Raw genomic sequence first — 141786 nt, 5'->3', positions numbered from 1 at the left:
TCCCATTGCCCTCATAAAAAATATCAAGGATCCCAAAGAACTTTTGTAAATGTGAGTTGTATCAATTTATATTTACCATGTTAGAAATGAAAACTGGAAATCTTTAAATATTTATTTATTCATGTATTTTAAAATAAAATCATAAACCCATTATATGTTAACACAAATATTTTTGTGAAAAATAACTATATTTTCCAAAATAAAATAAAAATTTAGTGAGAAAAGTCACCCTGTTTTACAGTTTTACAAATCTCTGAATATCTGGTTTAATAGAAGATGGAAGGGGGTGGCACCTGGATGGCTCAGTTGGCTGAGCATCTGACTCTTGGTTCAGATCCATGTCATGATCTCAGGGTCTCAGGATTGAGCCCCACATGGGGCTCCACACTCAGTGCAGAGTCTGCTTGAGATTCTCTCTCTCTCTCTCTTTCTCCTTCTCCCTCCCTATCTGCTTCTCCCCCTACTTATGTGCATGCATGCACACACTCTCTCTCAAACAAATAAATACAAGATAGAAGGAATCATATCTGCCTTGACAATCAGTCCACTGAAATATCACATATCATGCAGCCTTTGGAAAACACCACTATATTGTTCATAAGAATGGGAGTTAAAAGACCAAATAGTGTCCTAATATTAGTTTGAAAATAATTTTGACCTTGTGAACCCCTTAAAAGCTTCTCAGGTACTCTCGGGGGTTCCTGGACCATCTTTTGAGAACCTCTGCTTTACATTCAACAGACTGATAAAAATTTTAAAGTTTAATCGTGCTAAATGGTGAAGATGTGGGAATATTACAAACTTTATGCACCACAACCATTCTAGTGAACAATATGATTCTTCTTAAGACAAGGTACCTATATGCTGCCCTATGACCTAAAACTTCTAGGTCCTTCATATATATCCAAATTGAATTCTCCTGAAGGACTACAAGGGGGAAATGTATACTTCCTTTGAAACAAGGAGTACAAACAAGATGAGTGTTCATGAACAGGCAAATGAGGAGGTAAAATGAAATATTTTGCAGCAGTAGAAACATTAAGCTGTGAACATAACAACATGGATCAACTTTAGAGCTGCAGGGCTGAGTAAAAAAAAAAGAAACACAATGAGATACAAAGCACAAAGTCACTTATGAATATTAAAATTAGAGTACATAGACTTTTGGGTAAAGTGTCACATGTCATCAGGGAAACATTTCTGCAACAACAAACGGGAAAGGCTATATTAGTTATAAAAATTATGTTTTGTTATCAGGATATTAGGAAGCTATGGAAGAAATGAGGACAAGATTAATTAAACTTCCAGAGGGGACAAATAGATTTTGAGGCAAGAAGATGATTTCCAGGGATTTTTATGCTGGAGGAACTTTCTGCTTGTGGGTGCCAACTCACTGTTGGTCTTGGTCCAAGCAAGGGGCCTCTGTTGGGGTTAAAATGGACTATCAGAGCACTAAGCAGTTGTGGCTAGGGTGGAGTGACAACTAGAAATTTGAGGGACTTTAAACCCATGTCCAGTCCTCCCCAGAGGACTTTTACGGAGTACTGGTGGGCTAGGCCAACAGTGAAATCCCCTACAGTCTGTGGTAATTAGGAAACAAAGATACTGCTCAGCGAGGGAACCTGCATTAAAGTCACTGACACAAACTCACCCAATACATGGGCCACATTGTGAAACTACATGCAATGGGAGGCTAAAGAATTAAGCTGAAACCCTCTAACGAGGATTAATAGAACCTCTCACAGACCTTCAGAGATTAAGAGACAGAGACCCAACAGACTCCCAATCCAAAACCTGGAAAGGTCGATCTCTAAGATTAGAAGAAAAAAAAAATTAAGTGTGAAATGAATCTTACTAGAACTTCAGCAAGGACCTAACTCGGCTCAGTCCCCGATCAGATTCAGTAATCAGCATCTCACTCTGTGTGCCTACCAAAAGAAAGGGGAAAACATCTCTGGCAAAAGACAGCATCATCTAGAGCATCTCTGGTTCTTAGAGTCAGTTCTTTTATCCACAATGTTCAGCATACAGTACAAAATGACAAGGATGTAAGACCATTTGTAAAAAGAAGACAGTAGAAGCAGATCTTCAGATCACCCCAAATCTGGAGTTCGCAACAAAGATTTTAAAAACAATTCAGATTAATAGGATCAATAAAATAGAGGATGGATGAATTACATGAAAGTGTGGAGATTTTCACCAGAAAACTAGGATCCTTAAAAAAGAATAAAATGGAATTTTCTGGAGTGATGATAACATTCTAATCTTGAGTAGGTGTGGATTATACGCCAGTGTATGCATTTGTCAAGCCCTGTGTAGGCACACTTAATTAAGCTTTGTGCATCAGTGTATGTAAATTTTACCTTAAAATAAACAAACTGTAAACGAATATTGAAGCACAATTAGTGATATGCATGCTGAAGTATTTAGGGAGAAGCATGTGAATATTTGCCATTTACTTTGACATGTACCCAGAAAAATAACATAGATTGATGGGTAGGAAGAGGGAAAGATAGATGTGTAAAAAATCAAGCAGAGTAAAATATGCTAAAGGTAGGAGTATTACAGATGTTCACTGTATAAGCTTTCTTTTCTTTTTTTTTTTTTTTTAATGATAGTCACACACAGAGAGAGAGAGAGGCAGAGACACAGGCAGAGGGAGAAGCAGGCTCCATGCAGGGAGCCCGACGTGGGATTCAATCCCGGGTCTCCAGGATCGCGCCCTGGGCCAAAGGCAGGCGCCAAACCGCTGCGCCACCCAAGGATCCCTTTCTTTTCTTTTTTTAAAGATTTTATTTATTTATTCATGAAAAACAGAGAAAGAGAGAGAGAGAGAGGCAGAGACACAGGATGGGGGAGAAGCAGGCTCCACGCAGGGAGCCCGACCTGGGACTCGATTCCAGGACTCCAGAATCACGCCCTAGGCTGAAGGTGGCGCTAAACTGCTGAGCCACCTAGGTTGCCCTGTAAAAGCTTTCAACTTTGCTTTATATTTAATGTTTTCACAATAAAATACTGCTATAATAAGAGGATTTTATAAATAGTGATATGCAAAATAAATTTGACAATTGGATGAAAAATAGACAATTTCCTCAATTTAACTAGTTACCTGTAGTGTTTTCAAACATTCCACGTATTTTTTTACATTTCCTTCAAAATGTGAAGCCTAATTTCCGGACACCTTGGTGGCTCAGTGGTTGAGCATCTGCCTTTGGCTCAGGTCATGATCCTGGGGTCCAGGGATGGAGTCTCCCACTGGGCTCCCCACAGGGACCCTGCTTCTCCCTCTGCCTGTGTCTCTGCCTCTCTGTCTCTCATGAATAAAGACATTTTTTTTTTTAATGTGGAGCCTAATTCCCCTCCCCTTGAACATGGGCTGGATTTCATGGCTACCTTCCATTGAATAGGAAAACAACAGAAACAGCCACTGCAATGTCAGGGGTGAGGTCCTGAAAGGCACTATAGCTTCCTGTTTGTTCTCTCTGTTGGAGCATCTGCTCTGAAAAAACCGGCTGCCGTGTTGCCTCACAGAGAGGCCCACTGGGTAGGAAAGAGAGGCCTCCTGCCAACACCCAATAAGGAACTGAGACTCCAGCCAATAATCACTGGATGAGCTTGGATTTGGATCCTCCAGTCCCGCCGAAGCCTATGGTTGTCCATAACCCCAGTCAACATCTTGACTATAATTTCATGAGAGAACCTTGAGTCAGAACAACCCAGTTAAGCTGCTCTTAAATTTCTGATCTACACTCTTTGAGATGAACTTTATGCATCATAGCCATTCTAGAGAGCGATATGATACTAAGACATATGCTGCCCTATGACCTAAAACTTCTAGGTCCTTGATGTATATCTCAACTGAATTTTCTAAGGACCACTAGGGGAAATGTACATTTTCTGTAGCACAAGGAGTACAAGGAAAATGAGTGTTCATCAACAGGCAAACGAGGAGGTAAAATGAATATATGCTTGTTTTAAGCCCTCGCTTTTAATACAATTTTTACGCAGCAATAGAAAACTAGTGCATTTAAGCTGATAGAACAGAGACCAGAAAATTTGAATAGTCGAATGTTTATTAAGGAAATTGCATCCATTAGCTAAAACTTTCCCACAAAGAAAACCCCATGCCTAGATGGCTTCACCTATAAATTCTTCCATATATTTAGTGAAGAGAATTGACACCAATCTTGCACAAGTGTTTCCAGAGAACAAATAAAAAGTTAAAGATAAAAAATAAATATTTTCTTTTTTTTTAAGATTTTATTTATGTATTCATGAGAGACACACACAGAGAGAGAGAGAGGCAAAGACACAGGCAGAAGGAGAAGCAGGCCCCACACAGGGAGCCCAATGTGGGACTCGATCCTTGGGACTCCAGGATCACGCCCTGGGCCAAAGGCACATGCTAAACTACTGAGCCACCCAGAGATCCCCAATAAATATTTTCTAATTCTTTTAGTGAGGACAGCATAACATGCCAGAGTCCTTACAAGAAAGGAAAGTTAGATCAAGCTTGCTCTTTTTGGTAAATATAAATGCAAAATCTTGAACCAAATTTTAACAAACTGAACCCACCAAAAAAAAAACAAGAATATAACGTAGAACAAAGAAGCCAGACACAAAAGAGTATATACATATGATTCGGTTTCTATAAAGTATAAAGAAGACAACAGTAATGTATGTTATTAGAAGTTATCACAATTACCCTTTGAAAAATGATACTTAGGAAGAAGCACCAAGGTTTTAGTAAGATTTTATTTCTTTTTTTTAAAGATTTTTATTTGTTTATTCAAGAAAGAGGCAGAGATGTAGGCAGAGGGAGAAGCAGGCTCTTCTCAGGGAGCCTGATGCAGGACTTGATCCCAGGACCCCAGAATCACACCCTGAGCCAAAGGCAGACACTCATCCACTGAGCCACACAGGTGCCCACAACATGATACCATTTGATAGATGAGAACACTGAGCCAAAAGTGACTTGCCTGAAGTCATGCAATTAAAAAAAAAAAAAAAAAGGAATACTGCTAGGTCTCCAGTGGGAGACTTTTCCCTTTAAATTTGAAAGATCACGTTCCTTTCCACTATTCAGTACTGCCACCCATCCCCCAGCTTTCTAGAGGACTGATGGAAGCTTTTTTTTTTTTTAAAGAAAAATATATGGAAATTGTAAATACGTGGCTGAAACATTGTGGGAGAAGACCAGAGGCAGGGGAAAAAATTGAACAGCAAATATAGTTTCTGGGAAAGAGCCTGGGCCCGAGGCAAAAATCATCACAGAGACAAAGAATACTATGGAGCAACAGTCCTAGCTGGGTCTTGGGGGCTCCACTCCCACCCTAACCACAAGATGAGGGCCTTCGACACGTTTAAGCAATCTCCACCCAAATTCCACACCAATTACACGGGGGGCCTGGCTCTACAAACCTCCTTCTCTCCACCACCCCACCAAAAATACTTTATTAATGAGAGGACAGTATAAAGCCACAGGACTGCATCTGCTCGGGGGCAATCCAGAGCGAGCAGCCTGGCACCAGCCCCAGCTGACACCCGACCCTCCTCCAGTGAGGACCCACTAATCTCTGCCTCCCTTTAATTACCAGATGCCTGGCTCAGGGCCTGGCTGGTTATTTAGAGAACCAGGGCCTGCTCCTAGCACAGATCTCTGCAGGGCTGGGGCTGCAGGCGCTGTCCACTCAACCCAGCTGCCTGAAGCTGCCATCTCCCCCACACACACCACTGTGCGGGGCCCCTTCCTGCCGCCTCTGCCCCCCAAAGGTCCGCGGCACCATGTCGCTCGCACACACAGCTGCGGAGTACATGCTGTCCGATGCCCTGCTGCCCGACCGCCGAGGCTCCCGCCTCCAAGGACTGCGCCTGGAACTGCCCCTGGACCGCATGATCAAGTTCATAGCCGTGGGCTTCCCCCTGTTGCTCATGTCCCTGGCATTCGCCCAGGAGTTCTCCTCTGGTAAGTGGCTTCCCAGGCCCAGGGCACGAGACCCCACTTTGCTTCACTCTTTGCATGGGCTCTGAAGTGAGGCAGCTCCCACACTGTCCAGCTTTCGCGACTTTGGCCTGAGTATCACCCAAGAGGCAGACGATGCGTGAGTGTAGGGCACCAGCAGAGCAGAGGTGCCAAAAAGCTTGAAAATCATTTCCCAGCTTTTGTAATAAAAATATTTAGTTTTGATCTCAGTATTCATATATGTTACATATATTGCATAAAGATGCATTTATGCATCTTTGCAATAAATTAAGCTTTTATTTAGATTTTCACGTGGATGAGAGAGACTGGGGCTCCATGGTCTTTTCAGAATGTAGGACCACTAATGGCCTTAGCCATGCTTTATACAAGCCTCTCATGGTCTCGGCCTTCACCTACCCTCCCCCTCCAGGGCTTCCGGGTTTGAGGACTTATGTTTAGAGCCTGACACCTCAGAGATGCTAAACAAATCCATTCCTTCTCCACAGACCGTGGCCACACATGCAAACATGAACACACACACACACACACACACACACACACACACACACACACATATCTGGTGTTCCAGGCCCTAGATGGACTCAGCAAATTTCCCACCTCTATTAAAGGGGGACTTCCTGAGAATTGGGATTTCTGGCTTTCTTTTCTGGCTGTGCAATTAGCTTACTATTTCCCAAGGAGCCAGTCAACCTCGCACTGCCTCTTGGGTCACCCCCAAGATGGAGAGGACCACTGGTTCCCCCCCTTTCTGCCTCTCTCTAGAGAATGATGGCAAAACCAATCTCTCCCTCCAAGCCCACTTTCCTTTCAGCACAGCCTGCTCACCCTTGCTCCTGCTGTGGGCTCAGAGACCTCACCACACCCCCCCCACCAGGAGTGAGAGGGGGCTCCCGTGTCTGGGGGTCCAGGGGGAGCTCTGAGGGGAAAGAGCCCATGTCTGAGGCCAGTCAGCGAGCACATGGACAGGCCTGAGCCAAACAGACCTGTGCTGACTCGGGCAGCGCAGCCCCCCGAAACTGGGCCATGGCAAGGAGAAAGGACCTGCCAGATATAGAAATCGGCGGAGCCGTGGAGCCAACCCCTGGAAAGCCCAGGGCTGGCTGTCCCCGGGGCCCCCGTTCCTCTGCTCCAAATCCAGGCTGCCTCCAAGCTGTGTTCCCGTTCCAGGGCCTCCCATCCGCTGCTTCTCTCCCAGTAACTTCAGCGCCCGGCAGGCTGCCTACGTGGACAGCTCCTGCTGGGACTCGCTCGTTCACCACCAACACGATGAGCTTGGCCAGCACCACATGAAGTCCCTGTGGCCTCACAAGGTAAAGTGGGCCGGGCTCCATCCGGCCGCGGGGTGGCGGCGCGTGGAGCCGCCCAGAGCCACATCCTTTTCTCTCTGGCCCCTTCGCCACCCTGCACCCCTGCTTTTTCATTTTCATCTTTCACTCTCATGTTTCTTCAAGTGTCTGGTGAGCTTTGGCGGCTCACTTTTGTCCGATTGGAAGCTTCATGCCTATGAGTGAGGCTGGCTGACCAGCCTTCTGAACCCTCTGGGCCAGTTCACTAGGAAAACCTCAAGTATTGGAATGTGTAATCCTTTCTCTTGGGCCGGTTCCCAAGAAGAATCACTGGTTCCTTAACCTGTGCAGGGGGGTCAGGGTGCAGTCAGTACTAAGCTCCGCTGCCAACCCTCCAGGGTCTCAGCACTCAGTATCCACTCAACTTACTCGGTTCTCATTGCTGTTCCTCTGCCCCTAATGGACCCGAGTGAAGAAGCTCTTTAATGTTTCCAAGGGATGAACCACAGGCCTTCCGCCAGGGGATGGAAAGGGCAGTCGCTCAATAAGCGCATCATGTTACAGAGAAGATCTGTGTGTCTGTTTTGTCAATATTCCTGTTTGCAGCCCCACCTGCACCCTCATTTTCCGATGTACCTCATATCTGCAATTCCTGAGTCTTTCTGGCTCTGTGGCACAAAAACAGCTTGCCTGGCCTGCCTCAACTCCCCATCCTGCCATGGGCTGCTATTTCTTAGCATGCTACTGCTTTCTGGCTTGCAACATTTTATGGCTCTTGTCTCCTGTTTTCCTTGTCCTTATAGAATAAGGTCTTTTTTTTTTAAATCCCTTTATTGTCATTCTCTTGGGGCTTTGTGAGGGAGAAGTCATGTGTGTGTCCAATTCACAATGTTGAATCGGAAGTCACTCCTGACATTTACCAGTTTTGACAATTTACAAGGCCTCCAAAGGCCACATGGGTCTGGAACCCAGACAAAACCAGAGACTTAATGGAAAGAGTTCATGGGGGTCTCTGTCACTGGAAGTCTTCAAGTGGGATCCAGATGGCAACAAGGTCAAGATGCTGCAGACGAGATTCAAATGTCAGAAAAGAGTCAAACTGTCTGACTGTATCGCCTAAGAGCTCTTTAAACCGATTCTCTGCCTCCACCTCATACTATTCAAACAGACTCTCTGGGGGTGAAGTTTATTTTCAAGAAATGCTATCTCTTGAAATTAAAAGTGATTTTCTCTAGTGGACTGGCATAGTTTTCCTAACCTGTCTCTGGCATTTAGTTTAGAAAAAAAACACACACAACACCCCTTTTTCTTCTACCTAGCTGCAACCAAATATGCAGCCAAACTCTTTTTCAAACCCTCCTCTAAAACAAAAAGCATCCCTGCTTCAGGAGAAGCTATAGTCAAGTAGTCCTTAAGGGAATAAGCTCCAAAATCAGACTGCCTACTTCCCGATCCTGCTCACCCACCCACGAGATGTGTAACCCCGTACAGGTCACCTAACCTTGTCATGTTTCCATCTCCTTGTAAGACAGATATTAATAGCGCCTGCCTGCCAGCATCCTCCTGAAGATCAAATGAAATATGCATGTGCAGCACCTAACACAAATGTAGCTTCAAAACACCTGTCACAAGTAGAGTTTTTACTGTGGGCAAGATAGTGGCTTATCTCAGCAGCAAGTTGTGTAGTTGAGGACACACCTCAATGTCAGCTTGTGTACATACATAACAGAAGTAGCCCCCAAAGGATCCCAAGACGGTGCCTGCTGGTGTCGTGACTTGACCACAAATGCAGAGATGAAAAGACCACTGCACAGGAGGGGAGGCCGCATGGACGATGCGGGATTGGACCTCCTCGTCTCAGCAATGGTGGGACGCCTGGCTGGGCTTGGAAAGCAAACAGACTCTAGATGTCTGGTGATAAGAACTTGGAGCAAAGAGAGGTTGATTAAGAATGAAGACTGAGAATGAAGACACTCTCCCCCAGGATGTGACGCTGTGACCACTGCTGGCTGTAATCTCTGGTTGGCGACCCAGGCTAACATTTGTGGGGGAATAGTGGGGCTCCTGTGTTTTCTGTGTGTGTGTCCCCCTCTCCCCTTCTCTCTCCCTCCTCTCGTCCATCTCCCTCTTTCTGTTCTCCCTGGGGTCCTACACACCTACGCAGACCCCGAATCTGAGGACTGGAGCTGGGAAGCATAGAGATCAACCATCCCTGCTCCTCTGGACTTCACAGCCTGGGCCTGTGGCGGCTCATTCCCCATGCTGCCTCCCCTTTCTGAGGCAGGAAGCAGGGATGAGAGCCCCTCACTCAGAGCCCTCTCTATAAGGCCCCTGCACCCTGGGCCTCCCTCCTCAGCTCACTCTCACCCCACAGGCCCTCCCCTACTCCCTGCTGGCCCTGGCTGTGGCCATGTACCTGCCAGTTCTGCTGTGGCAGTATGCAGCTGCGCCAGCCCTCAGCTCAGATCTGCTGTTCATCATCAGTGAACTGGACAAATCCTATAATCGCTCCATCCGCCTGGTGCAGCACATGTTGAAGATCCAGCAGAAGAGCTCAGACCCCCATGTTTTCTGGGATGAGCTGGAGAAGTGAGTTGTCTCCCACCCCTTTCTGAAGGGCTCAGCTGAGCGTTAACATGGTATCATTGCAGGGTCATCTTTGAACCATTCTCTGTACCATCCTTCTCAGGAATCCAAAGTATTTACACACCATCTCACTAACTCTCCATCATTTCTATACAGGGAGAACAAGGACTCTTCCTCAGTTTACAGATGAACACCTTGAGTCCCAAAGGGGCTAATCTCTCTAATGTACCACTGCCACATACCATTCCCCTGCTCAGAACCTCCCCCCAAGCCTACTAAAAAAGACCCAAATTCTCCCAAGTATTTCTCCAAGGCCCTCTACACACTGTCACCAACCACTTTTTCACACCTCTAACCACCCAGTGACCTCCCACTCCACCCAGGCAGTCTCCTCCTTTTCTCCTAACCATTCATTCGCTTAAGCATTCATGCATCATTTACTGGCATCGCAGGTGCCATTCTGGGTGCCTCGGACCCATCAGTGTGCGCTGTGTGTGTTGGGGGTGGGGGCGGGGAGGAGACCAAGCTACACCTACCCTTAGGGGGCTCACGTTCTATTGAGGGGAAACGGACAACAGGTAAACACAACACATAAGCAAATTATACGGCAGAAGATGAGTGGTATGAAGGGAAGGTAAAGCCAGGTGAGGGGGTCAGGAAAGCTGGGAAGCTGTGGAGTGGGGCAGCTTTAAATAGGGCGGCCAAGGGAGGCCCCATCAAGAGGAGCACTGAGCTGAGACCTGACACTATTCCGTCTCTCGTGTTTGGGCACATAATTTTTCCTCTGAAAAGAGCTCCTCTCCCGTCTATCTTTCTGAACTCTACCTCTTGAAAACCAACTCTTATACTCTCTATAAAGGTTTCTGAACACTCCGGCCCATGAGTCACCTCTCTCCTAACTTCTACAACACCGTGGTGTGTACCCATCAATTTAGCCACAAATCAAGCACAATTTTGATTGCCTATTTGCATATCTTATCTGCCATCTTCCCCACAGGCCAGACGGTAAACTTCTTCGGAGCAGAGGCTGGCTTACATGTGCTTGAACACCACAGCTCCCAACCAATGCCTATTATTTATTAGGCATATTTGTTTTTAGCATATTAATTTTTTATAAAATGGAGTGGCCTACAAATCATACACAGAGTATACAGACCGAGAACCAGAATGTGGTTATCTAGACTTCCCAATTCAGTGCTAATTTAATAAACCTATTGCTTCCAAAGGATTCTGTTTTAGCTTCAAGGTTTAGTCTGCTTTGCTGGGCAGAAAGCCAGTGTGACCATTTGTTATTCACTGGTCATTCACTGGGTTGACCACCTTGCACTCAACAGTTGCAGAATTAAGTATACTCACCCACCTCTTTGGGGAGAGGAGTGGTTATGCTCAGGGAAGGCAGATTTTCATGTGAGCCAAGAACGCCACGTCGGATGCACAAATTCCATTACTTTCCCCACGTGGCTCTCTCCAGATGTGGTTCTAAATGGGTCTCTCCTAACCCTGCCTCCTTTCTTCCCCTGCCCAGGGCTCGGAAGGAACGATACTTTGAATTCCCCTTGCTAGAGCGGTACCTGGCATGTAAGCAGCGCTCACATTCCCTAGTGGCTACCTACCTCCTGAGGAACTCCCTCTTGCTCCTCTTCACCTCAGCCATCTACCTGTACCTTGGCCACTTCCACCTGGATGTCTTCTTCCAAGAGGAATTCAGCTGCTCCATCAAGACAGGGCTGCTAAGTGATGAGACCCACATGCCCCAACTGATCACATGCAGGCTGACCTCTCTGTCAGTTCTGCAAATTGTTAGTCTCTCCAGTATAACAATATACACCCTCTTGGTGCCAGTGATAATATACAACCTCACCCGACTATGTCGGTGGGACAAACGACTCCTATCCATCTACGAGATGCTCCCCGCTTTTGATCTTCTCAGCAGAAAGATGCTGGGATGCCCCATCAATGACCTCAATGTGATCCTTCTTTTCCTCCGAGCCAATATCTCTGAGCTCATCTCTTTCAGCTGGTTGAGCGTCTTATGTGTTTTGAAGGACACGACCACCCAGAAGCACAACATTGACACAGTGGTCGATTTCATGACATTGTTGGCTGGCTTAGAACCCTCAAAACCTAAACATCTCACCCACCAAGTATGTGATGAAAACCCATAGTTAAGAAACCACTGGGCAAGAAATTTTATGGAAAGTAAAAAAAAAAATCTCTCCTCTTCTTCACAAGCCTCACACACTAATGTACAAAAATATCCATTTTAGAAAAGCTAAGTGTGGATTCAGCTGAATCATACATCCTGGATTATGTTTTGCTAAAGGTGAGAAGATAAAATCAACGCATGAAAACAAATCTGAAAGTTAGAGCTGAAGAGTCAAAGAACTAAAAAATTAGGTCTAGAGCATTCTTTGAAGATAGAAAAGCAAAACTAAAACTAAACTAAAAGTCTAGATATTCTTCAAGGAAAGAAAGTTCTAAAGGCTACGTATGGAGGCAGGTTCTCCTTGGTATATTTACTCCATGGCCCTTCTAGGATCACACTCAGCTTAACCCAAAGAGCATGTGCGGCAATCTGCCAAGTGAATAAAAATGTGAAATCCCCAGAGATCCTGTGGTGTGGCCTAAATCCTAGGAACTTGCCAGCTTGCTTTGTGGAAGTCATTGACCTTGCCTAGACCCTGTGTGGCCTGCAAAGTAGGCCAGAAGATAACGATGCAGGGACTGGTTATCTGTTCTTGGGGGTTAGGACAGCATAGGACAAGGACAAGGACAAGGCCATGCATCAGCTGTGGGTGGAGCTAAGGTGGTTTTCATCATCTAAACCAGGGACCCACTTCGCCAAGAGCTGGGATTATGGGTTGTGGACTCCTTCACAACTCCTAATGGGCCCAGGTGTGCTTCTAATACTCCAGGGGATGCTATACCCCTTCCACTTACAGCTGTTGAGCCCCTGCCCTCTCTTCTCTGTCTCATTACCCAATCTTAGCTTCTAATTTCCATCCCTGTGTCTGGACCTAATGGAACCTCGATCTGACTTCAATGGCCCTGCTCAGCCCACAATACCATGTTGCCTCTCATTTGATATTTCTTTTTACGGCCACATACTTCTTCAGAGAATTTTTGTATAGGCCATTTATAGCCTTCCTTATATAGGTAAGTAGAAATATTGCATTGCTCCCATACTTCTCATGATGCTGAGCCTTTGAATATGCTGTCTCGGCTGCCCAAGATGCCCTCCTCCGTTCTTCACTGGCCGGCCACTAGCTCTCCTTCAGAGTCTGCCCAGCCATATTTTCTTCAAGAAGGCTTCCCTGTCTCCTCCCCTGTTCTCTAATTATGTGCTGCCATATTATTCAATACCTACCTCTGAGATAAAAGTTATTACACTTTATTAATACCGTCCATTTATGTGCCTATCTTATCCCCTTTAATCAGTTTCCTAAAAGTGGCATCACAGTGGGCACTAAATTAACATTCTTCTGAATAATGACTGAACCTTGCTTGACAATGTTACATTGTTTAGAGCACACAGACCCAGCCCCTAAGTAATCTTGTGGAAGAAAAGCTTTGTGCACAAACATGCACTTCACAACAATTGATGACCAAAAAGCCAAACAACATGGAAGGAATCGTGTAAAATTATGCCATTATTGGAATATTAAGCATCTGTTGGAAATTACGCCTATAAAGCAGTCATAATAACACCACAAAATGACAATAATAATGGTATAATATAATAATGGTAAGCGAACAAATATAATATATACATAACATATATATAACAAATAATATAATAATGGTAAGTGAACAAAAAGGAAACATTGGGGATGCCCGCGTGGCTGAGTGGTTGAGTGTGTGCCTTTGGCTCACGTTGTGATTCCGGGGTCCTGGGATCGAGTCCCACATCGGGCTCCCTGAAGGGAGCCTGCTTCTCCCTCTGCCTGTGTCTCTGCCTTCCCCTCTGTGTGTCTCACAAATAAATAAATAAAATCTTTTATAAAAAGGCAACATTGTATTTTCTAAAATACATAAAAATGCATGAAAGTATTAAATACACATAGTCCCACATTAAAAGTTGCAACATTATGGATTTTTAAAACTCTTCCTACTGTATTTTTTAAATGTCTAAAACTTGTACACATTTCACAAATTGAAAGGAAAGGTTTCTAATGAAGAAAAAAATAATATCTTAATGCAAATTCCACTGAAATCCATTGGCCAGAGCAGCTTGAAAACTAAAGCAGCGGTCATGCTTTCCCTCCCACAAGGTAGGATGCGGGTATATGAAGGGGAATGGCGAAAATAAAGTCAGATCACAAAGCCTGCAAGGACAAAATACAGCTGGACAGCAAACAAATCATGCAATTGGCAAATAGATCGGGGGGAAAAAAACGACAATCTCTTCCTACCACTCAATTTATCTTTTCTCAGGTTCCAAGAACCAGTCTATACTAGCAAAGACAGGATTGTGTACATTTTGTAGGCTTACATATGCCTGGCAGTTTCCAAAAATAATTCTCTTATGGCTGCCTCGAGTATGTTTGTGAAAATACACTGGCTCCCCGAGGAGTTGCTCTATTAAGACCCCGCTAAGTCCAACAGGGGCAGCTTTCAATACGGAGGGACAAAAAAGAACTTTCATAAGGCTTCTCTGTGTTAAAACCACTTGGTCAGATCCTGTCATTATTTTTACAGTTATGAGAAATGAAATACCCGGATTACCCATTCAAAACCTCTTTTTGTTTTTGAACTCTGACTTTAAGTTACTTATACCCATTAGCATTACATTCCCCCCCAACCCACCCCTGTAATCCGTGGAACTTGTTTTAACTATGTCCATATTTCCCTTTAACTTCACATACAATTCTAGAGGTCTACATCTTGAACCCATAACCGAAATCCTATTTTTACATCAGTCAGAACACCTCACAGCTCACAACCCTCATGGGCTCCCACTATTCCGAGCAGTACAGAGCGTTAAAGGGGAAAACCCGCGAGGCGCAGGCGCTTTCAGCTCCTCCGTGGCATCGCTGGAATACGCACGACTACAAGCCTCTTTGCCTTGCAGACCTGAGCCTTTACCGATCAATAGATCAATACTGCTTCCCATACGACTGTCTACACCCCTTATGTGATGATTTTGGATACACCTTCGTTACCAAGTTAGCCCTAAATAAACACAGGTTATAGGTGCAGAAAACTATTTTCGGTTTCGTCAGGGAAACATCCAGAGTGCCTACACTTGGTGCTCGAGTTCTTAAAACTGCAGGACAAAGGGGGGGGGGGGGGGCTCGGCAGTGGAGCACGTGACCCTGGGGGCGCGGGATCGAGTCCCACTTCCGGCTCCCCGCGATGGAGCCTGCCTCTCCCTGTTTCTCATGAATAAATAAAATTTTTTAAAAAGAAACTGCGTGGTTAGATCTTGTCTTTCCTATTAGCGTCTGACCTGAAGGAGCAGAAGCCTTTTATTTTTTCCATTCTGGTAAAACCACGGCCTAATCGGCTCTCAGGAAACCTTTCAGGAGCGGACTGCACCGGGAAGCCCCGCGGTCCGGGTGTGGCCCTTGCGGGACCGAGCGCGTGAGACGCCCGCGCCGGCGAGACCGCGGGGTTCGCGGCGCCCCCTCCACACACACACCCGGGCCGGGAAGGCACAGAGCCGCCCCTCCGCCGAGACGCTCGCAGCCGCGACCAACCCAGGCTCGCCGCCCCGGAAGTTATCCGCGGCGCCCTTACATCACTTCCGGGAAGGGCTCACTTCCTCCCCGACGCGGAAGTGCGGGGAGGCCCCGGGGCCGAGGGCGGCGGACGGAGCTTTGGTGCCGCCGTCCGCCTCGGGAACGTTCTGGAAGGCTAGATCCCTGGGAGGCCGGGTCCCGGCAGCCCCGACGAGACGAAGCCGGCGTTCCTCGGCCTGGGAGCCGATGCCGGCCGCGCCCGGGAGGCCCCGTAGCGGGGCCGGACCATGAGCCTGCTGGGCGGCCCGGCCTCCTCGCCGCGCGCCCCGCTGCCGTCCAGCAAGGCCAGGATGAAAAAGCTCCCGAAGAAGAGCCAGAACGAGAAGTACCGGCTCAAGTACCTGCGGCTGCGCAAAGCGGCCAAAGCCACCGTGTTTGTGAGTCTGACCGCCGCTCGGCGCTTGTCCGCCTCGACACTCCTCTCCCTCGCGACGGGTCTCCGCACGGCGCTCCCCGGGCGGGGCGGCGGGCACCGCGGGGTCGGCTTGCGCACACCCGCTCTGTCTCGCCCGCCGGGCGTCCCCGGACGCCTTAGGTCGTTTCCGAGCCCGCTGCCTGCCTTTCGGAGTTGGTGAAGATTGAAGTGAGGAAGGTGGAGTGCTCGGCACCCCGAGGACGTGCCGGGGACTTGGCGGTCCTTGTCTCTCTGACCGCAACACTCTGGGAAAGGCGTTGGATTCTCAAGAGGACCCTAGAGGGAGGCACTGAAACCCAAAGAGATGATTTGCCCCGATCACTGGCCCCGGTTCTCTACCACTTCCACTACACAGCTTATTCCCAGGCACCCTGAATACACACAACTGACCCCTGCCCCAAGCAGGCCCGGGAAGCTTTCCAGTCATTTACCCCCACCCCACCCCCGCCACCTTTTAATACCTTGAGTCTCTCTAGTGTCTTTGCTTGTTCTTCTGTTGTAGAGGCACTGAGTTTACCGACCGAGCGAGCTGGCCTGCAGGCCCCGGTCCGTGTCACGGTTTATCCCGGCTCGCCCAGGCCTGCCTCCGGGCTGGGAAGTCGGGAACCGAGTCCTCAGTCGCGCTTCCCACGTCTGAATCCCCCACCTTACCCTCTCCTCTCCACCAAAAGCTTCAACATTTCTCTCAGCTTTTTTGGGGGAAGCCTAAGGGAAGGTTTGGAAATTAAAACATTCTTTCCAGAAGCAATCATTTAGCACTTGCAGTGCGCTCTGGAGAGAAATGAAGGAAGTAGAATGAAGAGGACTTGATACTTCATTGGCCATTCCCTTTCTTTTATGCCCTCCCTACATGTCAGCGGTACCTAAAGTCTAGGTTACCAGAAGGAGGTTGGTTCCATCCAGTACTCGAAGCAGGCTTTGTGGAGAGAAGGGGGTGCCTCTTTGAACATTCAGAGTGCGAGGTCTCCCCTGGGGAACATCCAGAGGACAGTGTGTCCTTTACAGCTCATGCTTGGCAAACAGATTGCATCAGAAAGACAGATGATTCTTGAGTACCCATGAGTAGATTACGAAGTTTAAAAATATTGCATATTACAGTTGATTTTGTTCTGCCCAGCTCTACTCTTCAAGGTCCATGTAGCGTGAGATGCTTTGGGTTACATTGGTTTTGTGAGCTCCCCAAGAGTCAAGGCGCTTGGGAATGGACATTTCTCATATTTGGAAGGATTAAACTTAAGCAGTATGCCCTTTTCTCTGCCAAAGGCTACCCTAATTAGGGTGATCATATGTCTTGGTTTGCCTAGGGCAACCCTAGTTCTACTACACTGTACTGGCAAAATAACTACCAGCATCCCGTTTTCATTCAGACATGTCCCAGTTTTAGTAAGTTATATAATTACCCTGCCCATAGTGGAACTTGACTCTACCTTTACCTGTACATTTTTTTAAAAGTTTGTCTGCAAGGTAGAGTAGCTCACCCAGCAATATAGACTATTTTGGTTTGAATTATAGCTCCTCTTGGCGTGCCTGGGTGGCTCAGTTGGTTAAGCATCAGACTCTTGAGCTCAAGGTGGTGAGATTGAGCTCAGTGTTGGACTCCTCACTGGGCGTGGAGCCTGTTTAGGATCCTCTGTTCTTTCCCTCTCTCACAGCCCCTTTCCCCACACACCCCCCGCCGATCTCATTTGAGCTCTCAAAAAAAAAGAAAAAGAAAAGAAAAGAAATACAGCTTCTCTTCCTAGCATAATACTTTGGTCTTTTATTCTTTTTATGTGATTTTATGCAAAAATTTTTCTTAAAGGAAAATGCTGCTATTTGTGATGAAATTGCTCGTCTTGAGGAAAAATTTCTTAAAGCAAAAGAAGAAAGACGGTGAGCTGCCTTCATTTTGTGTTCAAAATCACATTTTCAGTGATTGATACAGTGTTACTGTTTTGGAAATTTTTTCCAGTAGAATTTTTGTGCATTATAGGACCCATTGGCTACTGATCAAGTACAGAGAAACTCACAACCGCTGGTACTGGCTCCCATTTACCCAAGTCATGTTGGACCCTGGGGATGAGACAGCTCCTCTGTTCATCTTTCTGACATGACCCTCTTGCCTTATCTAATAGGCTATCTTCTTATAACTCTTCAATTATAAAAGAGAAGGGATAAAAGAAACTGCCTCTCATTCCATAAATACTCAGTATGTACTACTCTATGCAGACCACAGTCTGTATATAAAATATATACATAAGCAGGTCATGGTATGTACCTTTTGGAAGCATAACACCTTTCAACATCCAGGTAGAGGAACACTCTAGATGCAAGAGAGATAAGCTACAGTCCTCTGTATGGCTCCTTGACATATTGTCCTCTGGAGCTTCATTATTCCCTGGGTCCAAGAAGAACTTTATTTTTATGAGTGTGATAATCTTTGTGTATAATTCTGGCTTTTCCAGCACTTGAGTAAAATATTGAACTGATATCAAACAGAAGTTCATAACTCTGCTCCTTTTCCTTCCCAACCTCAGGTATTTGCTAAAGAAGCTCCTCCAGCTTCAGGCTCTAACTGAAGGGGAAGTACAGGCTGCAGCTCCTTCCCACAGCTCCAGTTTGCCCCTGACTTATGGTGTGGCCAGCACTGTGGGAACTATACAGGGAACTGGGTCCATTTCTGGGCCCAGCACTGGGGCTGAGGAACCATTTGGAAAGAAATCCAAGAAGGAGAAAAAAGAAAAAGGCAAAGAGAACAACAAACTGGAAGGTACCTTGGGGAGAGGATATCAGTTGCCCCAGTGGCCCAATGACTGTTGGCAAAGAACTGGTACTAACATGACCACAGATATACTCAAACTCTCATCTGGTCCTTAAGCAGCCCTCCCAGCCCTCAGAAAGCAAGTATATCAGAGCTACTTTGGGTGAAGGAATTTTAGACAGACCTGGCTAAATATGAAGAGGGCAGGGTAAGGGCCTCCCCCCTGCTCCCACACTTCCAGGTCTTTGGGATGCCTTCAGTTCAGTCTTTCCTAGAGGCAGGGAAATGGGCTAGGTGGCCTCTTGAGCACACAGATGGCTTGGGAAATTTATGATCTGTTAAATAAAGTAAGAGGCCTTAAAAAGTGCAAGCCTTTTAGGTCCTCAGCACTAATGTTAAAATTAGCCACTGCCAGGTGGGTGGGTTAGATACTCTGGGCTTTTGGGGAAAAGCCCCCTATGCCCATTCAGGGAGTATATAGAACCAGGATTGGCTTATGGCTCTTAGCATTCACGTGTCAATTTTTCCCTTCCCCTGAGCATTGGGAGGGACCTAAAGTGGGTGACCCCAGATTTGCGTTTCAGTTCTGAAGAAAACATCCAAGAAAAAGAAAATGGAGGGAGGTGCTCGCAAGCTGGTTCAGCCCATTGCCCTGGATCCCTCAGGACGGCCTGTGTTCCCCATCGGACTGGGGGGTCTAACAGTATATAGCCTGGGGGAGGTGAGTGAGACCAGCGATACATAGAGAGGAGAATCAGAAATACGGGAATGGGGTTGAGCCTTCCCTCCCCGTTCCCATTAGCCGGAGTCCCTTGCTGATCCAGACCAACCCCAGAAAACCTCCAGTCCCTAGGAAACCAGGTCAGTTTTGTCTACTGCCCAGCCTACACACTTTCTCTCTGTGATTCAGGTCATTCTTTGCAACCCCAAAATGGTCTCAAGGGCTACTACACACAGTACACTGGACTTCTGAATTCTCCAGCGACCTTAGTCGCAGATTCGGGGAATCTCTCTTCTAGATCATCACCGACCGACCTGGCTTCCATGATGAGAGCGCTATCTACCCTGTGGGCTACTGCAGTACTCGAATATATGCCAGCGTGAAGTGCCCAGACCAAAAGTGTCTGTATACCTGTCAGATCAAGGATGGTGGCATGCAGCCTCAGGTACCTGCTCCTTATGACCACTGTTTTTCTTTTCTTTGTTTTTTTGTTTTTGGGGGGTTTTTTGTTTTTTGGGTTTTTTTTTTTGAGAACCTTCCCTGTGACAGCCACTTACGGGTATTACCTGTTTTGACACTTAAGCACATACCGTACAGTCACCATTTGAGTAACCCCAAAATGCAGAAAAGCGATTAGCTCTAAATCAGACATTTGCTAATAAGTGCTTGAGCTGGTATTCGGATCTATATCTGTCTGGCTCTCATAGTGACGACCTTTCCTTTGAACCCTGCTGCTTGTACTGTTGCTATGGTAACTGTGTGAGGCTAAACAAGCCTATATACAGGAAAGACTAATTTGATACTCTGCCATTTCAGAGGACCAGGATGGGAGTAGCAAAGATGGGGGTGTACCTATTGGTTTCTGGTTGCACACGCTCTTAAGGACCTGGAAGATGTAAACCTTAGTTTTGTTAAATACCTTTGTTCATCCTTCCCACTGCTACCAATTCAAGGCAGCTCATTTTCCCCACCCATCACCTCTGATCATTAGGAAAAAAATAGACCATTTTCAAAGCTCCAGGCTTCAATGTCTGATGTTACAGATCACCAGAAAGTTGGGTGGAAGGAAGTAAAGGCAAGGAGGGGAACCTTTGAGCAGAAGCTGAGAGTCAGCCTGATGCATGTGGATAATACTACAGCTTGCCTCTCCTGGTTAGAGCGTTGTTAGATGCAGGTGACTGTTTAGATGACCTGGCCACTGCAGGAGTTCTGTTTAGAAAGTATTCTAACAGAAAGACTTCTTGTAGCAATAGCCCATATTTATAACAAATTTATAAATTCACTGCAAATGTAATCAAAATTCTAATAAGATTGTAATGGATACTGACAAGCTGATTCTTAATTTCCTCAAAGACAAACTGCTGAAATATTTCTGAAAAGAAAAGTTTGTGGGATTTTAAGTTTCCCCCCCTTTTATTTTTAAAGCTTATTAACCTCTCTAGACATTATTTTCAGGTACATCATGAAATTTAGTTCTTTCTTTTTCCAACTAACATGAAGTAATCTCTAGTGTACATATAATGCATATAATATTTCAGTATGCTTCCAGATGATTCTTTTTCATCTCTATAAATGCTAACAGGACTTTTAATTACTTTAGCTTTATAGAATGTTTCATACTATATGTTAACAGAAATATAGAAAAATATTTTTATAATCTTAAAGTGAGGTGAAAGCTTTTCTTTAGTAGGGCATGAAATGTAGACATCATAAAGGAAAATAGTAACATATTTGACCATTAAAAATATAATGAATGACAAAAGACCTGATAAATTAAAACTCAAGCAAAAAAAAAACAGGAAGAAAATATATAACTGTGGATTAATATCCAGATAAAGTGTTCCTCTGGTAAAATGCAAAAAAAACAATCAGAACAGGTATTTCATAGAAACGGTGCATATGGTTGGTAAGAACAGACCTCATTAACAATTAGGGAAATATAAATAAAAAGGCCCTATTTGGGGACGCCTGGGTGGCTTAGCAGTTGAGCCTCCGCCTTTGGCTCAGGGTGTGATCCCAGAGTCCTGCGATCGAGTCCCACATCAGGCTCTTTGCATGAGGCCTGCTTCTCCCTCTGCCTATGTCTCTGCCTCTCTCTCTGTGTCTCTCATGAGTAAATAAATAAAATCTTTTTTTTTCTAAAGGTTCTATTTTTCTCCTAGGCAAACAAGAGAGAGATTCATAATATTTAGTGTTGGCCAGGATATAGGAAAACAAGTATGCATTAGTACAAGTGAAAATTTTCAGTCTTTTGGAAGGCAAGTGGGGAATACTGACAAATTTAATATGTGTGTCCTTTGACCCAGAATACTGCTAAGTATTCAAGTATTTCCTAGAGAAATGTGCAAATGCTAGTAAAAGAGTTAATATATAAGTTATATAACTTAACTGTACATAATGGCATGTATGCAATGGCAAGAAAATAGGAATAGCTGAAATATGCATCAGTAGGAGAATAGATAAAAATTAAGATTTATCCACCTCGTGTATATTATGTAGCAGTTAAAAGAATGAAGTAGAGTTATACATACAAACAGGGAAAGCTCTCCAAGACCAAAATAGTAGATTGTGGCCTTTTATTTGCTCTTTGTGCAAAATAGTATAGTGCATACAGTATAAAAGATTGGCATCAAAGTGACCAATACCAAAAAAGAGAGCAGCCCTGGAATAACCAAAGAAAACTGTCTGTGTTTTTTTCATGCATGGCTGAGAAGTAGACACAAACCATTAAGTGTCTTCAATTTGCAGGGTAGGTCTTTGGTTGAAGTAACAAAACTGCTGACTAAAACTCACAAGATAATGATTATTGACAAAACTTAAAGAGCTCTAAAGGGACACCTGGGTGGCTCAGTGGTTGAGTGTCTGCCTTTGGCTCAGGGCATGATCCAGAGGTCCTGGGATCGAGTCCTGTTCAGGCTTCTCCCTCTGCCTGTGTCTCTGCCATTCTCTCTTTCTGTGTGTCTCTCATGAATAAATAAATAAAATCTTTAAAAAAGAAAGAAAGAGCTCTAAGATTTGACACAGTAAAATTGAAGTGAAAACTGCAGAAGAAAACTAACAGCCGCAAAAACCATACTCAGGAGACTAGATTTGGGATTCTAAAAAATGATTAATAATGCACATGATTGAAAATATACAGAAAAGAAATTAATTCTGTTTGGAATAATTTGGTTAAAGTAAACATTTTTTAAAAAATACTGTTTTGGTTTTCCTTTGGTTTTTCTTAAGTTTTAATTTAAATTTCAGTTAACATACAGTGTGATGTTAGTTTCAGGAGTAGAATGTAGTGATTCATCAGTTCCATGAAGTACCCAGTGCTCCTCACAAGTGCGCCCTCTGACTCCCCATCCCCCATCTAGCCCACCCCTTGCCTGCATCCCTCTAGCAGCCCTCTTTGTTCCCTCTAGTTAAGAGTCGGTTCTATGATTTGCCTTTCTTTATTTCACCCTGTGTTCATCTGTTCTATTTCTTAAATTCCAGGTATGAGTGAAATCATGTTATTTGTCTTTCTCTGACTTATTTCACTTAGTAGGATACATTGTAGCTCTGTCCATGTCATTGCAAATGGCAAGAGTTTATTCTTTTTCTTTATCCATCAGTCTCTGGACATTTAGGCTCTTTCCATAATTTGGCTATTGGAGATAATGCTGCTATAAATATCAGTGTATTTATACCTTTAAATCACTGTTTTGTATCCTTTGTGTGAATACCTAGTAGTGTAATTGCTGGGTCACAGGGTAGTTCTTTTTTTTTTTTTTTTTTTTTTTTTTTTAACTTTTTGAAGAAACTCTGTACTGTTTTCTGTTGTTTCCTGTGTTGTTAATTTTAAAAGCTATCCTGACGGGTGTAAAGTGATATCTTATTGTAGTTTTGACTTGTATGTCCCTAAATGATGAGTGATATTGAGCATCTTTTCATGTCTGTTAGCCATCTGTATTTTTCTTTGGGAAAATGGATACTGTTTAACCAAACTTTATAGATCACTAGTCAAGGAACTTAATTGGCTAAATAGAACTTGTTACAGAAATATTTTCTTCACAAAAATTCATTAAACTTGCAGAAAACTGGTCAAGGAATTAAGATGGCTAGAAAATATATGTTATAAAAATACTTCCTTGGCAGAAATTCCTCAGTATTAGTATAGTTTTGATTAAAGGGTTTATATATATTTGTGTGTGTGTGTGTGTATGTATATATATATATACATACACACACACACAAAATGGCCTGTGTTCCTCCTAAACATTAGAGTTAACCTAAGATTACGTGATGTTATTTGATCTCATATATTTCTAAAATACCATTTGTGGGGCACCTGGGTGGCTCAGTCAATTGAGTATCCGACTGTTGATTTCGGCTTAGGTCATGATCTCAGGGTCATGAGATGGAGCCCTGAGTCAGGCTGCCCCTCAGCAAGGAGTCTGCTTCTCTTTCTCTCTCTCCTTCTGCCTCTCCCCCCACTGATTCTCTCTCTCTCTAATAAACCTTTAAAATAAAAAAGTAGGGGATCCCTGGGTGGCGCAGCGGTTTGGCGCCTGCCTTTGGCCCAGGGCGCGATCCTGGAGACCCGGGATCGAGTCCCACGTCAGGCTCCCGGTGCATGGAGCCTGCTTCTCCCTCTGCCTGTGTCTCTGCCTCTCTCTCTCTCTCTCTCTCTCTCTCTCTCTCTGACTATAATAAATAAAAAAAAATAAAATAAAATAAAAAAGTAGGGGGGGCCTGGCTGGCTCAGTCACTTAGTGTCTGCCTTCTGCTCAGGTCATGATCTCAGGTCCTGAGATTGAGCCTCACATCGGGCTGCATGCTCATGGGGAGCCTGCTTCTCCCTCTCCCTCTGCCTTCTACTTCCCTGCTTGTGTTCTCTGTCTGTCAAATAATGTCTTTTTTAAAAAATAAAAAATAGGGATCCCTGGGTGGCGCAGCGGTTTGGCGCCTGCCTTTGGCCCAGGGCGCGATCCTGGAGACCCGGGATCGAATCCCACATCGGGCTCCCGGTGCATGGAGCCTGCTTCTCCCTCTGCCTATGTCTCTGCCTCTCTCTCTCTCTCTCTCTGTGTGACTATCATAAATAAATAAATAAATAAAAAATAAATAAAAAATAAAAAATAAAAATCATTTGTACTTACAGATATAAGTAAGTGGATAGGAAAGGTAGTAACAAATTAAGTGTTGACTTGTGGAGAGCAGTCAAGTAAGGTGTATTGCACCAAAACAATCAAAGGACTTTGTTTTCCTGGACTGAATTTTTAACAGCCCTCTAGGAAATTGTGCCCACCTTCTAGTATCATATACATCAGCTTCAAGATCTAGAGTGAAGTAGTAGTTATAGGAGTAATAGGTCTTTCTACTATTTCCTCCTTCATGGTTGATCTCATTGCCCTTTGGTCTTTCTCAGTTTGAAATTGTTCCTGAAGATGACCCTCAGAATGCCATTGTCACCTCTTCTGCAGATGCCTGTCACGCAGAACTGCTCAAGACCATAAGTGCTGCTATGTAAGTTGAAACTCAAAGACAGTCTGAATAGATCACTTGTAGAGTGAGACTTTGTTTTAAATGTACGGAAATCCTATATTTATAGAGTGCTCTCCTGTATCCTTTAGATTTCTTACCAGAAATCCTTTGGATTTCTCCAGAGTATCCAAGTCAAGAAAGTTTGTTCTCTGCACTCATACCCACATCCATTCCTGAACCTTTCTCATCTCCCTCTAAACTTTTAAACTACAAATCCTCCCTCTCCTTTTTAGGGGAAAACTAATGCCCAACCTCCTTCCATGTGGAGCTGACTTTTTTGGGTTTTCTCATCCAACTATTCACAACTTGATCCAGAGCTGTCCAGGAGCTCGAAAATGCATCAAGTAAGTGTGGTCAAATCCATTCCCTTGAGAGAAGTCCTGTGATGAGTGGGTCAGGGACCTAAGCCAACAGTTACTGCGTTGCTTATTCTTACACTTACTGAGCTGCTGCTTTGTGCAAAGCATGCTTGCTCCCAGCCGGCGTACCTCAGTATTAGTCCCCTTGGCCTCAAGTGAGCAGGAGCCAGTACCCCACTGTACTAGAATTACCATTTTCTGTGAGTACCATGAGAGCAGAAGGGTTGGGATGTCCTCAGAATGACATGTCCCTAAAGGCACCTGTCTTCTCTTAGTTTCTTTGTTAATATGATTTTTAGATATATCTATGGGAGGAAATACCTGATCTGGAAGTAAGAACAGGTCGTTACAACTAACAGACAGCTCTTGATAACGATACCCTTTGATCTCGCAGTTACCAGTGGGTGAAATTTGATGTGTGGAGACCTGGAGATGGGCCGCCGCCCCAAGGACTGCCAGAGGATGATCCAACTATAAGCTTCGAAGCCTTTCACAGACAGGCATTTGGTGAAGATCATGTTGATCCCATCCTGCAAGGTAGCTTCATTTTACCTTTCCGGCTTGAAAATTGTTTTTACGCCGCCCCCTGCTCTCCAGAGTTGACTAATCCAGATAGCTGGCCAGTAAGTGATAGAAACTTCCACCGCCCCAACGGCAGAGTCCCAGGCTCAAGGATGGGCTGCCCCACCAAGTTCTCCGGCAGTGCTGGTGGCAGTCACAGCGAGCAGCTGCCATCAGGCTAAGGCAGGGCCCCCGGAGAAGTTCAGCTTTCTCATTTTCTAACCTAAATACGACCACACGGAGCTCCAGGGGAGCGTTCACGGTGCAGGACTAAAATTTCAAATGAAGTGAAGGGGACCAGGTCATGGCCTTGGTCCCACCTATGGTCAGTGGATTCCCGGCCACAGAAGCGTGGAATGATCAGGGAGTCTGGCACTGAGTCATAAAGGGAGAGCCCTGGACTGGAAATAATAGAATTAAAATTCTCACTCTCTAACATATAACCCTAGCCAAGTCACTTACTCTGTTTTGGCCACAATTTTCTTAAAAAGTTCTGTCCTGTCTTTCCAGACGAGGGCAAAATTTAGCTGGCAGATTTGTAAGGGTCTTAGGAATTGTAAGGGCGTACTACATGCATCTGATCAGTCCCCTGAGATTGCCAGTGGAACTGAAGGAATGTTCTTCTCCAGGATCCTTGGACCTTCCAGAGCTTCAGCCCACACCCTTCGTGTCCTCTTACCAACCCATGTTCCTGGCGCACGAACCCCTGGCGGACACTCACCTACAGCACCTGAACTCTCTGTCACAGTGTAGCCCAACGCAGTCTTCAGACTGACCAGGAAGGGGTCACGTCCCACATCATTTAACTTAAGACTCCAAATGTGGAAGAAGACAGCAGTTCGGGAGTGAAGGAGACAATTAACACATTGTCGTGGACATTCCTGTGCCGACAGTATTCCCCGGGAAAAACTGCAGCTGCTTTATTTTTAGCAATAAATTTCTCTTTACAAATCTGCTTATTTTCATCTTATAATCGGGATTTTTTTTTTTTTTATTTGCTTAGCTCTGCCTGACGTAGAGTAAACTTAAGTGTTCTATAAGCCAGAGTGCAAGAAGGCTGCGGACTCAGAAAGGAGAGGCGAGAGTCTAACAGCCCTCCACCCGGATTCTGACCCTAGCTCCAGGAACGACGTCCCAGCCCCTGCCACCCAAGCACCTGCTTTATTTTCACATCCGTACGATCCCAGTCCAGTGCTGCTTATCCCCAAGCTGGAGAGGCCCGGCCAAGGCACACCGTTCATCTTTATCATCACACATCATCCTTCAAGGGAATCAGAAAGTCCTCTGTAATCCTGTCTATCCCTTTTGCCATTCCTTATCTGAGAACATGCTTGTAGCCAAATACCTTGAGTCCACACAATACCAGATCCAGCGTAATGGGGAGGGAGGCTCTCATCCTGCAGGGCAGACTCGCCCGGTCACTTCACTAGCTGGGCAGTAACGCGACTGGTGTTCGATGCAACCAAATGTGCTGGCCCTGCTTAGGGCACTGAGGGAGAGGCTTACTACCTCGCCCGACCCGGACCACTGGCAGTACCACGTGGGCTGCCCTCGCTGTCCGTCCTACCAGGTACCAGGGCCAGATGGAAGGAAGCAACGGAAGGACCCCCCCAGAGGGGGAAGAATGGGGAAAGAGTGGTGACAGTTGTCACTGCACTGCAGTTCCTAACTGCTGACTGGGGACAACAAGGGGGTTCTTGCTTCCTAGGAGTAGGTGCATCAGTGGAGGGAGGGGGCAGACAGCCACACTGGCCACGGAAATTCCAGAAACGAAAGTAACTGCTATTAACTTTCTGACTCTTAATTATAGACTTTTTATAAGTTTGTGTAGCTTTTACAGTACAAAAAAGTAAATAAAATTTGGATAACAGCAAACCTGGGGTATAAAAGGGATTACTCAAAGCTGTTAATGCTTCCATGTTTTCCTTTGTTTGCTGTGTATGTTGGCTAGACACGTGCACTTCCACAGAATGGATACCTGCTGCTTTTACCATACAGCAGATATACTGTATTACATACAGTCTGAGTAAAACACATAAAGGTGAGCCTCCTTTTTAAGAAAGACATTTTAAAATTTTTTAAATAAGTTATTGTGCTGTTTGGTTTGATAAGAGTATTTACTTTGTAGCTTTCCTAGAAGAGTGGTTTTCAAACTAGAGATCCCAACCCATTGGTTTTTCCTAAACAGGGAGTCAAGGCCTCTATTTTTTCAATTAAATAAAACACTTAGAACTTAGTAGAATGCATCACATGCCAAAATGTTGAAACTTGGATTTCGACTATTGTGTGTGTATGTGTATTTATATAAAAAATCACATGCATCCATATGAAGGGGGTACATGGAATAAATGTAAAACGTTTTTACTATGGGTCATTTTAAAAAACTTGAACCCCCCCCCCCCCCCCCAGTATACTTAACACATCTTTTCATCTCTTGGATTGTTAAAGATTCAAATCTGACAATATCCAGTGTCAGTGGGATTGAGGCTAAATGGCACCATAGCTTAGTGGGTCTGTAAACCATTGGACTCTTCAGGAGAGTTAAGCTGCAGTTATCAAAATGTTAAACATATTTATCCTTAAAACTGTTACTCCACATTAAGGATCCTGAGGAGGTAAGCGCACTATGATGTTTGCCTGTAACATCCATCACAGTATTCATTTTAGCAGGGAAAAATTGGAAAAAAATCTCTATGTCAACTAATGGAAAATTGGTTAAAGTATGGGGCTCCTGCAAACTGAAACACTTAATCTAACTGAATAATATTCAGTTTACGTAGGAAAATTATTTTGCTTGAGTAAGTCAAAAACCGATTATAAAATGATACAACGTGTAGTGTGTAAATATAACCCAAGCAAATCAAGTGAATGTTTACCAAAATATTAAATGTTTTTTGCCAAATGGTGAATTTTGGGGTGATTTTTACTTGTTTATACTTTTTGTTAGTGTCCAAGTCTACAATAATTGTAAGTCTCATTTTTTAAATGCTAAAAAGTTAAATTATTCAGCCATTAAAAATGAAATTTCACATGACTTTTAATTTATCTACTACCTAAAGCTAATTTTTCCCCTTGTGGCACAGGTTACTGGGGGTGAAAGGAGCCTGGGCATCGGGTTCCTGACCATGCTGAGCCGCCTGCAAATTAGAACAGCCCATGTGTGCGTGTGTGTCGGCAGAGAGGATGGTAGATTTACTTTTTCTCAGGAGTCTGTTCCTAGGTTTGTGGTTTCCCTCAGGTCAGATGCAAATGAGGTCAAAGAATGGGTGTTGGGAGTTAGTTGTATACTAGGAAGTCCTCAGAGGAGCCAAAGTTCCTTGCAGACTGTGTATTTGTGCTGGTGTTTTACTAGATAAATCCTGGCACTGACAGAGCTGGTCCTGATGCTCAGAGCTACACTTGGGCCCTTTGGGGTCAGTCAGGTACGCGCTTATTGCTTTCGTTCTTTTCCCCCATTAAGGGAGTGGAAGCTACTCCGGCTTCAAAGAACAATTTACAAACCTGTTCCTAACCCAATTTTGATGGGTCATAAATGTATACATGCCACTAATGATGATACTTTTATTTCCAAATTCCAATAGATGACACAAATATCAGGTGCAGTTAGCGTTTTTAATCAACCAATAAACAGCAGTATGATTAACACACAGAGCCCACTTTCACATTTGTCCCATCTGGATTATTTTTCTAAATGCTTATCGTGTAGCTTTATTTTCAGCCTCTTTTTTCTTCTATCTGGGTTATCCTTTTTTTTTTTTTTAAGATTTTACTTATTTATTCATAGAGACACACAGAAAGAGAGAGGCAGAGACACAGGCAGAGGGAGAAGCAGGCTCCATGCAGGGAGCCCAATGTGGGACTCGATCCCAGGTCTCCAGGATCACACCCCGGGCTGCAAGCGGCGCTAAACCGCTAAGCCACCAGGGTTGCCCTGGGTTATCCTTTTTATAGGTAAACCTCTTACCTCAGCTTTCTACTGAGCCTACTTGCCCCTCCATGACCTCTGTTTTCACGTTGTCCAGAGCCAGGATGTCCCTCTTTCTCCTGACCCCTTTAGGCAGTCCCTACGCACCTCACCAAATGCCTGTGTGCAGTGCTGGCTGGTTTCAAACACTCAGGTTATTGTTATTTAGACCAAAGGAACAGAACTGTTTTTGGCTGAAGAGAGAACACAAATAAGGCTAGAAAGATTTCGGTTCCACATAAGGAAAAACTTAGGAAGTTTAGAAACTTCATACAGAGATTCGGTAACCACTTGCCAGGTTTCATAAAGAACACATTAGTATGAGCTGGCCCACGTGGCCTTGAAGTTCCTTCCAACCATGGGTTTCCACAATTCTGGACATAAGGGGGCAACTGTGTGACAGATCACACTCCCCACAGAGAAGTGAATGACACAGGTTCCATTTGTTTGTAGCTGGGAATTAGTCCAGTAAGACACCTAGGCTGATTAGGGGACAAAAGGCAAGCATCTCGTTTGCTTGCCAGTACTGGCTCATCTCATAATCAGAATACAGAAACAGCCATGTGCTAGCAGGGAGCTGCCCAGTGCTTTTCTGTTAGTTGCCTTTAAAAGCAATAGTCATCACTTCAACACCAAAAATCCAAATCTGAAGGACCCACACTTAAGTTCAATATATGATCATATGCCACTAAGTCAATTAGCAAGCTTGCTGTGCTCTCCAGGACTCTAGTTGGTCATGAAAGCAATGAAGGGAGGCGCTGGCAGGGTGCTGCTGGGATGGTAGATGGGGCACTGCTTATATTCACAAGGCCATGTGGCCCAGGCATAGCGAACAGCAGCCAGAGTGCCACGACAAGAACCGGTACTCAGAGTCAGAGTCTGAGCCGAGAAAGCATTCATGGGAGCCGGGAGCCACTTGCACTGATGATTGCTGCAACATGATATCTAAAGAGAGAATCATAAAATCAGGATGGTTAAGTCAGGATAATTCCAAGAGATTGGGAACTGCCCATTAGACAGACTAGAAGGGAGAGAAGGAGCCACTCTTAGTCATGGGTCCATTTCCTACAATAACCAGAACAAACCTGAGTCCAGTTTGGGTTTGGTCAACATAGCCACAGTGTGATGATAAATGTTGACGTGATAAAATAAATTAATAAAACACTGAGTTACTGAGGGAGACAAGGAACCATAATCAGAGCATTTAGAGAAGGTTCCCCTGAACAACCTTGCTGTGATCCTTCCGACCAGTTGGCAAAGCTCAGGACCTGAGCCAGTGGAGCCATCCAGCTGCTGCTACCACCCTGGCACTCCCAAGGGAGCCAGGCAATGAGGAAGGGGCACAAAGGAACCTTGGATAATTCACCTTTCTCCAAACAGAAAGCAATCCAGTGAAGGGGACATAAATTATCCAGTACCCACAGGTTAAATTCTATCCTGCTCCCAACTCTGATTCTAAGTCCAGATGACGGGCAGATGGCCAGCAGCTGACTACAGAGAACGAGCTCAGTATGTATACTTCTGGGGAGCTGGAATGACCTAAGACCCGGTGTTCTAAGCTCAATGGGGTAAGTGCTGCCCAAGCACCTGAGGCCAGTGGATGTTGTAGCTGGGACTCCGGAGGAGGAGCACCCTAGGTAAACTCATGTACAATTAAAGTGTGTCTTCAATATTCATTCATTCCTTCCAGTGACCTTTTACCTCCCCCCACACACAACTCCCCCTGCAGCATGATGGCCTCATGGTCCCCAGAGACAGTCATCTGCATGTTCCATGAGTAATGCCTCCAGATGCACCTCAACTTTGGAAGACCCCTACATAAGCTCTGTAATTATTAGCTCTACTTCCACAGTGGAATGACCCTCACAAGGTATGAGAAGAAAGTAGTTCCATTACATTAATTCACACTGACTTACAAATCCCCAAGCTAAGCCTCTCAAAGAAGACACTAAACTCAGTCTCAGAATTTGGGAGAGTGTGACATAAAAAAGACATCCAAGGATGAGGGAAATAACCCTGAGTGAGGGAAATAACCCTGAGTGAGGTTACCAATCTTCCAATTGGTAACCTACAAATAAAGCCACAGGCCTTGCCAGAGCAAAGATGAATGCTCTGCGAGCAAAATACAAAAGGAGTATTTTAATGTGGATTCATTTTCCTTTCCTTGATTGTCCTATCAAAATTGCCTCTAAGTGAAAGAATTAATAGCTACTCAGTCACCCCTCTGGGATAAACTCTGCCCTGCCAAAAGAAACCAAGCTCTGCCCACAGAAATGTTACAATTAAAGAGATGGGCTTCAGTGTGGAGAAAATCCTGACTCCCAACACAGGACGAACCCCTGTTGTTTCAACTATTCTCACCTCAAATATCTTGTCCTGCCTCTGCACCTGGATCTCCTGAGAATACATGAGGTTGAGCAGCCCCTTGTCGGCCAAGAGTTCCATCTTCTCAGGCAGTGGTCCTTGAAAGATCACCTTCTCCCCATAAGCCACTGCTCGGGCCCCCAAGTGCAGCCGGTAGGCCACAGTCTGCTTGTCTCGAGGGTGGATGCTATAGGATAAACAACAGGGAGAGAACTTCAGGTTTGAGCTCAACGGTAACCATACTTTTTTTTTAAGGATTATACAAAGCACCCTTTAGAAAGGTAAGAATAAAGATGCCTGGGTGGGGGGTGGGGGAGACCCCTGGGTGGCTCAGTCAGTTAAGCATCTGCCTTCAGCTCAGGTTATGATCCCAGGTTTCTGGGGTCAAACGCTGCATCAGGCTCCCTGCTCAGCGGGGAGTCTGCTTCTCTCTCCCTGCTTGTGCTCTCTCTTGCTCTCTCAAATAAATAAATAAAATTTTTAAAAAAAGAATAAAGTTGACTAAATCTAACAGGGATCAGTGGCTCAACAGCTTAAGAGACATGGGTGAATGATAATAATCATAAATGAGGCTCTGAGCCCCCCATGGGTTACAAACCTTGAAAAAGTAGAGGACTTGGAAGGAAGGAATAAATGTCCCTGAGGGAGGAGGAAAGGCACCAGAGCAGAGCTAACTCGAAGTTATTCTAACCACTGAAATCCTCTGAATCCATTGTTCATTACTTGGTCTCCTCCTGGTTTTATTCATCTAATCAATCAATCAATCTTCTTTGTTCAAAAATAAATATTTGTTAAAGTTCCTACTATAAACCAGACACTAAGTGTTGGGCCCCGTTTCATTTCAAATCCCCTTGTATCCCACAGCTGGCGTGTGGGAGTCATCGGAGCCACTCACCCGTATCACGTTACTCCCTGTCTGAGTTCACTGAAGCCAGGCACAGCCGCATGGCCTGCTCTGGCCAATGCAATGTGAGCAGAAGTTACCTTAATCACTAGTGTGAGCCTTGAAGGTGACTGGAAGCACAGATCAACTTGGAATCTCTGTCACTCTGGATCTGTGAGGGATTATAATGAGCAAAGCCTCTCTACTGACCTTCTTTGGACTTGTGATGTGAACAAGAAATGTTGTTCCATCAAGGCACTGCTATGTTGGGGGGTTTAGTTACTGCAGCACGGGCCGGTGTAAATGATTAATAGAGAACACTCATAAGGTCCAATCCTTAGAGCACTCTGTGCCCCTCACAAGTGAACGTCAGAGTGAAGGCCACAGACAAAGAACATATAGTATTGTTCAAGCAAAGCCCAAGAAGCACCCCCATACCTGCCAAAAGGTGACTTCCTATCGCAGAGATCCATTGCTACCGCCATGAAAGTGTTGGGCATCCTCAGGTTGGGGACATAGCCAAAGTCTGCTGTTTGATGCCAACGGATCTGGGGAAATGTATCATCCGAGGGTGCAGACAAATAGGAAGATAACTAAAAAGTAGAGAGTGCTGCATCAGAATCCTATCGTAGAGTCTTCTTCATAAGCAGACTCTGCTTCTGCTTCATTCATTCATTCATTCAAACTGCTCATTCAACAGGTATTTAGTGTGCTTCTTACTGTTGTGGCTGAATGTCCCTCCCCACACACACCGCCGTGTGTTTGTGTCGCCCCTCTCGTCAAGAGGTGTAGTCTGTTTCTTTTCCCACTGAATCTGGGCTAAGCCTGTCATGTTCTCCAACCAACAGAATGCGGTGGAAGTGATGTGCAGCTTTTGAGTCATTGCCCGGAGCGCCTTTGCCTTCTCTTGGAACCTGAAGATGGCCATGTAAAAAAAAAGTCCAGCTACCCTGCTGGAGAAATGACATGGAAGCGGGGAGGCCTGGGAAATCGGAAGACCCTTAGGAGAGAGAGGGGTTAATGTCCCAGCAGGCTCAGCAGAGAGGCCAGTCACGTGAATGCTCAAGCCTTCAGTTCAACTCGCAGCCACATGAGCAAGCCCGGCTGACATCACACAGAGCAGAGCTAAGCCGTCCCAGTTGAGCCCTGTGCAGCCGACCCATAGAATCATGAGCAAATGTAATGGCTCATGTTTTAAGGCCACTAGTTTGGGTGTAGTTTGTTACAAAGCAACAGGTAACTGATACACCTATCTATAACATGTTTGGGTGCTACAGGGAATCTGCCTATGAGCCTGTGGTAGACTGCATCAAAGACCCCAATTCTTCACACCTTCCTATATCCACACCTTCCTACCATTTGGCTTTGTGGTTTCTCCCATTAAGAGAAAGAGTACATTTCCTCCACCACTCCCTAAGCTAAGCTATGTGGTTTGCTTTGGTCAACAGACTGAAACAGAAGTTACGGTGTGTCAGTTCCTAAACTAGGCCTCAAGAAACCTGTGTGGTTCCCCCGCTCTTTCACATTTCTGCTGTCACCATGAGAATGACACACCTGGGCCAGCCTGCAGCCCTCTGGAGAAGGATGAGAGCTGTGGAACAAAGCTCCCTCGTCTAACCCACTCCAGCCAAGGCTAGATAAGAGCAGAGCCCCAACCCTACCCCGCCCCACCCCTGCCACTGACCCATAGAGATCTGAAAGAGCTCGGTGGAGCTCCCCCAAGATCAACCAGCCCCCAGCTACCCACACGAGAGCCATAATAAATGTTAGTTTAAGCCATGGAGTTTTGAGGCGATTTGTTACATAGCAGTGGCCACCTGGTACAAGTACTTCACAGCTCCGTTGGAGGACAGCCCTGTCCATAAGAAATGTTAATAATCAATAGTATAAAATAGCATGGATTAAATTCTGTATCAGAGGCACAGACAGCAAGTACCCTGCAGCAGAACAAAGTTTATTATTATAATACAACATGGTCTCGGAATGTGTAAGAAGAAAAATGGCTGGGCCTAGAAAATATGAGGAATCACTACAAACAGGACATATTAGAACCTTATAATATGCAAAGGTAGGAAGGAGAAAGGTAATTTTGAGAGAGAGAGAGAGAGAGAGAGAGAGATCAGAAATGAAGCTGAACTGGAGGGTTTATGTAGGAAAAACAATGTTGCAAAGACAGTGAGGCAAGTATCTGGATAGTTTATACTTTACCCATAAGCTACAGAGGTGATGGTTGCAGAACATGGTGAATGTACTAATTAATGCCCTTGAACTGAACACTTTAAAATGATTAATTAATTTATTATGTGAATTTCACCCTCAATGTAGAGAGCCACTGAAATTATTGACATGATAAAAGGACTATTTCAAAGGATTAACCTAGTGATTGTGCAAATGATTCTGTGTAGAAAAGAGCCGAAAAGCAGAGAGAGTGATGGTTCAAAAACTACCAGAACATTCTAGACACATAAGAGAAAAGCCTGCCCTAAGACAGCAGCAGGAAAGGGATGTGCAGGAATAAGACAACATCTTATTCCTTCAAAGACAAATGACAGAAGCAGGCAACCACCTGGATAGGGGATGGGACACAGAGAAAGGACGGTATCCATCACTCCGAATCTGGACATCTGATCTCTGCATGGGATTCCGCAGATGTAGGTAAGGTCCTTTACCAGCTGACTTCAAGCTAACCAAAGGAAGAGTAGGAAGGGAGCCCAACTCAGTCAGGTAAGCCTTTAAAAGAGGGTAGAGAAGTCAGAGACTCTCCTGCTGACCTTCAAGAAGCCAGCTGCCATGGGTTCTACAGCTTCAAGGAAACAAATTCTACCAACAGCCACCTGAGCTTGGAAGGTAACCCCAAGGCTTAGCTGAGTCCCCGGCACTATCCAACACCTTCTCTGCAGCCCTGAGTGGAGGACTCAGCTAAGCCATGCACGGCAGGCTCCTCGCTCAATGTGTATAGCATGGTTTTAAGCTGCTATATATGCCATAATTTTTTAATGCAGGAATAGAAGACTAATATGCCAGGGATAGAACTTTGCAGGCAGAAGGAAAGGAAAATGGCATGCCCTAGGACAGAGTATGACTAGCATGCTTAAAGACAGTAAGGCAGCCAGAGTAGCTGAAGTGGAACAAGTAAGGCAAAGAAAATCAGGAAGTGATGTCAGAGAGGCACTGGTGGCAGGGGCAGACCACATATCGCTTTGTTGACCTCACTCATATGGAGGAACCACTGGAGCCTTTTTTAAAGATTTATTTATTTGAGAGAGAGAGAAAGAGAAAGCGCAGAGGGAGAGAATCCCCAAGCAGACTCCACGCTGAGTGTGGATCCCACCTCGAGGCTCGATCCCACGACCCTGAGATCATGACCTGAGCTAAAACCAAGGGTTGGACACTCAACAGACTGAGCCACCCAGGGACCCCTGGAGCCTTCCGACATGGCTTACATTCAAAGGCTCCCTTTAACCGAAATGTTGAGAATATCCTAAAGGGGAAGAAAAGGGAAAAGCAGGAAGACCAGTGAAGAGGCAATAATACTTCAAGGAAGAGGTGATGATGCCTCAGACTGGCGCAGGAGTGCTGAAGGCAGTAAGAGGCTGGCTGGCTCTGCAACATCCTGAGTAAACACTTCCATCTAGACTTAAAACTGACAGACTCCTACTCCTGCAAAGGGCAGAGGCTCCCAGGAAAATTCCTTAATATTACTGTGACGCACGCGGCCTCACTCTTCCTTCCTTTTTTCTCTGATATTTATATCACCTTGCTCTCTGATTTAGACTGTGCCTTATTCTTAGCCCCAGTCCAGCCAATGAGAGGCATCAACCTGTTATCCCCCTCTCACAAACCAGGATCTAAGAGTAATTCAGACCACAAGCTGGGAAACAGTCTAGGTGAGCAAACCACAGTCCTGGACTCCATTTGAAAACATCTGTCCCCATCAGAGGAGCTATGTTTTGAAGAGACTGCTACCCCTTGGCCTTCTCACTCCCAGAGCCAGTAAACACCTGAGGTCATACCCCACAAACGTAGCCAAATGAAGCTTTGAATACAGGAAGTTTTCTGCTTCTTGGCCTCTTCCAGAAAGACTAGAAAATCCGCAGGAAAACACCGGAGAGGGTGCACTAGTAGTAGAAAGGATAGGATCTGGAACTAAGGGGACATTCCCAGTTCTCTTACTAAAATCTCTTAGGCAAGTCTGCTTTAACATATGAAATGCTCAAAGGTGCTAAAGCTTCCCAAAGGAACTCCACCAAAAGGCCCAGTGAGTGACCCTTCTTCTTCTCACACAACACCCAGAAGAGCCACGCTCAGCAGCCAGTGTCATGATGAGAATCATAGCAACAGAGCTACCAGAAAGAGTCTAGGGTATGTACTAGCCTGAAGCCCAAGAGGCAGAAATGCTAAACACAGCCACTCCAGCCAAGGAAGCTGTTTTCAAAATGGCAGTTTGAGAAGAATTCCTGCAGCAATTCACCAGCTTCATTGCTTGCACTACCCCAGAGTGGCCACGCAGAGGCACCAGCATACTCCACACCCAAATGAAATTCTTGTTTTCCCTGATCTGAGATCTACTAGGGTGCTGTTCAGCCTCCCACAGGGCTTAGTAGAAATACTGCCCCTAATGAAGGCATATGATAGCCAAAGAATATAAAAGTGGCCACATTCAGAGGACTTTACAACAGCATCCTTGCATTCTGCTCCGCCGTTCCTCCAAACCCTTCGTACACAGGCATACTCCTCAGGATTCCCTAGTCTCCTGCTCTTGTTTCCTTCCCATGCTTCAGTACTAGTACCAGTTCATCCTTTCTTGCAGACCAACTATCCCTCCAGATTTTCTGACTTCTCTCATTGACAACAAGAAACACTAACATCACCTGGCATATGCCATGCTTTATGTGGATTAACACACATAATAATTATAATAAGGAAGATAATAATGAAAAAATAATACTTCAAATAATAATCCTCCTATTCAATAACTGGTTCAAAATCACATAGCCAGAGAGGTGTCAAAGCTGGATTTGAATCCAGGCAGGCTAGCTCTAGATCCATGCACTGAACCATTATTATGTCATATTTGGTATTTCTCTTTGAAGGTATACATTTGTATTCCCAGTTTTCCACAAGGAAACAACATGTTTTTGTCGATGATGGCCAGTGAAAGCCCTGAGACTAAGGGACTTAGTCTCACAAAACGGTAAGGCAATAAGTGCAAGGACCAGGTCTCTGATTCACGCTCTATTTCTAGCACCTCACACAGTTCATGGCATATAATAAGCATACGACACATAGTTAGAATTGGCTGGAGTCACATTCAAATCACCATCTACACAGCAAAGACAAAAAAAGAACCTCAAAAGTCCAAATGGAGTTTCCACCAACAGAAACACAGAACTGATGACAGGGCTTGCTATTTTGATAATAATGAGTAGAATCATCCTGTTTCAAAGTCAAAACAAATGTGAGAAAGGAGAAAGAACATGGTTGTAACATAATTATAAGTGGAAAGGAGGTCTATAAAAAAATCTTTATCCAAAAAAAGGTACGAAATAGGACAGGGTGGAGGAGACGTGAGGACGGTGAGCAGGAGGGATCTGTGGGTGCAGAGCCAGACATCTGGAAGTATGTGTGTCCAATTCAAATATTAAAGCCTATTCCATTATTATGCCATGAGTTGGGCCCCATTTTTCTAACACCTTACTTGTTTTATTTCCTAGATTTCAGGGAAGTCAGAACTACCACCCTGCTAAGAAGTCCAGGTCTTGGAAGGGCCATATGAACAGGTAAGGTCACACCATTATGAACTTGGTTGAATACATTTATTCCTTTTAGAGAGCAGAATCTTTCTGACTAGTTGCCGCTAATTCAAAGTATGATTTCGCTCGATATTTTCTTTTCATTCATGTGTTAGGCCATATTTAACGACTGCTGACCAGTTAGATACTGGGATATAAGTGTGATCCAGGAAAACATGGTCATGGGTGCAACCAACATGCAAGTAAAATGGGAAGGACAGGGTGCTAAGATATCACCCATCTGAGGAAAGGAGGTACCTACCCCAGATGCTGAATACTCACAGAAGGCTTCCTAACCTGCTATCCTGGCTGGGGTCTAAAGGATGAAGTTGGCCAGGAAAGTGTAGGAGAGAAAGGGTGCTCCAGGCAAAGAGCACGTGCAGGGGGCTGGGAGAGAGAGCAAGCTTCACTGTAGGGGCTGGAGGAAGCACCACTGAGTTACGGAGGGCGTGGGGAGGTGAACATTCTCGCACATAGCTGCTAAGAGTATACAGTTTATCCAAATTCATAAATGTCTACAGAGGAACTTGAGGACAGGTTCAATCCCTTAAACAGCATTCAGTCTGACCTTGGAATTTCACTTCTGGGAATTTATCGTACGGGAAGAATTAAGCATGCATGCAATGATTTAGCCACAAAGAAAATAAACTTATGCCACTGCTTAGAAAAGCAAGATGTGTAAAGCAATCTTAGAGCCCATTTATTGAGAGCTAGTTAAATAAATTAGAAGACAACCAATATTATAAGTTGTTGATTAATATTTATTGGCATGCAAACTGCTCGCAATATAACATTAAGAGCAAAAGCAAGATATGGTACAGTGCCATGGTATGGATCCCCCTGCAAAAAACACATGAGCAGAAGAGGTCTGCTTACTTCCGGATTGAGGAATTAGAATTGTTTCAGCTTCGTTTTGCTTGTTTTTTAAATATATTTAATGAACATGTATTCCTTTTTTAATTAGAAGCATCAGCCACTTTTGAACCTTTTTTTTGCAGATGTACTTGCCCCATCAGTTAACTGAGATGAGTCTTATGCTCAGTTCTCAACCAGCTGACTATGAGGGCAAAAAAAAGGACTATGGATTGCACAACATACCCCACACCAATGGCCCAAACCTTCTTCCTCCCCACACATACCTGGACAAATCCAAATGGGAAGAAGCGCTCGGTCTGCCCCTGGGAGCCATGGTGAAAGGTTTGGCGCCAGTCTTCAATGAGTGCAGGGAATGTGCAGTTGTACAGATCCCTGTTAAAATTCATATTGGACTCCCCTAAAAACAGTCCAGATCATGAGAGGAGTTTGGGGTGGATGCAAACACAACCAACCTTTATCCATACCCTTAGGGAGTGGGCCTTCCTACGGTCTCTTTGGACTGGGCTTCTGACTTGTTCTGGCCAAGGGGGCCTCAGCACATGGGAGGCAAGCAAAGGCTTGAAGAGCCTTGGACTTTGCTCTCTCTTGATACACTGGACCCCTGAGACTGCTACATAAATGATAAAGAAGTCAAACCAATTTGCTCAAGGCTGGGAGGCCACCTGAGTCCTGTGATGCCACAGCAGTCAACAGACAGAAGAGAGAGGCCATCCTAGGTTGTCTAGCCACCAGACACCTGCCAGGTGGCCAAAGGCACATAAAAGATCCCAAAAGAAATTAACTAAAGCAGTCTATGCAGGAAAACTACCCTAACAATCCACCAAATGGTCAGCTGAATAAGACTGTTATTTTTTTAAGTCACTAAGTTCTGGGGTGGTTTGTTATGTAGCAAAAGCTAACTGATACAACGAAGAAACAGCAAAATGAGCACTCACCCTGGTACCATATCACCCCTTTCAGAGTCATATTATGCAGTGGATGGATCATGGCATTCCAGAGAACAGAGTGGTTACTGGGACCAGTCACAGAATTAGATTGAGTGAACCTACAATTGATAAGATGTGCAAGTGTCACGAGAGAGCTAGTGACTGATCACGTGACAATCCCTAAACTAGGTATCTATCCAGCTTTTGCTTGGCATAAAATTCTGATGAAAGCAACACAGAATCAGAGTGAAACACTCTGTTTCACACAAAAATATGTGAACAGCCTCCAACTTTCATAACTATCCTGGTTCTTCCAGGATAAGTATATCAGTCAACTTTCTAGGAGTTCAGAGGGGGCCATCCCAGTTTCCAGATGAGGTCACTAAAACCAGAGAGGAGGAGTGTTTTATTATCTGTGTCTCAGGCAGACAATAAATTTATTTAACTGGTACTCAGTGGATAGACACTTGGATGTTTTTTAAGCTTTCTGCTTATCTTCCTTAAAGCGAAAATCACTGCCTATAGGCTTAATTATGTTCTTAAGATAAATTCCCAGAAATGGAATTGCTGGGTCAAAGGGCACATTTTTTCAAGGCTTTGAACACATTCCTAAATTTCTCTGAAAGATACATATGTGAGTTTATACTCACGGCAGCTATATGGGAGAATGCCCACTTCCCCACACACTTGGTGGCATCCCTTGACATCCCCAGAGATCTGGAAAGCCTGGTTTTAGATCCCTCCCACTCTATGTAGGCCATTCTCTCAGTTCCAAAGCCGAACGTCTTCCCTCTCCCACAGGTATGTCTACACCAAGAGCTACACCAAGAGCCCAATCCTCCCCCATGGGTCTTCCCAGATTTAATGAAACAGCATCTGTGAAAGCAGTTCCCATACTTTAATCTCTGTGTTGCTGTTAGTGTTGGGATTTTATCCACAGTATGTTAATAGTATCTACACTTCTAGAGGTTGTTGGGAGTACTAAGTGAATTAATAGATATAAAATGATTACAATAGTATCCAACATAGAGGAAGCTTTCGGTAAGTATTAGCTATTACTAATTTTAAGGAAAAGAATCATAATTGCATCTTGACATATTCTCAGATAAGCATGGTGCTAATGACAGTGGAAATAACATCTCACATGTCCAAGGACTAAGCTATATACATTCAGTACATATTTGGACACTCCACAAATACCTGACTCTCCCAAAAAAACCATGATCCTTCTCTCTTATAAAACTTCCTAGATATTTTTCCCAGACTACAGGATCCTTTCTTACCCTTGTGTAGGAACTCCACAGGCTTTTAGCGACCTTTCAGATGACCAGGCTTCAATGGGTGTCCCACCCCATGAGGAGGAGATCAGCCCAATGGGGTACTGCAGAGTGTCATACAAGTTACGCCCAAACAGCCAGCACACTGCTGACATGTACTCGTAAATTCCATGGCCTAAGTTCTCTGTTCAGGAAAAGTTAAAGAAAATGAGTCAGAAACATAGTAGTTCTACAACTACATATAAGTCACTGGATTGGCACTGCAAAAGATCCAAACAATACAGGTACTCAAAAAGTTGAGAGTGTAATACTGGGAATTCAAATCCGTTTCGAATGAAATAAAATTGACTGAGCACCTTCTAGGTGCCAGGCACTTCTAGATGGTTGAGATAAGGTAAATAAAGAGATAGAGAGAGACATGGAAGCTCTCCTCATAGCAGACATTCTACAGAATAAGACATTTACCTGCAGGACACCCAGGTGGCTCAGTGGTTGAGTGTCTGCCTTTGGCTCAGGGCATGATCCGAGGGTCCTGGGATTGAGTCCCACATTGGGCTCCCCACAGGGAGCTTGCTTCTCCCTCTGCCTGTGTCTCTGCCTCTCTCTGTGTGTCTCTCATGAATAAATAAATAAATTCTTTAAAAAAATAGACATTTACTTGCATAAAATATACGGCAAAATATGGTTAAGTGCCTCCAGGGGTACAAACAAGTAGTAAGGGGTTTTAACAGCAAAAGAAAGGATAGTGAATGAAAGACAGATCACAAAAAGCCTAATAAAACTGACCCCCTCCCCTGAGCTTCCATAACACTCTATGAAGAGTGTTTCCCTTACCCCCCTAAACTATTAGCTGCTCGAAGGCAGGAACCTTATCTTATTTACTTCTGCTTCCCCCATGTCTAGTACCTGATGGAGTCTCAGTAAATGTCTGTTGGCTGGTGTTGGGTGACTGTAGGTAGCTGGTGTCAAGAGGTATCTACTGATGGGTAGGTAGAAGGAAAAGGTCAATAGGGGGTGGGGGGGTGCGGGTACAGAGCTGGCATTCCAGGCAGAAGAAACGATATAAGTAGGCATACAGAGCAGGAAAAATGTTGAAAGTATTTGGCGCCTAGACCACAAAAGGAGAACAGCAGAAGGTAAGATGGGAGTCACAACTTGGAGGAAAGAAAGCAGAAAGCCAGAAAGCCACTTGGAAATGCCTGGGAATGAGAATGCGTGGAAGGCAGCCCCACCATCCAAAGTGTCCACACCCAGGCAGCCTGGGTGGCTCAGCAGTTTAGCGCCGCTTTCAGCCCGGGTTGTGATCCTGGAGACCTGGGATTGAGTCCCACACCTGACTTCCTGCATGGAGCCTGCTTCTCCCTCTGCCTGTGTCTCTGCCTCTCTCTCTCTCTCGTGCTCTATGTCTCTCATGAATAAACAAATTTTAAAAAATGTTTTAAAGTTAAAAAAAGAAAGTGTCCACCCCCTAATGCCTGCCATCTGTGGAAATGTTACCTTACATGGCTATGGGGACTTTGTAGGTATGACCAGGGTTGAGGACCTTGATTGTCCTGAATTATCCAGGTGGCTCCCATCTAACATGAGTCCTTAATATCAGAGAACCTTCCCAGCCAGGGTCAGAGACGTGACAATAGTAGGAGAGGTGGCAGGAATTTAGAATATGAGAGCGCCATGATCTATTGGGCTCTTCCCCAGATACCTGCAATGCCTCACCTTTCTCAATTGGGACTTCCATGGCCACTCTCAACTGACTGATGTATCACTGACCTCTACCCCCTGAAAACCACAACCCTGTCCCAGCCCCAACAGTCCTACTGTACCCCCTTCCCTGATGTATTTTATTTATGTATTTTTGTCTCATTAGCTTGCTCACCATCTTCCCTATCCCTTGATACTCAACAATGTATTTGGTCTCTAAATTTAGAGTGAAAGGGAGGTGATAGCAAGGTATAATGTATTATCCAAATCTAATGGATTCCTGAGTTTTGGGTAACATATAGGGAAAGTTCATAGACCAAAAGATTTATCCAAAAATTTACCCAAATTGAATCAGTGCCTGAATTCAGATAGTGTGATACTTGAGTAGTATCAGACACTTTGTATATAATGTGCTGATTTTATTATTCATTTCCTGTATTCCTCCACTCTAGAATGCAAGCTCCATGAGATCAAGTGTTCTTGCCTGTCTTATTCACTGCCATCCCTCCTCAAGCACTCAGAACAGTGCTTAGCACACAGCAGGCTCTTGAACATTTGTTGAATGAATTAACACTTGAAAATGTGGGAGCAGACAGGAAATGACAGATGTTGGCGAGGATGAGGAGAAAGGGGAACCCTTTTACACTTTTGATAGGAATGTGAGCTGGTGTAGCCACTCTAGAAAACAGTGTGGAGGTTCCTCAAAAAGTTAAAAAGAGAACTACCCTATGACCCAGCAATTACACTACTAGGTATTAACCCCAAGATACAAATATAGTGATCCAAATGGGCACCTGCACTCCAATGTTCATAGCAGCCATGTTCACAATAGCCAAACTGTGGAAAGAGCCCAGATGTCCATCAACAGATGAATGGATAAAGGAATATTAGCCATCAAAAAATGGAATCTTGCCATTTGCAACAACGTGGATGGAACTAGAGGATATTATGCTAAGCAAAATAAGTCAATCAGAGACAGACAATTATATGATTTCACTCAAATGTGGAATTTAAGAAACAAAAGAGAGGATCATAGGGGAAGGGAGGGAAAAATAAAACAAGATGAAATCAGAGACAGAGACAAGCCATAAGAGACTCTTAATCACAGGAAACAAACTGAGGGTCATTGGAGGGGAGGGGTTGGGTGATGGACATTAAGGAAGATGTGTGATGTGATGAGCACTGGGTGTTATATAAAACTGATGAATCACTGACCTCTACCGCTGAAATCAATAATACATTATATGTTAATTAACTTAATTTAAATTTTTTTTAAATGTGGGAGCAGAGATTACCAAAGTAAAGCAGGTACAGACAAAAAAAAGGGATAAGAAAAAGCACAAGGGACCACATCTGGAGGAAGAGACTGAAGAAAGAAAAACGAGAGAGAGAGAGAAGTCAGAGGAGAAGCATTAGGGAGAGGAGGTACCATGCAAGCCAAGAAGAGTGTGCACTTTCTACTTTTTTAAGACTGATTTATTTATTTATTTATTTATTTATTTATTAGCTTACTTTATTTTAGAGACAGAGAGAAAGAAAGCAACAGTGCTTTCTATTAGGGCACAGGGAGAGGGAGAATCCCAAACAGAGTCCCCACTGAGCACAGAGCCAGCCATGGGGCTCAATCCCAGGACCCTGAGATCACGACTTGCGCCGAAATCAAGTCAGACGTTCCACTGACTGAGCCGCCCAGGCGCCCCTGGAACATGCAGTTTCTAAAAGCGGTGGTCAGCAGCGTCAAGGGCCAGAGAATCCAGAGTATATAATTGGAAGAGCAGCAGTAGCCTTGAGGTGAACAAGTTGTTGAGATGGAAGCAGAAGCCAAATTACAAAGAACACATGGAAAGGCAGTGAAGAGAATGAGAACAAAAGATGTTCTAGGAAAGCTTAACAAAGCGAAGGAAAGAGGTGAGGCATCATGAGAAGGGTGTTTGTTAAGTTTCATTTTGCTTTGTTTCATTAGAATAAAAGAAAGACTAAATCTGAGAGCAGGGCCTGTGCCTGTCCTGCTCACTGCTGTATCCTTGGGGCCCAACACAAAGCCTGACACAGAACAGGCAGGAAATAAAGATTCTATGCTGAATGGACAGGGGCGTGGAAGGCCAGAGCTCGAGGGGTAAAAGAAAGGCCACGGAGGGGATGGCCCCCGCATCAAAGGCAGCCCTGAAAGGACACCAGTCAGTTGGGTTCAGACACAGAAACAAAGGAAGGGGGAGAAAGGAGAAGCGCGTTGAGGCAGTGGGGAGAGACACTGGCGGAGCTCATGCTGCATGGCCTCAGTGTGTTCAGTGAAGCTCAAGGAAGCATCATTGCTCATAACAAGATGGAAGAGTCACTGATGGGATCTTGGGAGGGAATGTGAAATGGCTACTGTCAGAAATTGGGTGGCCAGTCAACAAGGAATGAGGAAAAGGATGGTGGGATCATAATAAATAGATCAGAACCGAATCCGGGATTACGGATTCCACCCAGGGCACTGACCCATCATGTAAGAGATGGCCCATGTCCCAGCGATCGCTTACCTGTGGTGGGCTTAGCCCACTGCAAGTCAACCTTAGCAAGATCCTCCAGCTCCTGCTCTGCCTGAATGAGTGACACGGAGAAGATACGGACAGACTGATAGGCTGCGGTGTTAGCCAGCTCCCTGGTGGCATTGAATATCTAGAAAAGAAACAGCAATGTCATTTCTTACCCCCACCTAGTGGGTGGTCAACTATCCTACTACCTCTTAATAAACACTGCTAACCCTCTGACCTCCTACTGAGCCTTCATATACCAAGATCAATCAAATAAATAACCAAAACCAGAGATGGGCTGGTCTGAGTCACCTTGATCCACCTTGATGAACAAAGACCATGATGAACCACATCCCCGAAGAAAGCAGGAATGCAGTGAAATGTGAGATCTCCAAGAGCAAGTCTGAATCAGATGAGGTCTAGGCTGAAGGTCAACTACCAATTAGACCACTGTGATATCTTAAAACTAAAATAAAAAAACTAAAATACTTCTCTTCAGAAAAAGTATCTGATGACATAAACTTAGCATTAACTTATTTTCAAAATGGAGCCCAAAAGGCCGGGGGGAGGTAGATTTGTGTAATCCACAGCACATGAGAGAGGTGTCTTCCAAAGGAACACACCTGAGAAACACAACTGTAGAAGGATTGAAACATACCAAAAAGTCTCAAATGCTTATATTCTCATCTCATCCTGGCACATCACCCAAGAAAAGCACGGGACGCATGGCAGTTCGAAAGGTGTTGTTCACTGTGACTGCTGAGAGCACGCCCAAGGAACCAGACAAAGAAAAGCATCCATCCAAAGACACCACTTTTTCCCAAATCCCTTCCCAAAACCTCCCCAGTTGCCAAGAGCATGACAGCAATGGCTTGGACCTTTTCTGGATGAGGATGAGCTCTACTGAGTGGTTTCTTTGTTAGTCATTCCTCTATGAGCTTACTCAAAAGTGCTATTTCCTCCCATCCTGACTTTGCAGCTAGGTTTTTCTTTAAGAATGTATTGTAAATATATTGTTTTGTTTTGTTATTTGTGTGTGTGTGTTTTTCCTCATCTTCTCTCTACTCCCCTAGCCTCGTCTGGTTTTCCCAAAACAAAGGGCTAACAGAAGCATCAGGAAGCCCAGTTATCATTGGCCTCAGGGAACAAGAAGAGCTCCAGCTGACAGGACTGCCACAGCAAGAGGCGCAGGAGGCTGGGATTCTTTCCATTGGCCTCTAGCCACAGAGTGTGCAGCTGGCTCCATCTCCCTCCCACCCACCACGGGGAATACAGCTGGCCCTCCAGCCCACGGTGGAGAGAAACCCTGGAGCAGCCAGGGTGGCCCCCACAGGGCATTTCATTGAAAGAGGCTGCCCCTTGCACCGCCTTTTGACTTGCCACAGAGCCTGCTGCGGCCAATAAGCCGGGCCAGCTGCAAATGAAATGTCTGGGGTGGGGGGTCCCCCAGGGAGCCACAGCTTGAGACGCCCCCTGGGTGACAGCAGCTCTAGCCGGTCAGGGTTAGGGGCCTTCCTGCTAGCAGGACAGAGATTATATACGGTCTCCGGAAAGTTCCATAGGAAATCCAGACCTGTTTGTTCAGAATCCTGCCTGGCAAGCCTACTGTAAAACAAACAGCAAAAGAGTAAAAACAGGCTACAGAGCTCCACAGTCTATTCTGGCAGGAATATTATTTTTCAGCAGCAAGTACCTGTAAAATGTCACCTCCCTGGAAATCAGCTCTGCTCTGAGCGCTAAGGATCCTACGTTGCTGCCATGGAAACGGGGATGAAACCGCCTTCCTTTCTCTCCACCCACACGGGCTTCCGCAGCGACTGGGAACTCGAGTGCCTCCATGAGATGCCAGTGTGGGCAGGCGGTGTGGACCAACCGGCGACGGGTCGCGGAGACCCGCTGCTAGCCCCGTGGAGCAGGGCAAGACCAACACGGTCCTAGGTTACCAGCACATGGAACCGGATCCCAACCCCGGGCTGGGAAAAAGTTCCTTTTTCAAACTCACATTTGCGTACTGTTTCAAGCCCAAACTCGAAAGCCATAGCAAGTGTTAAAAAGGGTGGTGCTGGGGTGGGGGGCGATTCTTGCTCTACCTGATGACAATTCCTTCTGAAATTGGTGTCCTTTCCCAGTGTCACCAAGCCCTCTCGATTGGAAGCGCTTCCTCGGGGATATTGGCAGTGAATTTAGGAATAAAGAGATTTCAGGAAGATTTTCATTTAAATGACACTTGGTTTCCCCGGCTGATCAAAGGGGAAGCCTTACTCCATCTGCTGAGATCAAATTTCATCTCATCAAACACCTCAGTGTAATTATTTTTCTACCAAGTATTTAAATGAGGATGTAAATGAATACCAAGGTATTTGAAGTCATTAAGGCTGCTGCGGCTGAGAGGGAGACCCACTGCCTCTCCAGGGACCCCCAGTTCACCATCAAAGCAGCTGCTCGCCGGTGTTCATTTTGTAACCTTTATGCCACATTCTTGAATTAATGAAGAAACGTCAAGAATCTATTTTCCTCGGAGAATCTTGGCATGGGGTCTGCATGAGGGAGCAAGGCATGTGTGTGAGAGTATGTGTGTGTGCGCCGGGGACACGCGGGGAGCTCTACTTAAAAGAATCTGGATTCTGTACGTTGCGGTCCCTTCTACTACAGTATAACTGAGCAGTTTTAAAGTAGAGGGAACAACTATAAACAAGCCAGCCATCATAACTCCCGTGAATCTTTTATTGTAATATGGTACCAGCCCTTTGCTTCTGGATTTTGACTTCTCTACGTGTAAAGGAGGAATGTCAGGATTGCCACGATATTGAAAACTGGGTTTCCTAACACTGGCCATCTTCTTCTGAGCCTAGCTAGAAATATCCAAGTCTTAAGACCTACCCTGACTTAGGAGGCAACAGATGAACGTTTAGACTTTTCTCCATTTATACACATCTCACTCAGCGTTATAAATAACACTCAATCTTAAAATTCCACTTTACCCTAACAACAAGATGGGCATACAATCTGCCATTTCCTTCATTTGAATGTGAAGAGTGGTAGGTTATAGTAGAAATCTTACCTCCTCAGAAAAGTCATGTGGAGGGGGGCAAAGAGAAGAGAAAGACACCATGTGTGTGTACGTGTGTGTGTGCGTGCACATGCATGTACATGTGTGTACGTGTGTGTGTGTGTCTTTTGTGCTGGGAGTCTTTAGAGGAAAAGGAGCAAAAGGGATAAAAGAGGAGTCATATAAAGCATCTTTTTGATCAAAAAACAAAGTTCTACACAGTGCTAAGAGACTGGAAAACTTGGCTTTGGATACCGTCAGCACCTAAAATGCTGTCTTACAAACTAAGTGCATGATTTAAAACAAAAAAATAAAAAATGAACACTTGGCTGTGTCAGAAGGAATCTTTTTTTTCTATCTCCCTGTATCTCAGAGCTTGTAGCCTTAGTCTAATGCACTAGATGCGTAAGAGTAAATTCTAGGCAGAGAGAATGTGTTCACTCTTAACAATATCAAAATCTGATTTAGCTTGACAGAAAATGGGATGCGATCCCCTGGCATAGACTGCTATTGAGAACCTAACTGTATAGATACAAATACATCTGGTCCATGCCTTTCTGTGCAAACAGGAAACTACAATTAAAGCATTAAGGAAAGTACTGTTTTCCTTAGTGAGTTAACAGCAATCCCACTTCTATACAAAACCATGCTTTCTCTCAAGATACAAAACTTCAATTTTGCTTCCATTCACTAGCACTAAAAGGGAACACAAAGTTCACCTTAATAAACATTTAAATTCAAAGTTGTCCATATATTTAAGCAGGGCAGGAAACAACAGTAAATAACACATCAGTTATGAAGCCATAAACACAAGAATTTAGATTCTGAATTACAAAACTAATAAAAAAAAATGAAGTAGATATGTCCAGAGTAGGATCTTTTTAGTAGTATTATTTAGTAATTGGTTAACAAAAGAAAAAGAAAAAAAGCAATCGGGTAGAAGCAATAGAAGCAAAACAAGAAATCATAAAGTAAGTGAAAGGACTCAATTTCATAATCTGAAGATAAATGAATTGAGATCATAGTGTCATAGAGATTTTTAAATCTCAAACATATTTATTTCTCAAAAATTGAGAAGTAGATAATATGAGAAAGTCAGGGAAATAAAAATCAACTTGAGAAGAAATTAAGTTTTAGAGGAAGAGCTGGAGAGATAATAATCTTTTCAAGTTCTTAGCCTATTAAAGGAAACAAATCAAAGTATGCAGAACATATCTGCGCCAACCCATAATGTAAATTAAATAATTTATTCCTAAGATTCTTGTTTCTATAACGTGAGTCCTTATTGTAAACTGAGCCTTTGATAAATATTTAAGAGATTAGTTAAGTCAATATCAGTTTCTTGTTTTTATAGCTTTTAAAAATTATAGTTATTTCATGCTCATTATAGAAAAATCAGAACATACAGATAAGCAAAGAAAATCAATCCCGATTTCAAATGTGCCAAAGAACTTAAATCTCTAAAGTTCTGATATTGCACAAAAAAATCTTTACTCCTCTTTCAGCAATATTTTAAGCTGACAGAGTTTCAATATGTCTATGAACTTGCTAATCCACTGTCCAACCCTGATTCCAATTTAAATGAAACAACAATGGTCTCCCTTACTTTTATTTTAAATCAGATAGCTCCCACCAAACAAATGAAACAATGACATTTCTGAGGCCCAAAGCACTCATCCCACCCTATCCAGAAATCCACTCTCTTTATTCTAAACAGTTTTTGTGTTTGAGAAAGTAGAGCTGATCTTAAAAAGAAAGCTGAGGGCTGAAGACATATAGCACCAAGGCTTTTTTTCTACCACTGCTGCCTTGCTAGAATACCAAACTAAAAGGTGTGCTTCCCTCAGTAACTTTTTGAGTGTCCTTTTTTATACAGCTTTACTGAAGAGACCTCACTCATAGTCTATTAGAGGAGCCCCATTCTCTAATAGCAACACAGATAGGAACTCTTCAAAGTGACTTTCATTGCTGACCACCATATTGGCAAGTCAGCATTCCACTGTCCTATCCCACTCAATTCTCCATGTCCTCCCTTGGATGCCTACCCAGTGCTCTTTCACCCAACATTCTAGCAGGGTACATAGAGCCTAGGGAAGTCCCTACATAGTTATAATAAAGGAGAAAATATGTGAGGTCTCAAAATTTAAGAACTGTTCACCTTCAAAGACCATGACTGAAACAGAGAAAGAAGAATTGATGCCAAAAAAAAAAGAATTGATGCCAACTAAAGAAATCCTAAGCTATGAAAAAGGTGAGCAAAAAAAGAGTTATCAGTAGCCTATTATTTCTTTCTGTGAAAGAAAAAATCATATATAAACATATTCATTTGACATATGAATATATATCAATTTCATGTATGATGCCTAATTAAAGTATCAAGATGTCTACCGCTTACCTTGAGATAGTTCACACACACACACACACACACACACACACAAATAGATAAACCAAATATGGCAAAATATTAACACCTGTCAATCTAAGTGATGAGTATATAGGTGCGTATAAATATCTTTTGTGTGTGCTTGAAACTTTTTATAATAAAAAGCTTTTTTAATGGTGATATCTTATATTTGAACAGCAGTTTTCAATTTATAAAGGCCTTTTAGAAACAAACACAATAATCTGTAAATTAGGTCAGATATAATCACAAATGTAGTATAGTCATGAAAACTAATTCTAAGACATTTAACAAAATTCATCATACCTTCATGATAAAAAAAAAAAAACAGTTTTTATAGAGGGAAAACTCCTCAATATGATAAAAGGCACTTATGGGAAAACCCACAAGTAACATCACACTCAGTGGTGAAAGAGTGAAAGCTTTCCTCCTAAAACCAGGACAAAATATGGATGTCTGTTTTCATCACTAGTATTCAATATTGTACTAGAAGTATTAGCCAGAGCTATTAGATAAGAAAAAAGAAATAAAAGGCATTCATTAGGTAAATCTATCTCTATCCACAGATGATATGCTCTTATATTAGAAAACCCAAAAAATCCACAAGAAAGCTACCAGAATAAACTAATTCAGCAGTTTCGGGGTACAAGATCAACATGCAAAAGTCACTTGTCTCTATACACCAGCAATGAGCAGTGCTAAGAGGAAACTAAGAAAGAAATTTTATTTACAATTGTATTAAAAAGAATTAAGTACTTAGGAATAAATCTAGCAAAGGAGGTAAGAGATGTGTACACTGAAAACTGTAAAACATTGCTGAAAAAAAGTAAAGATCTAAATTAATGGGAAAACATCCCTTCATATCAGGAAGGCTTAACACCATTAAAATGTCAACATCACCCAAAGCAATCTACAGATTCAACATAATAACTAACAAAGTTCCAACAGCCTTTTTTCCCAGAAATGGAAAAGTATATCCTCACATTCATATGGAATTGCAAGCAACCCTAAATAGCCAAAACAATCTTGAAAAAGAAGAATAAATTTGGAAGACTCATACTTCCCAACTTTGAAACCTACTACAAAGCTACAGTAATTAAAAGAGTAAGGGGTAGCCCAGGTGGCTCAGTGGTTTAGCGCCGCCTTCAGCCCAAGGCCTGGGCCTGGAGACCCGGGATCAAGTCCTACATCGGCTCCCTGCATGGAACCTGCTTCTCCCTCTGCCTGTGTCTCTGCCTCTCTCTCTCTCTCTCCATCTGTCTCATGAATAAAATCTTAAAAAAAAAAAAAGAGTATGGTACTGGCATAAGCAGAGACATATAGACCAAAAGAATAAAATAGGAAGCCAGAAATAAACTCGCACATATATGGTCAATTGGAGTTCCAAGAGTTCAATGGGGGCAAGGACAGTCTTCAACAAGTTCTTCTGGGAGAACTGGATATCTATTTGCAAGAGAATGAAGTTAGACCTTCACCTCATACCATATATAAAAATCGACTCAAAAAAATGGATCAAAGACCTAGAACTATAGAATTCTTAGAAGACAACGTTGCGACACTGGATTTGGCAACAATTTCATGAATATGACACCCAAACCACAGACAACAGAAAAAAAATAAACTAGACTTCACCGAACTTTTGTGTATCAAAGGACATACTCGAGAAAGTGAAAAAAATGACAGCCTACAGAATGGGAAAATATTTGCAAGTCAAAGATCTGAAAAATGTTTAATATCTAGAATATGTACATAATTCCTACAATTCAACAACAACCCAATTGAAAAAAGGGGCGAAGAACTTAGACATTTCTCCAAAGATATATAAATGACCAATAAGTACATGAAGTAACACTCAATATCATTAAACATTAGGGAAATGCAAATCAAAACCACAATGAAATAACACTTCATATCTACTAGCATGACTATAATAAAAATATTTTTTAATTTAAGAAAAATCCAGAAAGTAACATGTGCTAAAGAAATCAAAACCTTTGCAGAAAGCTGGTAGGAACGTAAAATAGTACAGGCACTGTGGAAAAATGGTTTGGTGGTTCCTCAAAAGTTAAATATAAAACTAACAGATGATCCAGCAATTTAGCTCATAGGTATATACCCAAAAACATTGAAAGCAAGGACTGGAAGAGATATCTCTAGAGCAATGCAGCATCATTCACAATAGCCAAAAAACAGAAACCTCCCAAGCGTCCATCAACAGAAGAATGGATAAACAAAATGTGGCATACACAATGGAATACAATTCAGTCATAAAAAGGGACAAAATTTCAATATATGCTACAACATGGATAGACCTTGTAAACATTATGCTTAGTAAAATAAGTCAGACAAAGAAGGACAAGGATTGCATGATTCCATTTACAATAGCATCTAAAAGAATTGAATATTTAGGAATGAATAAATCCAGCCAAGGAGGTACACCAAAAACCGAGGTACTAAGAAGAGGCAAATTCATAGAGAGAAAGCAGAAAAGAAGTTACCAGGGGGCTGGGAGAAGGGGAAAAGGAGGACTTATTGTTTAAGGGGTACAGAGTTTATGTTGGGGATGAAGAAACAATTCTGCATACAGATAGTGGTGATAGGTACACATAGGACTGTGAATATATTTAATCCCACTGAGTTGTATACTTAGCAATGGCTAAAATGATAAATATGATGCTATATTCATTTTAACCACAATTGTTTTGTTTTTTTTTTACCACAATTGTTTTTAAAAAGCACATTTTGAAAACAAAGCCTCAGAAATACAAAGTGATTTGCTCCAAGTCACACAACTGGTAAAAGGCAAAGCCAACATTCACTCTCAATTTGTTAAATCTCCATGACAACAAAAGACATGTATTATATTAGACGCATAGCTTAACACAAAATCTAATTGTTTTGATTTCTGAGGCTCTCTCCAGAAGCTCATCTTCTAAAACCTATCAAAAAGAAGAATAATCTACTTTATCTTTCAATTTGATGTGAAATCCGCCTGACCGTCAGATACTTCATCTTCTGCCTTTAGCTCAGAAAGGAGAGAAAACAGTGCCCTGCACCCTTACACTGAACTAGGTGTGATTAAGAAAGCCGGCTCTGGAGTCACACTGCCTGTTCATATCTGGCACCACTATTAACTGTGTGACCTAAGTAGGTAAATTAACCTCCGTTAGATGAGGACCAGTGTCCTCATCTGTGAGATGAACAACCGTACTTACCTCATTAAGCTAAATTAATTATTACATGCCACAAACTTAGAAAAGACCTTAGTCCATGGTTTAAAAAAAAAAATTCTTGCCCCCTTCTTCCTCCTTCTTTTTCTTCTTCTTCATCATCAACATTATTTTATTAACACTGAGATTCTGTAAATTACCTGTGAAACCGTCATCTGCATGTTACTCTGCCCACTGCAAAGCCAGACATCTCCAAATAAGACATCATGAACTCTCAGGGTGAAGTTCATTTTCCCAAATGTCTGCTGTGCCATCACCTCATAAGGTCCACCAGGCTTCATAGGATCCAGTACCACCATCCAGCTGTTAGAGTGTGCTGAAATCATTGAAAGGCTCATTGATAATCATTGATTAAAGAATTAATCAATCAATTAAAATGAAATTAAAGTCCAGTCCTGCCATGCATCACACTCATTTGTGGCTAAACGCAGCCATTGTGATGGACTGAACTCAAAGATACGAAGATTGGCCAAATTTCACACAAGCAAATAAGAAATAACAAAAGCAACAGCATTTCTATGCTTAATCTGTGCTAGTCCCTCCTTCCTTGTAACTGAAGCATTTATAAGAAAAATAAATCAGCCAGCTGTAATCCTAAATGAGAATAGACAAAAACCGAGATTAAAATTCAGGGAGCTTAATTTAAAAAAACAAACCACAAAGTAGAAATTCCTATTAAACTAACCAACTGTCAATATTAATAGAATCATAACCCAATAGATTTACACAGGGCCCCAAACAAATTTGAAATTATCTAATCAAAGGTGAACACAGGTTAGAGAAAATCATTTATAATCTGGAATTTCCCCTTACGTGATGGTATCATCCTTGTCATCAATCACCCACCCACACCCCATGTTGCTTCCAAGGATTAATGCTACCAGTGGGTCTGAGTTCTCCAGACTCACAGGTGAGTGCAGAGAGTGACATATAAAGAAGCAGTAGGAGCATACAAATTAATCTCTCTGTGAAGAAGACATTTAGACGTGCCCAATTAATTATTTTCACAGAGTTATTTACCAGACTCAAGGTTTTCGGACTCAATTAGGGAGATGAAAAGCTATCCAAGACCCTATTTCAGAAATTCATAGCATATTCCTTAGGAACCACCCCCCTACCACCTTCCTACCTCTCACCCACTCATACCACCACCACTGCCAACATCATACTCAGAAACTTAGGGAAAATATCTTCAAAATGGCAAAATTATGCCACAGAGAACCAAACAACATGAACAAAGTTGAAGACGTGAGAGTGAGAAAAATAAAATAGAGAAATGATCGTTGTAAAATAAATATTCTTGGCATAATGCCAAAGAATACAAAATAATCTCTAATTTGCATCCATCAGATCAACGTTAATTCTTTTGTATTTATTTTTATGTTTTATATATTTTTATTGGAGTTTAATTTGCCAACATATAGCATAACACCCAATGTTCATCCCATCAAGTGCCCCCCTCAGTGCCTGTCACCCAGTCACCCCAACCCCCCGCCCACCTCCCCTTCCACTACCCTTTGTTCATATCAACGTTAATTCAAAGGGAAAGAATGGTAAGAACTGGAAATGGAGCACCCTGAAGTTTTTACAGCAACCTGTAAAAAAAAATGATAATTATAAAAATACTATCCAAGTGCCTACTATGTAGGCACTTAGCAAGAATCTAAGTTCTCTCCAATCAGCAGAAGCCAAGCAGAAGCCTGAGAGGTCCAGATGCACAACAGGAGACTAGTAAAAGCTCCAACCATACAGGATTGCTCAGAGCCTTGGGGGAAATGTCCAAAAGCCTCAAGGCGTCCGCACAAGCGTGCGTGCTTGCTCCTCTCAAAAGTACAACTGACTGAGGTTGCTACTCCCATCCATCCCTTGGAGGTCAACTAAAGCCAGGACCAAATGCTCACTATTGTTTTTATATCACCAATAGCCAGACATCAACATATTAAATGTATAATTCACCTAAAGCAGAAAAATCACTGTTTTGGAAACAGTGGGCAGCGAGTACAGATTGTGTCGCACAGGTGCGATGTGCTCCATATGGCTCGTGCTTCTGAGCAGACAGACGCTCCAATCTGCCCAACTACAGTCTTGCCAAGGTCTTTCCAGGCTTCTTGCACTGACATAGCTTACTGGAGCTCGGTCCTTCTGCCACCAACATTACTCATTTATTGACAAGGTGGTCAAAGAACCTCGGGCAGGACTTTTTTTAGCTCTCTACTACCATACACTCTACTCCTAGCCACTGCCGTTCATTAGATACTCACGCATGGCCTCAACCCACGAAATCCAGCAAAGAAAATGGTCTTTGCCAGGGCTTCTGGAAGCTTGTGCTGCCCCCCAACCAAAAGACAAACGACGGGAAGGAGGGACCTTTGGGCAAGAGATGGCAACACGGTCTTACCACAACAGGTGGGTGAGCTCTCTCCAGCACCTAAAGGGTCTAAGAGAAGCCAGGATCCAGACCTGAGCCTGATTCCCAAGAACTGCCTCCTGAGAACGATCAACTCCCTCAAAGACTTTGGAGAACTCTTCTGCCCTACTCTTCAAGTTCACTTAGTTTCAAGCAGTTTTCCCCTCCCCTCAGTAAAAGGAAACTGAACTGTGGCACAATAATGAGGGTTAAGTGGAGTTATTGCCTGGGAACATGGGGGAAACCAGATCCACCGCAGAGAGCTAACTAGTGGTCAAACTAACTCAGAAACAGCTCATTTAAAACAAGGAGGATTCCCTCCCATGTTAAGTATATGTAAAGGAGAGCAACCCCCTGTGAAGGCTGCTTCTCCAACTAATGGCAAGGGTAGGCTGACAAAGGCAAAAGTCACCATGTTTCCCAAGGAGAACTCATTGGTTTTTGACTGTCAGTTCAGGGCTGGCTGGGCAAAGTGGAGCTTGACACAGGATGATGAAATCCACTTATGGTTTTTAGAAACTGTGTTGGCCCACCAAGTCCACTGAGTTGAATCCAAATAATGAAACTGAGTCATTGACTATGAAGAGTTGGAAGCTCACCATCCATCCAGCTGGCTTTCTGCTGGTCCTGATGGGCCTTCTGAGCAACAGCTTCTTCTGGGCCCTCATCACCTGCTCTCTTATAACCTCTCTTCCAATCCAGGCCCAGGTTTCTGTAAATTCTCATTTTTGTTTCATTCAAATCTCTGCTTCCTCACATTCTTTCTTCTCCCACTAGGGAAGATTCATGTTCTTCCTTCATTATATAGTTTCTTAGAGTGCTTACCGTGTACTAGGCACTCCCATCAGTAAATGACAGAGAGTAAACCCCAGCCCTAAGTTACACCAACAGGAAAGCCATGCAAACTGATTAGGGTTTTGTCTTTCCATGTCCAAGGGTGAGTGTACCTGGTGGCCTATTTCTTCCTGTCCCTCTTCTCTTCATACTCCGGCCAAGGGCACAAGTGAAGAATTCTCTCCATTTTCTCTCCACCTCCCTGACCAACCCCCAGCTCAAAATCAGGGGAACAAATCATCAAAGGGAAAAAACATTAAAAGAAATTTGTCTGAAGACGTGATTAGTCATAAAGTGCTTTCGTGTTTTTTTCTTTTGGCTGTTCATATCAGATGTTAATTATTTTTCAGGTTATTGTGCCAAATCTCAGATGCCAAGAAGAGGAAAAGGAAAATTATCCATGACCTATCCCTTCCCAAAAGAAAAAGCCTAGAGCTGGAAGAAGCAGCCCTGTTCACTTCTTCCCCCACAAAAATCCTGGCACTTCACCAGCTGCAAATCAGTTCAATGATGTGCAGAAGTGACTTGGAAGTCTCAGTGCCCAAACTGGCCCATTACAACCTGCATTTATTCTGTATAAAGTGCATCTCTACCACCGTTAAACATGAATGTAAAAAGAAAAAAAAAAGCTTGCAAATTTTTTCTATCGAGAAAACTGTTTATGCAAGTTAAGTTAGAGCATCCCATGGCAGACACACCCCCAGGTGACACCCAATAAGTCACAGCCTCGTATAATCCCCTCCCCTCAAATGCATGCAGAACCTGTGACTTGCTTCCAACCAACAGAAAATGGCATAAGGGAGGAGATGTCATTCTTGTGATTAGGTTACATTATAGGGAAAAGATAAAGGGGTTTTGCAGAGGGAATTACAGTTCCTAACCAGGTGACTTTAAGTTAATAAAAAAAGGAGATTTCCTTGGGTGGGCCTGACCTAATAACATGAGCCCTTTAAAATAAAGAAGGTCTAGAGATCAGAGATTTGAAACAGCAGAGATGCTTCCATGAATGCTATAGGCATAAGGAAATGAATCTGCTGCAACTTACAGGAGCTTGAAGAGGCTCATTCCCTAACCAACCTTCCAGATGAGAACATGGCCCAGCCAACACTTAATTTCAGTCTTGGGGGACCCTGATCAGAGAACCCAGCTGAGTGATGGCCCAGGCTTCAGATCTCTAGAAACTGTGTCACGATAAAAGTGTGTTGTTTTAAGTACCTAAGTTTTTGGTATTTTATTGTGTAGCACAGTGCATGCTGACACTGCAACCAGGAGGTTTTGTTGGTTTTTTTTTTTTTTTCTTCTCTAAGGGGTTTAAGCTTTTTGTAATTTTCTAAGCTAGAGAAAATATCTCTACTCACCTCAATCATGATGAAAAATCGAGACACACTCTCATTTTATCACCACCACCCCCTCAAGCATCCCTCAGGTACCTCAGAGTGAGAGGATACACCCTATCCTCCTCCATTTTATTCCTTGTGTCTGAAAGAATCATCATGCATCATTTGTTAATATGGTTGGGCTTTTTTGTTGTTTTTGTTTTTGTTTTTGTTTTTGTTTTTGTTTTTGTTTGTTAATATGGTTTGAATAGGCCCAGTACCTGGCCCATATTCCCAATCATCCCTCAAGTTTTAATTTTCCCAAAGCTTAATTGCCAGTTGTCCTGGACAAAAACCTGCCTGCTGTTAATTCCATTTTGTTGTGGGCACCCAGGGGATTGATTATAGGTAATAAGTTAAATATTAACAGAGACAAAGTGACAATTTGAGATAGTCTAGCTGAAAATCCCAGAGTCCTCGTCAAAATTTAAATAGAAATCAACCCTCCAATATACCCTGGAATGTTTCCTTTGAGAAGCATTTTCTTGGTGCCCTATAAAATTTCCTACATGTCTCCCTCCCTCCTTTACTCCAAATAACACTTTACCCACTTTGCATCATGTGAAGAACAGAGCAAGATGCCCCTATCGGTAGGTTTATGGATCTATGTAAAATAAATACCTTTCTTCTCTACCTAGCAAATGTGGAGAGACTAAGAAATAGATCTAGCCCCACCGCCAATAACAACCACTCCTTTTCCCGTGAAATTACCATCAACAATCCATGAATCACTTGGTTCCCTTAAGCTGTTGCTGGATATTTTAACTTCAAATGACACATCACTTTGCAGTGAGGCAACTGAAGCATTGCTTAAATCAAAAGTACCAAACGTGAAAGGATAGCAAGAAAATGAGTTCCTGGAGGATGGGCACGATTTGTATTCTTCCTTGTATTTTCCAGGGCTTCGGTGTTTTATACACAATAAGCCCTCAACTGATATCTATAGATAAGTGAGCAAGTTCACTACCACCGTGAAGGAAAAGAAAGGCTCATCCCTTAATTGTTACCTTTTACACCTTGTTATCACTACCTACCCTCTTGCCTCATCTCTGGCCACTCCAAATCTTGGTCCTACAATCGCCATGAAGGGGGAACAAACTAAAAATAATGCATAAGAATGTTAAAAGAGAACTGAAATGCTATATATATGGGCAGAACAGAGCAAGATGCCCCTATAAGTAGATTTATGGATCTACATAAAATAAATACTTTTCTTTTCTACTAAGCAAATGTGGAGAGCCTAGCAAATATATATAAAGTGTATATATACACACATACATATGTATATATGTATATATATGCATATATGTATGTACATCTTCTGTATCTACCATTACAGTACTATGTAGTCTCTGTCTCCTAAATATTTATTGGTATGTTAATTATTAGCACCAAGGAAATCCTATTTATTGTTTTTAAACTACAGAGGTTCTTTGGATTCCTAAATCAACATCATTTACTGAGATTACCAGTATTTATTCTCTGTGCTGTTAATTTCTAAGATAGACACAAAAAGAGAGCACTGCTCATCTCTCGAATTGAGTCTATCTTCAGTTTATCCTATAGGCCACCAGTAGCATTTAATCTAATGGTGAACAACTTCTCAATCAGCTTAAGCTTTCCTTTTAACTCTCTTAGTTTCACTCAATAACATTCTTACCTCAAAAAGTGTTGAAATCCAAGAACTAGAGGCACTCACCTGGCATCTAAGGCTGGTACATAGTATTTAAAAATGTTTGTTGAATGGAAATGAATTACAAAGAGCCTGTACCAGAATCTGGATCACTCTGAACTGGATATTGACAGAACTAATCAGGCAATCCTTGTTTTCAAGGGCCAAAAACACTTCCACAAGCTTCCCGGTCATATATATATAACCAAGTCACTGTTTAAACCACCAACTCCCACATTCACCCCACTGCTCCCCAGAGTAGCCTCCTGACCTGTCTCTCACCTTCAACACCCCATAATTCTACCACTACCTCTAACAGAGATCTGATCCATTCTCCACTTGACCCAGCTCTGACTGTGGCCTCCTAATCCAGTAATTTCCAGCTATGCTCCTCCACATGCTGTTATGCAGCTTAATCTCTTCTAGACAGAGAATCCTTTGTAGGACCTGTCTGCTCTTGGAGGCTTCTGGTCCTAGCCTTCTTGAACATGCCTACAGCCACTACCTCAGGTCAGGCCTGCATTGTCTCTTGCCTGAATATCATAATAATTGGCTAACAGTTCTCACCACCTCTACTCTTACTGATCCCCAATCCACTTTCCATAGTGCTGCCAGAGTAATCTTTCTAAAATACAAATCCGACTGTCGATCCAAACTAGAGTATACACTCCTTAACAGTGACAGACAAGTCTTCCTACATTTTAAACCTTCTCTCCCAACGTCTGCCAGTAGCCACATACCCCACTGTTCAAGCAAACCAACCTGCTCACCTTTCTCCAAGAACCTGTGCTCACTCGTGCCTCTGGGCTTTCATCCAGGCTCTTCCCCCTACCTGGTTTGCCCTACTCATCTTTCAAGATAAACCTTGGGTTAAGTGAATTATCTCTCCGAAGCACTCCATGGCACATTGCTCTTCTACATTGTGGCACCTAACACACTTATGTGTAATTGCTTAATATTTTTCTGTCTCCTCCCCTAAGCTGTAAGCTTCCTTAGGAGAGAGACCATATCTATCTTGCTAATCACTGTCTCACCAGTACCTAGCACAGTATCTGGCACACTGGCACTCGATAAATATTTGACTGACTAAACATAAAATTATTATTATTAATAATAATGGCAGCTAATAATATTAATATTATTAATAAAGTTAATAATGATGATGATGATGGCAGCTTACTATGTGCTTGGCACTGTCCTAAGTACTTTACATGTGTTAATTCATTTAATCCTTGAAATAATCCTAAGTATCATTATTGTCTCCACTTTACAAATAAGGACATTGTGACGCAGAAATAGTAAATAACACAGCCTGAGGTTATATAGTCATAACATGACAGAGTCACAACCTGAACCCAGACAGTGGATCCAGAGCCTAGGTTATCAGGACTCCTTCATACTGCCTCTCCTTCAAATATAATTCAGTTCAAAAGACACCTTCTGTGAAAACCGTATCTTACCATCCAATCTGAATTAGACATTTGTCTTCTGTATCCTATGACACCCTACATACACTTTCATCATAGTATTTATCACACTGCACTTTATGACTTGGTGTCCATTCCCCTTATTCCATGAGATACTGGAGGGCAGGAACTTTGACTCTGTGTTGAGTTTCTTTGTACCCTCAGGACATCACACATGGTACATACTCCAACTTTCATGGATGGATGATAGAGCCTGAGTCAGAACCTTAGCATTCATTTTCAGATTATCCACCAGGTGGCGGAAGAAGACAAAAGCTGAACAGAGGGCGAGCTCCCTTACCTTTCACACTTGTCACTTTCTCCATGATGGTTTCCTGATCTTGGTACAGAGTCACCGTCACTGTGGCTCCCGATGTGCCATAGCCCCAAATCACTGCCCCTGCGGGCTCCTTCTGCAGCACCATGTAGTTATTGATGTAGGAGGCAAAACGAAAACCAACATCTAAAATATAAAACAAACACTTAGAAGAGCATCATTGGAAGATACATCACCAACTGAATCTGGTTACACAGCAAAGAACATAATAAAGCCTTTATACAGGCCAATTTGAATATATCCAGTCCTTTTAATCTTCTAAAACTAGATCTTATGCTTCCTAATTAGGTAAGCAACCCAACAAGAAGAGTTGCCAACAATATGCATCAAAGTACAGGGTGACCAATAAGGAAAACTCAAAGAACCTAGGACAACCAATGTACTGCAAGCCTCCTCACCCTCAGAGCTCTTGATCTGCCTTTGCCCTGGGCTTGGCCCTGACACTTCATTCACCTACAAATTGCTAAGATGCTCCTCTTATACACCCCACAGATGGTATTTATGAGAAAAATAAACCACTTCCTTTCCCTGCTTTCCATTACCACACCCACTCCTTGTTGCTGAGAATAAAGAAACCTGCCTCTCTCCAACACAGCCTTCCCGAATCTATCCCCCCACCCTTTATTTTATCTCCCCCTTTCCATCCTACCAGTATCAATTTCTCACAAATAATTCCCCTTACTGTGTTTTTTTTACAATCCATTAAAAATTCTAAATAAGTATTTATGAACATCTGCAACGTCTGCTTCCTTCCAAGGTAAATTCAGATAAACTAAGATGAAAAAATAAGGTCGGTGAGAAACAGAAGGTCAAAATGTCAGAAGAGAGGTCTTTCGTCTCAATTTTACCCATTTCACAAGCTATATTATATAAAAAGAACAAGAGAGAGCACTTGAAACTGTAGATTCTATTCTAGAGTCACTAACAAGACTGAATAAGAACTCACTTTAACGAGATCATTCCTATTTTTAACATGCAGCCTATATTGAAGTATTTTATTAATAACAAGCATCTATCCAAATTATCTCAGTGAGTTCCTCATCAAAACTTAACAAGGGGGGAAAAAAACTTAAGTTATGTCCCATTTTGTCTGAACAAAACAGACTAAAATCCCTAGAAGAAAATAATTAACAAAGTTAAGTTTTTTTTAAGGGTTTTAAACAAAAATGATAGGCAGGACAGAGAATGAGAACTAACAAGGTTGACATTTTTCTCCCTGGAAGCTACAAATGATGATGGCCCCTTAGGCCACGCTTAACAGGGCAGCATAGCTAATGGGGTCTCCTACACAGACTGGGTGGCCTATTTGTCCTGTGCTTCGAATAACAGCCCAGTTGCTACACATCTTCTGCTCGCTCTCTCTCATGAGCTTTAGTTACATCATAAATCTGACATGACAACCAAAGATCATCCAGAAGGCTGGATAATGGGCTCGAGATGCACAGCTACCACAAGCAAAATGCTCTAAGAAGAGACTCCAACACCCCACAATTGCATAAGCAGGTTGGCAGCATGCTGGAGGGAAGGGGAGAGGCACACGTGTGGGAGGGCCTAGTCTTGGGTAGGTGCTTCATATGGAAGGAAAACTGGAAACCAAAGGGCTAAGAGCTAAGCAGAGAGGATGAGGGTAGGGGGGAACGGAACTGGCTGTCACTTGCACATGAGCCTATGCAAATGAAGAGCTGAGTGCAGCCACTGTCTTACAGGCTGGGGCACATCTTTCCAAGTTCTGTCTGTTTCCACCAATACACACTTAGTGGACCTCACTGTGCCTGGCTCTATTCTGTGTTAAAGAATTTTAGAGATAGAAAGGATCTGAAAGAAAGAGAAAGAAATAAAAAAGAAAGAAAGAAAGAAAGAAAGAAAGAAAGAAAGAAAGAAAGAAAGAAAGAAAGAAAGAAAAGAAAAACAAAGAAAGAAAGAAAGAAAGAAAGAAAGAAAGAAAGAAAAAGAAAGGATCTTTCACACTCGGAAGTAGAATCTTGTTATTTACTGATCAACACTGACCCCCCCCCCCTCCCCGGCTAGATTGGGTAATTTTGGTTAATAGCTTGGATATTAATTAATTAATTCGACAAATATTTATTGATATCTACTGTGTGCCAGACACCATTTTAAGCACTGGGGATATAATAGAAAAAGAAAGGGGAGCCTGAGTGGTTCAGTGGTTGAACATCTACCTTTGGCTCAGGGCATGATCCCAGAGTCCCGGGATCCAGTCCCACATTGGGCTTCCTGCATGGAGGCTGCTTCTCCCTCTGCCTGTGTCTCTACCTCTCTGTGTCTCTCATGAATAAATAAATAAAATCTTAAAAAAAAGAAAAAGAAAAAAAAGAAAGGAAGGCAAAGGGGAAAAAAAAACACAAAACTCCAGCAACAGGGAGGTTCCATTCTACTGGGGAGCTTATTTCTGGCAGGCACAAGCATGCTGCATGTAGCAAACCCCTTTGACCGACCTTAAATCACATAGGTAGTTCATGTCAGGACTTGGAACCAAGCCACCTGATTCCAAAGCTACTGCAATTTCCACTCTGCTGCAGTTAGATACTGGTGGTAAATTAAAAAAAAAAAGTCATACTTTCTGCCCTTATAAAGCTCACATTCCAACCAGATAAGAGTAGACAGTGGAACATTACCAAGGAATTGAGCAATGGACAAAATAGGAGAACAAGAAAGGAGGCAGGACTGGTCATTCCTTTTGTCAAACACAAGACACTTAGCATTTGAAGTTTTTTTTTTAGGTCTTTAATTTTTTTCATCGTTTGGGCATTGGAGTAGAAAACACAAATTAACATTGTGGGGAAATTAAAAGTAGTCATTAGAAGCAGACTGACAAAATTAGGACGGCGGTTAGGTTACCTCTGGTGAGGAACTTGTGGGATGCACTGGGGAGGAACATCCAGGGAGTCTCAATAAAACTGGCAATGTTCTAGATCCTAAGTTGGGTGCAGCACCCTTGGGTGTTCATTTTCTTGTTGCATTGCTCATATATTTTTGTACACTTCAAAATATTATGCAGTCAACATGGGCACAAGGGGGAATGATTTGAAGGAAAGATGTGAGGATATGCCACCGAATAAGAAGGAAAGAAAATTTAAAGCATTAATGAAAAAAATACAGTCATCGGTCATGAAGGTAATGGAACCATAAAACCCAAAGGTGAAGACAGAATACAGGACTGGCATTGAAGTTAACAGCCTTTAAGAGAAGATCTAATAAAAGAATGGCCCTGCTCCCATATGCTAGGCTCAAAGGTCACTGAGTGGGGATGAGAATCAGCAAGGGATCCCCGGGGGGCTCAGCGGTTTAGCATCCGCCTTCAGCCCAGGGGGTGATCCAGGGGTCCTGGGATAGAGTCCAGCATCAGGCCCCCCCACTGGAGCCTGCTTCTCCTGCCTGTGTCTCCGCCTCTCTGTGTGTGTCTCTCATGAATAAATAAATTAAAAAGAGAGAAAATGCTATGCAGAATGCTGCTGGTTTACACTTGTGTTAAAGCCTGAGAAACTCCTGATGGGCCACAGTTGGTCTCAGTCTGTGTAGTTTTGGGTTCTCAGGTAAAGTAACTGCCAGTTTTCTGCACTCTGTCTTCACTTCTCACTTCAACCTATCTTTCTTAGCAGGGATCTTTGGGATCCACTCTTTGAATGGCTTGAAGAAAACAGGTGCGGCGTGAGCACTTTCCTAGGCATTAATTAGTGGGCAGATCCCACCTGCTGGTTCTCCATGGTTGTGGCTCGGCGTCCAGCCCGGGCCCTCAAATGGCAGGATCCCACCTGGACAGTAATCCAAGTGACTACTTGGACTCCGCCACATCACGCATATAACCTCACCAGCGCCCTCTGTCAGCTGCGCCAGAGATCAAAGCTAGGCCTTAAATACTCTGAGCTACTGAGGGGGTTGTATTTCTTAGCCCTAATCACCACTTAAAGTAGTCAGATGTAATTCCCCCAAGGAACCAAGCTCCAAGCACACCCTCCCCAAGGGTACCACTGAGGGGGCAGCAGGGAAACGCTGTGGGTGATGACTCAGTCACCTGTTTCCAAATATTACCTAACTCGCTTCGCCCCCTTCCCTGCGGGTTCCCCTGCAGTTATCCCGGACCCCGAGGGCCTCGGTCCGGCGCGATCGGGCCTCCGGGCTCAGACACCCAAACCTCCCGTCTGAGCCACAAGGGGCATCGTGACGACGGCGGGAGGACGCGGACCCGCCGGCACCCCCGCCCAGCAGGCCCCTGCGGCCCAGCCCGGGTCGGAGGGCGGGCGCCGGGGTGGCAGGTGCTGCAGAGGACGCGGGACCTCGGAGCCCGCGCAGGCCGGCGGGCAGGGGCCGGGCGAGTGCGCCGCCTCACCTGCACTCGTGGCGGCCGGCAGGACTAGCGGCAGCACCAGCCCAAACACAAACCTCGGCGCTGCCATGTTCGCGAGGGTCCGCCGCCCGCGTGCTGGACTCCGGGTGGGTGCCCTCTGCAGGCGGGGCCCGGGCCGTGGGCGGGGCCGCGGGGGGGGCCGTGGGCGGGGCCGTGGGCGGGGCCGTTGGATCTGGCTCCACCCCTCCCAGGCCGCTCGGTCGCGAAGCCGTCCGCGGCCGCCGGGCGATGCCGGGCCTGTCCCCTTCCCGGCCGCCGTAGTTGAGTTTAAAAAAAAAAAAAACGGTTACCCAGCAACGAGAAATAACAACCGGAACCATCGGCAACCAGCTCTGCGAGAACGGAGAGGTGAGGCGGTTCTCCCCACTTCCTCTGCAGACCCGAGACCTCGCCTGTCCCCTGGGCCTCTCGCGTTCTCTCGGGATCCCCGACACATTCCGGGATCGCGAGGGCACCTGGGGCGCCGAGGCAGCCTGCGATCCCCGATCCTCGACGTCCCTCGAGGGCCCCGGTCCCCGCTCGGAGCGCCCTCCCCTCCCCAGACCGTCCAGGGTCTCGCCCTGCCCTGGAGTGATTCGGTACCTCATCTCCCGTGCCCTCGAAAACCGAAAAACATCCTGCACGCCGTGGGCCTCGTGACACGTCTCGCCCTCACCTAGACCCCCAGGCCGGCGGACCGTGTGGCATTGGCACCTCCACCAAAAAGGGCCAGGGTGTCGTTTGCACACTCAGCCGCCCAACCCGCTGCTTGGCAGCTGTCCTCGGTCCAGTCCTGTATTCCAAGACCGGAAGATCAGACCTGGTCAGGACAAAACCGGAAAACACAAGAATCCCCAAATCTTGGAGCCTGGATTTGCAAAATCTTTGATCTTGCCTCCGCCCTCTGAGCCCCTGCTGCCCCTTTCTGGGGGGTATGTAGGCCTTTCCGGGCATTGTAGGTCATGCTTCCGAAGTGGAAGCAAGGGGCAAGACTAATTAAGTGTTACAACAAATTAGAGTAATTTCTAGAACCGAGATTGGCTCTTACTTCATTTTTTTGAAATTTTAAACCCCCTAAGAGTGTCTTCTTGGTAACTTCTGATGAATTTTTAACAGTACTTCTGAGTTCCTGTGGCATAACAGAAATTACCCTCATCTTTTTAATGTATGTTTTAATATATATATATATATTATTAGATATTATATATATATTTATTATATATTTAATATATTAAAATATATATTTATGGGACAGAAATAAAAAGTCTTAGTGTTCTAGTGAAAAAAAAATCTGTGATTTTTGTAATTTAAAAAATAATGATTAGGCCTAGTAAATGAGTTTGTATTTGTAATATTCTAATTAATGATAGAGAGTCCGAAACTCTGGAAGAAATGATGGACTGGGGTTGTTTTGTGGGGGGGAGAATTAAAGTTCAGGAAATTTGGGTCTCAGAAATAATTTGCCGTCATAATTGTGATTATATAAGTAAAATCAGACAAGCTTACAGACAATACTCTCTAACGAATCTCTAGGTACAATAGGCAGTTCCTTCCAAGGAGATGTCGATTCCATTCTCCAACACCCACTACCGAATTCCACAAGGATTTGGCAATCTTCTTGAAGGGCTGACACGGGAGATTCTGAGGGAGCAACCAGAAAATATACCAGCTTTTGCAGCAGCATATTTTGAAAATCTTCTAGAGAAACGAGAGAGTAAGATTTTTTTTAATAGGCTTTTTTTTTTTTTTTTAAGTAAGAGACTAAGCATTTGTTTATGGTGAAACTGGGTCAAGACCATTCTCATTCCACAGAAAGCCTTTATGAGGCAAGTAGCTTCAAATAACAGTTCTTGCTATAGAAAACATGTGCCTTTATGATAAGTTTTCCTAAATCACATTATTTCACATTATTGAAGATTACCAGTTGATTACTCAGACCTTCTTTGTTGTATTTTTCATGGACACACTGGGTGGAAGGGAACCTCAAGAGATCATCCAGCCTATCCCTCCATCTCCCAACAGGCTGTTCCAATGCAAGCCAAGCAGCTGACTGCCTAGTCCTCCTGGGAAGAGAGTTTGGTTGTCTTTACATGTTGGCTCTTCTTACTTCAAAGTATTATAACTGTTGTAAAAAATAATTCTATGCTCCTTACATTAAATAGATTGGTATTTGCTGGGGTATGTGAAACTGTCTGCAAAAAAGCACAGAGTAATGCTGCTTTTAAAACTAAAATTCCAGGGGTGTCTGGGTGGCTCACTCAATTAAGTATCTGACTCTTGATTTTTGGCTCAGGTCTTGATATCAGAGTCATGAGTTGAAGCCCCATGTCGGGCTCCATGGGTGTGGAGCCTCCTTAAAAAAAAAAAAGAAGAAGAAAGAAATCCCAGCTTGGGAAGTAATTTATATCCTTTCTCTATTCTTCCAAGGTCCTATCCTGCCCAGAGACTAAGATTCATGCTAACAGTGACTCTTTGGCTGAAAGCCAGAGAAGTTTCTTCACTTCCAGAAATAAAATTTCCAAATTCCTAGCTCTGAAGTCTCATAACTATCAAAATCTGATCCAGTAGTCAAAATGGGAATTATTACAGCTATGCATCTCTATAAAAAAAAAAAAAAACAACCTATTCTTGACTAGAACAAACATTTTGTATGAGCTGTTTCCATCATTACTTTTGACTGCAGTATTCCAACAGAGTGGTAAAAGTGACTAGAAATAACTACAAGTAAATGAGCATTCAATTTCAAATCATTTTCCAGAAGAAGGAAACCTACCACAAGGCTTGAATTGAAACCACTCCCATACACACTGCACCGCTCCACCATCTTGTCTTCTTTTCTCAACCCCGGCAGAGCTCAGAATCTCTGCCAATTTCCTGAATGTTGCTGGTCTTTTCCATATCCAGTCAGTATGAATATCTGTTGTATAATTTAAAACTTACATGCTACTAAAAAGCGATTAAAAGAACTCTTTCAGAGTAAGAGGTGAATTATAATGGGCATTAGTTTTGTTATTATAACATTAATTTTACAAACTCATGAGTAAAATGTCTTTAGTCATTTATTTAATTTTAGATCTCAGAAATGTCCCATTACAAAATCATTTGAGTCATTGTTAATGGATCATGATAATTAAAGCAATTGGTGATTCAGAGTAATAGTCTCAGAATACTAGTTTCTAACTAAAAAACTAGATAAAACTACTTGAAAAATTTTAAAGCACCATACTCAATTCCACTCATGTAAACCAAAGGTGAACTATCCAACTGATGCAAGTATCAGAATGTAGTCTATCCAAAAGGGAAGAAAAAAGTCCTCTAGCCTAGTGTCTCTCACAATGCAAGAATTCCCTTCCAGCAGTCTTCATAGGTAATTATTAGTCTTAACTTTGATTTTTCTGACAGAAAACATGTTAGCATTTGATATAAGTGGTATCTCAAATCATTAGGGAAAAGGTGGGCTTTTATTAAATAATGTTGAGATAAAGATGGAAAAAAGATAAAATTGAATCTATTCCTTACATCACACACCAGAGTAAGTTCCAAATTGATCAAAGATTTAAAATTTTTTTAGGGGATCCCTGGGTGGCGCAACGGTTTGGCGCCTGCCTTTGGCCCAGGGCGCAATCCTGGAGACCCAGGATCGAATCCCACGTCGGGATCCCGGTGCATGGAGCCTGCTTCTCCCTCTGCCTGTGTCTCTGCCTCTCTATCTCTCTGTGACTATCATAAATAAATAAAAATTAAAAAAAATTTTTTTAAATTTTTTTAGATTTAAATTTTTAAATGAAATCATATAAACAGATAAGGAACATGGATGAATTTCTCTGTAATTTAAGAGAGGAAAAAACTTTTCTAGCTAAGTTGCTATAATTACTTAAAAATCCAAAAGCAATTAGGGAAAAAAAGACTGGTAAGATTGACAACATAAAACTAAAGTTTTACATGGCAAAATCACCATAAGAAAAGTGAAACTACTTACAAATGCTAAACTGAAGAAAAACATTTGCAATTTATAACCCAACAGGTTAATAAACCTAATAAAGTTTTGTGAAGATACAGAAGAAAAAACAATAGCCTTTTATAAAACGATGGTCAAGAGATATGAGCAAATCACACAAGAAAATGTGAATTGCCCTTAACATGTGGGAACACACTGAAACTAACCCATAACAACATAAGCCAGATCAAAACTACACTGGGATACATACCACTACCAACTCCCCCCATCAAACTGGCAAAAAAGCCAAAGTTTGCCAATTTATTCTAGACAAAGCTAGAGGGGAAATAGTCATATACATTGCTGGAGGAGATATAAAATGATATAACCCCAAAGAAGAGAATTTGACTGAGAAGCTCCACTTCTTCCCTTTTCATTGCATCGTTTTTTTGAGGAAACAAAAAACGGATGTTTGATGGAAACATCCATCAGGGGATCCCTGGGTGGCGCAGCGGTTTGGCGCCCGCCTTTGACCCAGGGCGCGATCCTGGAGCCTCGGGATCGAATCCCACGTCGGGCTCCCGGTGCATGGAGCCTGTTTCTCCCTCTGCCTGTGTCTCTGCCTCTCTCTCTCTCTCTCTCTCTCTCTCTGTGACTATCATAAATAAATAAAAATTTAAAAAAATTAAAAAAAAAAAGAAACATCCATCATAGGGAATTTGTTGAATAAACTAGAGGACATCCATACAATGGAATTAATTATATATAACTACTTAAAACACAGAATGAGAAAGATCTCTATATGTTGCTATAGAGTGATCTTGAGGATATGTTAAGTAAAAAAAAGTAAGGTGGAAAAAAAAGTGTTTAGTATACTACCAATTACCTAATAAAGGGATGTTGATATGAATATATAACTATTCATTTATATTTTTAATGAAAGACTAAGTCTTTTAAAAGTCTACATTTACCTCTGGAGGAAAAGTAACAGAGTGGAGGGAACAGTATAGAAGCTAGAAAGCTGGACTTCTCTGAATATATCTTGAATTCAAAATCACAAATGTTCAACATAGTTTAAAGTAGAAAGAAATTTTAAAAAATTTTAAGCAATCTCTAAAGTTTGGAAGTGAAGTGAAACAAAGGAGCCTAACTAGTAATAAAAATGGGTAGATATAACCACACAGAAAAATTATTTCAAGTGACTTTATAATACATACAGTAATGTGTACATCTCGGTGGATATACCCTAAAAACAAAATGAAGTAAAAAAAAGTCTTAAATTGTTTTCAGTAATCATTGTTAATAACATTATAGTATAATTACAGTTTTTATTCACTTTACGACATAGCAAACAAGTAACTATCCTACTGTTATTAGAGTAAGATTTTTAGTATAAGAAAAATGACATAGATATAAAAATAAAATAAGTTGGTAAAATCCTATAATCCTAAATTTGAACAGAAAAATATCAGTGTGACCTCAATGATATATTTTCTCTTCAAAAATGAAAGAGATGTTCTCTAGCTGTATACATTTTTTAAAAGGCTACAAAACAATGACCAACCCAGTACCAATGAGCACCCAGCCTCTAGAGTGTGACATCTAGCTACCATTTCCCACAGACCAAGGCTTCTAGACTAGCTAATTCCGTGATTTGGTCAGCAAATATGCAAGTTGAGCCTGAACATCTTGCCATACCAGAAAATAAGGAAACTATCAATGATTACTAGAGTTGTTTCCAAAGGACTCAGGAACACCTGAATACTTGAATGAGTTCCCACTGGCCAATTTTGGACAGTGAGAGCATCAATAAGAATAATAAATGCAGTGGATTGAAGTTGACCCAATTTCTTAACTATTCAAAACAAATAAAACTTCCTTAAGAGGAAGATCCTAAGGAACCAACTGATTATTCTGAAAACTGGTCAATAAGAGGGAAAGCATCAAAACTTTAACCTGCCTTTTCTGGATGAACTGTGTGTCAGCTAACAGTTAGCTGTTGATATGGGAAAGTTTTTCTTTACTGATTACTACAGAAATAAATAATGATCAAATAAGAACATTGCCATTTTGCAATCCCTAAAGAAATGATCTAAGCAATCATCACCAATGGGCCATTAAAGATGATAAAAAGAGAGACAACCAGATATTATGTGTATCCTGATAAAATTACACTGCATTATCTCTAAAGTATTCTTGCTAAATAAATAAATAAATTCTGAATCAGCTACAGGAAATTCAAAAGCAAAGGAACTTGTTAAAAGTCATAATGAGAATGGAATCAGAAATATCTAAACTGTGGAAAACTCCAAAGGAAAAATGATCCAATTTCCTCAACAAAAACATTGCAAGGAAAAAATATGTGGGCTGGGAGATGGGTGAAAATTTCTTCCAATTAAAAGAGATGTAAAAGGCATAATGAAAGGCCGTGTGGGCCCATTGTTTGGGTTCTGTTTGAACAAATCAACAGTAAAAAAAAATCAACAAAAAATATACTAGGCAACATGGAGAAATTTGGATAGCTAATATTAAGGCATTATTGTTAGTATTTAGATGTGATCATGATATTGTGGCTTTATATCTTAGAGATGCACACTGAAATAAACATTTATAGATAAAACAATAGGATGCCCGGAACTGGCTTGAAAATAATCACAAGAAAGGGTGGGAAATTGAGTGAAGTTACCGATAAAATAAGATAAATCCTGAGTTTGTAATTGTTGAATCTGAGTAATATACACGTTATATTATTCTCTCTACTTTTGAAGTTTGAAATTGTTCATAGGGGATCCCTGGGTGGCGCAGCGGTTTGGCGCCTGCCTTTGGCCCAGGGCGCGATCCTGGAGCCTCGGGATCAAATCCCACATCGGGCTCCCTGCATGGAGCCTGCTTCTCCCTCTGCCTGTGTCTCTGCCTCTCTCTCTCTCTGTGACTATCATAAATAATTTTTAAAAAAATGAAATTGTTCATAATGGGGACGTCTGGGTAGCTCAGTCGGTTGGGCGTCTGCCTTCAGCTCAGGTCATGATCCTAGGGTCCTAGGAATGGGCCCTGGGATCGGGCTCCATGTCATTGGCTCCCTGCTCAGCAGGAAGCTGGAAGCCTGCTTCTCCCTCTCCCTCTGCCACTCCCCTAACTTGTACTCTCTGGCTCTATCAGATGAATAAAATCTTTTTTTTTTAAAAAAAGAAATTATTCATAATGAAAAGTTCAAAAAATCTGCTTAAATATAAGTATTTCTTCCTGTCTTTGTTTACTGACTTCATAATATGCTTCATTTTTATTTTTTTAAAGATTTTATTTATTTGACAGAGAGAGAGCACAAGCAGGAGGAGGAGCATCATATATTGTTATCACTGGTTATGTTTACAGTGTTAAGCTAAGTACATAATAAGATTTTCCTTTTTTTTAAGATTTTATTCATTCAAGAGAGACACAGAGACAGAGGCAGAGACATAGGCAGAGGGAGAAGCAGGCTCCATGCAGGGAGCCATATATGGAACTCGATCCCAGGACTCCAAGATCACGCCCTGAGCCAAAGGCAGACACTCAACCACTGAGCCACCCAGGTGTCCCCAGGTGTCCCCTTAGTAAGATTTTCAACTAGCCATAAAGAACTTCCAGCTTGGGCAGCCCCGGTGGCTCAGCGGTTTAGCGCCGCCTGCAGCCCAGGGCGTGATCTTGGAGACCCTGGATCGAGTCCCACGTCAGGCTCTCTGTATGACGCCGGCTTCTCCCTCTGCCTGTGTCTCTGCCTCTCTCTCTCTCTCTGTCTCTATGAATAAATAAAAAAAATAAAATCTTTAAAAAAAAACCTGTGGTTTGAAAAAAGATCTTGTGTTACTAATCTGGATTTACTTTAATTAACTCAAAATAAGTCTGAAATTATTATATTTTTATTATTTAGAAACCAACTTTGATCCAGCAGAATGGGGGGCTAAGGTAGACGACCGCTTCTATAACAACCATGCATTCAAGGTATGGTCCTATGAAACTCATGGATTTGGTTATTTCTTCTCCTTGTCTCCAAAATAGATAATAGCAGAATCTCCCCAGAATCACGATCATGAAAGGCATATATATCTTATTAAACCTTTTTAGTTGTGCTGTTCTTTCTGACCAGAATTTTTTTCTAACGTATCTGAATTATGAAAAAAAATAAAGTATCTGAATTGTGAACAGATATTTAGCTGAAATTGAAAGGTGATCAACAGAAAGAATGTACTTGAAAAGTTACAGAATAACTACTATCATTTATTCTTCAAATTGTATTGGGTATCACGATGGTTAGCAATAGCGGATCCTCAATAAATAATTGTTTAATTAACAAATGGCATTTCATAAAATAAAACACCATTTATCCAGTTGTTTCATCATCATTGACATCATGGTGGAGTTTCTTCTACAAAACTAATGTGTTCAAAGACTGAACCTGCCTTCTCTTTAGCAACATTCTCTGAACCAGCCTTTCTCAACCAAGGTTCCCCAAAATAATTAAGCCCTAAGCCAAAGGCACTCATTGCATGTAAGGAATCAATGTCTTTCCTTTGTATCCAGGATGATTCTAGTTATGTACCATCCTTGATAGAATAGTCCCTCAAAACATTCTGTGTTCTGTGGTCCAGAAGAGGAACACTGGTTGATAAGGGCTATGTGTGACCCTTTGTGATTGGCATCAACTAACTGGGAACTTGATGGAAATTCTGTCTCAGGCTCTACTCCAGATCTGCCAAGTCAGAAACTGAACTTTAACAAGCTAAGCTCCCCAAAGTAATTTGTAGGTACATTGGTGTCTGAGAAGCACTCTTCTAGACAACTGAGATAATACATGAGCCACAAATCTCCACCAGATATTAGAATTAAAAGGAATTAACCAAGTTCAGGTTTTGATGGTGTTCCGCAGTAGAACTGGGGAATTTCCAGGGGAAATACCTGTCACTTTTTCCATGAGTTCAAAAGTGAAGTTCCATCCATTTGTGCCTGCCAGATAATGGGAGTGTTGAGTTTGTTTCCACTTAACTTAATTCTCTGTGTTCATGTTTTATTTCAATCAAAAGAATAGTGTCAAAAAGCTTTAAGTCTTTGTGTCACATAGCAATTTTAGGGTGTTTTTTTTTTCCATCTCTTTTGAATTCTAAAGGCTTTACTTAATTAGCTTATATGTCTTCAAATTTCTGTTTTATGGATTCAAGAAACTCTTCTCATAGGTTGTGAATTATCAATGCCTCTATTTTGGTGAAAGTTTTCAATAACCATGTCAAAATAGGCATAGCTGATATTCCTTTTTTTATTATTTATTTAAATGGTTCCCCATAGCAGAATTTACTTCTTTGATATGATTTTTAACCTTCAAACTTCATTAAAAAGTCCACTTGATCTCACAACATGGGGCACAATGGCACATATTTTGTTCTTATTTTAAAAACTAGCAGCACTTCTTTTTTACACTTTGTTCAAGATTCATTACAGCATCTTAACAACTTTAGTATAAGACAATAGCTTTGTTTTTATATAAAAACAATGCTGCACACATTCCAAAAGCAAAAATGTCAAACATTTTTCACCAATTGTTTGGTCATATTTGTTTATGCATATTCCCTTGAGAGTTTTAATTTATTTCTTTTTTTTCCAACCTACTTTCTTTTCTTTTTTTTAATCAGCATGTACTTAATTCCTACTACTTCTCAATAACATAAAGAAATATTTAGTGACTTTCAGCAGTTTGATGCAAGACTTTACTGTTTTGGAATATTGCCTGTTTGACCCTCTCACCCCTCTTCCAGGAGCAAGAATCACCTGAGAATTGTGAGTCAGAAAAAGAAAAATCTCACCCATCTGTGAAAGACGATGAGACACCAGTCACAGCCTTTGTAAGTTATATTTTCCATATATTATTAGATTTCTAAAAAGAATCATATCCCTCAAATTAAAATTATACTCCAAATATGAATCTAGTCTGTTATCCATATTGCTAAAATAATCACTTTGCGCTCTAAATAACTGGCACCAGTGATAAACTCACTGATAGATCATTTGTAGCTTTGCCTATTATAAAGGAAAACTCCTTCTTGCCCTTAAAAATAAAATCTTATTTTCCAAGATTGGCAATAGGTGGGAGAATCTCAGTCTTCATCCTTCAGATTCACTTTCCACTCTGAGAATTTTTCACTAATCGATGCTCTCCCCACCACACAGTGGCAAGGGTCAGAGATGACAAAAGGAAACTCGCAGAGAATCACATACCACCAAACAGAATGGCTTTCCGCAATGTGTAAAGGTCTTACTCACCTTCCATGCACTGCTGTCTACAAAATGACTTCCTGGGGATCCCTGGGTGGCTCAGCGGTTTAGTGCCTGCCTTTGTCCCAGGGCGTGATCCTGGAGTCCTGGGATCAAGTCCCGTATTGGGCTCCCCGCATGGAGCCTGCTTCTCCCTCTGCCTGTGTCTCTGCCTCTCTCTCTCTCTCTCTCTCTCTCTCTCTCTCTGTCTCTGTGTGTCTCTCATGAATAAATAAATAAAATATTTTTTAAAAAAATTACTTCCTGCCTGATAGCCTACATCTAAGCAGTAAAGACCTGAGTAGGGTCCACCTTCAAAGATACCTATTTTCAGTAGTGTGCTAGAGCCAGCTCTCAAGAGACAACTGTGCACATCTCTATACAACCCATGATCAGTAATGTCTACTTTACCAAACATCAGCCATGGTAGGAGTATGAAGATCATGGCCAATACTACAAATCAAACTCTTTTTTTTTTGGAGAGTCCATATATAAACATTTACTAGCATATCACTGCCTATATTATGCATAGTCCAGACTCAGAGAACCAAGCCTAGTGGGAAAGAGCTCATTCTCTACAATGTTGAAGACCAAATTTCTGAGTTCCTTTTCATGTCTTAATGTCCCAGTTAGTCACCCGTTAACTGACACCCAAAGCAGACATACCTTACCTCCTATCCAGCTAGGGGCATAACTTTTCCCTATAACCTTTATAAATGATGCCAGAATTATATCAATACAACCCAATCAGCCTAACATTGCTATTTGCCAGTGTCATTTCCTTACATCTTTACTAGTTGTCCTTACCCATTCATGAATCTGAGTTGAGATATTATTGATTTCCAACTCCACTGTAATGCATTTGCCCATACTGAGGCATCATCTCAGTGGATTTAATACCATCCTATTTGTATTTAAAAGTTTGAGAGCTAGATTTGCTTCATTGTTTTTTTTTTTTAATGGGGTGAGGGTATAAATAACCCAAGGGTCCTTCAACAGGGGACTGAGTAAATAAATCAAGTTGCATTAGTACAATGTAATATAATAGTGGAAGAATGGGCAGCATTACATACTGAATAATAATATAGAAAAGAGAACCAAGATACATAGTTACATGGAAAAAATAGTTGTGAACATTGTAATTAGCATGATCTGATTTTTAAGATAAAAAGTCATGTATATACCCATATGAATACTTTGTATACAGAGAAACTTTGGAAGGATATATATATATATACTCACCCCATAATAATGGTTACATCTTAGGAGTAGGATTAGGAAAGTGGGAGAAAACTCACAACCAGGGACATTTATGTTTTTAAATGTACATGTACTACTGTTATAATTTAAAATGATATATTAAAAGCTATGTACCTATTGAATTAGACACTTAGAACCTGTGTGTTTCACTGTCTATATTTTGGTAAATTAGATATAAATTTTATTTTTTTAAAGATTTTATTTATTTATTTGAGAGAGAGCAAGAGAGAGTGGCAGGAGGAGCAGAGTCAGGGACAAGCAGATTCTATGCTGAGTGTGGAGCCTGACACAGGGCTCAATCCCATGACCCTAAGATCATGACCTGAGCTGAAATCAAGAGTCAGACTCTCAACCAACTGAGCAATCCAGACACCTCTACACCTAAATTAAAAAAAAAAAAAGAAGCTATATACAGAAGTTCAGCCAACCATGTTAAAACTGACCATTGGGGGCACCTGGGTGCCTCAGTTGCTCAAGCGCCTGCCTTCGGCTCAGGTCATGATCCTGGATTGCCCGGATGGATCCCTGTGTGGTTGGGCTCCCTGCCCAGTGGGGAGTCTGCTTCTCCCTCTCCCTTTGCCCCTCCCCCTGCTCTACTGTCTCTGTCTCTCTGTCTCTCAGCTAATCAATTAAAAAAATTTTTTTAAAAACCTGATATTATTGGACTAAAAGGATTTCTCTTTGGCAGTCCACTTTAAATATATGATTTTGCTTAGCTAATCATTGAAAAATTAAGAAATTAATTTCATGTAATCATGATTATTTTGAAACAGCACATTTACTATTCTTGACATTTTTACCATGCCTCAAGGATTCTTACTTAGTTTAAAAAAAAAAATGTTATTGCTCAGGAAACTGTTAAACAGGAGCTATTTTGAGGGGGAAGTTGGCACCGATCGTTTATTGCAGAGACATATTAAAGAATGAGAAAACAAAATGCCTGCTATTCTAGCACTCATCGTTTAGTATATATACGTGACAGTGTATAAAATTCCCTTAAGAAGCAAGAGATCTCAATTGTTACATCCCTAAACTGATTAAATTTATGCATTTATTTTTATGGCATCAAAATACTGGATATTTAAGAAGCGTCTTACTTTTTTCTCCTTTCCATAAAGGAATCTTCTGAAGAAGAAAAACAAAGAGAGGAGAATGCTGCTCTCAAAATCCAAGCAGCTTTCCGGGGACACTTAGCCAGAGAGGAGGTGAAGAAAATGAAGTCAGGTGATGCTGAAGGAGAGAAAAGAGAGGGAAATGAGTGAGAAGACTGGTTTTACTCCCCCGCTCCCCAGAAAAACATGAAAAAATCATCCAGATCCATCAGCCTCTCTGTGATTGTTGTTTTTTTCTTAGTAAGGGAGATGTGATGTAGTGAAATAACATTTGTTGCTGTTGTGAAAATCTGTCATGAGCATTTGTTTAATAAACATGCCATTGAACACATGCCTCTTAAAGATTTCTCTGAGATCATGAGTCTTATTTATACTTCTCCCAAGTCTCTGTATAAAGACCCCTGGATTTAAAGCTATAAAACTGGCATGTCTGAATTTTCAGGGCTCTCAGTGGTTATGTGGTCTAACCATTATCTAATGAATAAATTCTCTATCACATGCCTGAAAAATAGTCCTTCAGCTCCTGGTTCACTCCTGGTGGTAGAGAATTTTACTGCCTCTCAAGCATAGTCCATTTAGTTTTTGAATAATTCAAATTATTAAAAAGATAAGCTGAATCAAAAACCTGCTTCCCTGTAAGTTTCAACCATATGTTTTCATTTGTCATGCAGGCATGCAATCATTTATTGAAAAATGTATTGAGCCCAAAACATGTGCTGGGATTTAGTAGTGAATATCTGTTCCTACACCCAGCTGATGTTTTTTTTATTGTCATGCTCTCCAGAACCACACAGAATAAGATGAATACATATTTGAAAAAAAAACAAAAATCATCATAACATCATAAATATTCTTCCTCAACTAAAACTTCCCAAGTTTTTCTCAATGCATAAATGGTAAATACCTGTATCATAAACTCAAAAGGTCTTACATCTTTTTTTTTCAGTGAATCATTCAAGCCACCCCCCTCCCTGAGTGCTTTATTTTTAGAAAGTTTGGTCTCTCCTTTGTGAGGCCTTCTCACCCTTGAATATCTAAGAAACTGTGGGGTTCATGTCTTAGACCAAAAGATGCAGTTCCTTTCCCAAAACAAAATAGAGAAGAAGTGGAATCTTCTTTAATTAATGCTGTTAACCTTCTACCATGATGATGCAGCATCGTGGTAATGTCCTGGCTGGTTCGGATTCCTGTCTGCACACCTTGGATGTCCCAAGCTTTGGTTCTAACATTACACATCTCTCAGCTCACAGTCACACAACCATTGCTCCCCCAAAGCTCAGTAACATGCCTGGCTCTGTCTTAAGGAGCTTCTAAAACCAGCCACATGTTATGCATAACAAGTGTCCTCCTGCAAACAGTTAGATCCTTGTCTTAAGCTCAGACATTCTCTTTCTGCAAAGCAGTTTTTTTTCAAGTGCCCCATTTCCCCCCATTCCCATCCCTGAGCCTTTTTCAGGCTCTACAACAGAAGTTCACCCAAGTGATCTTACCCACTCAAATCAGATGACTTATGCTAGCAATTTCAAGGTTGTGGCATTCATTCTCCAATCTCTACTCACCTTCAGACAGCCATCCCCCCTTCCAAGGTCTTACTGCCACTAGGGAGCTACATGCTGGCTAAACACAAGTCTCTAATATCCACTGGACTTTCTCTTCCCATCCTTAACCCCCCTCTCCCAGGCTTAGAGAGGAAAAAAAATAATCAACTCTCCTCCAGCTTTCCAGCCGCTCATCCCCCTATTCCATTTAAAGCACCAGCCTCCAATCCATTTGCTCCTCAAACAAAGCCATCCTGCTTGGGGGATTATGAAGAGGACGCAGAATTAATACAAAGACTTAGCTTCTCTGTCCTAGAGAGAAGACTAGAAAAGGAAAAGGAGACTTTTTCCCCTAGTGAGTACATAGCAAGAAAAAAAGAAAAAAGATACCTTTTAACTTTTTAATAATTCTGTTATACGTATACAGTGATTAATGCTGTGCTTTCCACATAGTACACACATACACAAATCTAGCAGTTGGCATTTTTGGTGAAGAAAGAGAAGTGAGTAAGGAAGAATGGATATCATAACAACACATATTAATAACATTTTACTATCAATTAATTGGTTTTCCTCATCTCCCTACCTGATTGTTCTCAGTCTCTTTGCTGGTAACTTCAGCTCCCCAACCATGAAACTCTAAAGTACTCCCAACCTGTCACTGGACCATTTTTCAAGTGATCACACTTGTTGATCTTATCAAGTGTCATGGCTTTAGAAGCCGTATACAGACTAACTACTCTCAGATGTATACCTGTATACATTGGGCCTTTCTCCAACTCCAGACATATATTCAATGACCAGCTTAACCTCCCTATTTGGATGTCTATAGGCAACTCAAACTTAACACATCTAATACTAATATTAATGCTCCTGACAACTGCTCTGCAGTTTTTCCCATCTCAGAAAATGACCATTCCATTCTCCTGTTTGCTCAAGCCAAAAATCTAGAATTCATCCTCAACCCTTCTCTTTCTTTAATACTCCATTAGTAATCGATCAGCTAAACCTATGGATTCTATCTATAAAATATACCCAGAATTTGATCACTTCTACTGTGACTACCCTGGTCCTAGTTCCCATTCTCTCTTTCAGGGATCATTGCAACGTTCTCCTTATTACTCAGTCATTACCACATTAATGCCACATAACCCATCCCAAAGTCAAAGATTTAAAACCATTACTTTTTCCTCATTTAGTCTGTGGATCAGTAGTACTTTAGCTGAGGTAGGCTGGACTCCAGACTCGAAATTAAGTTCAGAATCGCTGTAAGCTGAAGGTTTGTGGGTTGACTGGGGAAGGTTTCCTTCAGGCTGTGAGAGCAGAGGTCCACTGTAGTACCTTCTGCTTCATGTGTCCTATTCAGAGCCAATTCTGAAAATGCTACCCAAGACATGCTTTTCTCATGGTAGTCATATAAGCATAAACAGGAAAAGCCAACATAGAAGAATATTTTAAGATTTTTCCCATATGACTTCTCCTGACATCCCATTGACCAAAGGAAATCACTTGACCAAGCCCAAAGTCAAGAAATGAGAAAATACACTGCTTACCATGAAACTATAGCAAAGTCATCTGTGCATAATAGTACTACAAGGGGTAGTGAAGAATTGTGAAGAACCAATAATTCAATCTATCACAGTCTGTTCTTTTGGTTGTAATTATTCACATCCCTTTCACATGCAAAATAATTCACTCCTATCCCAAGACCTCTAAAAGATCCATTAAATCCTTGAAAACCTGGATCTATATCAGGTCCAGATATGGCTATTCTTGAGCCTATGAATTTAAAAAGCAAGTATCTTCTTCTTATACATGCAACAAATTATGAGCAGGGACAATATAACCACAAAAAAATACTCTCATTCAAGAAAGAAAATAATGGAAGCAAAGAGGAATCACTGGCCCATAAAAATTATGAAATCCCACCAAGTGAAGATTGTCAGGTTCCTCTATTTGAGAAAAGGGAATAATGTTTCATGATTAGGCACAGGTTCTGATCTCTAAGAATCACTTTCCAGTCTATTCACCATACCTCTTGGTTCTTCAGTATGGAAAATTATTATTTTTCCATCATCTCCCTTTGTCACTTGGAAAGGGCACTAGCAAATATATCTTTCTTGGTGGATAAGTGGATTTCTCAACCTGATTCCTGCCTGTAGAAAATTGAGAGCCCAAATTTCTGTTCACATCTTGCATACCTTTAGTCTCTTTTAGTTGTTAGGAATGCTTTTGCCAATAGACTTTTCTTAAAAACTTTTTGCGAGTTTTCTGTGTTTGACTCTAGTCAACCTCAGGAGCCAAAAGCTGCACCCATCATTTCTTTCAAGATATGCCTCCCCCTCTCCCTCTAGATTTAATTATATTAAAAGGAGTGAAGAATTGGAACCAATATTTCAATATACTAAAGCCTCATAACTGTCACAACTAGTCTCCCTATTTCCACCCTTTTCCCTTTTCAACACAGCAGTCAGAATGTCCTATTATAGTTCAAGTCATACCTTGTCACTCCTTTGCTTGAAATTTCCAATGGCTTCTCATTTCACTCAGAGTAAAAGCTAAAGTCTCCACAATTGTTCTATGCAGATCTTGCCTCCTGTTACCTAACTCCCTTCCCTTATCATTTTTTCTCCATGTTTCTGAACACCATCTCCTGAATGGTGTTGTTTACTGACCACTTCCTCCTACTAAAATGTATGTTCCACGAGGATAGAAATTTGCTATTTTGTCCACTGCCTAGTTGCCTCTATTACATGCAGCAGAAAAGAGTGAAATGTTTCTGGTGGTTCATACAGAAGTGGGAGGAGAAGGGGGAAGAGATATTTATCTTCTTCCATCAAATTAGCTGATTGGATTATACATCCATCCCTGAATAAATCACTGAGATCAGGGGAAAAGAATATGCTAATTGGCTCATACCTATCACCATCAGAACCTACTCCTAGGAGCAGAGGGTCAATTCCGCCCAAAAACCTGGTTGAAATTCAGGAAAGTTTGAAGTCCCTTCTAGGAAACAGAGTAATATTGTCAGGAAGAAGGGACAGTGGATACTGGGCAAGCAACCAACAAATAGCCACCACAATGCTTTAATCACCACATGGTTTCGCATTACATTGTGCTGTTTATTAAATTATTTGCCAAAACCAAACACTAGAGAAGTATCAAAAAAGAAAGGAAAAAATTAAAACAACAGACATGAGGCTAACAAACATGGAGAGATCTGAGTAGCCCGCCACAGAAATTGCAATGTTACTGACACTCCTTGGAGTTGTGCAAAGCAGATAGGGGCATCTCCCAAGAAAAGAGCTTTGAAGTCTAGGAAAACATGAAAAATCTTGTGAGAGAAGAAGAACTTAAACTATTTTTAAAATATAATTTTGTTCTGTGGGAAGCTAAGTATGAGAGTTTGCGACCATGAGTTTTTCATAAAACATTCTTAAGAACACTGTACCTATAGAAAAGGAGGGTTTTTTCCAAGATCATCAGTCAGTCCTTTCTAATAAACATAAGTCCAACATAATCTGGAGGGATGGGCTCTCTGTTGCACTGTGATATGGAGCTCAGTGTCTGTGAGTGAGAGAGGAGCCCAAGATAAGAACCTGAATTGTTGCTGCCATTCTGTCTCTTAACATCATCCACTTTTGTGGTTGATCTTTTGTGTGTGTGTGTGTGTGTGTGTGTGTGTGTGTGTGTGTGTGTGTTTGATCTTAAAGCAAACTCAACAGTGACTTCCCTAACTTCTCAATAAAAGTAACTCAGTAGTTTCTCTATACCTCAAGCTAACTTGAATTTTCTAATATTTGGAAACATTTCGGCAGGTATCATATTTTCTCCAAACTGAGTTTTGTGCTGTGAAATTATCCCCATGTTCTTGTTTTATGGGAGGGAAGGGAGGTTATATAAGAGCCAGATACTAATTTTCTACATGGTGTTCTTTTGGCCTGAGGATATTTCTAAAGAGTAGGTTAAAATATAAATCTAGGTCTTTGGCTCTTTGTTTTTAGGCCTATTTTCCCTCTGCCATACATCTATAATATACATATAATGGCCCATTTTGTATGAATTTATGATGGTGATAAACTTATATCTAATCTGAAGTGTTTTTTATAACCATAGCTACTGGGATGGACAATTACTTATATCTGTGAAGCTCTCAAAAGATAGTGGACATGAAAAATGTGATACTTTAAAATGTGAAAACACTTCTCTGAATAAAATGTGCTTAGGAGCATGCAATCTCTGTTGTATAGAGGCAAAATATTAAAATCTGCCCATATTGTAACTAAAATCTCAAGAGCCACCAACCACATTCATTACCAAATACCTTGCCATAGAACTGTCAGCACTCCAAGACCAAGAGATCACCACAGGAAGGAATATACTATCCCAAAGGGGTCAGATATAATGGGGAAGGTATGAAAGTCAGCCATCATTCTATCCCTCAAGGCACCTGTCTCAGAGGCTTCTGACCAAAAACTCAGGCATTTTATTCCACTGAAATTATATTATTAGGAAGCAGAGCTCAGTTGGATAAATTAGGCATCACGCCGATTTTGGAAGCTGCCAGAAAGACTTGTTTTTGAAATCCTTGAGACAATTGAAAACATGCTTCCCTGGAGACGTAAGCAGTTAGAAGGGAAACAAGATCAACTAACTGCAGTGCTATCCCCACAATGATTTTAGAGTCACCTGCTTTCAGATTGTTCAAGTCATGTCATGAAGGCTGTGGTCTGCTGCCCAGACCTGCCTCCCCCCTACTCTATTTTTTCAGGACCGAATGCTGCTTCCATTCTGGAAAATGCCTTCAGCATAAGGGAGCTGCTTCCCCCTAGGTTGCACCCTCCCTGGAGACAGCTTGCATCTAATGACTACAACAGCACAAGAGCATGGCCCCTTGCCTCAGATTGAGACAACTGTTGCAACATTAGCCCAGTTCAACTTCCTCCTCCATCCAATCCTGCTTCCCTACCATCCTTACAGCTATCCTTCAATAAATCATCTCTGCTCAAACCCTCAAAACCATCAGTCTCAGAAATCATTTCCAAGGAACCTGACCTATGATAGTTAACTTGAAAGTCTCTGACATACCTACGCCTGTATAAACTTTTTGCTTCTTTTAACGTCATCTGTATTAGAATTGAACAATGGGCAGACCTGCTGATCAGGAGCTAACCTACAACAGAAAAATATGCATGTCTATTTCTTCTCTAAATGAATTATTTACCAAAATTCCAAATACTAACACTAATACTAAACTGTGTTTCCTCCAAAATTCCTATGTTGAGGCCTTAACCCTCAATCTGATCGTGTTTGGATATGGGGCCTTTGGGAGATACTATAGGTTTAGATAAAATAACAAGTGCAGGGTCTTCATGGTAAAATTAGTGGCCAATAAGAAGAGACCTCAGAGATACATCTTTCTCTCTCTCTCTCTCTCTCTCTCTCTCTCTCTCTCCCTTCTCTTCCCCCTTCTTTTCATTATAATGGAAGAGCTAATGGTGAGGACTTAGGACTCATTTATTAACTATAAGGTATTATAATGGGAGAACACGGCAATGGTCCCTTAACTGCCACTTCAAGCCTCATATCAGATTTTTCTGGGGGTGGCCATTTCTTGACTATCAGGTACCACTTCCACCTTCCCATCTTCTCACCTAGCTTTCCTTTGACTTCTACACTTCACCAACACAGACCAAAAGTTGAACCAGCTCTAGAGATAAGTGTAGACTGGCTTAAGCCAAGTAGCACCTTCTATCATTGTTTCAGACCAGATATGTGTTTTAGGCCCATCTAATTAGGTAAGAAGCTCTCAGCTCAGAGTGATTTCACCCCCCAAAAGATGTTTGACAATGTCTGGAGCCATTTTTGCTTGTTCCAATCCAGGGTGGAGAGGAATGGTATTGGTATCTAACAGGTAGAACCCAAAGATGTTTTTTAATAGCCTACAATGCTCAAGATAGACACCTCCCTGACAAAGAATTATCTAGCCCAAATGTCACTGGATTAGGCATTAAAATGTCCTGTAGCTGCAAGGGAAAACAAGCTTTAAAATAAGCTGACCCACTAGAAAGCAGGTCAAAAACGAAGGCACCGTATCTGGTCAATGACCTACTCAATCACATTCTAAAGTCCAAGGGCTTTCCACTTGTATGATCCTATTAATCCTCTTTTTTTTTTTTTTTTTAGCTTTTTAGTAATCTTCTTTATTTGTAATGGTTTTCAGCTGTAACTGATATTCTTCTAAACACATCACTCCTGCATTAAAGAATAGGAAGGAGAAATGCAGACATCAAGAAAAAGGAAACAAGAGGGAAGAGCACAAGATAGTGACTGAAGGGATCAGCAGCTAGAGCCAGATATTCAGAAAGAGACAACATGCTGCTGTCCACAGCTAGGGTTTTTGACCCACCGGTTGGGATTTACTGGAATTAACATTGTAGAGGATGAAAGTATATAAATCATGATCCTTTCCTCAAGGGAACATAGGGATTTATCAAAAAGATAAGACCTACAAAGAATACAGGAAAGATTGAAAAAGGATATTTAAAATATAACACAAAAAGCACACACCATAAAAGAAACATCTGATAAATATGATCACATTAAAATTTAAACTTTCATATATCAAAAAACACCATAAGCAAAGTGAAAAACACAGCACAGAATGAGAGGAGATATTTGCAATTCAAAATGCATAAAATTAACAAAGGGTTAGTATCCAGAATATAACTTCTACTCAGTATAAAAACTTTGCATGGGGATGGTACACTAAATTCATGATAGTGATTATTGTGGAGAATGGAAGAGAATAGGATTGAAGAAGGAAGCCTAAAGGATCTCAAGTATATACATGTTTTATTTCTTTAAAAAAAAAAAAAGCCCAGAGTCAGACATTGAACGAATATAAATAAGACATTTTAATAAAGCTCGGTGGTAGGAACATGCATGTTTTTATATTAGCTTCTATTCTTTTTTTAAAAAAGATTTTATTCATTTATTCATGAGAGACACACAGAGAGGCAGGAATATAGGCAGAGGTAGAAGCACGCTCCAGGCAGGGAGCCTGATGTGGGACTCGATCCCAGGACCCTGGGATCACTCCCTGAGCCGAAAGCAGATGCTTGACAACTGAGCCATCCAAGTGCCCCATATATTCGCCTCTATTCTTACCTATATTTTTCAAATACATTTTACCAAAAAAAAATTATGAGTTCCTACAGACCATTAAGAATAAAAATTTGGGAAAGGGGCAAATATGTGAGCACAAAAGGAAATCCAGGTCCACTAAACATATGGAAAAAAGATGTGAATTCTCCCCAATAAGAAAAATGTAGATTAAAGAATGGTGAGATATGATTTCTCATTCATAGATTGGCAAAACTTAAAAGCAGACGATGAACAACAACTGGAACTCGTACTGCTCTTGGGAATGCATGCACATTGGCACATTAGCAAGCAAACTTGTTGACAATAAGCATACTCGTTAGTGTTTAAGGAGGTCAGTATATAATCCCCCCTATCTTCCCCACCCAACTGCTGAACCAAATGAGGGAAACAAAGGAGAAAATTTGGGATTAAAAGATAATGTTTAGAAACAGAACATTCACTTGGAACTGCAACCAGCAATTAATACAGCTCAGAAATAGAAAGCCTGTCTCCCACATCTGGATACAATTGCTATTTGGACTTTGTCTCTCCTCACTTTAGGGGGAGAGAGGGAGAATGATTTTGTAAGAAGGTGGAAACTTAGAGTTGATTTTGTTGTCATATGCAAGTTCAAACAGGCTTACCAGGGTGCATAGCAATCGAATAGCTGAAAGGGCAAACTATACCAGTTTCAAAGCTATTGTCCCTCAGCCTCAATTCCACCTTCTATTTGGCATTTTGGTGCTGGAACCGGGCTCTGCACACCACATTTCTCCTTTGCCAGCTGGGTCTCTTTTAAGCTCTAACAATAAGGGCCATTCAGGAGACTTCGAGGCTGGAGGAGGATGGCACATGCTCCTTTATGTTTTTTTTTTTTCTTTTTTAAGATTTTATTTATTTATTTGAGAGAGAGCGCGCACGCACACACAAGTGGGGGGAACAGCAGAGGGAGAGGAAGAAGCAGGCTCCCTGCTGAGCAGGAACCTGCTGTGGGGCTCTATCCCAGGACCCCAAGATCATGACCTGAGCCAAAGGCAGACGCTTCACTGAGTGAGCCACCCAGGCACCCTGGCACATGCTCCTTTCTGTTTAACTTCTCTTTGGCTTTCTGTGCCTTTTGAGTTGAGTGACATCTCACCCCAGCACAGCAGTTCAGAAGCAACTGAATCTAGCTTTCAGGGCCTGGTAAGAGGCCTCAGAGAGGACAGCTCCAGCCCAGCAGTGTTCTTCCTCTGAGGCCTACGTTTCAGTTCTGTGAAGCCTTTCACTAAGTTTCTAATTTTCAGTCCTTCCAACTACCTCTCTTTATTCTGCAGACCTAGGAGCAGTAGCTGCTGCCTGCAATTTCTATCTCCAGAACAGCTGAGTTTTCTATTCTGGCTTTTTTAGGCAACAATTCTTTATACCTGATTAACAATTCTTTATATTAAATTCTGTTAAAATAAGTATAGTGGGTTTTACCCCCTGATGAGATCCTGACTAATTCAGATGGAAAGAGAAATAGCAGGATTTTTTTTTTCTTTCACTTAGAATGGTGGATTGGAGACTTCTGGATTAAGAGAGAAGACTGAAGGGGATCCCTGGGTGGCGCAGCGGTTTGGCGTCTGCCTTTGGCCCAGGGCGCGATCCTGCAGACCGGGATCGAATCCCACATCAGGCTCCCGGTGCATGGAGCCTGCTTCTCCCTCCGCCTGTGTCTCTGCCTCTCTCTCTCTCTCTGTGACTATCATAAATAAATAAAAAAAAAAAAAAAAAATTAAGAGAGAAGACTGAAGACATGTATTCGTTCCGTATCCTCCTGAAACTCCATCAAAGCAACAGCAAATGGTGTTTTTTGTAACTAAAATGTGATTGGCAAAGTGAGAACTGAGACGAAATCACCAAGTTTTGGAAGTTGGAAACCAGATTCAGCAGAACCAAAAGAACCAAAGCCAAAGTGAGGAAGGCTGAGAATGAAGACAATTTGCACAAAATTCCCAGAAAGCATAGATACATGTAGTAGCAGATAGCACAGGATCTAGAGGGAAAAGGGAAGAGGCTAAACAAAACTGAGCAAAAACTAGTTAAGAAGTGGGGTGCCTGGGTGGCTCAGTCAGTTAAGCGTCTACCTTTGGCTTAGATCCCAGAGTCCTGAGACAGAGTTCCATGTTGGGCCCCCTGCTCAGCAATGAATCTGCTTCTCCCTCTGCCCCTCCACGTTCCCCCCACCTTTTCCCTGTTCATGCATACTTTATCTCTCTCTCAAATAAAATCTTAAAAAAAAAAAGTTTAAGAAGTAGTTAGATCCTTAGCTTCATTTTCCCACTCCATGCCACTAGGAACCTTCCCCCACCCTCATCCTAGCATAAACCTGGAGGTTTACAATCCAGAGAGGATAGAACAGCCTCCAGACTGGGAGCTGCCAGGCCCGTTTGAGAATAGACACATCATGCCCAAAGAAGGCTATAAGGTGACCATGTGCATACTAAACTGTGAATATCCAGAGACTTATAGCCTACTTTCCCAGTCACCCCCCAGAAAAAAGGAAGATCCTAACTTTCCATGGGAGATTGGAAGGTCCTCCTCTGAAGAATCTGATCGAAATAATTAACATTAGGGATTCTCAACAAATAGACCATCAAATCACTTTGACACTCAAAGCCAACAAGACTGCCCACAAGATAGAGCGTGATCCTGGAGACCTGGGATCTGGTCCCACGTTGGACTCCCTGCATGGAGCCTGCTTCTCCCTCTGCCTGTGTCTCTGCCTCTGTGTGTGTGTGTGTGTGTGTGTGTGTCTCATGAATAAACAAATAAAATATTTTTTAAAAATTAATAAATTAATTAATTAAATTAACCTTGTGAGACAGACTATACAGGGAGAAGAAATTTCAAAAATACATATATATCGATACTCTCAAGGAGGAAGATATTACATTCCATTTTTAAAAAGAAGAAGCATTCAGAAAATGTTAAAAAGAGCTCTTAGAAATATCAAACTTGATAGCAGAATTTCAAAACTCAATGGAGTTTGGCAGCTCCTCAAAAAGTTATAGAATTGCTATATGACGCAGCAATTCCATCTCTAGGTACGTGCCCAAAACCATTGAAAACATATTTTTATGTCAAAACTTGTACATAAATGTCCATAGCAGCATTATTCATAGTAGCTCAATACTGGAAACAACCCAAATGTCCATCAACCAGTTGATGGGCAAGCAAGATGCAGTATATCCATACAACAGAATATTATTCTGTCATAAAAAGGAATGAAGTCTTGGGGCACCTGGGTGGCTCAGTGACTTAAGTGTCTGACTTTTAATTTCAGCTCAGGTCATGATTTCAGGGGCCAAGGGATCAAGCCTCGTGTCAGGCTCTTCATGGGGTGGGGGGGTGTGCTTGAGATTCTCTCCTTCTCCCTCTATTCCTCCTCCCACTCACTCTTTCTCTCTCTCTCCCTCCTCTCTCGAAAATAAGTAAATAAATCTTTAAAACTAAAAGGAATGAAGTTCTGTTACATGCTACAACATGGATAAACCTTAAAAAAAAAAAAAACTATGTTAAGTGAAAGAAGCCAGATGCAAAAGGCCACATATGTATGATTCCATTTAAATGAAATGTCCAGAATAGGTAAATCCATAAAAACAGAAAAGAGGGGGATCCCTGGGTGGCTCAGCGGTTTAGCGCCTGCCATAGGCCCAGGGAGTGATCCCGGAGTCCTGAGATCAAGTCCTACATCCGGCTCTTAGCAGGGAGCCTGCTTCTTCCTCTGCCTTCTTCTTCCTCTGCCTCTGCTTCTTCCTCTTCCTCTGCTTTCTTCCTCCTCTCTGACTCTCTCTCTCTGTGTGTGTGTGTGTGTGTGTGTCTCATGAATAAATAAATAAAGTCTTAAAAAAAACAGAAAATAGGTTAATGATTTCCAGGGGATAGGAGTAGGAGGGAACTGGCATTAACTGCCATGAGGTATAGAGATATTAGAAATGTCCTGATCTTCTTGGGATGTTAGAAATGTCCTAGAATTTGATAATGGTGATGGTTTTACAACACAGTGAATATACTAAAAAGAAAATTACTGAAGCATTCATTTTAAAGTAGTGAATCATATGTTATGTGAGGCATATTTCAATTTTAAATGCTATTAAAATAAAATTTAGGGACACCTGGGTAGTTCAGCAGTTAAGCGTCTGCCTTTGGCTCAGGGCATGATCCCAGGATTGGTCCCCCATCGGGCTCCCTGCATGGAGTCTGCTTCTCCCTCTGCCTGTGTCTCTGCGTCTGTGTGTGTGTGTGTGTGTGTCTCATGAATAAATAAATAAAATCTTTTAAAAAATTCAATAGGGGGTTTGAAGGAAAAGTGTGGGGGAAATCTCCCAGAAAAAAAAAAAGGTAAAAAGACAAAGACGGAAAATAGGAGAAAATTAGAAATTTAGGGGAAAAGAGAGCAGGAAAACAGAATTATCAGTGTGATAATTCTAGAAACATTTCCATAAGAAAAGACACAGTTTTGAGATTGAAAAGATCCTAGAAGTACCTAGACAATGGATAAAAGTAAATCCACAGCAAAGCACATGGAGAAAAATTTGTGAATATTTAAGGACAATAAGACTCTACTAATTTTGAGGGGGCACCTGGGTGGCTCAGTGGTTGAGCATCTGCGTTTGGCTCAGGTCATGATCCTGGGGTCCTAAGATCAAGTCCCACATCCGGCTCCCCACGGGGAGCCTGCTCCTCCCTCTGCCTGTGTCTCTGCCTCTCTGTGTGTGTGTCTCATGAATAAATAAAATCTTTTTTAAAAAAAAAGACTCTACTAATCTTTAGAGAGAAAAAGAAGTTTCTCAAGAGCTAATACTGCACTGGAAATTTCTTTGAATTTCTGAAATAAATTATTCTGTACCCCACCAAAGTATCATACAAGTATAAAGATAAAGCAGAGACATTTTCAAACATGCAAAACGTGTTGGATATTTTCCATTTTCCCTTACCCTGTTTTCCTGCTTTCTGCATTAGGAGAATGTTTTTAATGACCTGCATCAATGGCTTCCTTTGCCTTCCAGGTTTGATGATAAGAGACACCAGCAGGAGGTCAGAGGTTAGGAAGAAGGGGATGATACATACTCCCTTTGCCTCCTTCTTTGATTTCTATGAATTGTCTATTTCCCTGTACCAAAGGTCACAGCTCTAGTCAAACATCCCATCCTGTAGCTACTCTCTCTGGGTTCTAGCAAGTTCTTCCTCCCCTTCATCCTTCAAGCCTACTATCAACATCTCTGAGGTTCTGACCCACCATTACTGGTTTTTATTTATCCTAGTGTGTCAGCTCGCTATTGCTATACTAACCTACATACCCACCTCTCCAAAGCTCAATGTCCTAAAATGACCATTTGTCCTCATGAATCTGCAGGTCAGCTAGAACTTGGCTGATTTAGGCCAGGCTCAGCTGGACATCTTTACGTCATGCTCTGGCAGCTAGATCAGCTGTGCTGCTTCTCACTGTAGGTCTATAGGACAGTTGGACCAACTCTGTCCCACACATCTCTCATCCTCCTTGGGCTAGTGTGTTTCTTTCTGTCATGGTGATTACAGAAGCTCATAAGAGCACACAAAAACCTGTGGGGGCGCCTGGGGGGCTCAGCCGGTTAAGCATCTGCCTTCCACTCAGGTTATGATCTCTTGGTCCTGGGATTGAGCCCACATCAGACTCCCGACTCAACAGGAAGTCTGCTTCTCCCTCTCCCTCTGTCCCCCCACCCCCACTCATTCCCTCTCCCTCTAATAAATAAATAAAATCTTAAAACACACATACACACACACACACACACACACACACACACACGTGATTCTTCTTAAGGTCTAAGCTTGGAGCTGGCATCCTCTCACTTCCCCTCACATATCATTGGCCAAAAAGTCACATGAGCAAATCCAAAGACCTGAGGCAAGGAAGTACACTCCACCATAATGAGGACATGAAAGGTTAGAGACAGAGATAGGGATGAAGAATTGAGCTCTACTCAATCTAGCATCCCTGCCCTGACCTTTATAAACAGCCACTTTATTAAACCCACCTCAGTGACATTATTTGAGTGTGCCACGTGTTGCCTTCTAGGCTCTTAACTGATATAAGAATAGATACCAGTAAGGGCCTGGAAAACAGTCCCCCAAAACAGGATTCTGATATTCTATTGCTCTTGTATTTGAAAAGCACAGAACTAATCTCTTTACCTGAGGTTTCTCTTTACCAGAGAAAATGGAATGCTGGTAATCCATTCCAATAATGGCATTTAGTGGCATCACAGTGACTCAACTTATCCTGTAAAGGTGGCACGGAATGAAGTGCAGGTGGAGGACAATGGAAATAAAGTTACTGTGGTACTTAGTCTCCATGGTGACAATCGTGAGCATAAAGACTGTGGAGTTGGCTGACTGCTTCTGATGGCTCCCCAGAGAGTAAACAGTGAAAAGGACATATTGAGAGCCTCTTAATACCCAAATCAGAACCAAGGAGAAGATCTGAAAGTGCCTATGGTAGCTCGAAAGGACTCCATGTCCTGTAGTCTTTGAATCGATATGGATGAAGACCAAATCTAGAAAATAAGTTTAATGGTTACAGAGTTGCAAACCCAAGTAAATACTCAAATCCTTCCATTTCAGTCTCTTAGAATAAGCTGAGGGTACTGATGGGAAGGAAGTGGGGCCCCAAGATAATGGGATGGACACAATTATGTGGACATGATGGGACTGGGAAGGTGAATACTCAAAACCTGCTAAACCTCCCTGAAAATCCTGCAATCCTTTTCCCACTGAATAAAAACTTTTCAATGACTGCACCAAGGAAATTCAATTCCCCTCAGGACTCCCCTCCACTACCCTCATGGCTTCCAGATCCTCAAGGAAAGTTAAAGAGCAGCATAGTTCAGCCTGTATAAAGTACCAAGCCTGGGAGTCAAGGAGAGAAGACTATTTGCGGAAAGAGTTGCAGGACTTGATCAACTGTATCAACAGGTTTCTGGGGAGCATGTATTTCAGTGGATTCTAAGTTTGTTAGACCAAGAAGGACATACCTCAACACTTGTGTAGCTAAATTTTTGAAACGGATGCACAACTGGGGATTAGGATTTAATGTTATGGTTCGAGCACCTGGGAAGTGGCATGACTAGACAAGCGTGTTGGCCAATCCCAACAGTAAGCCACAGCCAGTAGATCAAAATGTCAGAACTTCTCTGGCATACTACAGATGGAGGAAGAATTCTAAATGCTACAGGATATGAGAACATTAAAATTGATCTGTTATATGCCACCTGTTCAACCACCCCCTATCCCTATTCCCTCAGGAGGCTCCAGAGGATGCTCTATTCTTCAGGGTGTTAAGAAACGAGTCGAATTAAATGAATCCCAAAACCTGAAATATTCTCTTGGATCACTAACCAGAGTGTGTTTATGAAAGTCAGGTAAAAAATGGAGTTTTTGTTCAAGTCCAGTGGGACCGTGGATCAATTTCATGGTTCTTGGTCCTGGAAGGTATATTTTGAATAGGATACACTTAGTAACTGGAAAAAAACTTCATTTTGCTTCCCTGACCCATAGGGGGAAGTCTATTATGGCCAGAAGGGAGAACCAAGTAGAAGGTCCTAGAACTGTCCTACCCCAACCAATTCTCCCCTGCCAAACTTATAATCCAAAAGCAAATCCAGCATTCTGAATTACAGTTAGTGCCACCATTAAAACTTGAAAGAGGCAGAGGTGTGATTCCAATCACATCTCCATTTAACTTCCTTCCTGGCTCTTGGAAAAGCCAGATGGTCCTGAAGAATAGCTATACATTAACACACACTTAATCAGTGGTGCCATTTACAGCCAACTCTGCTTGCTGCTACTCTGTTGGAGCAACACAACAGAGCCCTTGGAAGCTGGTATGCAGAGACTAAATTAACAAATTCTCCCCTACTCTCCATCCCTACCACCAAAACTAATCAGAAGCAATTTGACCTCATGTGGCAGGGACAGCAGTGTACTCACCACCGTTAACATTCCTGCTCTTTGTCATGATATGGTCTGGAGAAACCTGTCGTCTTGACGTCTTATGGAGCATCATACTAGTCCCTTAGACTCTTCCCACAATAGACATCTCAAGGGTTTACCTCATAAGTCAAGTTCCCAAGGATTTAATGGTCTAGTTCATATCCAGATGTGCTCTCTAAGGGAAAAGACGATTGGTTACATCTACCCATAAGAAAGAGGCACGAGTCCTCTTGGCAGGACTCTGGGTTTTACAGGCAACAAATAATACATATGAGTGTGTTTCTCCTACTGATTCACCAGGAAACTCATTACAAGGCTGTCAGTTTTGAGCTGTCTAGACAAGACTTTGCAACAGGTTGCTGAGCAAGGTGTACTTCCCCTTTCAATTATATAGGGCAAGGCTGCCTACAGGTGAGGGCATGGGGCACGTGGAGGACTGTCCCGGAGGATTCCTCTGCACAGCCCCGGTCAAGGAAGGTTTCTCCAGGAGGGGGAAGAAGAGATGTGGGGTCAATGTTGGAGAGGAAGCCTGAGTCCACTGCTATTGGGGGAAACAGCCAAAGGGCTCGTGTCTTTCCAGTTAGCTTGGTTTCAAAAACTGGAAGAATAGACTCCTTCCTGGGAGCGGACTGTGGCTGTCTCAGCGCTGGTTTCTCTCTGGAACTCTTCCTTAAGGGTCCCCAGATGGACACGGAGGCCCCAGGAACGGGGGAAGCGTGGGACGGGGTGCCCTCTGGCTCTGGCGAGGGTGGAACCCAGCAGACCCCAGGGCTCCAGCGAGCAGCCCGCGGCCCAAGGGCTCGTGGGTGAGAGCGGCAGAAAGGGCCGGAGCGGGGATGCCCTGGGGGCTCAGCGGTTTAGCGCCTGCGGTTGGCTCGGGGCGTGATCCCGGGGTCCTGGGATCGAGTCCCGCGTCGGGCTCCCTGCATGGAGCCTGCTTCTCCCGCTGCCTGTGTCTCTGCCTCTCTCTGTGTCTCTCATGAATAAATAAATAAAATATCAGGGCAGCCCAGGTGGCTCGGCGGTTAAGCACCTGCCTCAACCCAGGGCCTGATCCTGGGGACCAGGGATCGAGCCCCGCATGGGGTTCCCTGCATGGAGCCTGCTCCTCCCTGTACCTGTGTTTCTTCCTGTGTGTCTCTCATAAATAAATAAAATTTTTTTTAAAGAAAAAGAAAAGAAAGGACCCGAACTGCCGTCAACTCGGCACCGATCGCCGGGCTCCCAGCGGGGCTGGAGGCTCGAAGCACCGAGGGCAACGTGCAGGGGTGCTCGCTCCCGCCCGGGGAAGCCCAACAGGCTCAGCGGGAAACCCCCCCTCCCGGGGCCGGGAGGGGAGGAGCGTGGGGGGCGGAGGGGGGCGCGGGGGCTGCGGGGAGCCGCTCGAGGCCCAGCCGAGGCCGGGGCAGCTCCACGCAGCCTCAGGACTCGTTCCTCCTCCAGCACACGGTCGCTGGCGGTGGGGTTTTCATTGCCGCGGTTTAGTGCTGGCAGCGCCTCGCCTCCCCCGGCGGAGCTCGCCCTGCTCCCGGGGCTCCCGGGGCTCCCGGGCCGCCCGCCCGCCCTGCCTCCTGCAGACGCCAGGACCTGGGGGTGCAGGCGGGGGGGGGGGGGCGGGGGGAGAGCTCCCCGGGCCGGTCGCCCGCCCCCTCCTCCTGCGCCCCCCTCCCACCCCGGCCCCGTCCCGGGAGCCTGCAGCCCGGGAGGGGGGCAGGCGCCAGGCTAAGGTACTAATTGTATTAACGAAAATGGCAAATACACATCCTTCCCATCTGGCAGCACAAAAGGAGAGGCTGTGGGAATGCAATTACCCACTCCAGGAGAGAGTAAAATATTTGTCAGGTTTAGGAATGAAATTAATATCCGCAATTACTAGAACTTCGCTAATGAGACGAATACAAATTGCCTCTCCGGGTTGCAAAAGGAAGAACCTGTCGCAGAAAACCCTAAGTGCGTTTTTTTCCTTGCAGGAATCTCAGCCCCCGAGACAGGCGTTTCTCCCCGCCGCCGCCGTCTGAGGATCCGAGGTAGTGAAGCTGGAGATGATGTTCTGATTGTTGGTGACGCACACCCTGACATTACAAACTGGGGTTGTGTGTGTGGGAATGTCCATCTGGAGCCTGTGCTCCCAGGACTCCAGGGGGCTCTGGACAAGCCCCCAGGCCTGCACCACAAGATGGGCAAGCACCCCCCCAACACCCCGGGCCCACCCACTCACTTTGGCCCTGCCCCCTGCGCGCCTTCCAGGTCTACTGCAACAAATGGTTGTAGCCAGATATTTCTGCAATTTCCGACATTTTTTTTTCTTCATGGAATTTGTATATAGCAAAGGCTGGGTTTGCTTTAGGCAGAGCATATGCTTCATATTTATTGGAATAAGTTTTCTGGTTCCTTAGCATTCTGTTCACTGATATTCCGTATGTTAAAAATATCTCCGTTTTTCCCCTGATACTCAGTAGTAGGCAGCCACAGTTTTCCTCTATAGTTTTTCTGGGTAAAAACCAGAATCTGCTCTCCACAGCCCGGGGGAGTATTCTATACCTTAGGAGAGGGATGACCTGATTTCCCACCCAGGAAGAGGAATACGATTTTCTTACTCGCCACCAGTTTCACAGATAATGATACCAGGTAGCCTGATTCCAGAGAGCAAAGATCCTTATTTTAGAAAGGAAACAGTTAAGGCCAGACACCCTGTCACTTAGGGGTTCGGGAATTTTGATTCTTCTTGCAGGTCTACAGTGTGTTCCTTGCAGGAAGCATAAAGAAGAGGATCCGAACGCTTCGGTGAGTGCGGGACTCAAGGAGATTGGGAATAAACTCAGCAGGTGCACTCTTCCCAGGGGGAGTGGATTATAATCCCCTTGGGACCTCACATGCTAAGCGCACAGCCCCAACAGCCTCCGTGATTTCCCGGAGGTCCAATGGGGAGGCCATCTTCCTTGCTGAGTCCCTAAGAAACATGGGGAACCACCATTTCAGCAATGGGAAATTGATTTTTTATGACAACTCCAGCAATAAGTGAATAAGTGAATAAGCCAGAACTATCCACACTTGAAAAACAGTTTTTGGAGTTAAAATGGTGAAATCAATATCCAAACTCAGATGCATCTGTATATGTGTATATACACATTATATACACATAATACACATAATGTACACACGCATAATGTGTGTGTGTTTGAGAGAGAGAGAGAGACAGAGAGAGAGACAGAGAGAGGAGACAGAGAAAGCCAGAGAGAGAGAGATGCAGAGAGAGACAGAGAGAGAATGAGATGGCCAGGTGGGGCTAGGGAGAGAGAGAAAGATAAAACACTCCTTGGAGCAGACCCCGGCTGAATATGCCCCTCATCTGCTGGGAGCATGGACAGAGGATGGAGTTGTCAAGGCCAAGGCTATTCATTTAGTGGCCCCAACAGCCCCTCAGAGATCTCCTGGGAAGACCCTCCGCCTCAAAAGCCATTTACATGAGTGACTGTAGTTTGTTGCCTTGGCTGAGCCAGGAAGCTGTCCAGAGCTATCTGGAGCTATATGTCATGGCTTCATAAACTACGTGCCCAACCTGGACCCTGCCCTGTCTTCTCTGGGCCTATAAGAGATTTTGTAAGCAGATCAAACTTATGAATTCCTTAGGTTTCAAATATTCTCCTGTAAGCTGATTATCTTTCATTTAAAATGCCTTTCCTAACATAAACACCACCTTTGTTCATTCACCCAACACTAGTTTGTCAAGTACCCACTCTACCAGGTGCTGGGGACACAATGGGGACGTAGAGTTCCCATCTCAGATCAATCTGTAAAAACTGATTCAATCGATAATAAAGGCAAACTAATTTTTGTGTGTAGAAGAATTACACTCTGAGCTCCATCTTGGGCTACCTGGAAAATAGCATTCCTTGCCTTGGCAATAGCAGTTGAAACTCCCACCTGGTCCCTGAGCAACCGCAACCATAAGTAAGAAGTGCAGAAACCAGTGTCTGTTGCGTGCCGACTGTGTGTCTGGCTGTGCTAGCACTTTACGTATATCCATGAGATATGGCTCTCTGAGACAGACACAATTGCTCTCATTTTACAGATGAAGAATCCAACTCTCAGAAGCTAAGTGAAGTTGCTTAAGGTCACACAGCTGCTGACTAAGCTAGAATTTGAGCCCAGGCTATTGACACCAAGGCCCACATTCCTTCTTCTGTTCACCAACTGACTTTGGGCTTTGGCCCAGGAAGGTGGGGCAGCTTGGAAAGGTGAGGATTGAAGGTACCTTTCCAGGGCTTTGCCCAGGGCGGGCCACGGGGCCACAGGGAGGTAGAGCATGCAGATGTATGAATTATTCCTACACCAAAATCGGGCTGTGAGTACACCAGCCACTTTCCCCGCCGTGGCTTGTCCCTTTCCCGTGCCTTGCTACCCACCCTGGAATCCTCCAAGACTTACTGGGTGTTCGGGTTACCAAGACACAACTGGAACTAAGAACCCTTTTCTTCCACCGTGTTTTCTGGGGGAAATGCTGCTGGAGACAGGCTGGAGGAAGCCAGAGCCTGAGTAATGAAAGAGCTGCTTATGTAATAGGAAGCCACCCAGTCTAGGCCGCAGGGACCTCCCTGGGAGTCAGAGAGCCAGGATCCCAGAGTTCCGTTCCAAGATCTCTGGCCCTGGGACCTGTCGCCCTGAGCAAATCACCCACACCTGCTCCCGTTTCCCCCCATGTAATCTTGATGCGGGAGGGATGCTCTTCCTCCGCTTTCCCAGGGAGAGGCCCCCAGGAACGCCTGCAGCACAGTGAGCCGTGTGGTACTCTGAGCGACATCCTTCCCTTTCTAAGCCCCAGCCAGTGCCTCTCACCTTCAGGTGCTAACTTTTCCACAGGAGTACCATTCGTCTCTCAAATGTCTTTAGACTTATTTGATGTACCTAAGATGATTCCTCCACCCCCCCCCCCCGGGGTCCCCTGTAAGGTTATCGTGGCTTCTGGGATCCCTGGGTGGCGCAGCGGTTTGGCGCCAAACCGCGATCCTGGAGACCCGGGATCGAATCCCACATCAGGCTCCCGGTGCATGGAGCCTGCTTCTCCCTCTGCCTGTGTCTCTGTGCCTCTCTCTCTCTCTCTGTGACTATCATAAATAAATAAAAATTAAAAAAAAAAAAAAGGTTATCGTGGCTTCTAATTATCGAGCCCTGAACGCCAGCAGCAGGCAGCTTCGGCTTCAGATGGAAGAGTCTCGGCCGGGATACCTGTTTCCTAGAACCACTTCCATCACTAATGAGATCTCTGTCTTGGAAAAGTCACTTACATCTCTAGAACTCACTTTCTTGGTTCACCTGGGTGGCTCAGTGGTTAAGAGTCTGCCTTCCGCCCAGGGCATGATCCCGGAGTCCTGGGATCGAGTTCCACGTCGGGGTCCCTGCATGGAGCCTGCTTCTCCCTCTTCTGCCTGTGTCTCTGCCTCTTTCTCTGCGTGTGTGTGTCTCATGAATAAATAAATAAAATCTTTAAAGAAAAAAAAAAAGAACTCACTTTCTTCCTTCGGAACAGAAGGGGATCAAGCCAGATGTGTCTAAGGGCCTCTGCAGTTTCCGGATTTTGATCTCCTTACCTAGGAAGCGGAATCGTCTCACATGGGTTTCCTCCACTTGCCGAAAGTTCGCCTTATGCCACTTGGCGTTTACAAAAGATGTGCAGTACTAGTACCTGTTTTCACTAACTGAAAGAAATCCAAAGAGGATCTTTCACTTTTGTGACAAAAGGTGAAAGAAGAAAATAGTATTCGGTGTGTGTTTGTCCCAAAAAGGCAGCGTGTGCACCCGCTCCCCCCAACAGCGAGAAGGGCCCACCTGAGCTTTGAATTGCATCTGCAAGCAGTTGTGCTTTATCTTGGTTTATTTTGTGCATCCATTTGTGAGATGTGCCCTAAGATATCAGAAAGGCCTGAGAGAAGTTATTTTTGGGGTCTGCGACTGTTAAAAACCTTTCCATATAAATTAATGATAATTGGCTCTGCTCTTCATTTTATATCATTTTGATTTAGGAATGGTTTCATAGGAACACTCTGCTTTTGAGTAGTGGGGGAAACCTTACGTTCTTTTATTTCATAACCTTACGAATGCCAAGACTCCATGGATTGATTGAAATGGACACATAGAAACATGCACACGGATCCAGGCCTTTCTGCAATCATGCACCTGGTTAGTCTCCTAGTGTCAGGTCTTGAGAGGCACCATTCCAACCCCTGCCATCAGCTATCTTAAACTCGAGCTGCCGCCTGTCTCCCCTACCCTTGCACCTGCTCCCCAGGACCTTTGTCCCCATCCAGTTCCCGAAGAGTTCCTTCTGCACAGCAGGTGGCTACTCACCAGACAGCCACTCTCTGAAGTCAGAGGGCGAAGCTGTGAGAGGAGACTTGCTCCTTGCCCAGCCACCCGAATCCCAGCCTCAGGACAGCTTTGCTCTGCTCCACACTCGCCCTGCGTGGGTTGGCTCCTGTTGCTAGGAGAACCTGACCATTTGCATTTCCTGCTGTTTTTATTTTAGATTAGCAGCCGCACTGCTGCAGGAACACAGGGTATTTTAAGAAAAACAGAAAAGGAAAGGGTGAGGGGAGCATCTAGCATGGGACTCCTTCCCAAGGGCCCCCAAAAACACTCTAACCAAGGCGGCACCCATCCCAGACCCTGGCCCCACCCAGGCTTCTTGCTTCCTCTTCCCTGAACAGCACCATCCGTCTCCCAGTCCTGACATCTTCACGAGCACCTGCAAGCCATACAGGAACAAAACAACGATCTTCTTCCAGAAAAAGATCGAGCCTTGTACTCAACCTAACACACACAGGGCCACCAGTTTCCCCATCTTAAAACAACTAAAAACACTTCTAGATTCCCATAGGGATTTCCAACTCAGTCAAAACACCTCATCTCTAAGGATTGCTCATGTTTCCTCATTTCCCTTGCCCCTTCTCTCCAGGCCTGCTTAAAGATGGAGGCTTGGCTTTTCCTTCAAGGCCTCACAGAAGTCAGTGTGACCAATCTCTTTCAGGGTTCCCGAACCCAATTCCAATGGCAGGGGTGGGGAGAGGTCCCACAAAAACACCACCAAGCAATTGTCAGAGAGCCTGCTGGGTTCTGAGAATTCAACCCAATTCTGACACTAACTACCCAGAGATAACATCAGGTTATCCTGTAGTTAAGGGCTCACTCCTACAAGACTATAAGACTACAAGTCCTACAAGACTACCTCCTCACCCCCCACTTCCGATGCCAGTCACAAGCGCCAGGCTGTCACCTTTGCTTCTGACCAACCAGCTACAAATTGGAGGTGTCAACAGCCTCCTCCTTAGATTTGGTGAATTTGCTAAAGCAGCTCATAGAACTTCTGGAAATACTTACCTACATTTACCAGCTTATAAAAGGATATGATGATAAAGGATGCAAATCAACAGCCAAATGAAGAGATGCATAGACTGAGGTCCTGAACAAAGGAGATCTGTCCTCATGGAGCTTCAAGCCCTACTAGGTTGCATGTGGAAGCATTCTGGTTCCCCAAGCATGGAGGCTTCCCTAAAAAGAACCCAAACATTGTCCTCTTGAGTTTCTATGGAGGCTTTGTTACATAGTCATGATTGACTAAGTATTGCCTCTTGGCTGATTCAACTTCCAGCCCCTCCCCACTCCCAGAGGTTGGAGGAGGGAGCCTGAAAGTTCCAAACCTTTAATCACAAGGTTGATCCTCCTGGCAACCAGCCCCATCCTTGAGTGGGGTCCAAAAGTCACCTGCATTAATAATGGGACACCCACTTCACCTTCATGGCTCCAAAATATTTTCAGATACTCTGGATGAAGATCAAATATATCTGATAAACACATTTTGGTCATCTGAATGAGTAAATATATATATTTATATATTTTATATATAATATTTATGTAATTTTTATTAATATATTAATAATTTATATAATATTTATATTGGGATGCCTGGGTGGCTCAGTGGTTGAGCATCTGCCTTCGGCCCAGGGCGTGATCCTGGAGTCCCAGGATCGAATCCCACAGCAGACTCCCTGCATGGAGCCTGATTATCTCTCTGCCTATGTCTCTGCCTCTCTCTGTGTGTGAGTGTCTCTCATAAATAGATAGATAGATAGATAGATAGATGGATAGATAAAATCTTTTAAAAATATTTATATTATATATTTATATATATATACATTATATTGAATCTTCCCAGATCCCCTTTTGTTCAATTAATCTCTCCCTCCCTGTTCTAAAAATACCTGCATCTTCTCACCATTACTTTTGTTTCAGATCAGTAATCTATTCTTCTGTCTCATCCACTAGACGGTTGAACTCCCAGAAGCCAGTATATTTGCAATTTTTATTTTTTTAATCCCTTCTTACTTCTAGAATATTTGCTCACAATAGATGCTCATTAACCTTTTTATTTTTTTTATTTTTATTTTTTTAAAGAATTAGAGTGGTGGTTTTTTTTTTAAGATTTTATTTATTGATTCATGAGAGACACAGAGAGAGAGAGACAGAGACGTAGGCAGAGAGAGAAGCAGGCTCCATGCAGGGAGCCCAACGTGGGACTCGATCCCAGAACTCCAGGATCATACCCTGAGCTAAAGGCAGATGCTTAACCGCTGAGCCACCCAGGCGTCCCTCATTAACACTTTTAAAATTTGTTCATCCCCATCAAACATGCATTGACCCCTACCAAGACTTACACACCATAAGTAATCATGAAACATTCTCTATCATTTAGGAGCTCTTGGCCCCAGCGGAGGAAGACAAGTAAACAGTTTTAAACAATGTGATGAATGTTGTAATAAAGATATGCCCAGAATTGCAAGAAGTTTCCTGAGGCAGGGGTGAGGGTGGGGTGGAATATGAGCAAGAGAAACAGAAATGGTTTCATGGAGCTTACTCTTGAAGAGCGATTAACGTCCACCACTGGATGATCACTTCAATCAAGAAGAGCTTGTGTGGAGGTTCAAAGACCTAAGGGGGTAGAAAAAAAGGATTGGATTTAATTGAATATACAACCCGGGTCCTCAACAAGTGGAATCTCCTGCTGGCCCAGTTCTTCTCTCTGAAACCCACACCCCAGATCCATGCCCACTGGTGTCTTTCCTCAGGAAGTAAAAACCTCTTCCCTCTCCTTAGCCACCTATTTCAGGCTGTGGGGAGCAAACTGCTGCCAGAAAGAAGATAATTAAGAGAGACTAAACAAAGCTGACACATACCACAAAGCCCCCTGTGGAGTCACACTCCTCAGTGGACCAAGAACTCATTCAGTTAGCTTGACCAGCCTCCAAAGACCAACTGTCAACTCAGGAGTGGCTGATGGGACTCCATTCGAACAAAGCAGGCACCTGTTTCTTTAGGCAGTGGGCATGGAACCATTGGACAGATGGCGACATCTCCTCCCCCAAATCCAAGATTCTTGACCTTTAGCGAGACAGAAACTGCAGCAGAAATTTCTAGGTGTCTGCCATTCTGTCCTTTTTCTTATTAATAGAAACACTGATTTTACATGGAGTTGCAACATGGTCAGTTGAATGACCATACTTCTCTTGTAGGTGGGTGTGGACAGAAAGATAGAGGTGAATTTCTGGGATAGCTTACAAATAGGGGGACCCAAGACCGGAGTGGATCTTTCCTGCCCCCCTCTCCTGCTCCCTGTCCAGAAGACAGATGTTCACCTAAGGCCCTAGCAGCCATCTTGGGCTATGAGGTGACCTCAAAGGTGCGTACCACATGCTGAGGATGACACTGCATAACATCACATCAGCTCAGAGGAAGTTCACTACTGTCCCCAAAAAGCTGTTTATGTGTGCACACACAGTTTTGCAAACAATTTCCAGGGTTTTGTGAGCCTTGTAACCAATGCATGGACCCCAGGTTAAAAGAACCTTGCTCTAGACATATGGGGTGAGGCAAGCTCTACCACTACTGCTTAGATCACCACTGTTAGTGTGGGGAGAGCCTAGGATTGTGTTGTGACCACGTCCCCTGTAACCTGACAAGCCCTCCACTCCCCTCTCCAATTCCAGCACCAGTGCCTCCCCTGCCTCATTCCTCTTACTGGTTCTTAAGTGGGGCCACCCACCTCTCTCACCTCCTCTCCTCCCCCTCCCCACCTATTCTCCCCCGGCTGCCAGTCCCACTCCAAAGTCACTGTATACCAGGAAGGAAATTAGCATTTATGTTGGGACAAAAAGTGACACTGCTCAGCTCTCCTTGTCATTCTGCTCTTAATTAATATTTAACCTCAGAGATTGTGTAGCAGACGGAAGTGGCTGACGGGAGAGCACAGCCGGAGCTGGCTCTCCTTTTCAGCGCTGCCTCCCCCACGCCCAGACTCTCTCCCAGAGGGCCCAATGGGAAGTGACTGAGGAGTGGCAGCGGACACGCCTGAGTCCCTCGATTGTACTTTCTGGATTTGCATTCTCAGGATCCCCTGTCTAAACAACCCTCCTGCAACAAAATGGGAGCAGTTGGAACCCAGAACTGGCTCCCAGTGCCCAGAGCTAGACCGGGGCCTGGCCTGCCCAGAAGGATGAAGAGACAGGCGAGGGCGAAAGAAAAGCAATGCAAATGTGCCCCTCAACAGATTATATTTAATGCACTATTTTTAGCTGCCTTCAATCCCTCGGGGCTGTCAGGGCGGTTGCAGCCCCACTCCCCCGGGGAGAGGAAATGACAGGCATTATTACCCAGCCCAGAACACTGGTGCAGTGCGTGGTGGGTGGGGGAGGTGCTGCTGTGCCAGCTCCAAAATTTGGGAACTTCACTTCCAACAGAGAACTGAGGACACCAGGGAAGATCAGGCTACGCACCAAGGGCCTGGGACCCCCTCCTCCGCCTCCAGCCAGCCTGCCAGACCATCCCCAAAGACGCGTCCACTGGGCCCGGACCAGGAGTGTGGGAGGCTCCTCAGTCCCCAAGTGTCTCGAAAACTAGGTTATACAACATCCCTCACTGCCAAGTTCTTCCTTCTCTCTAATCTTAGCCCTGCCTTCGGTCTAAGCCCATTTCCCCTTGCTCTGCAGGCAGAGGCAAAGGAGGACAGCCGGTCACATCCCCCACCAAGGGAGCCCTTCTTGGTCTTGAAGGAAATCATTCCGTTTCCCCTGGGCCTTCTCTTCTCCAACCTGGGTCATCTCCGCTCCTTTAACCTTTCCACACCTGTCACGCGGTTTAGCTGATCTCCTTTTCCCTCTAACCCTGCTCTGGGTGTATCTCCAACTTTCTCCTTGGACCTGAACAGTTGCTGGACCTTGGCCCGGGGGCACCCGAACGTCAACTTGGACGGAAGAACTTACCTCATATGGTCTCCGAGAGATTCTCTGATCGTCTTCATGATCCCGCCTCTCTATAAGACCAAACTCCGCTTACGGATTTCATCCTCTACTTCTGGAACCTCCCTCACCCTCCTCTGCACCCAGCTAAGTGCAAAGCTTATAAGAAGCGGTTGCAGACATTTTCATTGTGTTTAGGTTTAAATGAGATGCGCCTATACCATTTTTCAGCCAAGTTAGCTATCATTTGCTTTGTAAATTCTACAGTGGCATCCAAGTGGTAGCTTTTATCGGTTTGCACATGCCAGACCCCTGGAGAATGCTTGTTTTCTAACCGTAGCGTTGCAAACCACAGCACTGTATCCTATTCATCCCATAAACACGGATCGAGTGCCTACTGAATTTCAGGCACCACGCTAGATCCTGGGATGTCAAAATGAAAGGCCAAATGCTGCTTCTACAGGAGTTCACAGTCTAGTGAGGAAGATAAGATGTGAACAATTAGGGAGCAGTGTGGGAGCCACTGATAAAGCACGTGCACGTCCTCCGGGTATAGGGAAGGAGGGACCGACCACAACTCTTTTCTTTTTTTTTTTTTTTTTTAAATTTTTTTTTTATTATTTATTTATGATAGTCACAGAGAGAGAGAGAGAGGCAGAGACACAGGCAGAGGAAGAAGCAGGCTCCATGCACCGGGAGCCCGACGTGGGATTCGATCCCGGGTCCCCAGGATCGCGCTCTGGGCCAAAGGCAGGCGCCAAACCGCTGCGCCACCCAGGGATCCCCCACAACTCTTTTCTTTCTATGATTCCACCTTGTTGGGCATTGGTGTGGCTGTGCGCATGACTGCCGGCATCCTGCCCAAGGGTCGGCCCGGTCTGTGTTGTCCAGAAGTATTGGTCAGCAATGTGGGCACATACCCAAGAAGGGCTGTTGCAGAATCCTGCCACAAAATTTGGGGAGAGATGGTCTCTTCTTCTGTAGTTCAGGAGCCTTCCTGTAGCCTTCTCATCAATCTGAGGGTAATCTAACACAGAGAGACTCTGAGAGAAGCAGTGTTGAAAAATGGAAAGGAAAACAGAGACCCACAACACCATTCTAAGCCCCTAGGTCCAGCCATGCCAACCCAGTCAAGTGGCTCACTAAATCCTAGGCTTTGTTTCAGCTAGGAACTCCAGAGGAAGTAGAAGCCCCAAAAGAGCCCACAGCACCAAGATGGCATTTCCCGGAGGGTGGCTGAGGGGTAGAAGGTAATTGCCCAGTGTACAGACTTAGGGTAATTTGCCTTAATGGCTCCATAGATTCTAAGCATATAGATCGAGGAGAAACTCCTCTAGGGAGGAGAGGTGGTCAAGCAATAGAGTAGTTTTGGAGTTAAACAGACTCCAGTAGAATCACAGGCCTAGGGGCACCTGGGTGATTTGGTCGGTTGGGTCTGCCTTTGGCTGAGGTCATAATCCTAGGTTCCTGGGATTGAGCCCCACATCGGGCTCCCTGCTCAGTGGGGAGCCTGCTTCTCCCTCTCCTTCTGCCTGCTGTTCCCCTTGCCTGTGCGCCCGCTCTCTCTCTCTCTCTCTCTCTCTCTCACTCTCTCTATCTCTGGCAAATAAATAAATAAATAAAAAGAATCACAGCTCTATATCCTACCAGCTATCTGACCTTGTTTGAGTTACTTAACCTCTCCGTTTCCCCACACCTTCCTTGTTTGTAAAACATGGATAATAGTAATTGCCTCACTGGACTATTACGAGCACTTCCTGGCTTCACGTACTCAATTGGACATCCATTGCTCAGCCAGCTTGGTCGGGAACAACACCCCTTCTCTTATGGAACTGCTCTTCCCCACTCTGCCCACATGGTTCTGGAAGGCACTGCCAATCATATAATCCAGCTGGCCACACGGTTGTGCCACAGGCTGGGTCAATTATAGTACTTCATCCTTCTAGCCACAGGATTGGTGCAGGGATGGGCGTGTGGTCCAAGTCTGGTTTATCAGAGACCTCTCCTAGGAATGTTTAAATTATTATTAATGAAATTGGGCTTGAAGAATGCTATTTCCTCTTTAGTTTCAAGACTATAATGGTTTAAGTTCAGAGCTGCCTGCAAGCCATAGTTCCAGGAGTATGAGGATGGCAGCATTATGCGGAAAGAAGCAAAGACCAGAAATTAAAAGGGAAAAGGAGAGTCTTATTAATATTTTATATTCCTGGATTTGGTTCTTCCTGAAGTTCCAGCTCCATCCTAACAGTAAACTGATGCTTATGCTAATATAAATTGGGTTTCTATCCCTTAAAACCAAGAGAATCTTGATCAACACAACATGGGATGCCCTTAGTATAAAGGAGATGGGACATAATAAATGCTCAAAATAAATATATGGTGCAGCAAGTGCTCCCAGGAAATGGTTTGAGACCTTCCGCACTTATGACATATTTACTTTAAGGCAAACTCGGACGTTCCTGCATGTATGTACTGGTTTACAATAATAATAATAATAATAATAATAATAATAAGTACCCTCCCAGTGTCCCAGAGATTTCTGCTTATAGGTGCAAAGCATTCCCTTCTAGAGATTAAAAGTCATGCCTCTTTCAAGGGAGACACGCCTTCGTTACCCCAAGAACTGGTAGAGAATCTTCGTCCTGGGGGTATCTAATTAACCCTTCAGAATATCAGCAGGACTAGACAGGCAAGGTCAGGTGGGTGACACGGACTCTCTGCAGGAATGATGGAGGAGAGAAGCGTGCCCTGAAAGAGCTTGGAAGGCTGTACCAAGATTCTGGATGCATATCTGCTCTGCCTTGTATCTAGCTCCTTCCAGTGCTAACCCTGGAATGTTTTCTTTTTACTGAAAGAGGTGGGAACTTGCATCAGTACGTGACCTGTTATGGTTGATCCCAATTCCCTTGAATAAGTTGATATGTTAACAGCTTCTCTCCCTACCAAACTAAACCAGAGGCCTGTTGGGTGGACAAAGACTAGCCCATTGCTGCCATTTATAAGGAATCAAGGGTCTACCACCTATAACTTTTAAAAAACCAATATAGAGCAGCCATCTGGCTAGAGATAAAATGCCCAAACCCAACCAGTCGTCATCTAGCTCTGGGTTCTTGTCTCTGTGTTAAAGGAACTTTCCTTAATTGTCAGTAATTCTAATTATAGTGAACCCACACACCAGTCATGGGACAACTGAGAGGTTGATGTGATAGCAGTGCTGAGAGGCCAGGGACAAAGACTTTGAGCGTGACTACAGGAACTATAAATGGTCACTTAGAATCCTACAATGGTTCCTTTAATTATGCAGAGCCAATCTAGGACAACCAATCAGGAAGTCAGGCTGCATGAGATCACCTACACTCATGTCTGAATTACTAGCTATTTTAACTTAGAATTTTCAGGTCTGTCATCAAAGAATCCCTGGAAATCACCTGCACACGCAGTCCCCATCTTGTCCACGATAGGCACCCTGATCCGACACTTGAACCTCTCTTGTATTACAATGTCATACTAGGGATTAATTTGTGTAAACCTTCCAGAAAGTTTGATTGATTAATGCCTTAAATATAAAAGAGGTGGGTTTTTTTTTTTCCTTCATGATTTCAGTATTTGATTTGCTGCATGGTCGAAAGATAGCGGATGCAGCTCTAGACTTCAGGTCTGTTTTAAGGCAGAAAGAAGGGGGCTGGTGGTGCCAGCTGCATCTGCCTCCTCCTCTCGGGAAAGCAAAAGCTTTCCCAGAAGATTTCTCAGCAGAAATTTGCTTATACCTCATTGGCCATATCTGGGTCTTGTGACCAGCCCTAGCTGTCATAAAAGCTGAAGTAGAAACAGGCTTAGTCTGATTATGGCAGAATGTCAGGTCCGGACCCATGACTGCTCCCAACAAAATCACAGTTCTGTTAGCAAGCAAGAAGGGGAAATGCGTAGATATTGGCTAGGAAGCCAATAGCGCCTGCCATGATGGATTTAGTAAGATCTATACGCATCCTCACATAGTATCCCAAATGTGGAACTTTCCTGCTATTATGATCTGACATATGTTTAGCAAATCATAACACAGCATAGCTCCATGATGCTGTTCCCAGTAGAACAGAAAGTGCTCTCTTTTTTAAGGACCAGGCTTTATACCCTTTTGCTTGTGAGGAATATCTATGACATAGGATTGTGTCTACGGTATTGACCTTTGACTCTTGTCTCCCAGGTAGGTGTGAACACTGAACACCTGTAGAAAGACTACTTAAAGACCTTAAGGCTTCAGGGTCAAAGGACAGAATGGTTTTACCTGGCATGCCTTCTATCTAAGCAGCAGGAACATTTCCACTAACAACCCAGTCCCAAAACAGCTCATGTTCCAGCACTCCCCACTCACCCCACTCCAACACACAATCCCACGGCAGGCAAAGCAAAAATAACAAGAGTATACCAACCCCAAATAACTATCAGTGCTTACCTCATTAAACTTAAATGCTCCACCCAAATTACAGAATAACAAAAGCTTGTAGCTAATAATCCTTTACTTCTCAGTGCTTCCATCTGGCCAAAAAGGGGGAAAAAATGCAAACAAAACAACAGCACTTTCCAAGGCAGGGTTAAGCTAGGTAGAACTACTCTCGTTTTTACACTGGGAAAGACATTTGAACTAATGGCCAAATTCCTGTGTCATCCAATTCCAGGGGTATGTGACATGTCTTTCATGTTGGGTCGTGCCTTTAAGGAAGCTTTCTCCTGCAGATGGCCCACCACCCAGGCCTTACAATGGCTGAATTCTAATATCTGTTCCCCCATATCTTGGCCATATTGGATGACAGTCTGCTAGGGAAATGCTGTCAATGTCTCCTTCCTTTGGAAGTTTGAGGATAAGAGACCTTTCCAGACCAACACTTACTGTTCTCATAGAAGCTCAAATGGAAATCCAGTAGAAGATGATCATTGGTAGACCATCTCCAGCCATGTGGCTGATCTTTATTGGCCTAAGGAAAGTGATAGGTGGTAGGTCCTTCATTCCTTATAAATGGGAGTGGCAGGCCAGTCTTCATCTACCTATCAGACCACTGGATTGGCCTGGTAGACAGAAAGCATTAAGATATAGACTTATTCGAGAGAATTGGGATCAATCATGATCAGACCACCCAATGAAAGAAACTTCCCCCTTTAAAAACAAAAACAAAAACAAAAACAAAACCTCTCCAAAACAAAACCTCTACAGGGCAGCAAGACCACAAAGCTGGACTCTGATCTGCCAAAAGCCACCTTCCTCATCAGATGCTCCATGAATGGCTTTCACCAAGTTGGCTATTCCACCTTGGTCTCTTCAGCCTAAGACTGAGTATATAACTCTTCCTTAAATGTCCCCTTTCATAGCTCTGAGAAAGTTGAAATGCTTAACCAAGATAAAGTAAAGAAGCAATAAAACAGAAATAGAAACAAACTCAATAAACTGGTTTATAGGCATGGCTCCTTCCCCTGGCATGCTCCATCTCCAATGCTGCTCCCATAAAAGGGCCCCCTCCGCATGGACTTCCAAGGAACACATGGGTCTGTGTCTCAGCTCCTCAGAATGGAAGGCCTAAGACTGAATCTTATAGAGAAAAAGGGTTCCCTTCCTACTTAAAATCCACCTAAGTGCTTTGCTGAAGACACACTTGGCCTCTAACAAATTTGATCGTTCCTGATCACAGATATACGCACTGTGCCTTACCCCTTGTTTCCTTTTTTTAAAAAATATTTTATTTATTCATATGAGAGGGAGATAAAGCATGAGCAGGAGGAGGGGCAGAGGGAAAGGGAGAAACAGACCCCCTGCCAAGGAAGGAGCCTGACTTGGGGCTTGATCCCAGAACCCCAGGATCATGACCTGAGCTGAAGGCAGGATGTCCAATCCTCTGAGCCCTGCTCTTTGCAACCCTCCAATCTTGTTTCTCTGAGACAATATTATTCATTCACCCCCTTATCCATTCAATCATTCAAAGAGTATTTACTGAGTATCCACTATGTCCCATACACTGTGCTAAAGCTACAGTGGTAAAGAAAATAGCTCTAATCTCTCCCTCCAGAGCTTCCAGGCTAATGAACATATGTTTTAAAAATAGGTATTAAAGAGTTAGTATGTTTTAAGGATACATACTTCAATATTTATAAATGAAATGGTAATGGGGGAATCATAACAAATATAGGTTATAGGAATTTGGTGACGAGCTGGAAATTACAGAATGTGGGTAGTGGCACAGTGGGGTTCATTATATACTACTAACTCTCGCAAGAGTTTAAATTTCCTAAAATAAGCCAAATGATTAAAAAAAAAAAAAAGAGTACATTGGTAGATGCCAAATGAATGAGAGCCATGGCCAGTGGATCCAGCACAAAACCACCACTCCAACTTCTCAGATTAGATAGTGTGAACATAGGAAGTGTAAGGCTGGAATACTGACCCCATAGACACACTCCAAAAGATGCTCATTCTGAACAATTATGAGAGGGTCTCCATCTTCTAGATAAGAGTTTCTTTTCTCTGCCCTGAGGTAGACAATGATAAGGAGAATGGCTTGAACCTCACACGACACATATTGCTGGTTGAATCAAGAATTTCTTTTATCTGAATATCTGGGGGAGCCACAAAAGAAAGGGTCTTTAAATGGATTAAAGAGGGGGCACCTGGGTGATTCAGTCAGTGAAGCATCTGCCTTCAGCACAAGTCATGATCCCAGGGTCCTGGGATGGAGCCCTGCATCGAGCCTAGCATCGAGCCCCACATCGAGCCCCACATCACATCAGGCTCCCAGGTTAGCAGGGAGCCTGCTTCTTCTCTCCCTCTGCCCTTCCCCTTGCTTGTGCTCTCTCTCTCTCTCTATCTCTCTCTCTCTCTCTCTCTCTCTCTGTCAAATAAATATATAAAATCTTTATAAAAAATAAATGGACTAAAGAATAAGGTGAGAATTATACCTCCTGTAAGCCTTTTTATAAAAAAACTAATTAAAACAGACATTTGCCTGGACCCCAACTGAGGTGGTTATTAGGTTCGTGCTAGAGTTTGTCATTAAAATATTATCAAGATGGTTGTTCCCTTGTTACAAAAATGGTTGTGTTGGTCCAATGTTTACAGATGGCATGTGTAGGACCAGAAGGTACGCACACTGCTTAGCCATCACTGGCTGTTATTCATGAGGAAAGGTGGGAAAGCAAACTGAGGAAAGGGAAGTGAGTAGAACAAAACAAGTAGATGTTTGGGGCAATTTAGGAACAAGGCATTAAGCATATCCAGGACTTTGAACTGCACAGGCCCAGAGAACAAGAGGGCGGAGGTGAAGGAAGCAGCCTCCTACCACATCAGGAGGAGCAAGGGGTAGGTGTGTGTTAAAGCACCAAGGAACAGCAGGCTGCTGACAGGCACAAGCACACATTTGCTGCGCACCTACAGGTCCTGGGGTGCTTCAATATGTTGCCATAGGTAAAATCAGGGCGCTGGGCTTCAGACATAAAACCTTGTTGGGAGGTGAGGGGTGCAAGAGGGCGCCTGGATGGCTTAGTGAGTTAAGCCTCCAACTCTTGATCTCAGCTCAGGTCTTGTTCTCAGAGTCATGAGTTCAAGCCCGAGTGGGGCTCCACACTAGGTGTGGAGCCTGCTAAAAACAAAACGAAGCAAAAGGACATTGTACGAAGGGGAAGGCGTTTGGGTTTGCTGTCCTCAGAGCCTTTCTGGACTGGGGTAGCATGCACACAGTGCCACCACGTGCAGTGCACCGCTCACAACATTTGCTCCTGCCTACAATGTCCTTCTGCCCATTTCTAGCCCCCTCAACCAGGAAGCCTGCCTGGATCATCCAAATTTTCAATCATTTCTCTCACAGCTCAACTCCCATTAACACTTATTGTCTGCATCACTCCTTTGGCACCTATCATTTATTACTTTAGGAGATACAAATATATCTCATATATATATATATACACATAGATATATATACACATCTATTTCTATACATATATGCGCACACATATACATATGTACTTCTATCATCAGACTGTTGGATCCAAGAGAGAAGAGACTATGTCTGGTTTGCTAACCACTGAAACCCATTCCACTGTAACCACTGCAGCCCAGTACAAATCCTGGCTGTGGTACAGAGCAGCTTAGAGGTGAAAACACAGAATTCGAAGTTAGAACTCCTGTGTTTTAGCCCTGGTTCTGCAACTCACAGGAGGGCTAATTCTGGACAAGTCATGTAACCTCTCGAGGCCTTACTTTGTCCTCAGAAAAAAGAGGTTAAAGATGCTAATACCTCCCCAAACAGTTCCCACCAGCGGCAAATTAAATCACGAATGTGGTAGCACTTTGGAAAGCACCATTCCCATGTCGGATGATGTTATTATTCTGCTCTGAGTTTTGATCTAAATTCTTCCATTTAATGACGATATAACCTTGGGTAAATTCTTCAACCCTTTTGCTTCTTCATCTATAAATAGGAAACATAATGCCTAAGTCACAGGATTGTTGTAAGAATTAAATGCAACCATATACATGATGCTGCTAACTCAACACATGACACCCGGCAGTCACTCACAAGTACCGGTTCCTTCCCCTCGTCTTTCCAAGTATATTAAACCTTTTCTATTGTGTCCCTAGTAGCACCCTGCACGCAACAGAAGTTCAAGAAGTATTTCGTCTTCTGGATAATGTTGCTAATGATGATACAGCTGATGGCTGATACTGACTATGGGGGAAGACTACTTAATGGTCAGCTAGTGCCCAGCAAACCTGATTTGAACGCAGCCCTTAAGCCATGTGCTTTCTCCCCATCTCCTTTAGGATGTGTGGGGTAAGGGTGGGAGGAGGCCTCCAGTCTGGCAGAGGCCCCTTTAAAAATGTACCCGGGCTCCTCCTCTGCCAACCAAGTTGCTAAAAATACTACTACAGCAAAAGCTGAAATATTTGCAGAGAAAACTGAATTTCCTGCTACCCCCACCCCCTCCATTCAAATGGGTGAAATCCTGACCTAAGAAGCCCCCAGATCAGCTCCGCCAAAGGCATAGGCCTCCTACTTTCCACCCCCATCTCATCATGGAGTCCCTCTGTGGGCTTGAGCTGGGATGTTATGTTCAGAAAGTGCCCACTCCAAGGAAGAGAAGCCACAAGTATTGGCAGATAGCTTGCCATGTGCCTTGGCTTTTCTCTCTGCTTACGAGGACCAACTCTCTCCAAATCCCCCACCATCTGTCCCCAGATGGATCTGTATTGGACCCCAGAAGCTTCCCACTAATCCATCGCCTCTCTTTTCCTTTGTCTAAAATCTCTTCCTGTGCTGGCCTTGGCTTCTGCTTCGCACCCCTGCCTCCCTGCTGGAGGCAGCCCACCGCACCCACGCGCCCCAAATCCCTCTCTAACCTGGCCCTCCGGAGTTCATCTCACTTCCGAGGCTTGCAGACCCTCTCCTTCCATGGCCGTGGGGGCCCGCAGAGTTTATGAAATGCGAAGAGTCGCAGAGGACAGCTATGAGGCTCAAGTCCAGCTGGTTAATCGGTGACCCTCCAAAAGATGACCCCGGCACCCAGGTCCTAAGCCAGGGCAGGCAGTCCCTCGTGGGGAGGGTCATCTGGCGCCTCTCTGCCAAGCTCCTGAGCTTTACAGACTGAGGCAGCCGGCCCCTCAAAGCAGCCAGCCCCAGGCATTCCACACGGCTCCTGTCCCTTCTCCTAGCTCGTCCACTTGAGCGGGGGCTCAGAGGCCCACCCAGCCCATCTTGCTGATGGACCCCGGCCACCTAGCCCAAGAAAGGAGGCCCTCACCACGGAAGCATGTGCCCTCGGTGCACCATGGTGAAGGGGCCCACTTCCGTGCAGATCTTTGGATGGCAGTGGGTGGCAGTGGTGTCTCTGTGGATGTGTGAACAGGGGGTGTCTCTGTACCTCTGGGTGAGTGTGTGTCATTTAAATGAGAATGTATGTGTTGCTGCTCCTTCCTCTGGATTATCTGAGTTTGCATGTCTTCTGATTCCGGTCTCTGCCTTCCTCTCGTCTACCTTCTCCTTACCTCGAAGACTGCCCATCCCCCAGGGCAGGCACAGTGGCCAGTTCTGCGTGGGCGCCTCAAGTGGGCTGTTGCCGAGATGCTTGTTTTGCGGATGGAACTGACAGTTGCCATGTCTGCTCTTCCACGGCCCGCCAGCGTTCAGAGACACCCTCACCCCACACAAGGGCGTCTTGCGGGAACAGGGGAGGGCTGTGCTGCCTGTGTGGGAGTTTAGGGGGCCATGTTGTAAAGGCACCCCCCCTTCAGCTCTGACCAGCAGGAAGAAGGGCCCAGAGGCAGCGCAGCCTGCAGAGGGATGTTGCCTAGCAACTTCGAGACTTTACTGCAAACTCGCTAAATCCCGAATTCCTCAGCTCTAATTTGGGAAGAGAAAAGCAGAGTCCAGGCCTGATACCCATTCTGTCCCCAATTTCCTCCTTCCCTTTCTCCACTGGATTCTAGATTTGAGGCCCAACAGGAAGTGGTACAAACGAAAGCCCCCGATGCGCCCATCATCTAGGCAAGGGGCTGAGTTCCCAGGACATCCTGCCATTTGGTGGAGGTGGGGGATAGACGATGTGCCAGAGACAGATTGGGGAACAGATTTTCAGTTACAAGGGTGGGTGGGTCCCTAACATGCTGGGAGAGACACCCCTGTACCCCGAGCCCTGGAATCCCGGCCAGCATCCCGCTTAATTTTGGGGGCCCAAGCTGACTAAGCCTGTTCCCAGCATGAGTGGCCACCAGAATTTCCCTCCCACTCGGTTTCCCTTTGGCAAGCAAAGCCTGTAGCCCATTCAGGTAGGAAGGAAGCATGCAACAAGCCATGCTGTGACTGCCCAGTGGCTGTGGATTCACAGCAGAGCTGTTTCAGGGTCCCCTGTCCCAACCAGACCCACAGGGCACTTGCCCCTCTTTGCTCTGCTTCAGTCTACCTGCCTGAGCAGCAGCCATCCTTTCTACCTTCCCTCCTCTGGGACCTTAGCTGAGAAAGGCTTTCTATTTTCCTCCGAGATGGCCCCCCACTTAACATGCCACACTGCCAGCAATAGTACCCTGACAGGCTGGGAGTCCGAGGGGGGCACTGGTCAGCACAATTGTGGCTAGGCCACCGCTCCACGATGTGCCTCCTATATCTTCTTTTTCCAGCCTCTCACAAAGCCCACATCCTTCCTCCACCACAGACCTCAAAAGACGATTTTTTTAAAAATATTTCCCAACACTAGGGTTTAAGGTATTTTTCTTCTTCCCACAGGCAAGGTGAGAATGGGTAGTTTTTGTTTTATTCTGAAGCAATGGATCAGGAGGTTAGGGAGGGACAGTGAGGGACTCTTGGTTTTGGCTGAGGTCATGAACTCAGGGTGGTGGGATCAGGCCCATGTGGGGCTTCTCTCCCCATCAGCTTACACAGGAGTCTGCTTGTCCCTCTCCCTCTTCTCCTCCCCACCCTTGCTCTCTCCCTCTCTCTCAAATAAATTAATTTTTAAAGAGGTTAGGGAGATTCTGGTATGGGGAGTGAGAGGGAAGGGTATTTCTCCTAAGCCAGTGGCTGTGCATAAATACATTAGACAGAGGACATATAATAGACAGGTAATGAGGACATCGCAGGTAGGGCCAGCACCTGCCTCCACAGGCGGCGCACACGTCTGCATTTACCTGCCTAGTGTGCACAAGATCTGGGTAGCTCTTTTTTTCAGGTTGTGTCTGTAGAGTGTGCACGTAGAAGTGCACCTTCTAGTGACCCCGGGGCACCACCACATTTGCACATTGCACCACGTGGGGCTCGTGAGCTTTTGTGTTGCTGTGTGCTCCCCCTCCGGTTTTGTCCCGACGGTTTTCTTGGTTCCCTTAGCAGAGCGATGAGGGGACTTTAAAAATGCACGTCTTAGGGGGCTTTTCTTTGAGGACTGGCGCGGGTGAGGGGAGGAGGAGTTGGAGCCATACTGGGGACTCCAGCTAAGTTGTGGAAGTCTGGGGAGGTGGGTGAGGTGCGTGGTGTTCCGCATGCGGGCGGGAGGGGTGCCGCGCCCAGATGTGAGTGTATTTGTGCCCGGGATGTCGGGGGGCCCCCCTCTGCCCGCGGCGGCATGAATCTGCCTGGCAGTCTGCCGCCTCGCCAAACAGGGGGGCTGGATTGGGGAGGCTGGGGTGTGTAGGAGGCAGGGATGGAAGCGCGTAGGCGGAGGGGTTGGGGCGGGGGGCGGGGGAGCGCGGAGGGGGCGTGGTCCCCGCGGCAGAGTCCCCGCCCCCCCGGCGAGGGCCCCTCCTGATTGGCTTCCCGACCGAAGGGCTCAGGTTACATTCGCGAGCCGAGCGGAGCGCGGGAGAGAGGACCCGGGAGCGGAGCGGCTGCCGCGGCGCTGGTCAGCGGGCGCGCCGAGGCCCCCGAGTCCCCACCCAGCACCACCCAGACCCCACCCCCGCCCTGCGCCAGCCCGTGCCCCAGCCAAGGACCCCCAACACCAGCATGGACTGCTGCACCGTAAGTTAGAGGGCCGTGGGGACCGGCGCTCGGCTCGATCCGGGGCAAGGGGCTCCCAAGAACCCCCTGGAGGGAGAGTAAGGGATGGAAGCGCCTTGCGGGTGCAGAAGACCCAGGAGCAATAAGGGGCGCCTGCTGAGACGTGGGTGGTGGGTGGTGGAAGGTGCCCGCCTGACTTGGAAGCCCTAGGCAAAATGCTCCCCAACTCGCGGGGGCGTCCGGGCGCCCATCCGCCAGGCAGTCTAGGTTGGACGGGGAGCTCGGCTGCAGGTTAGACGAGAAGAGGAACTTCCCACCCCCCACCCCCAGAGAGACGCTGTAGACTGCAGCCAAGCTGCGGCGACTCCTTTCGGTGTCCTTTACCCTGGCTTTCGCCCTCACCCCACTCCCCATCCCACTGCCAGCGCCGTGGGTGGGCAGACAGGATGATCTCCGTGACCCTGGTGCACCGTCCAGCGCAGGGACGGGAGGGGGGGCAGTCAGTCCACCCTGGTTAGCTCAGGAGTGATGCTGGGCAGCAGAGAGCCTCGTCAGTGAGGTTCTGGGGAGGGGTTGGCCCGTCCCCCAACGCCTTCTAGCCCCGGAGGGGGCTGGGTGAAGTGACCGCGAGAGAGCCCTGCTGGCGAGGCAAGGAAGTGTCTGCAATTTGTCAGCGCCCACACGGAGACCTGGATGCTGCGAGTGCCTGATGCCAAAGTAGGTTGCTGTTAAGGTGACTTGGGTATGAAAGCGCCTGGCACAGGACCTGGCTCCTAGCACACTAGCGGAGTCCAGTGATCATACGTCTATTAAATGTGTTTATATATTTTTTTTATTTCTAATCATTATTTTTAGCCCCTATACATATGGAGAAAGACTACTCCAAAGTCCTTGCATTCTCTGTCATTCAGTCAACCCAGTTAATGATACGAGAGGTTATGACTTTGCCAGCTCCCCACCCTCCACCCTTACAAAAGAGAAAAAAAATGAGGTTTGGAAGGAAAGAATAGCCCACTTTAGAAGAGGTGAGACTTCCCTATGTCTGGGTACCAAGAGGGAGAAAGAACATAGGGGCACATCATTGTGGTTGTTCTTATGACTCTGACTCACTAATATCAATAATATTGGTCAACTGGTGAAGGCTTACCGTGTATCTAACTTTATATTTAATTATCACAACCGCCCTATGAGGCCCTGTCCCAGATCCGAAGGGCTAAAGGACTAAACAGGAGATGGCACCATTGTCAGACTGTGCAAGGGGCAAGAAAAGAGAGAAGAGGTGATGGGGGCAGAGGGCTGGGACAGGGCTGGGACAGAGCATCTTTCTACCCCATCCCCATTCTGTGGAGGTGGACTCAGCTGGAAGGGGGCTGGGACATGTAGAGAACAGAGTGCATCTGGGGTCTAGAGGCAGGGCCCTCTTTTTTTTTTTTTTTCTTTTTTTAAAGTAAGCTCTACACCCACCCCCACCCCGTGTCAACTCCCTTCGCATGTTCTACCCACTGAGCCAGCCAGGCACTCCAAGGAAGGGCCCTCTTTATCTCTCATCCCAGGGCTCTCCTTGCTGACCATCTGACCTGATGTTTGGGAAACAGTCTTGCCTTACTACCTTCTTGCCCCTTGGGAAGGAGGCTCAAACAGAAATGAGAAGAAAACAGCCTTTTTTTTTTTTTTTTTTAAGAGGCAGAGCTGCTGATTCAAATGTGCCAGTTGTTGATTTACATGGTCACATATATATGACTTCCCTCCATTTACTTAATATGAAAAGGCAAAGAGACTTTTTTTTTTTTTTTTTTTTTTTTTTGGATCCTACTCCTTGCTGTTGCTTAGTCTAGTTGGCCTGGTCTAGCTGAACTCATATAAATAATTACCTGCCCTGAGGCAGTGGCTAACAGGCAGGCTTCTGAATCCCATCACAGTTTGTTAGTTCTGTGGCCTTGGGTAGGTTACAAAATGTCTCTGAGGCTGTTTTTTTGACCTCTGAAATGGGGATTAAGTGAGGTAATGTGTGCAAGCACAGGGCCTGGCATATAATAAGCGATAGGCAGAGATAATTCTTAAGGCTTTTAGGATTGGGGACCTAAATAATTTATTCCTCTGAGTTCTAGTTGCGACAGAAGAAACTGAGACCCTCATAGGTGCAGTGATATGCCCACCTGGGACCAGAAGCCATGGCTCCTATTTTACTCACTAGTGTATTTTTCCACCTCTGGTTATATGGAGCTCTCAGGCACACACCATAAATCTTGGCTTTAGAAGGCACCAGCCCAGAACCACAACCTTTCCTGGATTCCTTTTATTTTCTCTCCAGTTCTGCCTTTGGACAGGCCACCTAGCACCTCTGCCCTGAGAATTCAGCTGGAGGGAAAGAGAGATGATTTAGGGGAGGAGCAGTGTGTTGGGTGGCTTGGCCTGTATGGAGTTCCAGGTTTCCATTCTGGATCTGGCTGAGGTGGGTAGAGATAGCAGGTTGGTCATAGCATGGATGGGAGAAGATACCCCTTCCCCCATAGCTGCTGGCCAAGGATAGGTTGGTGAGGAATGGGTTTGTGTTGCTGTTGTGCTGGGGGTTTTTTTAATCATTGTCCTCTGTTGAGGAGAAGCTTCACTGTTCCCTAAGGATATCCCTAGAGGGGCATGAGCTCTGAGAAGCAAGGAACCCAGAAGAGTCATTTCTGATTACAGGTAGAGACTAAGATGTCAGAGAGAGAGAGAGAGAGAGAGAGAGAGAGAGAGAACTAGACCTGCAAAGACAAAAAGGGTCAATCCCCTCCACAATCACACTGGCTTCTTAATAACTCCCTTTAACTGCATTTAAATCAATTGTGGGCATCTTGAGCACAAATTGCAGCACTCAGAAGCCCAGGAAATGAAAATAGCATTGCGAAGTATGATGAGGGGAAGCCATTTTTAAAGCAGTAGAAGTCCTTAGGCAAAAAAAAAAAAAAAGAAAAGAAAAGAAAAGAAAAGAAAACAATTCCTAGATGCCAGAGGGTCAGATCAAAAGAGAAATGCCTTTCTAACTCCCTAGTAACCATCTCCAGCCCAACCCACATTAATGCTGTGCATAATATTAAGCAACAGAAGGGCTCAGGGACTGAGGCCCTCTCCATTTCAGAGCCTTACCTCTTCTCGGTTCCCTAACCCTCACCTGTCTCAGCTAGGGCAGGCTGTGGGAGATAGAAACCTAAGGCATGGGGGTGGATGTGATTATTACAGGCTGAACCATATGAAATTATTTTTATCTGGCCACCTTTGGCCTACAAAAACAACTATTTCACATCAACTTATTAATTAAAAGAATCGTCCTCATAGCTACCATTTATTGAGCAACTAGATTGTGCCAGAAACTGGGTGTAGATCTTGCTATTTATTCTTCCTCACCACCCTAGAGGCAGGTATTATGATCCTGATAAGAAAGCATTAGGTAACAAGAGGTAGAGCTTGGCCCCTTTCCTTGACTGCCTTTGCTTATCCTCCAGAATAGGGGTTTAAAATATACTCGGGCCTCTGACATACAAGGGTCTGAATCTTAGGTCCACTAGTAACTATCTGTGTGACCTCCTGTCAGGTTTATAAACACTTAAATCATCAGTTTTATTAGAAGTAAACTAGGATAGTGATAAAAGGTACGTCATAGCTTTGCCAGGACTGAACAAAATAACCTCTGCAAAACATTGTGTTACTGTGCCTGGAACAACAGGCGTGCTTAGTGAGTAGCTACTGTCATACTCTTTCTTCAGGAGCACACAACGCAAAGGGCTTCTTGCTCCTCCTTATCTTTCCTTTGTCCTTTTCTTGGATTGAAGCCTTTTCTCCGTAGCTTCTTCCTTCCAGACCACCTCCTCTGTTCTGTGTTTGCCTACCTCCTGGGGAGCATTGGAGAGAAAAGAATCCACAGCCTGGCAAAGCAGTCTCTGGGCCTCTAGCCCCAGGTGGAGGGAGGCTGACTCACGGGGGTGGGAGTGGGGGGTTAGCCCCACCTTCACCCTAATTCCAGCTTTGAGCCCTGGTGTGATTTTCCTCAGGTTAGGGACTGGCCTGATTCTTCTACACCCTGTCCCAGGGAATCCTGGACTCCGAAGGGGCCCTTCAGAGCTGGAGGCAGCCTCTGAGGACAGGGGCAGGAGAGGCCACGTCCAGGAGACCTTACTGCTGTTTGCTCCTCCCGGCCCACGCTCCATCAGCTCTGCAGCTCTGCAGCTCAGCTGATGGTGACAGGACCCTTGGCTCGCGCAGGGCCATCCTGCGGTCCTGTACCCCATGCCACCGCGCGCTCCTGTTTGCTGAGTTGGAAACACCTGTGTCCACCTGACCCCCCCACCCTAACTTTTTTGCCTGCTGCTCTCCTGGAGGGACAGACGCACACGTGCACACAGGCGCGCGCACACGTGCACACAGGCACGTGCACAGGTGTGCGCGCGCGCGCGCGCGCGCGCACACACACACACACACACACACACACACACACCAGTGCGCGACCCCTCCTCCCCTCCCCGCGTTTCCCACGGGCGCGCCGAGCTGGTCCCAAGCCCCCAAGGCTCTGCTCCCACCCCACCCTCGCGGGGTCCCAGCCCAGTCACCCCACGAGTGCCCCCCTGCCCCGCCCCCAGGAGAGCGCGTGCTCCAAGCCGGACGACGACATCCTAGACATCCCGCTGGACGACCCCGGCGCCAACGCAGCCGCTGCCAAAATCCAGGCGAGTTTCCGGGGCCACATGGCGCGGAAGAAGATAAAGAGTGGAGAGCGCGGCCGGAAGGGCCCGGGCCACGGGGGAACGGGCGGAGCTGGGGGCGCCCGGGGAGGCGCGGGCGGCGGCCCCAGCGGAGACTAGGCCAGGTGAGGCGGGCGGCAGCTGCCCTCCCCAAAGCCGGGACCGCTCCCCCCCACCCCGAGGAGCTCGACGACCACGGGGAGGGCTGCGGGCTGCAGAGGGAGCTAAGGGTGGGGGCCTAACCTCGGAGACGGGGAGGCGGGGGGGGGGGGGGGCGGGAGGAGGCCGAGAGCTCACCTGTTCCCCTCTCTCCTCTTCCCTCTGCCCCGCCCTGGACCGAAGAACTGAGCGTTTTCAAAGGTAATGAATACGCCTCGCAAGCGGGTGCAAGGCCCCGGGGGGGGGGGGGGGGGGACCAAATCCCCCACCCTGCCCTCTAACCCGCCCTCACCCCCGCCCCCAGCCTGCGGGGTTTGATACATCAGGAGGACCCCCACCCCCACCCCGGGCCAACACGGAAACGCGGCCACCCGGGTTTGGCTGCGCGAACACGGCCTGAGGCTATAAGCACCCTGGGCGCGCACGCACCGGCCGCCGGCTCTTTTCCGCTCAGTGACTGGGGGGGGGGGGGGGCGGTTCTGGGTGCCTGGGGTCCCCTGGCGCTCGCCGCCCCGGTGTCCTGGCTCAGGAAGGGGGGCAGGACGGGGGAGAGGAGGTGCCAGGAGGGCAGGTGCTCAGACCTTCTCTCTTCGCAGTTGCCGAGGAGAGATGGATGCCGCGTCCCCTTCGCAGTGACGAGACTTCCCTGCCGTGTTTGTGATCCTCTCCTTCCCACCACCTGCCAGCTTCAGGAGCCCTCCCCGCGTCCCTGGACTCCCTCTCCCAGGCAGGCTCCGTCGAGGAGTCGCTAAGTCCGCGCCCTTTTAGTTAGTCCTCCGGGCTAGTATGGTCCCCACTCGCCCCTCCTTCCCACCCGAGCCCCAAACCCCAAGCCCCGCGCTCTCCTGTCTTCCTTCTTTTGCTTCTCGCCCACCTCTGCCCGCGCCCCGCATGCAGCTCTGCCTCCGCAGCCGCCGTGCACTTCCCTGCGCGCACTGCGGGGGGCGCCCTAATAAGCGTCGCCCAAGTACACTCACTTAAAAAAAAAAAAAAAGTCCTTCCGTTCTGTGCGCAGCTAAAGGGGGCGCCCTGCGTCTCTGCGCTGTTCGCGCCCCAGCCGCGCCCCGGAACTTTGGCTCTGGGGCGAGGAGAGAGAGGAAGAGGGTTTTCATGGTGTCGGATACCTCCTGCTCTGATCCTAAGGGAAGTACCTATTGCTCTGATCCTAAGAGAAGTACCCATTTCGCGCCCTCACCCCACGCCTGCCTGTAATCTGCTTCCCCCCTCCCCAGCGCACCCCGAGAGCCGCCTCTCCAGCTCTCACCTGGTTTATGCAAACGCCGAGCGCCGGGGAGGCTCGGTAGGAGGAGTCTGCCGCGGCCCCGCCCCCGCCCCTGCTAGCCCCGCCCCCCGCCGGGCTCCTGGGGCTGTGGCCCGAAGGATTTTTATCTCCGTGTGTGCATGTGACCGTGCTGGGTTGGAATGTGAACAATAAAGAGGAATGTCCAAGTATTCAGAGGGTGCCGGAGGGGAGGGACTTTGGGTGCACCAGGCCATCGCCTGAAGCTTGAGCAGACTTCCCTTGACCAAACCAAAGAGCGGAGGGGAGGACGGGGACGACCTTGGTTAAAACCCACTGTCTTGGCCTCCAACCAAACTTCCCACCCGCAGCATCACCTCTAGGACTCCAAGCCCATTCCTTCCCGTGCTGGTAATATTTTTGTGCCGCCTGGAGGAATTTGCTTTGCCACCAGAAGAGAAGAAGGGGAAACAGCATGGTACCCAAGGGCTTTAATTCTTGATATTCCCCCTTAAGGATAGGGGGAGAAATCAGACAAGCATAGGAAGCTTGGACTTGGTGGTTGTCGCACTGCTGGCAGAGGGGGGCCTCTCCAGGAACCCTTTGCTAGAATCGGCTCTCACGGAAGTTTGCCCAGAAATCCCAGGAGCAAGGGCATCCTCCCTGATAGACATAAGAAAATTTTTAGTGGAGGCTGAGAGCATCCCTCAGAGGATCCCCCCCCCCATTCCCCACATCCTCTAACCCGAGGACTTTACATTTTTAATGTGCATGCAAATCATCTGTGGAATTGGAGTTAAAATGAAGATTCCAGGCCCCATCACACACACATACACACACCACGCACACTACTTCAGGGGGGATAGGAAGTAGCGTGAATCTGAATGTTTAAGAAGTGCCTGGTATTTTCTGTCCAGGTAATCAAAAGACCACACTTTGAGAAATACTGCTCTGCTTCCTATTCTGGACCCCAGGACTGACCGCTAAGGTAGATGACTGAAGTGGCGTTTGCCTCTCCTTTCCTTACTACCCCACACAGAAGATCTAAACTCAGTTGAAGGCTCTAACTCCTGGCATCCATATCCTGTATATGTATAGGAAAAGGCCTTAAAACCTGAGAAATTCTCTTAGTATGAGGAGGGTAAGGGAAGCGGTGAACCAAGTCCTCCACCCTCACACGCAAATATACTTGCTGTACTGCCACCCCCACCACCAAATCCCAGAGCTGAGCAGCACTGCTCACCCCAAAACAACCCTACAGATGTCAGAGTTTGAGGGCTGAAGTCACCTACTCATAACCCAAGCCCTTGTCTCCCGTCCGCACACCACCACCCACCAGCCCTCCGCTCACCGAATGTCACTGCCCCCATATGTCTCCTTAGGCCTCTTCCTCCTCTCTCTCTGGAATCTTAACAGGCAGAATGCAGCAACTGACAAGAACAGCACGACCAGGAGCACCCCAATCAAGGCCCCAGCCACTCGGCCTTTGGATGGGTCTAAGGGGACACGGGAAACTCAGAGCTGCAGACCTTCTTGCCCTCCCCTCAGGTGTCTGGCGCAGCCTCCCCAGCCCAGGCCCGCCAGCGGGGCCTCTGCCCGGCCTCCCCTACCGGTCACAGAGAGGGTCAGCTCACAGGAGGCACTGCCCATCTGGTTGGTGGCCACACAGCGGTAGGTGCCAGAGTAGGTCAGGGAGAGATTGGTGAGAATGAGCTGGCCAGACACCTCATCTAAAGGGTAAGGAGGAAGTGCTCCATCATTCACTCAACTCACAGTGAGCAGCTACCAGTTGAAGGCATGTCTCATTTCACCCTTGCAACAGTCCTGTCAGGAAGGGACTAACCTCATTTATTAGGGGGGAAACTGGCTCAGAGAAGGCAAGTGATTATCCGAGGTGACCCAGGAAGGAAGTGCCAAAGCTGCTGCTACTTCTGTGCTCTTTCCACCCTACACAGCTGTCTTTTTAGGGGAGGAGAGGTAGCACACTCATGGAATTGGGGTGATGTCAGGTTCCTGGTTGGGGGGGGGTGGAGAAGGCTTGATTACTAGAAACTGTATCTTCTGGGGCGGCTCAAAGCTCACCCAAATGTTTTACTAAGCTGCTTGCCTTCCCTTTGGAAGGCAGACCACACACCAGATGGTCTGGAGGGCTCTCTGCACTGATAAAGGGGTGTGCTGGGGCTGGGGCTGGGGCAAGGGACGGGCCCTGGAACAAGCATGAGGAGGCCCAGGAGCCAAGGCTCTTACCCAATGATATGGTTCCTCCCAAGAAGCTGACTACATGACTCCAGCCAGTCCATGCTATTCTGCCTCAGTTTCCTCTCTGGGAAGCTTACAAATGATTCACAACCCTTAAGAAATCCCCAGAAGTGGGAGTCATAGAAGATCCCCTGCTTTCCACTGTCTTCCAAGAGATCAGAGGACATTCAAGTCGAGAAATGCTCCCAGAACCGCGGAGCCACAGACTGCAGGGAGGCAGACAGGAGGGAACCATAAGGACACCAAGAGAGAAGCAGGGAAATGTTTCTCTCACACCCACAGGGACAGAACCGAGAAGGGTGGGCGTGTGGAGTTTAGAGACCAGATTTGCTCAGATCCTGAGTCCCCCTTTCCCCGATGCCCTGGGTTACCTTGCATCATGCTGCCAGGAGAAGGTGCAGGGGAAGATCCGAGGCGTACCCAGTTGTACACTGGCCTGGGGGCTCCCTGGGAAGAGCTGCACTTCAGTGCAGCAGAGCCCCCCACGGAGGTCTGCCCACTTGCACTGCATGAGGGACTACTGGGGGGCACTGCAGAAATCACAGGAAGTACCTTAGCCATCTCTTAGCTCCCCTCCCCACCCAGTAAGTGCTAGATTTCCTGCTCTGACCAAATAGTAGTCCACCTCTGGTCACGTCCCACTGCATCCCCAGGAAATGATTCCCACTATTGGAAATTCTGATTGTTAGAAAATTCTTCCTAGTGCTGAGCCAAAATCTGTGTTAATACAACATCCACCCATTTGGTCCCAATTTCTGTCCACAAAGAGGAATGAAAAATCTCTCATCCCCAGGACAAACCTACAGCTATTTGAATGCAGTTGTTACACACCTCCTAAATCGTCACTTTTCCACCTAGACATCCCCAGCCTCTTTAAGAGTTTCTGTTTGCTCATCTCTGAGCAGGTTCTGGGGTGGAGCGAGATGGAAACTTGGAACACAAGGTTGGTGCCTTAGTGGCAGGGGCCCTTGTTCCTTTAATGGCCACTTCCCTTTTCTGCCACTGACCTAAGGAGAGGAAGAGTCTGAGCTACAAATGGGATGTTCCTCCAAAGAGAGAGTTGTTGGGGATGTGACTCAGATCCCTATATAAGGGAAGGGCTTTCTCTCTCTTGAACCCTTTGTTACAAGGGACTGAGGAAGGAGGCATTCTTTGTGGAGGGTGGAGCAGGAGTAGGACTAAGGAGATTAGAGGATTTGGGGAGGGAGGTATTCTCCTTCGAGGTCGAGGTTGGAGCAGGGTGTGCTTGGGCTGGAAATCGGGATATGGGGATGGACTTAGCAGGCCCAGTGCAATCTTTCACAATACAGGGGTGGCTGGTGGCTCCCCAGGCTGCCTTACCGAGCACAGTAAGGTTGATTAGCCCCAAGCCATTGGTGTAGAAGTCTGGCGGGTTATTAACTTGGCAGAGGTAGGTTCCAGTATCCGAGGGCTGGACATCAGTCAGTTTCAGGGTGGCCACCCCTCTTGTGGGGGGATTCTGAAGCAGGCTGGCCCTCTTTGCCTTAGAACCAGTTGGATACAGGTGGCCATTGGTGAAATACAGGATCTGGGGAGAAGCAGAAGACACCTGTGTGTGCCTTTTTCTGCCTGGCGTCCACTCTACTGTCCTTTCTTGAAAGCAGGTATAAGAAAGTATACGAGGCCCCTCCTTGTATACCAGGCAGGGAAGCTAATGCTCTGGAGCAGGAACCAGCAGGGTCTATCTGTCTCCAAATGCCATCCCTTCCTGGGTGCTAAATGAACTTTATTTGCTCATTTATTTGCTTGTTGTATTCCTTTCTGCTAAGCATGGTTCTCAATTTGGGGGGGGGGATTAATGCAGATATTCTTGGAAGGGGCATCATTTGATCCTACTAACAATCACCTAGAGCTCAACAGCAGTGGGTTTATTTACTGGAAAGGCACTAGGAGAGGGGAGTTGCTTGTAGAAGGTAGGGGAGAGGAGGATGCGCAGAGCCCTGTAGGGGATACCCCGGCAGGCAGACTGTGGTGCTAGGATCTAGGAAGAATCCATTCTTTGTTTTTTCATCCAAGCATGCTGATCCCCAAACCCACCCTCTCTGACCCGAATCCTCATCCTGGCTGGGGCCCCTGTTCCAGCCTCCCCCAGCCCCACTCCCCGCCACTGGTCTCAGCTCACGGGATGGGCCGCGGAGACGGGCTTCCCAGGCTGCACAAAGCTCCACTCCAGGGCGAAGTTGTCTCCCACAGACGTGCTGTAGCTGCAGGTCAGCTCTGCGCTCTTGCCCGCGGGGGTGCTCAGGGGCTCCACGGGCACCTTTACCTCCACGGCTAGCCCCGGGGCTGGGGGACACAGAGAGGGGAGGCCAGCCGAGAAGGGCTGGAAGGCGCAGGTCTGGGGTGGAGGGGAGGCCCGGCCCCAGATCCCTGGGGGCGATGTGGGGGTCCCCGCCCAGACTGGGGGCACCCAGGGCCCAGACTGGGAGACCCCCTCCCTCCTCCTCCTCCTCCAGAGCTCAGTTCCCTTCCAATCCCTCCCTTCTCGAGGTTTCCGGGAGGGAGGAGCGCACAGCTCCGCTGGGTTTTGTAGGTAAAAGGACAGAGCCGAGGCCCCATATGAGGGTGTGTTTGTCGGGGGAGAGGAGACAAGTGGGGGGGAGGTGGAGACCCTCCCCGGGAGGCCCAGCTTGCCCTCTGCCAGGGCCCGCCTCCCACGGTCCAGGCCCCCCATCGCCCCCAGCCCCCCAGCGCCCCACAGAGCCAGCAGGCCCCAGGAGGTGGGGAGCCCGGCCCGTGCCCCCAGCCCTGCCGGCCCCCGCAGCCTCCTCACCGCCCAGGCAGACGAAGCCCAGCAGGGCCGCGCAGAGGAGCAGCCCCCGAAGCCCGGCCATGGCGTGTCCGGTCAGTGGGTGGATCGGTGCGTGTGGGGGAGGGACAGCGGCACCCACCGGGGCAGCCTCGGCTGGGCAGGAGCGAGAGACTGGCTATCTCAGAGCAAACAAGGGGAGAGGCCGGGCCCTGAGGTAAGGGAATGCTCCTCCCTCCTCCAGCCCCAAGACTGGAGCATTTGTAGGCCTACTCCCTCTTCCTCCCACTTCCCCCCAAGTTTCTGAAGCTGCCAGCCACCACCACCCTGTCCCCAGACCCGCTGGGCTTGGAAGGGCACCCTCCCCACCCGGGGCAGGCATCAGATCTGGAACTCTCTGTAGACCCAGAGTCGCCCTGGAAGAAGAGGGAGGCATTCTGAGAACCTGAGTTGGCCATCCGGGCTTCACCACTTTGGGGTCCCGCCTGGAGCATGAGGCCCAGGCCAAGACCATTCCCGACCCCTCCAGAGATTCTTACTCCTTCCCAGGCCTTTTCTCTGAGATCCCTTCTTTGGCACCTTTATCACTGCCTGCCGAGGTAGGGGTTTCCATGGAAACTAGAGCCACCTCCCCACTCCCAGAGCCACTCCATTTCTCCAGGAGAGAAACTGAGTCTTGGAGGAAACGCCACCTGGGTAGGAGGTAGGACAGGCTGTGGCAAAATTGGGGCTCAGGCCTGCACCCGGTCCTATGCCCGGCTTTCCCTCACTACATGGAGGGCAGAAAGATGTGTCTGTTAAGGACTTGATGGTCTACAAGTCAGGTTTCTCTCTCCTGTCCTTAAGAGGAATCAGAAGATTAAGAGGACCCACACCCCAACTCTGTGAGCAGTCAAGCCCTAGCTGAAAGGGCACCGGCTTCCATCCCCTTGCTGCTCAGAGTGGGTTAGGATCTTCCTGGCCTCAGATTTTCGGAGCCTTCCCCATGCCACCTGATAGCAAATGATCCTTTTAATTTTTTTTTAAGATTTATATATTTATTTGAGATAGAGAGAACATGAGCAGGAGGGGCAGAGGGAGAGGAAGAGAGAATCCATCCCAAGCAGACTCTGCAGGGCTGGATCTTAGGACCCTGGGATAATCACTCTGAGACCACCACCTGAGCCAAAACCAAGAGTTGGTTGTCCATCTGACTGCACCACCCAGGCGCCCCCACAAATGACCCTTTTAAAGACCCTAGGAGAGCTGTTCCAGGAGGCTGTGTGGAGAAGCCCTCCTGGGTTTGAAAAGGCAATTTGACTCTTACTTTCCATACAAACACAATGCGTCTTTATTAAAATTTGCAAAATAAAACAAAAACACATATTTCAAGTTAGTTCAAAAAAATACCTTCCCTATCCCCTGCCCCCAACAAAACCCAACCAAGCCAGCAGGACAGGTTATATGAATGCAGGGAGCTGGAGTGGGAGTGAAGGATGCTGTTAGATGGGGTGGAGTACAGATCAAGGGCCTGGAGGACTCCTGGACTGGCTGTCCCTACCAGGGCCGCATCTCAGCAGTGTTCCCTGTAGTCATAGGAAGGCCTGGGGGAGGGGGTAGCCCTCTTCCTAATCCCCAAGATTCACTTCCTCTTCTTCTACCTCTTGAATGTTTGGATCTTAACTGAGACTCAGTTTCCCCATAGTAAAGAAAGGTGTGAGCAGAGAACTGGAGGTCTGGAAGGTGGTCTCCCAAGACTCAGGCCTCTGTGCTAGGGGGACCCATCTAGGAAGGCGAGAAACCAGATGGCTTAGCTGATGAGTGGCTGGACCATCACACCAGAGACCCAGCCTGACTCTGGGCGGGCACCATTACGGGGACAGCGCCCATGCGGCTCAGCGTGGAGGAAGAGACCCCACCTGGGCTGGGGGATATTGGCTGAGGCTGGGCCCCATCTGTCCTGGGCAGCCTGGGTGAAGGCAGGACCTGGCTGGAGAGGCTGAGCGTAGGGGTCAGGGCACCGGGCCTGGGAGGCCCTTGTGGGTGCCGGAGGGCTCGAGCTGAGGTGACCGAGGAAAGGGTCCCATTCTTGGAGATAGTGTCTGAGCCCTTGGGCCAAGGCAGTGTCCGGGGAGCAGTGGCATCCTCCCTGGTCATCAAAGAAGTAGTAAGAGGTCAGAAGCTGGAAGGGGGAGCAGGGGAGCATTTCTACATGCTTTGTCTTCCTCCCTGGTCACACACCTTTTCACTCTCCCCTCCCTTAAAGCCCACCCAATGGAAAGACGTTCCAGCCACTGCCCACCTTTCCCTTAGAGGACAGCTGCCCAAACTCTGAGCGCCAAGGGAAGCGAGCAGAACCCCATTCGAGCAGAGACACTTACTTGATATCATTGGCCGGCTCCTCTAGGGCCTTGCTCCGACGGTGGTACAAGAGGACCAGCCCGGCCAGCATCCCCAGCCCCACCAGAGTGCCCACGACAGCTCCAGCAACCACCGCAGGCCCTGGCCCTGGAAAAAGCCTTGGGGTCAGAGGGAGACTCCCAGCTGGTCCCCGCCCCCTCCAATCCCTGTACCCCACCGCCACCAGAAACCTTTTCTTTTCTTCCCATCAAGCAGAAAATGGTCAGTCAGTGACCAGATATTTGTACAAACATTTGACCAGGACAAGCTCCTTGTCCTGTTGACATTGAGAGGCCTCAGCAGACAGGCCTCCTCTCCTCCTGCAACCCCGCCCCCACCTGTGTCCAATCTTCTCCTTAGCCACACTTACCCCTCACTGACCTGTGCTCACTTCCAAGGTCACGTTGCACTGGGCACTGCCCACCTCGTTGTGGGCCTTGCAGATATAGACTCCAGACATGGGACTGGAAAGGTTTGTGAGGCTTAAAGATCCACGGATGGCATCTGTGGACACAATTTGGCCATCAGTCCAAGGACCCTCTTTCCCCCTGAAAAAATTCTGCCCCTTCTGGAACATCTTCTTTGTCTCTCTGGGAGACTCATCTGTCTGTTGCCTCACAGTGGGAAAAGTTGTGATAGCCGGCATGCTGGGTTCTGGCCCCAGGTACTGAACTGCGAACCCCATGCCCCTCGCCACTTCCACTGCTCAGTGTCCCTGATTGATTTCTAAAAAGATTCAGAGAGGAACTGATGCCCAGAACAACCCAAATACCATTTTTACTTTTATTTCGGATTGGCTGTGTGCTGAGAAAGAAAACATTAGGCTAGGAATCAGAAACCCCGAGATGCCCAACAGGCCATGTGACTTTGAACAAGTTACTGGCTATTCCTGGGTCTTAGTTTTTTTTATCTGTAAAATGAGGTAATATGACCTCTTTGATGGTGTTGAAAGGATGATATAATATAACCACTGTAACAGTTCGAGTTTATTGACCACTTACTCTACCCCAGAGACTAAGTCCCTGACATGGACTAACTTATGAAAACTTCACAGCAAACCTATGAGCTAAGTACTATTTTTAAAATACAAATATTTTTTTTTATTATCAAACTGGTCAAATGAAAAGTAGAAAAAGGGACAAAATGAAAATCCATATACCCACTACTTTGATTTGATGATTGTTAACATTTTGCTCTACTTATTTCATTTCTCTTTTTTGCGAGACATTTAGAAATAAATGCTTCAGCATAAGTCTCTAAAATATAAGGACATCAGCCGCATCACTACAAATCCACTGCCGCATCTGATAAGTTAATAATTCTTTAAAGGAATTATCTAACACCTAAGAGTAATTATCTGATTATCCATATTGAAAATATCCAGGGACGCCTGGGTGGCTCAGTGGTTTAGCGTCTGGCTTTTGGTTCAGGTCATGATCCCGGGGTCCTGGGATTGAATCCCCTGCAGGGAGCCTGCTTCTCCCTCTGCCTGTGTCTTTGCCTCTCTGTGTGTGTCTCTCACAAATAAATAAATAAAATCATTAGAAAAAAAAAAAGAAAGAAAATGTCCAATTGTCCTCAAAACATCTTTTATAACTAGTGGGTCCAAATCAGGGCTATGATATTCCCGTTTTAGAAATAGCTCAGAGTCACAGAGCTAGTAAATGGCAGAGCTGGAATTTGAATGCAGATTACCTAGCTCCAGAGCCACAGCACCTGAAAGCCCCCAGCACAGTGCCTGCACCTGGAGGGCCCTCTTTTCCCACCCCTTCTCCCCACATACTCCTCCACCCCAGTACCTTGCAGCATTGCCTCCCCTTTTCGCCCCCGTCCCTCTGGTACCTCTCATCTTTCCTTACCCCAGCCACAGTCTCAAGTGCCCTCACCTAAAACTGGTGCAAAGAACACCTGGGCAGATGGGGGTGCCCGCTCCCACTGGTACTGGGCAGCTGGCTTACTCCTTGGGGACTGGCAGCTCAGGGTCACATTGGTCCCCATGCGGGGCACGCCCAGGAGGCGGCAGGAGGGAGGTGCTGGAGGAACTGGAGCAGAAAGATGGGTTAAAAACTCAAACCCAAGGAAAAACAGACCCCTGCCATCCCCACCCCCAAAATGCTCCCTGTACCCCCTTCCTCCAACCTCTACCATTTGGGAGAGAGACCTGCCTGCCCCCCCCCCGCCCCCCATGGGGAAGGTTTGCAAAGTGTGCTTCACACTCACCCAGCACACTGAGTTCTAAAGTTTTGCTGCCATGGCTCCTATTTTTGCCTTCATGGTCTTGCACATTCACAGAGCAGCGGTAGGACCCAGAGTCTTTCTCCCGGAGGCCCTGCAGCCGCAGGGACACATTCTGGGAGGGCATGGAGTAGACCAGGGATACCCCAGATTTGCTTGACGTGGCCCCACTGATGTACGCCAACACCTGGTGGGGAGCACAACGCCTCCCCGTTATTCCGTGTGTGCCCTGTGCCCACAGGCTCAGCTGACCCGCCTCCCCCACGCTGGCAGTCTGCAAGTGCTCCTCCCTGTACTCATCCCTCTACCCTGTACCAGCTCCTCATTCACCTGCTGTCTCTCTAGCCTCCCTCTCTCTGCCCCTGGGTCCTCTTCCCACAACAGTTCTTGACCCCCTATGCTTTGTCTCTTCATCTCCCATTTGGGGCATTTAGAAAGGTGGTATAATGGGTGAGGGATAATGTAAACAAGGGGTATTTATGAAAGAAACTTGGATTGCAGGGGTACCCCCAAGATTTTTTTTAAAAATCTTTTTATACTCTTCTTTTTCTTGAAGATGTCCCTTTCCCCATGTATAAGTTCAGACCCTGTGAACCCAGGATCTAACCCTACAATCTCAATTTCTCACATAAGCCCCCCTGCTTTATCAAATGACCTCTTGAACATACTTTCCAGAGCCTTCGGAGGAGCCGAAGCAAATATGGGGCTTTGAAAATGAAGTTTCATTGGCTTCTGGGTAACTCTGCCTCGGAGAGTAAGTCTGATGTCAGGAAGGAGGGAGGGTAAGTGTAAGGAGCCTGCCCCTTGTCTCTCAAAGGAGTGTATTCAGGGGACGGATTCGGGAAGAGAAGTAGCCTGTGGCAGTGTCCAAAGCACAAAGAAGGTGAAAATAGGAAGATGCTCAGCTTTTCCATGTTGTGTGATCCTCTCCCTAACCCTCCCCTTGTGATGAAACCTCAATCCTCACTGTCCCTCCCACAAAGCAAAGCAAAGCAAAGCAAAATGCTTTTCTGCTTTCCTGCATTTCGTGTCCTGGATTTTGGGAGAAAATTGGGGAAAAGAACATCGTTTCGGGCACCCTCCAAAGTCAGACCAAACACCGTCGGTGAGGAAGACCTCACTCCTCCTCCCCAACTCCTTCCCAGTCCCCTCTGCCCAGGCCACCCCTCCCACTCCCGCCAGCTCGTCCCTGGGCCGGTCACAGGCTGCCCCCAGCCTCTGGCAGAGATGCTTTCCTGCCTCACCTGGTTCAGATCCTGCCCTTGTTCCAAGAACCACATCACGGTGAGCAACTCCCACGGCCCAGGCTGGGCGGGCGATTGGCCTCGCAGGGTGTACCACACGGGGAGCACGACTTCCGCGCCTTCCACCGCCTTCAGCTTGGCGAGGCCCGCGGGCACGTGAAGCTCCAGCTGGGCCCGCGAGGAGGACGCTGAGCACAAGAGCGCGGAGGAGGCGAGAGCGTGAGCGCCCAGGACCGGCTCCCGCTCGGCCTGTGGACCTTGGCCCACGCGGCAGGAGAGGACGGAGCTCGCAGGTCCACCTTCTGGGCCGCGAACACCGCCCAGGGGCTGCTGCCCTACGGTCCTGCTTTTGTCAGAGCTCAGCCCTGGGCTCCTAACAGGGGTAGGGACACATTCCTGCGCCTTTATTTGTATCCAGAGGAGCGGGTTTCATTGCGCCCAGAGAAGGGGGCAGATTTCCCGCGGGGAGGGGACGACCCCTAAGGGGGGAGCAGGTTTCATACTGTTAACCTGCACCCTTGCAGCGCACTGGCTCCCCCAGTTTTCGGGGGCAGCGGCGCAGGTCTGGATGGCCAGCGTTCCTGCTCCTGCTTCTCGAGCCCACGGGCGGGGGTGGGGGGGTTGGGTGGCCGCCGGATTACCGATTAACCCGCGGCTCCGTCTGAATCAACAGCTCGGGCAGCGGAGAGCGGAGCCGGCCCGGCGCTCCCCCGCCCCCCGCGTCCGCGCCGGGGCCTCCCCCAGGAAAGCCCAGGCCCAGGCCCAGGCCCAGGAGGTGGCCCCAAGCGTCCGGGCGGCCCGCGCTCGTCCTGCGAGGCCGCTGGGCAGCAGGGCCGACAGAACACGAATGAAGGCCCCCGGACACTCGAGTGCGAGTCTCCCGGGGGTGGGTGTGGCGTTCAGGGGTGGACGGGGTGTTGGGTTCAAGGAGACGACAGTGGGGTCCATGCCTGCGCCAAGGCGTCCAGAAACACTTGAGAGAGGCAGCCGGGCAGCCGAGTCCCAAGCCCCGGGAGGGAATAACCTTGGGCTTGTACGCGGCCAGGCGAGGAGGCTGGCACCACGGCAGGCCCAGGAGTCTGGGCCGCCGACCCCCGAGGTGACCCGCTCCCCGCCCCCTGGAGCGGATCCGGCCAGGATGCGCGCCACCCCCGCGGCTTTCCGGCTGCGCGTCCCTCCAGCACCCCCACCCCTATTCCTTGGCCTTCGCGGCACCCCCTGTCCGCTTCCTGGCGGGTCCCCGCGGGCCGGGGCAGGAAACTTGTGCCCGGTGATAAGGCTGAAGACAATGACGCGGGAGCCGCAGGGCCGGAGGTGCTACTGGAGAAAACAACCTCTGCTCAAGGAGCCCGACCCCCCCCCCCCCCCGCCCGGGCCCCGGGCGGACCGGCCTCTGCGGCCTCTGCGGGCCCATCGGGGTCTCCCTGGATCTCCCCCGGCCTCGCTGCAGCGCACGCCCCGGAGGCCACAAGCGGTTCCCGTCGGGGAAACCTGCCTGCGCCCCGGGACACGCGCGGGCCCCTCCGCCACCGGCGCCCCCAGGCCCCGCGCTCCTCTTTTTCACTCTGCAAAAGGTGGGGGTGGCGGTGGTAGCCGTGATGGACACGCACCCCCCCGTCGGCAGCCAGGGGCTCCCCCGCCCGGGCCCCGGGTGTCCCCCGCCGCAGAAGCCCCTGCGGCCCACGGCGTCCCTGCGGCGTTGGGGGAGGACGCGGAGGACGCGGGGCAGCCCAAGAAAGGGACCCTTCGGGCCCGAGTGAGGGAGCAGGCCGCGGCCAGAGGAGCACAAAAAATGGGCCCGCTCCCCGGGGCTACTATTTTTAGTTTCCCTTCCTCTGAGAAACTCCCCCCGCGGGCTTCTCACGCCCCAGGGGCAGCGGCGCGGGCCTCGGGAGCGCGGAGCGCACGGCCTCCCCGGGTCGGCCGAGCCCGGATGCCAGCAGGGCCGCGGCGCTCGAGGCGCTCGCCCGGGTGCCAGGGACTCGCGGGTGCGGCGGCAGCTCAGCAGCCCCCTGGGGAGGCAAGTTAGGGACGTGGAGCCTGGGCTGCCGTCGTCCTAAAAACTGAGGCCCAGAGTGAGGGTAGGAAAGGCAGAGCTTGCAGGAGAGGTAGCGGACGACGCCCAAGCTGCGAACTTGGACTTTTTTCTCTTGCGTAGCAAGCGTCCCGCAGAGATGGGCACGTTTGGGGTAGAGGCGCCGAGGCTGACGTTGGGAGAAGGGGGCTGAGACTTATGTGAAGGGACCCTGGGGCAGGCCCACCAAGCCTAGAGGAGCAGAAATCTGTCCAGGCTTTGGTGTGGCAGGTGGGGACCCTAATGACTTCATGCCCCAACACCCTTGTGGCACATAGCAGGCTAAAGGGGGCATGGGTGAGCTTTAGGGGGTCCCCTTCTCAGTCCCCATCACTGTGGCTGAGTTCCACTCTAGGTCTCTCTGTATCTGATGACTTCTGACCTGAGAGAAATGGATTAAAGTTGACCTTGACAAACTCACCCTTCACCCAGTTCGGGAACCTTGAAAAGAGATGGCAAGAAAGCCCCAGAGGAAGTGAAACAAGTTTATAACGGTTTGCTCTTACTGCGTCCTCTTTTCTCCAGATGCCGCAGTGGGCCATCCCAGCTCCTGGGAGCTCCTGGAAGCCTTCGACCGGCCTTAGGCACTTGCTCCAAGGAGGCACCCTTCCCCTCCGACTCTCTGAGGAGCCTCCTCTCTATTTCCTTTGTCCCTTTGGCTCTAGGAACCAATGGGGGTGGTGGACCTCACGGTGGTGGTGGTGGTGGGGTCACAATTCTGCTCCTTTAGGCATTCAAACCCCTCCCCCATTTCCTGTGTCCCAAGTGACCTCACGGCCAAGCTTTTGGGGCACCTCCCTTTATTCCCAGGGCAGGAAGCAGGAGGGGGCTAGAGGGAGGATCTGGGCTGGGGAATTGACGTGGAGCGTGTTTGTCCAGCCCGGTACCCAGGGAATTCCTGGGGGCTCCTGCATAAGGGCTTGAGCGTCGGGTGGGGGATAGGTGTGGGGGGGGGGGGCTGGAGTTAAGTCCTTAAGCTCTTTAGCCAGTGTCTCATCTAGCAGCTCAGCTCATCTGGCCCTGCTGCCTGGAGGTGGGGAGTGCTGGGGAGGACTGGTTCCCACAACTCCCGCAGAGGTCTACCCAGCCGCGTCCCGACCCTCTCCCCCGCCACACATAGTCCACACCCAAGGTGACAGCTATCTGGACATGCTGCCAGCAGGATGCCCTGGGTGGGGAGGGGAGGAGGGCAAGAGCAGAGGCGGGAGTCCCCATCCATCCGGATCCTACACCAGGGCCCACGACCACCTCCCTCGGGGTGGGATTCACCCCATTTCCCATCTCAGGCCCCTTCCGGCCGGGGTGCACTCACCGAGGGTACTCAGCCCCAGGAACAAAAGCCGCAGCAAGCTGGTCGCGGGGCGCGCGGGCAGGGAAACCATGGCACTCCCTGGCCGGCCGGCGTCAGGGGCACCGGCTCCGGGACTCACCGAGCGACAGGTGCTGTGCGCCTGGGCAGCCGGGGCGGACGCGGAGCCGGGCCACTGACACCAGGGCGGCTCTGGCCGGAGTGTGTGCGCGCGTGTCCCGCCGGCGGGGTGGGGACCGGCGGGGACAGGGGGGCGGGGCGTCGAGGGGGCGGGGAGGTCGCGGCCTTCCCGGGCGGGGCGCGCGGGGGACCCGCCGCCGGGGGTGGGGGCGGCTCGCGCGCTGCGACGGCGGATCCCGCGGCCTCCACCCGGCAGGACGCAGGGTGGGGCGGGTAAGTGGCCGCGGGGCCGGGGCAAAGGGGCGCGGTGCTGAGCCGCCACCCTGGGCGGCCGGAGGCCTGGGGACCCCCGCGCCGGGAGCCACCCGCACGCCCGCCCCGGCCTCGGGGGTGGCGCGCCCCCGCCTGCGGAGGAAGCCTCGGGGCCTCCGCGGGGTGTGCGGCCGGAGGGGCCCGGCTCTCCCGCCTGAAAGCCCGGCTCTGCTCGGTCCCGGCGGGGGGAGCGGCGGCCTCGGCCTCCGCCCGCCCCGCCCCGCCCCGACCCCGACCCGCAGGGGCCCCGCGGCCGCCCCGGGCAGGGGCCCCGTGCACCTGCGGCGGCGGAGGGAGGGGCGGGCGGCAGGTCCTCCGGGCCTCCCTAAGCCCCCGCCCCGGTAGGGAAAGGCCCGGCGCGAGGGAGCCCCAGGAGCTGAGCGGGAAACCGAGGGCAGGAGCCTGGCTCCCAGCTCCTCGCCGCGGAAGACACTGGTTTATGGGCCTCCTGCCGCCTGCGGAGGAGGGGGCGGCTCTGGGAAGGTAGACCGCGCAACGCCCCCCGTTTCCTTATCCCCGAATCTTCGCTGCCCCCCATCCGTCACCAGGCCCTCTCTGATCCTTTAATTTCCGGGGCCAGCTCTTGTTCGCGGTGAATTTAATTTAACCGTGTCCCCCCATCCCACCCCCCACCCCCG

General features: G+C 45.7%; 7 protein-coding genes across 12 annotated transcripts; 4 read left to right on the top strand and 3 right to left on the bottom strand.

Moving 5' to 3' along the window:
* Positions 1-4926: 4926 nt before the first annotated feature.
* Positions 4927-12393, top strand: PANX3 (pannexin 3). The gene is made up of 4 exons (XM_041769944.1): positions 4927-5965; positions 7151-7293; positions 9644-9858; positions 11381-12393. Exons 1-4 carry the CDS (start codon positions 5785-5787, stop codon positions 12018-12020), a joined length of 1179 nt encoding a protein of 392 aa, XP_041625878.1. The 5' UTR covers positions 4927-5784; the 3' UTR covers positions 12021-12393.
* Positions 12394-15617: 3224 nt separating this feature from the next.
* On the top strand, positions 15618-26854 carry TBRG1 (transforming growth factor beta regulator 1). The gene is made up of 9 exons (XM_041771357.1): positions 15618-15973; positions 17813-17883; positions 18528-18760; positions 19336-19472; positions 19771-19917; positions 24868-24965; positions 25217-25327; positions 25737-25879; positions 26533-26854. Exons 1-9 carry the CDS (start codon positions 15824-15826, stop codon positions 26676-26678), a joined length of 1236 nt encoding a protein of 411 aa, XP_041627291.1. The 5' UTR covers positions 15618-15823; the 3' UTR covers positions 26679-26854.
* A 2642-nt stretch (positions 26855-29496) lies between these two features.
* On the bottom strand, positions 29497-67527 carry SIAE (sialic acid acetylesterase). The gene is made up of 10 exons (XM_041771350.1): positions 67323-67527; positions 62939-63100; positions 55023-55198; positions 46209-46347; positions 41992-42169; positions 40718-40827; positions 40046-40179; positions 33553-33707; positions 32229-32418; positions 29497-30812 (listed from the first exon to the last, which is right to left on the bottom strand). The coding sequence occupies exons 1-10, from the start codon at positions 67387-67389 to the stop codon at positions 30594-30596; spliced, it is 1530 nt and encodes a 509-aa protein (XP_041627284.1). The 5' UTR covers positions 67390-67527; the 3' UTR covers positions 29497-30593.
* Positions 67528-67550: 23 nt separating this feature from the next.
* On the top strand, positions 67551-80249 carry SPA17 (sperm autoantigenic protein 17). Its single transcript, XM_041771358.1, has 5 exons — positions 67551-67688; positions 68853-69033; positions 75164-75234; positions 77040-77126; positions 79914-80249. Exons 2-5 carry the CDS (start codon positions 68880-68882, stop codon positions 80055-80057), a joined length of 456 nt encoding a protein of 151 aa, XP_041627292.1. The 5' UTR covers positions 67551-67688; positions 68853-68879; the 3' UTR covers positions 80058-80249.
* On the bottom strand, positions 79901-132634 carry VSIG2 (V-set and immunoglobulin domain containing 2). 4 transcript variants are annotated; one of them, XM_041771352.1, is made up of 7 exons: positions 131500-132634; positions 130849-131012; positions 130047-130254; positions 129077-129235; positions 128057-128176; positions 127798-127942; positions 126977-127109 (listed from the first exon to the last, which is right to left on the bottom strand). In XM_041771352.1, exons 1-7 carry the CDS (start codon positions 131558-131560, stop codon positions 126977-126979), a joined length of 990 nt encoding a protein of 329 aa, XP_041627286.1. In that variant the 5' UTR covers positions 131561-132634. The 4 variants fall into 4 exon arrangements, 2 of the variants coding, with proteins under 2 accessions (XP_041627286.1, XP_041627285.1); XR_005990285.1 differs by lacking the exons at positions 126977-127109; positions 127798-127942; positions 128057-128176 and adding exons at positions 79901-80025; positions 103961-104131; positions 105495-105568 and having other exon boundaries at positions 130849-132634; XM_041771351.1 differs by having other exon boundaries at positions 130849-132634.
* On the top strand, positions 120171-126658 carry NRGN (neurogranin). Its single transcript, XM_041771359.1, has 4 exons — positions 120171-120353; positions 124946-125172; positions 125390-125407; positions 125803-126658. The coding sequence occupies exons 1-2, from the start codon at positions 120339-120341 to the stop codon at positions 125165-125167; spliced, it is 237 nt and encodes a 78-aa protein (XP_041627293.1). The 5' UTR covers positions 120171-120338; the 3' UTR covers positions 125168-125172; positions 125390-125407; positions 125803-126658.
* Positions 132635-132781: 147 nt separating the features above from the next.
* Positions 132782-140943, bottom strand: ESAM (endothelial cell adhesion molecule). 3 transcript variants are annotated; one of them, XM_041771354.1, is made up of 7 exons: positions 140720-140943; positions 137334-137521; positions 136075-136276; positions 135741-135896; positions 134236-134358; positions 133836-133962; positions 132782-133603 (listed from the first exon to the last, which is right to left on the bottom strand). In XM_041771354.1, the coding sequence occupies exons 1-7, from the start codon at positions 140787-140789 to the stop codon at positions 133288-133290; spliced, it is 1182 nt and encodes a 393-aa protein (XP_041627288.1). In that variant the 5' UTR covers positions 140790-140943; the 3' UTR covers positions 132782-133287. The 3 variants fall into 3 exon arrangements, with proteins under 3 accessions (XP_041627288.1, XP_041627289.1, XP_041627290.1); XM_041771355.1 differs by lacking the exon at positions 140720-140943 and adding an exon at positions 139914-140693; XM_041771356.1 differs by lacking the exons at positions 137334-137521; positions 140720-140943 and adding an exon at positions 139914-140695.
* Between the last annotated feature and the right edge of the window lie 843 nt (positions 140944-141786).

The sequence above is a fragment of the Vulpes lagopus genome, chromosome 10 (assembly GCF_018345385.1).
Source record: "Vulpes lagopus strain Blue_001 chromosome 10, ASM1834538v1, whole genome shotgun sequence".
Classification (NCBI taxonomy): Eukaryota; Metazoa; Chordata; class Mammalia; order Carnivora; family Canidae; genus Vulpes; species Vulpes lagopus.
Note: the sequence above shows the minus strand (reverse complement) of the source record. Positions and strands in the feature narration are given on the sequence as shown.

Bases quoted from the DNA above. Each gene is read 5' to 3' on its own strand.
- TBRG1 (XM_041771357.1), top strand. From the start codon at position 15,824: ATGAGCCTGCTGGGCGGCCCGGCCTCCTCGCCGCGCGCCCCGCTGCCG. The intron at 19,473-19,770 runs GTGAGTGAGACC...TCTCTCTTCTAG, and splicing joins CAGTATATAGCCTGGGGGAG to ATCATCACCGACCGACCTGG. The intron at 25,880-26,532 runs GTAGCTTCATTT...GTTCTTCTCCAG, and splicing joins TGTTGATCCCATCCTGCAAG to GATCCTTGGACCTTCCAGAG.
- PANX3 (XM_041769944.1), top strand. From the start codon at position 5,785: ATGTCGCTCGCACACACAGCTGCGGAGTACATGCTGTCCGATGCCCTG. The intron at 5,966-7,150 runs GTAAGTGGCTTC...TTCCCGTTCCAG, and splicing joins CGCCCAGGAGTTCTCCTCTG to GGCCTCCCATCCGCTGCTTC. The intron at 9,859-11,380 runs GTGAGTTGTCTC...TCCCCTGCCCAG, and splicing joins TTCTGGGATGAGCTGGAGAA to GGCTCGGAAGGAACGATACT.
- SIAE (XM_041771350.1), bottom strand. From the start codon at position 67,389: ATGGCAGCGCCGAGGTTTGTGTTTGGGCTGGTGCTGCCGCTAGTCCTG. The intron at 33,708-40,045 runs GTATGTGTGGGG...TCTACTTTTTAG, and splicing joins TCCCATTTGGATTTGTCCAG to TTATCTTCCTATTTGTCTGC. The intron at 32,419-33,552 runs GTATGGGGGTGC...TTTATCCTATAG, and splicing joins AGGAAGTCACCTTTTGGCAG to CATCCACCCTCGAGACAAGC.
- SPA17 (XM_041771358.1), top strand. From the start codon at position 68,880: ATGTCGATTCCATTCTCCAACACCCACTACCGAATTCCACAAGGATTT. The intron at 75,235-77,039 runs GTATGGTCCTAT...CCCCTCTTCCAG, and splicing joins ATAACAACCATGCATTCAAG to GAGCAAGAATCACCTGAGAA. The intron at 77,127-79,913 runs GTAAGTTATATT...CTTTCCATAAAG, and splicing joins AGACACCAGTCACAGCCTTT to GAATCTTCTGAAGAAGAAAA.
- ESAM (XM_041771354.1), bottom strand. From the start codon at position 140,789: ATGGTTTCCCTGCCCGCGCGCCCCGCGACCAGCTTGCTGCGGCTTTTG. The intron at 134,359-135,740 runs GTGAGGGCACTT...TTGTGTCCACAG, and splicing joins GTTCTTTGCACCAGTTTTAG to ATGCCATCCGTGGATCTTTA. The intron at 133,604-133,835 runs GTAAGTGTCTCT...TTTGATGACCAG, and splicing joins GAGCCGGCCAATGATATCAA to GGAGGATGCCACTGCTCCCC.
- VSIG2 (XM_041771351.1), bottom strand. From the start codon at position 131,400: ATGGGGGGCCTGGACCGTGGGAGGCGGGCCCTGGCAGAGGGCAAGCTG. The intron at 130,255-130,848 runs GTGAGCTGAGAC...GCTTCTCCCCAG, and splicing joins CCGTCTCCGCGGCCCATCCC to ATCCTGTATTTCACCAATGG. The intron at 129,236-130,046 runs GTAAGGCAGCCT...TGATTTCTGCAG, and splicing joins AATCAACCTTACTGTGCTCG to TGCCCCCCAGTAGTCCCTCA.